At 38.7% G+C, this 121,896-nt stretch overlaps 1 long non-coding RNA gene and 1 pseudogene across 1 annotated transcript; both read left to right on the top strand.

Annotated features, from left to right (window-relative positions):
• The first annotated feature begins 8,433 nt into the window (after positions 1–8,433).
• Positions 8,434–76,524, top strand: LOC125280976 (uncharacterized). Its single transcript, XR_007187919.2, has 4 exons — positions 8,434–8,687; positions 32,902–32,956; positions 47,288–47,406; positions 76,383–76,524. It is a non-coding gene; the product is annotated as an uncharacterized LOC125280976 (long non-coding RNA).
• A 33,036-nt stretch (positions 76,525–109,560) lies between these two features.
• On the top strand, positions 109,561–110,127 carry LOC113262353 (60S ribosomal protein L17-like; annotated as a pseudogene).
• Positions 110,128–121,896: the final 11,769 nt, after the last annotated feature.

The following is a 121,896-nucleotide window of genomic DNA, read 5'->3' as shown; positions in this document are numbered from 1 at the left end:
GAGCACTCTGGGTCTTTCTTTGCTCTCTCTCTCCATGTTTGTCTTTCATTTTCTCCTACTGCAAAATAGGTAGATGGCCAGTTCTAGTTTTACACTCTTTCACATGCTGTGAAGCAAAAGACTATTTTTCTCAGTATCTCTATCAGAAAAGTCTTGGGGATTATTCTGATTTGCCTTACTCCCTGTGACCCCTCCCCCCCATTGCTATTGTGGAGGATGGCTTTCAGTAATAGTGGGATGGTTAGTTTTGTGTGTTAACTTGACTAAGAAATACCTACATGGCTGGTAAAATATTTCTGGTGTGTCTGTGAAAGTGTTTCTGGAAGCAATTAGCATTTGATTGGTGAAATGAACAAAAGAGATGGTCCTCTCTCCAACGTGGGTGGGCACCTTTGAGGGTCCACATAGAACAAAAAGGCTAAGGAAGGGCGAATTCTCTCTCTCTCTGCTTGAGCTGAGACATCCATCTTCTCCTCTTTTTGGACATTGGTGCTCCTGGTTCTCAGGATTTTGGACTCCGATTGTGACTTACACCATCAACTCCTTGATTCTCAAGACTTCAGGCTCGGAATGACACACCACTGCTTTCCTGGTTCTCCAGCTTGCAGATGGCTGATTGTGGGACTTCTCAGCTTCCATAACTGCAAAAGCCAATTCCTGTAATAAATCTTTTATCTATATCTACATATATCCTATTGGTTATGTTTCTCTGGAGAACCCTGATTAACACAAATAGCGTGCAAGAATGTACATGGGGAGAGAACAACACTTTTTTTAAGTTGTCTTATTCTGTTTAGGCTACTGTAACAAAAATACCTGTGGCTTAAACAACAAATTTTATTCCTCACAGTTCTAGAGATAAGAAAGTCCAAGATTAATGCACCAGCAGATTCAATATCTGGTGAGATCCCACTTCCTGGTTTTCAGTAGAGTTCTGCTTCCCGTGTCATTACATGGAAAGGGAATGGAAGAGGGGAAACAAGCTCCCTACTGTCTCTTTATATAAGGGCACTAATTCTATCACGAGGGCTCCGCTCATGACTTAATTACCACCCAAAGGCCTCACCTCCAAATACCAACACATTGAGAATTAAGATTTTAACATATGAATTTTGGAGGGATACAAACATTCATTCTACAACAAAAGTGGACATCATGAAAATTAAAAACTTTTGTGCTTCAATGAACATCATTAATAAAAAGAAAAGACTCATAGAATGGGGGAAAATATTTGTAAACTGTAAGTCTGGTAAGACTTGTATCTTTGATATATAAAGTCTTCTGCAATTGAATAATAGGGACAAATAATTTAAAATTTAAAAATGGACAAATAATTTGAAGAGCTATTTCCCCAAAGATGTTACACAAATGGCCAATTAATCACGTGAAAAGATGCTCAACAGTATTAATCATTAAAGAAATTTGAATTGAAACCAATATACTTCACACCCATTAAGATGGCTAATATAGAAAAGACAGATAAAGACAAGTGTTGGAAAGGATGTGGAAAATTGGAACTCTGATGCACTACTGGTGGGAATGAAAAATAGGGAATCTGCTTGGAACACAGTCTGATAGGTCTTTAAATAGTTGGACCTATGTTACCATATGACCCAGCAATGCTACTCCTAGTTATATACACCCAAGAAAAATTAAAATACATATTCATGCAAAAACTTAGATGTTCATAGCAGCATTATTCATAATAACCCCAAAGTGGAAAACCCCCAATTGTATCAACTGATGAGTGGATATGTGAAATCTGGGATATCCATCCAATAGTGTATAACTTGGCCATAAAAATGAAGTCCTGATGCATGCTACAATTTGGATAAACCTTGAAAACATTATGCTACGTGAAGGAAGCATTTCACAAAACACCACATAATTTTGTTTATATAAAAAGTCTAGAATAGGTAAATCTGTAGACAGAAAGTAGGTTACTGGTTGCCTGGGGGTGGGGGGTGGAAAGAGGAATTAGAGGGTGATGGCTAACGGGTGTGGATTTTCTTTAGGCAGTGATTCAAAATGTTCTAAAATTTACGGTGTTGATGATTTCTGATGCACAACCCTGTAAATATACTAAGAATTATTGAATTTTGTACTTTAGATGAACTGTATATATGTGAATAATATCTCAGTAAAACTATTTTTTAAAAAGTACCATGGCTGTCTGGTGGAAAGGCATTTATGTTTGAGTTGTGAGCTGAACCAGCCATTTTTTTCGTGGAACATCATTTTTACCTGAGTGACTGACAGACAAGCTTTACTTATTCCCATACCTAGCACTTTCTAATTTATATATATTTATTTATATTGTTTATGGTCTACCATTCCTTTCTAAAATGCTCAATGAGGACAAGAATATGCATTTCAAAAATTTCTTTTACTAAAAGAATATTGTTTGGCATAAAATAGGCTCTCAATACACATTTGTTGAATTTATTGAGTTGAACTGAGTACTTGTTGTTTACTGGAATTCCATTCCTAGAAGTCTCTCTGAATCTCCTCTTTTCTGGCGCACAGCTCCGTGTAGCTCCCCTGAGCTGTGTAATCTGTTCTCCTATTTTGACCTTTGGCTTTCAAACCTTTTGTAATCACCAATCCCTGTAGCTATTCAAGGAGTTTAGCTAGAAGTCTTATCTACCTTTTTCAAAACAGCTTCATTTTTATTCTCTGTTGGATCATCTGTTTTCTGGGAAAAGCCTTTATTTCCTTCATGTCACTGTCATTCTTCACAGCCCCCACTCCAGTCACACATCCAGGACATTGTTGGCAGCCTTGTCTTGTCTTGTCTGTCATGTAATCGGACTGTCAAACAAGTTTCACTCACTACCAACGTTAGCATATTGAATTCTTCCATTTACATTGCAAGTACGCTTAGCCCAGCTGGATTGAGGCCATTCAACACACATATTTTTAGAATTTTTTTTTTCCATGATGGGTTGGAGGTATTGGGAGTGGGGGTGGGGGTGAGGAAAGATGGGAATTAGGCATAGTAATTATATGGTGAATTCAGGACCCTCCAAAGTCAGCATTCCTTTTGTTTTGTTTTTAAAGAGCTGACAGGGATTTTTGAAATCCACAGGTTTAATTTATGAAAATGATTAAACACAAACTTGTAGATATCAAGTTCTTTCCAAGATCACCAATAAGTAAGTGATAGAGCTGAGAATGGAACCCCAGGCTTTCTATTTCTCAAACTAGTACTCTTGACATTCTATCAGGCTACCCCCTAAAAAAAGACTATTTCAGGGAAATCATTTGCCTTCTTCAGCATCATCAACTCTTCCTCTACTCTCTTCATTCATTTCTCCTTTTGATTGAATGGAGTTTATGAATTTGGATAAATACCTGGTCCTTAAATTTAACCTGAAGACACCACTGTAGGGAATCACAGATGGAACCAAAATGCAAATGTTTTATCTAATTTCTAGTTCACTACTTTCCCCACTGGAATGCATTATTTTTCTGTGTGGCATTGAAGTTAATTATCAATTCCCAGTTACAACCTGTGGAGTAAATATACAATAATATCAAGTTAAAATAGGGCTGGTATTTTGTAGAAAGTTTGTGAAAATGATTTGAATAAGGTTCCACGTAAATATTACTGGCTTCTTGGTAACATTGGGAGTCTGCTGTATTACATCACTGTCCTAAACTGAATGAGAACGAACTTGAAAGTATTCATATTTTTCTCTTTTAAAAATTATTTTGTTTTGTTTTCTTAGTTTCAAGTGTACATATAATGATTCAACAATTCTATACATTATTCACTATTCATTGAAATAAGTGTATTCTTGATCCCCTTTATCTATTTCACACATTCTCCCACCCACCTCCCCTCTTGTAACCACCAGTTTGTTCTATTTAAAAGTGTAGTTTTTTGTTTGTCTTTTTTTTCTTTGTTCATTTGTTTTGTTTTTAAGTTCCACATATGAGTGAAGTCATATAGTATTTGTCTTTGACTGACTTATTTCATTTAGCATAATACTCTCTAGTTCTATCCACATCCTTGGAAATGGCAAGGTTTTATTCTATTTTTATGGCTGAGTATATTCCACTGCATGTATATGTGTGTGTGTGTGTGTGTGTACATAAATATGTGTGTGTGTGTATATACACACACACACCCCTCATCTTCTTTATCCATTCATCTATGAGTGAGCCTTTGGGTTGCTTTCATAACTTGGCTATTGTAAACAATGCTGCAGTAAACTTAGGGGTGCATATATATTTTCAAATTAGTCTTTTCATTTTCTTTGGGTAAATACTCAGTAGTGGAATTACTGGATCATATGGTAATTCTATTTTTAATTTTTTGAGGAAACTCCATACTGTTTTACACAGTGGCTGTACCAGTTTGCATTCCCACCAACAGTGCATGAGGCTTCCTTTTTCTCCACATCCTCACCAACACGTGTTCTTGTCTTTTTGAATTTAGCCATTCTGACAGGTGTAAGGTGATATCTCATTGTGGTTTTAATTTGCATTTCCGCAATGATGAATGATGTTGAGCTTCTTTACATGTGTCTGTTAGCCATCTGGATGTCTTCTTTGGAAAATGTCTATTCAGATCCCCTATTCATTTTAATTGGATTGTTTTTTCATGTTGAGTTGTATAAATTCTTCATATTTTTTGGATATTAACCCCTTATTGGATATATAATTTGCAAATGTCTTCTCCTATTTAGTAGGTTGCCTTTTTGTTTTGTTGATGGTTTCCTTCACTGTGCAAAAGCATTTTATTTGGTATAGTCCTAATAGTTTAATTTTGCTTTTCCCCCCTTGCCTGAGGAGACATATCTAGAAAAATGTTGCTATGGGTGATGTCAAAGAAATTACTGCCTACGTTTTCTTCTAGGGGTTTTTGGTTTCAGGTCTCACAATTAGGTCTTTAATCCATTTTGAGTTTATTTTTTGTGTATGGCATAAGAAAATGGTCCAGTTCCACTCTTATGCATGTTGCTGTCCAGTTTTCCCATCACCATTTGTTGAAGAGAATGTCTTTCCCCATTGTGTATTTTTGCCTCCTTTGTCATAGATTAATTGACCATGTAAGGGTGGGTTTATGTCTGAGCTCTCTGTTCCATTGATCTATGGGTCTATCTTTGTGCCAGTATCATACTGTTTTGGTGTACTACAGCTTTGTAGTATATCTTGAAATCTGGCATTGTGATACTTCCAGCTTTGTTCTTCTCAAGATTGCTTTGACTATTTGGACTCCTTTGTAGTTTCGTATAGATTTTAGGATTATTTGTTTCAGTTTTGTGAAAAACATTGGTGGTATTTTGTTGGGATTGCATCAAATCTGTAGATTGCTTTGGATAGTACGGACATTTTAACAATATTGTTTCTTCCATGTGCACGGGATGTAAAGCTTTCCACTTGTTTTTGTCATCTTCAATTTCTGTCATCAGTGTTTCATAATTTTGAAGTACAGATCTTTAACGTCATTGGCTAAATTTATTCTTAGGTATTTTATTATTTATGGTGAAGTTGTAAATGGACTTGTTATCTTAATTTCTCTTTTTGCTACTTCATTATTAGTGTATAGAAATATAACAGAATTCTGTATATTAATTTTGTATCCTGTGACTTCACTAAATTCATTTATCAATTCCAGTTTTTTGGTGGAGTCTTTAGGGTTTTCTGTCTATATATAGTATCATGTCATCTTCAAATAGTGAAAGTTTTACCTTTTCCTTACCAATTTGAATGTTTTTTTTTTTCCTTCTTATTTGATTGCTGTGGGTAGGACTTCCAGTACTATGTTGAATAAAATTGGTGAGAGTGGGCATCCTTGTCTTGTTCCTAATCTTGGTGGAAAAGCTCTTAGTTTTTCACCATTGAATATGATGTTAGCTATGGATTTTTCATATATGAACTTTATTGTGTTGAGGTACATTCCCTCTAAAACCTACTTTGTTGAGGTTTTTTTTTTTTTTATCATGAATGGATGTTGAACTTTTTGTCAAGTGTGTTTTCTGCATTTATTGAGGTGATCATATGGACTTTATCTTTTCTCTTTTTTCATGTGATGTATCATATTGATCGATTTGTGAATCTGAACCCCATCTTTGCATCCCAGGAATAAATCCCACTTGGGCATGGTCATTTTTTTTCAATGTATTGTTGGATTTGGTTTGCTAATATTTTATTGAGGATTTTTGCATGTGTGTTCATTAGAGACATTGGCCTGTAGTTCTCTGTCTTTTATAGTATCTTTGTCTGGTTTTGGTGTCGGGGTAATGCTGGCCTCAGAATGAATTTGGAAGCTTTCCGTCCTCTTCCATTTTTTGAAAGAGTTGGAGGAGAATAGGTATTGATGAACTCTTCTTTAAGTGTCTGGTAGAATTCACCAGTGAAACCATCTGGTTCTGGACATTTGCTTGTTGGGAGTTTTTTGATTACTGGTTCAATTTCTTTGCTGGTTATCATCTGTTCAAATTTTCTATTTCTTCCTGATTCTGTTTGGGAGGTTTTATGTTTCTAGAAATTTGTCTACTTCTTCTAGGTTGTCCAATTTGTTGGAATATAATTTTTCATAGTATTCTCTTACAATCCCTTGTATTTATGTTGTTTTGGCGTTATTTCGCCTCCTTTTTTTGATTTTGTTTATTTGGGTCCTCTCTCTCTCTTTTTTTTTTTTTCTTAGAGTCTGGCTAAAGTTTTATCAATTCTGTTTATCTTTTCAAAGAACCAACTCTTGGTTTCATTGATCTGTTCTATTATTTTGTTTAGTTTCTATTTCATTTATTTCTGCTCTAATCTTTATTATTTCCTTTCTTCTACTGGCTTTGGGCTTTGTTCTTCGTTTTCAACTCCTTTAGGTGTAAGTTTAGGTTGTTTATTTGAGTTTTTTCTTATTTTTTTGAGGTAGCCTGTATTGCTATAATTTTCTTTCTTTTGCTGCATCCCAAAGATTTTGAATTGTTGTATTTTCATTTGTCTCCATGTATTTTTTAATTTCCTCTTTGATTTCTTGATTGACCCATTCATTGCTTATTAGTATGTTATTTAGCTTGCATGTATTTGTGTTCTTTCCGTTTTTGTTTTTTTTTAATTTCTAGTTTTATACTGTTGTGGTCAGAAAATATGCATGTTATGATTTTAATCTTTTTGAAATTTGTTGAGACTTGTTTTGTGTCCTAACATGTGATATGTTCTGGAGAATGTTCCATATGAGCTTGAAAAGAATGTATATTACACTGTTTTTGGATGGAATGTTCTGAATATATATTTTAGGTTCACCTAGTCCAATGTGTCATTCAAAACCACTATTTCCCTACTGATTTTCTCTCTGTATTATCTATTCATTGATATAAATGTGGTACTAAAGTCCTCTACTATTATCGTATTATTGTTAATTTCTTCCTTTTTGTCTGTTAATAGTTGCTTGTAAGTATTCAAATAAAGATGATCCAATTACATATGTTGGGTATAAAAATGGTAGATTGCACCAAAAAAAAAAAAAAGGCCACAACCATCCCCCACTCTTTACTCTTCCCTGGATATACGCCCTTTACGATGTGACTGTGCTGGCCTTGTGACTCACTTTAGCTAATAGAATGCAGCAGATGTGACAGTGTATCAAATCTGAGCCTAGGCCTCAAGAGACCTTGAATACTTCTCAGGCAAGTTTCAAGTTTTGGCCTTAATAGTCCTTGAAAACCTGCTCTGATACCACAAGAATAAGCTAGAATGAGCCTGCTGAGGGGTGAGACACTGTGGACACCAGACACAAGTAATCTCAACTGAGACCATCTTAGACCAACCACCTTCTGACCAACCCAGCAAATGACCACAAATGCATGTGAGAGCCCAATGAAGACCAGAAGAGCCACCGGCTGAGCCCAGTACAAATGTCTGAACTGCAGAATTATTGTTTTAAGTCAGTAAGTTTTGCATGGTTTGTTATACAGCTAACTGATACAGATTACTCAGCGAACCATTTTTTGTAAGTTAGAAAGTTAGAAAGTCCTTTCTAGGGGCGCCTGGGTGGCTCAGTCGTTAAGCATCTGCCTTTGGCTCAGGGTGTGATTCCGGCGTTCTGGGATCAAGCCCCACATCAGGCTCCACTGCTGAGAGCCTGCTTCTTCCTCTCCCACTCCCCCTGCTTGTGTTCCCTCTCTCGCTGGCTGTCTCTCTCTCTCTGTCAAATAAATAAATAAAATCTTTAAAAAAAAAAAAAAAGAAAGAAAGTCCTTTCTAGTGAATTCATTTATAATGCCACCTCTGAGACAAAGTTATTTCAGGATGGATGTGCCTGTGGTCTAATATTCAGTTGGCACTTCAGTTGGAAAATTATAGTTTTGCTTATTTAAGTTGTGGGTTCTATTTTAGCTTCAAAGGTCATCTCTGATAGTCCTCTTTTGGAGCCATGGAAACAGGAGAATTTTTGTTTTTTATGTGCTATTTACATAAGAGTATGTTTCAAGTGTGTGGTGTAAATACAAGTGGACCAGAAATTATAGAACCTAAAGATTTTCTTGACCTTGGCACTGATACCCTGGCGTTGTGTCTTGCAGCCAATGCTTGTGACTGAAGATGAGGGTGACGTTAGGGCTCTCTTCTTGTCATCATTAGAATGAAGTGAAGGAGGTGAAGGAAATGGCCATCTGGATGTGAGAATGGAAAGTTAACAAAACAACAGCAGCATCACACGACAACATGCTGTCTTCAAGGTAAGAAGTCTAAGCTGTGTTGATTACATCTTTCAAGGATATCAACAGTTGTACAGGTAAAAAGTAGGAATGATATATTTGCAGAGACTGTAGCTTCTAAGAAACCCACAGAACTATGCAAATTCCAGTCTTCCTTCCTAAACTCAGCTTTTCGTCATGTCTTGTGCCATTTATTGCCACTGTGTATGAAACATTTTCTCCTTTAAAAGGATATCAAGAATGAACTTATAAGTATCTGGCATTTTGAAAAAAAGGACCAAATGCAATCATCTGGTAGTTTTAGGTGGCAGCTTTAAATACCACGCTGAGGGGCGCCTGGGTAGCGCAGTCGTTAAAAGCGTCTGCCTTCGGCTCAGGGCGTGATCCTGGCGTTCCGGGATCGAGTCCCACATCAGGCTCCTCCGCTGTGAGCCTGCTTCTTCCTCTCCCACTCCCTCTGCTGTGTTCCCTCTCTCGCTGGCTGTCTCTCTGTCACATAAATAAATAAAATCTTTAAAAAAAAAAATAAATACCATGCTGAGATATACTAAAATTACATAGATGAACAATGTATCTATCCCCCTTTTATGAAGATATGTAACACAGTGCCGTGTGGAAATGAAGCCACAAGGTGGCAAAGGTATGACTCTAATCTCTAAGGCTTTTTCCCCCTCTAAACTAAATGATGTATCCTGTATGAGCTAATTAACCCTGTCATTAATTCAATGGAAGGGTTAATTAGTTAAAGCGAGGCATAATAGTTACAATTTCCAAAAATATTCTAACCTTTTAATAATCTCCATTTCGTTTGTATCCAGGGAACACCAAGGAATGAGAATTTGGCTTGTAAGAATAAATCCACATTTCTTTTTGGCTTAAGAACTAGAATCTAACATTTAAAGTTGATTACAATGAGTAGACACAGAGCTCCAATATACTAAGATCCCCCTGAAATTAAAATGAATTTAATTGTCTTACATTTCAGCCTCAAATTCTTATGTAGGGAGAGAAGATCAAAGAAAAGGGAGCATAAAGGGAGCATTCTTTTCTAGAAGGAATTTGGAAAAAGAAGATTTGCAAGTTAGGTTTAACTTCCCACTTCAAATGATTATTGAGGCAGGTCAGGTTAACACGTGGAGACGGAGGAGCAGGAAAGTGATGATGGAATTCAGGTTGAGCTAATAGGACTTTAAGTGACAATCTTTCTGATGCATTGCTCTAGCTTTCCATATGTTATCTCTTTAAATCCTCTTCAAGAACCTATGAGATGAGGAACATTATTACCATCCCCATTTTATAGTAGAAGAAATTGAGTCTCAGTGGTTAACTAACCAAAGAATACCTAGCTAGTAGGTAGAACCCAGCTTAGTCTAAGTCCGGAGTTCATGCTTTTAGCCGTTCTACTCTACCATCCCTGAACACATGCAAAAATTAGCAACATGGCCTCAGGTTTTTATACTTTTATAAGAAAATATGTTTCATACATAGCATAACATATAATAAACAATACACTGACACATTCTAATAAATAACATATACCACATTACATGGTAAACTTGACTACAGTTTTATTAAAGTATGTTTTTAATGTAGTTGACTTCTTTTTACAAGACATAGACACAGAACTCAAATAAAAGGGAGAAAGAACAAATTAAAAGCCAGGGAATCTGAGTTGCTACTGGTCCAATTAGCAAAATTTTCCCAGGAGTATGTCCTTATTTTTTGAAATTGAAACAATGCCACATCTTAATAGTTGATCAGCTGTTTTGTGCACCTCCAGGAACAAACTGGGAAGCTTTCCCACGTTTAAGGCTTTCAAATTGGCCTCTGCATGTATGTGTGAATATGTGAATATGTGTGTCTGAATGAAATTGATCATACTGAGAAGGAGACTCAGCCTCCCTCTATCAAATAATTATTTCTATGATATATGAACCAAGGTCCTATTGCTAGGGGGTTCTTGTGAATCTTAGTAGGTTTTTTGGTCTTAATCAATCTTGGCTGAAGAAATATATTCAGTTCCTCTGATTGAAGATGGCAAATTTTGACTGAACTACAAATTAAAATTAGAAATTTATATTTAAAAAGCCATAAAACTACATAAGAGTGAATAAAATGTGAATAGTTAAACTCTCAAATGATTTTTTTTGCAAGTTGGTAGCATTTATAATTTTGGAGTTATTAAAGCTTAAAGCTAGCTTCAGGCTTTTGGGACACTAGAGAGAGAGAGAGAGAGAGAGAGAGAGAGAGATGGAGCAAGAGATTGATGAGGAAACTGCCATCCTCAAACAGAAATCATACCTGCTGTGGCACCAGTGCTCCCTGCCTACACCATCCTATATTCGTTCTTGTGTGTTAGTCTCTCCCTCATATTTCTTAAGGACCTGGACACCTGCTGATAGCTTTTCTCCTTGCTGCCATTGACCATTCAATGCCCACTGGACAACTCAGCCAATGCCTAGCCTAGTGGTACCTCTACCCCTGAGACATACATCTTTACCCACACTTGTGACATGGTCATCATCTGGCATGCTCTGGGATGAATCTCTGTCCTATCCTCTGGACAGCTCACTTCCTTATTTGCAGTTTACTTTTTCTCTCATCTCATTGTTATCTCTAGTCTCTTGCCTTTCATGCTTTCCTAAATCTAGATTTTAGGGTTTTTTTCCTACTAAAAATCTTTTTTTTTTTTTTTTTTAAAAGAAGCAGCTATATTTTTAATCTCAAGATTAGGCATACAAGAAGCATTTTGCATAAATTCCTAAGGGATGTACATCCCTCATACAATGACTTTTAGTTTCATACCAGTACCTTCTTCTCTTATTTTTCCACCAAACTGCAAGTCTCATTTTGCAGGACTTGGGATCAATGTAAGTAAATTCCTCATTCTGCATTCATTCCTCAACTCTCAGCACTTTTTTTTTTTTAACCCTTCCTCAAATTCTATGGTATTGTTTCATCCAGAACAGCTTTTTTTTTTTTTTTTAAACACAAATGTTACAGATTAGAAGCCTGAGGCTCAGTGACATTAAAAACTTGTTCATGGTTCCCTGGCTAGATGTTGGTAGAGCCAAGTCAGGTTTTCTCAGTTCAGTGACTTTTTTTCTTAGAAGTTTGTAAGTAATCTCAGAAAAATAATATACACATTTTACGTATGTTAACAACTTTTTTTTCTGAATTAAATTTTATTACCGTGATTTTTGGTAATAGAAAAATGACCAGAATATTAGCTATTATCAGGCAAAGTTGCGCGAGTGTACATATTTCACCAGCAGGTGGCGCTCTGCACCTGTAATCTATTTAAACAACTCAAAATCAATTTCTGACTAATGCTAAGAGTTTAACTTTATCAAAGAAAAAGACAACACACCATCTAATTTATAATACCTCTGGCAATTATAGCTCCGTTGTCACATGTAGCACCTGTGAAAGAGGATCAGAATAACTTAAGGATTAGAACCAAGGCTCTGGAGGGAAAATTTGGGTGTTTGGTCTCCTTTTGGAAGTACCTTAATATGTAAGTTTTTCACAAACTACCAAATCATTTTGTGCAGGGAATTTCAATCCTTGGTTTTATGGCACATTAGGAGGTCTCCAATTATCTCAAAATGTGCCACAAAAATCTTATGTAATTATTATAATTCTCTTTAACTTAAGTAAAAATATAGATTTTAATGCTTTTAGGAAGGAGAGGAAGCAGCAACTTAGAGATAAATAATAGCTTTAAGAAGAACTGAAATAATGCCCTTGCCTATCTAAAATATCTCCCTTATTGATTTGCAGTAGTGCTCTAAATTAACATTTTCCCCCCTCTTCCTTACAGGTAAGGCTTTGAAGGACCCAGTAAACTGCAAATGTGTTATCTGGATAGGCTAGACCATTACATCATTCATACTTGTCAATACCACTACAACAGGAATTAGATTAACTTTAGTCATTTAATTACCTGGTAGTGATTTGCGTGCAAAGGACAAAGGCCAGAAAATCAGATGGAGGAGAGGATTAGGGAAGAGAGATAGCTGGCAGTGAGGATGTCTAGTGCCCTGAAATTGTTGCCTTTGATAATTGTGTTCAGTTATATACATTTTCTTTTGTCTCTTTCTTTTATTTTCTCTCTTCTCTCCCCTTCTTCCCCCTTCACAGTGCCATAACAATGTGAAGGAATCCTTGTTGACAAGTATATACTTCGAGGTAACTTGGCTTGAGCCATCTTGCTAATACTTTCTTCTTACTTGCCTGAGAGGGCTGGTTGCCAGGTGAGGGGACTCCAAGAGAAAGAGCCCAAGGGGTGGGCCACCAGAAGTGGGAGCTAAGGGGGCATTAGGGGAAGTTGAGCTGGAGCAGACTTCCCACATCAAGGAACTCCACAGAACAGAGGCCTTGGCAGAAACTTTCCCCACCCCCAGCCCTCTAAAAAAGTATGTACACATGCAGTCCACAAGAAAGCTGGCATTTGGATACTGGCCATGTCCGAGACACAGCAGCATCCATAAATAAAAAGACACCACATTTCTCTAATTTCTTTCCCTTGTTCAAAAAATCCAAGAGCTAAAAACAGAAGTGAAGGAATGGAGGACTTAACAGACAGAAAAGTATGACCATTTAATGTTAATATGCCATTGAGAGCATATGAAAAAATATGACAATAAAACCATTTTAAATGTATATAACAGTGCCACCAGGGAGAGGCTAGCTGAGCTGCGGCTGAGTGACAACAACTCCGCGATTGAATGTTGAGCACACTGACCTCATCCATTCATTTATTCACTCAACAGATATCTGCTGATCTCCTAATAAGTGCCAGCTACTGGAGACATGATGGAAATAAAAACCAGATGTGATCCTTGTTATCAAAAACTTACTATTTAGCAGAAGCTGCAGGTAGTAATCAAATAACAATGACCATAAACTCGAAAGTGTTTGGAGGGGAGACACATGATTCTTCAAGACCACATAAAAAAGTAATCTCACCTACAAACTCCACTTAGTATATTCTGGCGGAAAATGATGTAATTATTTTATGTACTGAGTCTAAAATATAGAAATGAGAAGGGATGCTGTCTTGAGATCAAAGGTGAATATGCTATCTCAGAGTCCATCCCTCCCTTCCTTCCTTCCAATCCGTGCCTTACCTTCACCAGGTATTCTCCCCACGCTTGGCCTTGAACAAGGTAACTGGCTCCTGAGCGAACAGAGGGGCTGGTTTGCAATCAGTGTTCCATGTGAGTTAACCTTGATCAATAAACGAACAAACAAATAAAAATGGGATCCTGGCACATAAACTTCCCCTGCTTTCTCTCTTCCAGGGACGACTCTGAGGAGTCGTTCATTCTTATAGTCTTTCCAGAGAAGTTCCTATAGTCTTTCCAGAGAAGTTCCCACAGAAAATAAACACCGCTGTGTCGAATTAATAAAACAAGGAGCCCATTAGACTGAGATGGTTTTAATACCTTAGCAACCAACTGAAGCAAACCAAAACCTGAGCCTGGAATGCTTCCAGGTTAAGAAATTGAAACCTGAAGATCACCAACAGCTAATGAGGCTTTCCCAAATAAAGCAACTGCTTCAACTATAGCCAATCAAATAATTTCCTTGCTTTGCTTTCACTTCTATTCTATAAAAGACTTTCACCTGCTCCTGTCAGTGGAGTACTCCTAACCACTGCCAGTTTGGTGCTGCCTGATTCAAATCAATTTTTGCTCAGATGGATTCTCAAAAAATTTTAATATGCTTCTGTTTATTTTTAAACACGTGCCCAACAACTTGCTGGCTGGTACGAAGTGAAGGTCACATCGTGGGGCATTCATGTGTTGCATCGCATCCTTCCTTGCTTCCTTTCCTTTCTTCCTTACCCTCTGCCTTGGCCTTCCAGCCTCTAATGGAAGTATTACCATCTTGTTTCTTGCCAAGGCTCTACTTTCTAGAGGCCCCAGGCTAAGATCGGGTATTGGTGGTAATGATGTGAATGGTTTCTCTGGGGATTTGCAGACCGTGGAATGGAGAGTTTGGACATTTTCCTAGTTAGTTTCTTTTCCACCTAGGATTGTGAGCACCTGAGCACAAGCGTTTGTATTTTTGTCTTTGAATTCTCTGTCTCTAGCAGGGTCCTGGCACTCAGCAGGGATTCAGCAGATGCTATAGCCAATTGAAACTAAAGGACTGAACTATCTAAGAGTAATTTATGTACATTCTGCTTGAAGAAAACCTTATACTTAAAACACGAATTGATAAGTAAAGTTAGAGAGAGATTACTTGCATCACAAAATAACATCTTCAGGGAATTATATAAAATAAGGAAAACCTCTCATGAAATTTAGTTTGTCAGAAAATTGGCTTTATGCAAACATATCTAGGATTGTGTTTGTTTCTAAAAGAAGCAAACCAGCAGGTATACCAGCTAGCGTCATTCATAATCAAAGATTGTTTGCGACGATATTGAAATGTTCTATAAAATGGACTTTTCTTGACATATGACAGAATAGCTAAACAGATTATGAAAATATTCACATACACATGCATGGTTAAAACAGCTGTTCAGAAACTTAAACCTTTTAAAAACGACATGCCCTCTATAACATATGGCTTAATAATAAATATTCATGTTTCTGTCCACTAATATGACGTGCTTCTGATTTACCTCTTTTCTGTCCTTTCAAAGAGTAACCATTTAAGTTATGATCCAGAGGCTTCTCCCCAGAGGCAGAGGGAGGCTCAGCTTGAGTTCCTATGAGCTGGAGGGCTGTCTGTCCCAAAGGTGGGACAAGCTTAGCACTAATACCAGGCTCATCTGCTTTCAAAGATTGGCTTTCAAGTTTTAAACTGTAACATAACCACAATTCAGTCCCCTCCTTTATAAACTGATGATCCTGACACCCTCCTGATAGGCTCGTTGCATGGATGAAAAGGGGTAAAGGATGCAAAAGTGCTTTGCAAAGTGTAAAGCACTAGTTAAATGTGGATATTATTATTATTACTCAGGAAGAACACTTAGCTCATTGCTTAGTAATGGTGAGGCAAACAGTGTCACTAAATAAGACAATATAATGGTCTTAAGAGGCTCTAATTCAGTTTCTCCTTTTTATTCAAGCACACAATTGCATTCTAACACTTCACAGACAGCCTGAAATGGGCCCTGTGGAGGCCGATAAGGAAAATTAGAACAAGGAGCTATTTGCTCCCTCATTTTAATAACTGAGTCAAGGAGCAGGCACTTCAATACAAAAAAGAAGGAACACTTTCTCTTACTCAGTCCTCAGAAAGATAATGACTCCATTACAAAGCAGGCCTTCCCCAATAAAGGATGAGGTAGTGCTCCAGCAGAGTTTTCCCTGCATTGGAAGAAGGAGAAAGACACATCACCATCCAAACAAAGTGCCTTACATGTGTAAAATCAGACTTCAACTTCACAGAGGACGGTCGTTTTCACAGAATTTTTTTTTTTTTTTTTAATCACTGGGGTTAAATGGGCCCTCAATTATAGGTATCTGCTGGGTATCAATGCCTTTCCATTGCATTCACCTCTATTTGTATATTGAAAAGGAAGAAAAGTTTTCTTTGATCCTCTTAGAGTATCTGGCTGGGTCTGAAAATTAAACTGACAAAGATTAATAGGATAAAAACATACTAATTGATGGAAGTTCTATGTGACATGGGAGACTTCCTTAAAGAAATGAAGGCCTGAAGACACACACCTGGATATTTTATGCTGGGTTTGATGCAGAGTGGGCAGTCGTGGAGAAATACAATAGGTCAGAGTATGAGGTCAGGTAGTAAGTGGCAGGAACGGAGCAAGTCTTGTTGCTTGGACTCTTCTTGGTGGCCCTTTGTCTTTGCAGATAAGCATGTTTCTTTCTTTCTGGTATAGGGGATGACGCCTCCCGTCATGAGGATTTTTTGACCTGTTGTTCTAGGGGAGAAAGTGGTGGGGGAGATCAAAGTGACCTCCTTCCTTCTGCTGTTTTCTCAAACTCCTTTGGCTTAAAATATTCAATATGCCAAGTTGCCATATTTTGGAGTAGCGTGTCCCGAATCTCATCAATATACACTTCCTTGCTTTCATAATTCCTAGAGATAGATTTAAACTTTAATTGAGTGTTAGCTGGGGAGAATATGCAATCTGTTCCTTGTTTAGGCAACGTAAGAGAAAGCCGCGACCTATGTTGATGTGTACACAGGAGTGCGCGTGTACTTGGAGGCATGTATGTTCCTCTGCTAATGTTGAATCTCCGTGACTGACGGTCTGAGAAGTTTGAAATAAAAAATAAAGCACTTGTAAGTGAACTTATGAGACCAATGTAAATGTCTACCACACAGTGCCTGAAATATGACAGATACCCTGGAATTCTTTGTGGAAAAAATGAACGGCATCTATATTCTATAATGACAAGTAAAAAAGGTTTGCAGTAATACCTAGCTCCCAAACTTACAATGTTCTGTTTTAGATGTTTTGCTTGGGGAGGTGATTGCTGTTCTTATGTTTCAGTGTTTTTAGTGATAGCATTTCCTCCTTTTCCATTTAGCCTCAAATTGTAAGCTAATATAGAATTCTTAAGTCCAAGGGGTCTGTGCTGGAAAACCTTGGGCACAATTAGTTATAACGTACACCAGAGATTCTTTTCATTTCCATGTACAGTGAGTGTGTGCACAAATGATTTGAGTTCCTGTGGCTGAAGCTCAGGGCAGCTGTGGTGCCTCATTATATGCCAGACTTTCATTTGGATCCTGGTTTGATCCTTTCTTGGCTATGTAATTTGAGGCAAGTTATGTAAGCTCCTGGGCCCACTGAAAAATTTGCTAAAAGTAGCACCTTTCTTATCAGGTTGTTGTGAAAATGTAGACAGGAAATGTATATAGAGCAACTCTTTTTTTTTTTTCTTTTAATACTAAGCGGTCAGTCTTATCCAGTGTTTCAAGGTGAAGTATAGCTGCTTTTGTGCCAACAAGTGACTATTTTTAAAGGCCTGTCCATTCCCTGCCTATTCACTGAGAGTGATTCTAGCATAGTGTCCTTAGCTGACAAGGATGGAATCGTTTTTAGAAGGATAGCAGGATAATAGCAGGCACTATAACTTTTAAACATCACACTGGTAAACAGTCAAATCGGGACTTCTCCTCTAAATTCTTAAGGGCATTTTGAACTTAAAATTAATTTCTTGGGGCATATTGAAGAATCTGATTTTTATCAATCAACTTTCCAGAATTCTTATGCTGCTCTTTCATTGTATTAAAATGTATTTTCTTTTTTTAAAAAATTAAATAAAGTTACTATAGCTAATTTTAGAAGTAGAGATGTGAATAGGAAAAAATTAAAAGGGCCTATAATGTCCTAGTCCAGAGATACTGGACTATATTTTTCCATAATTTCTCTTTGTATCTCTAAATATATTGACAAAATGTGATTGAAATATGCATACTATTTCATGACATTTTTCATCAACTACATCGTGATTACATTTCCGTCAATAAATGCTCTGGTGAGCCGTCACCAATCTATGTCAACAATGATCTTTCAACGGTTCAACACTAGTCTACAAGCTTTATGTGTAGTAAGTCATGTCCTTCTCCTATAAATAAACATTATTTATAATAATGTTACCATTATACCCATTTATGGATGAAGTAACTAAGGGACGAGGGGCTAACCTACTTCCTTTAGGTCGTTCAGCTAGTATGTGGCAGAGCCAGGTCTTGAACATAACTGTTTCCCTACTAAAGTCTCTTCTTTCTAATCCTTCAAAAAGATCTCAACTTTATTCTTTTGTTCTTCAAACCACCACCACTCTCAGAATTCCTCAGTGCTTTTCCACATGTTTGGTGACAGGTGACCCGTGTTTCCCTTCAAGGGAAGGAGACTATGCCACCCAACATACGCCACATTGGCATGTGGATTATGCCCTTAGGCAATCAAGGCCAAGTAGTCTCAGGAAAAGTTTTACCTCTCTCATAACTGACTAAAAGAATTTAGACATGGGGCCTCGCCCAGAAAGATAGCTATTACCAGAGATAACTTTTTATCTGAAAAAAGTTTTATTGGGATGGTAGGGCCAACACCTCATCACCAAACATTTGCTCTTCTTATCTTGCTGTGAATTGCCCTACACTTTGAAGCCCAGGCCTCTTGTCCCCATTTCTTAGCTCAGGGTGGCATACAAGCCTCAATTGCTCAAATGCCTTTGGGTTGCATATTTTTATGGCCTCCTGTACGTACAAGATTAAATTTGTTTTTCTCCTGTTAATCCGCCCTACGTCAATGTAACTGACAAAGAACCAAGAAGGGAGGAAGGGGAAATTTTTCTGTCTGCACCCTTCAGCTGCTTGTGCACAGAATGCCACTACCAAGATGCCTCGGCCATCAGCTGCTCCTCTGGGTACAGCTTTCTTCTGCTACTCTCTGCTATTGCTCCCTCACCCCAGGCCTCTAAGAAGGAAGCCACATTCTCCATTTTGTTTCTCACTCCCGGGCCTCTTCCTTCATTTCTCACAGTACAAACCAGGATGCATCCTGGAGCAAGATTTCATTGAGTATCATGGGTTAATGTACCGGAAATCCAATACAAGGGCTAATTTAAACTGGCTCCTAGTGTGGCTACACTCTAAGCTGCTGTACCCTCAGGGTCCTCTAGGGGGCTCCCTCCCTGACTGCCCTACTTAGGGTCTCCAGGGACAGGTATCAACTTCAAGAATTTCCTTGTCTTTGAGTTCGGATACTTGTTTCAGTTTAAGCTAAGTTACTAGTTCTCATTTTCTGTCCTAAGTGGCCTTTCTCCAGCATGACTGAAGAGGAAATAATCTACTTCATTTAGAGAAGACTCTTCCCGCCCACGGAGGTGTGAAAATTACAGTAGGAAAATTATATTAGAACATATTATCAAACATCAGCAAATCTGGGGTTATTCAATCCTAATTAACACTGCATAAAGGACATCAAAAGTCCAGCTTAGTTTTATTTTCTGTTTTTTCTTGCATTAAAGCTTATTTCTACATGTGTTTTCTGCAGTCCTGTGGTTCTTACCCTATTATCATTTAGAAGCAACTGTTCAACGCACATCCTTTCAAGATCAGGTAGCAACTTACAGCACATGAGTTATACATACAGAGATAAGACATAAGCTATTCATAGGCAAATGTTTTCCTTCATTTTCTTTCCTCCTTTTGTAAACACAATCAAGAGATAGAAACAACTGCGGTTTAACCATTAACAACAACAGCAACAAAATTTACTTTGTAGTAAAAAAAATATCTGAATTCAGGTGTTGTCATAGTGTCACAGCTTTCTTTGAGGCTATTCAATGGATCCTTTCCTTAAATTTGTGTAACTAAAGATCATATTCAACGTTTCTTAAAACAAATATAACCCAAAGCTTAAGTGAATTCTTAATCCTAGGTAGGTAGAACATTGTTGTATCTTTGAAAGTTCATTTTCCCATGGGCATCTGGGTGGCTTAGTTGGTTGACTGTCTGACTCTTGGTTTTGGTTCAGGTCATGGTCTCAAGGTCCTGGGATTGAGCCTCGCATTAGGCTCTAGCCCCACATCTGGCTCTCTACTCAGTGTGGAGTCTGCTTGGAATTCTCCCTCTCCCTCTGCCCGTCTCCCCACTCATGCTCTCTATCTCCCTCTAAATAAATAAACTCTTAAAAAAAGCCCACTTTCCTGGATTATATTATCAAGGCATTTAAAAAAAAAAAACAAAAATAAGCCAACAATAGCAAGACAAAAACATATCCCCCAAAAGAACAATAAAATAGCCTACACTCCCAATTCACTAAGTAAACTTGGATAGAATTAAAAATACTTTTAACAACATTTTTAATGATTGTATAATATTGTGTTGTATAGATGACCCACATTTATCAAACCATTTACCATGTTGTACATTTAGATTACTTGTAATTCTCCATTATTTTAAGACAATATATAGTATATAATCCCAAAATATTACATAGGCAAGCACATAGTGATTATCTTTGGATGGCAGATTTGGGTGACTTTTATTTTTATTTGTGTTGTTTGAAGGGTGAATTCTATAAAACATCTAAGGAAGAAATAATAATAATTCAACACAAACTCATGCAGAAAATTGACAAGGAGATAGTACTTTCCAATTCATTCTATGAAGTTGTCATAAGTAGATACCACAAGACAAGAACATTGCAAGAAAACTATAGACTAATATCCCTCATTAACATAGATAGAAAAACTCTAAACAAAAGCAGATTAAGTCCAAAAATATAACATAAGCATATATATTATGAGGAAGTATGTTTCTCCCAGGAATGCAAGGTTGATTAAATATTCTAAATCCATCAATTAAATTACCATATTAACAAACTTTTCAAGTTTCTTTTCAAGAAAATCAATATAATCATCTCAATAGATGCAAGAAAATTATTTGATAAAATATAACATCTACTGCTAATAAAAATACACAGCGAAACAGGAATAAATAGGAATTCCTTAACCTGGTAAAGGGCATCTACGAAAACCCTGCACCTAACATCAAATGTAATGGTGAATGCTTTTTCTCTAAGATTAGAAACAAGACAAGGATTTCCACTGTCATCATTTCTATTCAACCTTATAGTAGAGGTTCTAGCCAGTGCAAAAAAATAAGGAGGAAACATCCCGAATGGCCAAGAAGTAAAACTCTATTATAAGATGACATTTTTGGGGAGAACTAAGATGGCAGCGTAGTAAGAGGACCCTAGGCTCGCCTCATCCCTTGAACACAGCTAGATAACAATCAAATCATTCTGAATACCAAGAAACTGACCCAAAGACCGATAGAACAAATTGCACAACTAGAGGGAGAGAAGAGGTCACATAGAGGAAGTGCAAAGGCATGCTTCTGAGGAGAAAAAGATTTCCGGTGCTATAGAGGGGAGGGAGCCCAGGTGGTAGAGAAAGGCAAGAGAGAGTGGAGCACAAGGAGAACATTCCCCCAAAGCCATTGCCTGGGAAAACAAGAGAGCCTGATTTTTTGAGTTTTTACAAAGTTAGCTATAACTTTCCGGGTTCACTTTTGTCTCCAGATTTTAGGATGGCAGTTTTCCCACAATCTCAGTTCTCTGATGGGTCCAAGAAAAGTCATTGAGTTTTAGTGTGTTTAGCTTTCTTCTTGTTCTGAGGATTAGAATGGCAAATTCTAAGCTTTTTATGCGTTGGAGCTGAAATAGGAAAATCCCTTTTTCCAGTTTTGGACAATTTTCCTAAACTTTTCTGTGTATCAAGCTAGATCACAGGAGATGAGAATAATTTCTGGCTCCTCTCCCACTTTTACAAAATGGAAACAATTTTCCTGCTTTCACAGAGCTTGTCTGATGTACAGAAGAGACCACGTAAGCGCTGGAAGAAAGGCAGTTGATAGAGACCTAGTGGGTCATGGAGCACAGAGAAGGGCTCTAGTCCTCTGTGGAGGGATGGGGCAAGGATTCAGGAAAGAGGGGATGCCTAAGTTGGATCTTTGGGAGTTAACATGATAAAGGAGAGATGAGAGAGGAAGGGCGGTCAGGGTTTAGGGAAAAGCAAATGCAACAGCATAAAGATGAAAGGGAAAATGTCTCCAACCAACATTGCTTAGTATTTTTGAGTGCTTTGTTTGTTTTAGGCAATTTACTCCTATTGTTTTTGTGCTACTTAACTCAGGATGCTCTGTACCGTGAAGGGAGTGTTTGCGGATGGCTTCTGTACCCTCCGGCCGCCTCTTTCATGTTACCCAGCCCGATACAATTGATACAGTCGGTAGCTTTATTTTCTATTGAGTTGTAAGTGAAAATGTGATACTTTCAATTATAATTTGTTTCTAATGTCTTAATTTATGAGATTATAAAACAAGAGGGAAATCCTTAATTTTCATGTGTTTTGAGAATTTGTTTTGTGATAAATGCTTTAAACTAATTAATGAGACTAATAACAGAACTGTGCAAGTTGCAAGGTGTTCAATTAACCACAGGTGCCCTCTGGGAAGGTTCCCTGGACTTCAGCGATCCATCTGAGGTTTTTGAGAATTTAAGGCAGAGCTTCAAGCCCAGCACAGGAGAGGACTGCCTAATTAGAACAACAGACTGGGAGCTGGTTGCCTTGAGCTGTATTTTTGCTTTAGTAAGTTTTTCTGTCTGACCTTGGGCAAATTGCATAATCTTTTGGGGGTTTTCTTATTTTTCAAATGCTGATAATACTTGCTTGATTTTAGGCCTTTTAAGGTCTTGGATGAAAGCTGTTTTATAAGCTTGTTGTATTATCAGGAAATGCCAGATTTAGAAGTTATTATTAACTATGGTAGGTGTGTGAACGCGCATTTGCCCCCCTTCCAAGATTAAAAAAAAAACAACAACAAAAACCCACCATCGGAGTTCAACTGCTGGGTTGCCATGGGCACAGTGCTCTTTTCATGGCATTGTAGAGCAGTTAACAGTCAGTAGTGACTAGTGGGTAGAAGTTGTGCTTTCACTGTTCTTTTCAGGTCAACATTATTTATTTATTGACTGCAGGCCTATTATATTCCACTGGGTGGCTTTACAAGTGTCACCACAATGAACATCTGACATTGGTTCTGGTAACATAAAGGAAATGGCCTGACTAAAATGTGGAATCCCACAAGATAAATAATGAACATGCTTTCAAAAAACAACACTAAAATTATAGAAGAGAGAAAATAATCAGTTTCCAGTGGATAGCTTACAGCAAATATACAGTGCTCCCTTGAACATAAGCAGGCACCCATTTATCATGATTTCTATAATGTTTAACCAGATTGGTAAATATTTATGCTAGTAGAAACAACATTCCCTTTATTTCATCTCATTTACATTTTGTGAAAGTATGGTGCTTTTTTTTTCTCCATAATCTTATTTGTTGATGTTTTAAAAAAATAAAACAAAGACAAAATTATTACAAATTATGCTACCAAATCCTTTGAGGCAAATGTTTCCAAAACATAGTAAGTTATTTGTTCCTGAACTCTTGCCGCTCCTTTTCCTTCTTATGCTGTTTGCTTATTTATGTGGAGCTACAAAATATGTTAAGTACAAGGCAAGATGACTTGCTGACAAGCCATCAGAAGCCCTACTCTGAACCACTTCTCTCCCTGGGCACGAGCGGACGTATGGGCTCACTGAGGAGTGTCTTCCTTTCGCCATCAAGGACTCGGATATGACCAAATTTCTTCAATCACACAAATGTAAACAGCCCTGGCAAAGTTACATTTTATACTAATTTATTCATTTAAATAGTAAACAGTGTCAAGTATCTAATTTATGTCAGGATGCACCATAGGCACTGAGAAATTAAAGATTGACAAAACTCAGCTCATAATTTCCAGAAATTTACATTATAGCAGAGGAAATAAACACCCAAACTATGGAATTTGATTTCTAGGTCTTAACAATCTATTGGTAAAATTTGATTAACTCAAATTCCTCTTGTTTATAGCTCTATCTGATACCACAGAACCTGGTCTTTTTTTTTTTTTTTTTTTAAGAATTTATTTATTTATTTGACAGAGAGAGAGCGAGCGAGAGAGGGAACACAAGCAGGGGGAGTGGGAGAGGGAGAAGCAGACTTCCTGCTGAGCAGGTAGCCTGATGCAGGGCTTGATCCCAGGACCCTGAGATCATGACCTGAGCCAAAGGCAGACGCTTAACGACTGAGCCACCCAGGCGCCACAGAACCTGGTCTTTTAAATACCCACACCCCCTCCACTAGTTATGGGGATTCTTTGAAGTGATTCATACCTCTTCAAGAATGGTCCTCATGTGTTCTCTAGTCACTCATTTTTGCCCTGGCACCTGCTGCTGGTGTCTCATGGGAAAGATAACCACACTATCCTGGGTATCTACAGATAGGAAGCTGTCTAAGATTAACTCCAGAACCATGGTTCTGGAAACTGGGTAACTGGTGGTAGCACTAATCAGAACGGGGGAAGTAGGAGGAAGGACAGAATTTTGGGGAAAGTTGAAAAGTGCATATTGTCTGTTTTGAATGAAAGGTGTCTGTCAGACACCAAATGGAGATGACAATGAGCAGAATTACCATTCTGTTACTCAGCAGAGAATTGTGTCAATTTGGGATTTGTCAGCATATACGGGCTGTTGATGACATATTTGTTGAGACTGCACTGGGAAAGTGTTTAGAGAGTGGAGAGAAGGATTATATATCACAGAGAAAAACAGCTCCATCTTGTTGTTAAAACCATGTTTTGGTAGGGGAGAGACTGGAGAGAATGTGAAGAGAAAAGGTATCTTAAAGTAAGGGGTTGAGGACACCAATATCAGGGGATAATGGTTTAGCCAAAGACAGGCTCCAACAGTTTCCCGGTTTTGCCAATGACTGCCCCTTCCATATAGAGGAGAAAAGTTTGAAAACTGAAAGTTGGAGCAATTAGTTCCTTTGATAAGATTCTGTGCCTTCCTGAGTCATGCTCCAGATAGCTTCATCCTCCTAAAACCAAACCAAGCCAAGCCAAGCCAAGCCAAACCAAACCAATATGACCTTTGTGTTTGTATGTGTGGGAACAGTATTTTCAGTCCATTGCAACTACCAATAACTATATTTACCTATGTGTTCTTCCCTCTCGCATCTCCTGTGTCACCTCCCGGAGTAACCAACATATTGATTTTTGTGATGATCTTTTTCTTGCTTAACAAAACCCCACGTATATCTACAGACCTAAATAATATCTTTTCCTTTGCCTATTTTTAAATTTTACAAAAGCACATGCATCAAACTATACGATATCTACCCCAGCTTGCTTTTTTCACTTGACATTATGTTGGTAAAATTCATATATCATGTTGCCTGTAGCAATATATTTTATCGTTGTGCAAATATCCCATGATTTTTTTTAATCTATCATATTTGTCATTGGGAATTTGGGTTGCACAGACATTTTTACTATTATGAGCTGTTACTGCTATGATCATCTTGTACATGTGCAAAAGTTTCTCTTGAGGAGTGTCAGACAGGATAAGCAGATTATGCTGTGATAACAACCCCTAGACATAGATGGCTTAACACAATAAAGGTTGATTTCTTGGCTGGGGAGTCTCAGGGACCCAGGCTGACAGAGGCAACATTAACATGCATCATTAGATGCACCATCAAGAATATGAGACCTCCTTGGCCAATTTGGAGAAGAGGGACACAGCAGAACTGCACTGGGCCTTTCAATGCTTTACCTCACAAGTGACAGATGACTTCTAGCCACACTTCTTCACCATATGGCCAACCTAATACAAGAGAGGGAGGGTAAGAACCGCAGGGGACCAGATGGAATGTGATCACTCTGTCTCTGCCACTTAGGAGTGAAGTTCCTGGGTTGTAGGCTTTATGAATATTCAGTTTTTCAAGACAATGCCAAATTGTTTCCCAAAGTGTTGATGAAAATTTATACTTTCAATAGTAGTGTAGAAGAGATGTAATTTATTCTTTTAAAAGCGTCTAACAAATATTTTCTTCCCAAAATCTTTTCTTGAGGCATTTTTTGTGCTTTATCTTTGTACTTCCAAGTAATGTGAATAGAGATATTTTCATGCCTATTTTCCAGATAGAATAAGTGATGGGTTTAACAAGTGATGTAGCAAATTTCTGTTGTTTTTCTTTGTCTATTCTATCCTTCCTTTGTTTCTGGTAATAGCACCTGATCTTTCATTTCTTGGACCACATTTCCCCACTGCATGTGGCTTTGATTCTATCACTGTGTTTTGATCCCCTCCCCTTCTTCCTTCTTACCATAGGAAAGGGTATAAGACAGAGCCTAGTTCAGATGATTTGATCCCTCTGCTACAGGGATTGGTTCAGGGTGGGCCTGTGACCCAAATGAGATAATCAGAGACTAATGTCAAATTTTGCTTGTGGATGTTCAGAAAGAGACACTCTCTTTTAACGAGACTGAGAGTTATAAGGCCCGTGTATACCTGGAGCTGCCATTGGCTGTCGGCTGTAGCCACCTTGAACACACTAATCTGCAGAATAAGGGCCAATGCCCCATGAGAGACTGTGGACTCTGGGACACAAACTGAGGGCTTCAGAGGGGAGGAGGGTGGGGGGACTGGGACAGGCTGGTGATGGGTATTAAGGAGGGCACATATTGCATGGTGCACTGGGTGTTATACACAAATAATGAATCATGGAACATTGCATCAAAAACTGGGGATGTACTGTATGGTGATTAATATAACAAAATAAAAATTATATATATGAAAAAAAAGGCCAATGCAGAAAGTAAAGAGAGGCCAAGTACTGCAGACAGAGAGAGACACAGAGCCTTAGTAACATAGTTCAATCTTGATTTAGCTGTGTCTAAAGACCAACTCCTGGACTTTTCTGTTAGATGAGCTAAAACTTTCCTTATTTTACTTCTGTTCATTTCAGATGGATGTCTGGGGGTGCTAATCAGCTAGTTAATGTCAGGGATAGGATCGGATTCTAGGTCTTCAATCTCTGGGTTGGACTCTCTTCCCACAAATCTTACTGTGACTCTTGGCTCTGCTTTGCTGGGCTAAATATTACCAGCGTCAGTTTTCACATTGATTTCTGGAGGTAGAGACCTAAGAAAATTTCAGTGAAAGAGGAGGCTCTAAGATTTTGAGGAACCATTTGGAAGGTACATCATGAGTAATTTGTTACAGCACAAATTAATATATTAGACAATTTTGTCATTGTTCCCAAGTCTAGAAATTGATTCTTGAGTTCCTTGGTCCATGGCACTATAAAAAGTTACACATCCATCACCTTACACAGGATGGTGAGATTTTATCTTTGTACTTACCTCAAAGTGACAAATAGTTAATTAGACACATAAAGCATTCTCTAACATAGTTTTGAACTTGAAGTTTTGCTGCTGACAGAGAGAGGAATTCCAGGGAGTACAGGGGTCTGAACACAAAATAAATCCAAAACTCTCTCCAATGTCTCAATAACTGCCAAGTCAGCTCTGAGGCTAATTAATCAAAACAAATTTACAATTAAGCCCACAAAGAAGCACTAATTACTATGCTTGGCAGGGGGAAAATGTGCTGAAAAGGGAAACCTGAAAGTGAGAATGGAGAATGGTCTTGTCATTGTCCTGTCAAGGGCACTGCTTCAGGGCAACTGTGTAGGGGCATTGGACCTTCTTGTACAGGCGAGGATGTCTCATCCGCGTGAAGGCTGGAGATGCAGGCCCCTGCCTCCTGGGTAAACGCAGGGGATCTTGTACCTGCCCTCTAGGTTAAGGCCTGGTATCAACTGAATGTTTGTGTGTCCCCCTCACCGTCCCCCCCATTCATTTATGGAAGCGTAATCCCCAGTATGATGGTATTTGGATGTGGGGCCTTTGGGAGGTAATGAGGTCATGAGGGTGGAGCCCCATACTAGGATCAGTGTCATTTTAAGAAGAGACAGGAGAGAGTTTGCTTCTCTCTACTGTCTACCATGTGAGACCACAGCAAGAAGATGGCCATCTGTAATCAGGAATAGGATTCTCACTAGAACCCAACCATGTTGGCACCCTGATCTCAGTCTTCCAGGCTCCAGAACTGTGAGAAATAAGTGCCTGTTGTTTAAGTCACACAGTCTATGGTATCTCTTCATAGCAGTCTGAACTAAGATAAGACCTGTTCCTTCCAGAAAGATATGATCTTTTTTAGAATCTACCCCTTGGTCTACATATGTATAAAAGGGAATAAGGAATGCAGAGGCTTAAGGTTCTGGAGGATCCATATCTTTCCCAATCATATCTAGTGAATAGGGCTTATAGACCCCTCTTTCATTGGTTGTTTGCATTACTGACAGACCCCTGCCTCTGAATTCCTAATTCTGCATACTGAGGCACACTGGTCTCCCATGAAACCCAACCTGCTTCAGTTTCCAGAATATGATGGACTTGAAGCAGATATGATGTAGTTATCTTTGCTGCCATTAGTTTGGTATTGATATTTGATGACACTGAGCCATGATATTGGCCACTGTCTTTGGAGTTGTAGAACTTCTATCTTGACTTTCAGTCCTGGCCTCTAATTTTGGATTTTGGTTTCTTCAACTCTGTTTATTTCCTTTCCTCCCAAGCCTGCCTGGCTCCTAGAATCTTGTTCCCAAAACTTGGCTGTTATTGCTGATGACAGCTGTCTGTCTAATTCCTAATGCTGGTCTCTTACTGCCTCAGCACATATAGACTGACCTCTTAGGTGAAAGAGTCTGGCTAGAGTCCCCCTCCTCCTTATGGGGACATAGTTGTATTACATTATGCAGCTTCTCGTACAGGTAGGTGGGCCCATTTGTGAGTTCTGGCTAATGGAATATGAGGGGAAGTGATGGACGTCACTTCCTGACCTGGCCTCCCAAATCTCCCTGGAAATCCTACTTATCAGTTCTCTCTTTCAGTGGAAGCTTCAGAGGCTCTGGAGGAAGTGGAAACACAAGATGGAAAGATCCCAGTATCTGAATGATTGTGCAGACCCACGTTGCCCTAAGACACTGGGCTATTGAGGTTGTTTGATGCAGCAGTTAGCTTGTCTTGGTGAATACATCTTACCTTCATCCATTCAGGGAATAGATATCTACTCAGTACCTACAGAATGCTAGCTGGATTCTGTGTTAGATGCTAGGGTTTAATAGTGAAAAAAATATATATATACCTTGGCTTCACAGCTCCTATAATCTAATGCTAATGACAGTGGGGATGGGGGCCTTACGGAAGGAGATGAAATCCAAGGCAGCATGATCAACAATTCCAAGGAACTGATATCTATTGAATGTGATATGATGAAATTGATTAAGAAAAACCTCCCAAAGTTTTGGACCTTGTTATTAAAATAGAGTAGTATGTGAGTTAGTAAGTAGTTTATGTGAGTAAAGAGGCTCTTTTGGATAAAGATAAAATTAACTAAAAAATGTACTATATTACAGGGAAAGAATCAAAAGCTTACTGATACTTACTAGATCCTAGCCAATATGCCTGTGCTCCTGTTTAATTCTCCTTACACTATCAAGTAGATTCTATCTCTACTTTTTGTTGCAGACTGAGGCTCAAGGACAGTAAGTTAGTTAATTGAAGTCACACAGCTAAGAATGGTAGAACTCGTGTTCTAATGTAAGCCTACTGGGCTCTCACTGCGCTATGCTATTTGGTTGGGTTGAAGTTATTGCTGTCATAGCTTCAGGGATGAGACCAACACCCTGTCTATTAGCCCACGTGGCAGGCTTCAGTCTTGGGAATGAAAGTCCTTCCCTCCCCGGAGAGATATACACTCCATTAGTTTTTCATTTGCCAGAAGCATCGGTTTTTTAATATTTTCTCTTTCCTTTTATCTCAGGGGAATATCAATCTGTACAGATTTATTATTAATTCCCTAGTAACATGCTTAGCTGCTCAAAATTTTTTACTGTTGCTTGTAAAAGAAGACTTGCCTGTTCTTGAGATTTCAGGGACTTCGATCACTCTGGGATGAAATATCACCTTGAGGGATGTAAGGAGAAGAGGGAAGTACGGGAAAAAGTAACTCCCTCCACCTCCCACACCATCTGCCTTTTCTCTGGAACAAACATCAGCCACTTTTTGGAGGCTTTCTTTCTATCAGATTAACCCTATGCTGTTTCTCCATGGTCCTCTCCTTCCAACAAGTATCAAACTTATACTTAAAATAGCATTTCTGGAGGAAATGAATCCTCAGGCAGAAGATTCCTGCTTTCTCTCTCTTTTTGTTTTTTCAAGTTACTTTTTGTGCCTCAAAGTCTAATTTTTAATTGATTCATCTGATAATTAGGATATGTGGTTGCAACAAGCATACTTTTAATTGTTAATCTTAGCTATTGAAAAATTTTCATTGAAAATTCAGGAGAGTTAACTTCTACACATATTCATATTTATTTAACAAATATCAGTGAGAGAGACACTATGTGTCAGAGCTGAGCTGCTACTGGGGAAGTGACCTCTGCCCCTATGGAGCTTACAGTCTCGTGGGAACAAGAACATGAAACAAAGAAACACACTGATAGTTTTATAAAACTATAAAACCATAAACCATATATGAAGTATATGTTAAACTATATTATCCCATCAGTTAATTAAACTGCCTGAATTTGGTGGGATACAAGCATGAAACTGTTTTGCTTTTCTCTAGTTAGTGCCTTTGGTTATATTTAATGATTTTCCCTTTTCCCTTTTGTTAATGACTTTTAGGGAGGGATTTCATAACTTTCTAGCCACTTCAGGGTGTTAAATACTCAACCCAGGCTAATCTAGAAGTCTGCTCTCTTGCTCGACTCCCTTTTGTTTCCCTCTCCCAGCCCTGGCCTGACCTCTGGGGGGACTTGCTATTGCTTTTTCCTGACTCGGTCTGTCAGTTTGGGCCCCATTAGGGGGGTGAGGGGTTGGGAGAGTGCCGGGGTGGAAAAGAAATACAGAAAAGGGGCAAAAGAGTTTTTAATCAGCTAATGCTATGTGTGGTCCCATCTTGACTTCAGATTGTCACTGTGGCAGCTCGTCTTCGGCTCCCACCCTCACCTCCAGTGATGTACCTGATAACTGCCTGACGCTAGGGCCCCTCACCTGTAAGGCTGCTCACTCTGGCCTACCTTTTGTAGAGTCTACCCAGGGAACGCACACATGTGCCTGTCACTTTCCTTCTTCTCCTCTTGCACATGGGTTTCGGATGAGGGGAAGAACACTAAAAACCATCTTGAGGTCTTTGAAGAAGAAGAATAGACTTTCATGGGTCTCAGAAATCATTTAATGTAATGTCATCAGTTGTTCAGTAAACGAACACCTTAGAGTGCAAACATAAAGGGCGCCGGAGTTTGAGTGACATGAGCCCAGGTCCTAGTCCTGCTCCTGTAACTTTGCAGATTTTGTGACTTCGTGAACGTTACCTATCTTTTCTAATAATAACACCAAAATCTCCTGAGTATGTATTATGTGCCAGATGTTCTACTAATTATTTCACCATTTTATCTTTTTATCTAATTTTGTCTTTAATGACAATGCTAAGAGGCAGTTACAAATATCTCATTTCACCAATGAGACACTTGGAGGCCAGAGAAGATAAATAACTTGCTTAGGATGACACAGTTAGTAAGTGGTGGTAAATGCAATAATTTAAACTGAGACAGTCTGAATCAAGCACTAAACATAATCATTTCACAATACCAGCCTGTGTTCTTATGAGGAAGAATAAAGAAAATACTGGCATTTATATCATAAACCTGTGAGAATTGACTGAAAGGCAACATACCTAAAACGTGTGCCACATGGAAAGCCCTGGGAAATTTTAGCTAAAGTTATTTAAAATTATTTTTCGTGTTAGCTGCTTTTAAATATGAAGCTACACGCAGCTCATCACTGCAGCTAAATAATTGCTTAAATGCCTTGGCTTGTCCTACAAGGATTTTATCATCATTTAGTGTTCTAAGTGCAATTTGCTACTTATAAAAACATTTGTGGCTTTTTATAATTATTAACACACCATTTATAGTAGCTATAATGTTTTTTTTTTCCTTTTGAAAGTTAGTTGTTTAGCTTTATATAAATCCAGTATTAATCACTTGAGAGCTTCAAAACCAAGTGCAACAAAAAATTCTTTACGTGTATATCCAGAGTGGTGAAAAATTCGTAAGCTCTTGTTCTATGTACATACATGTGGCCAAAGTGTCATATGTAGATACACACACAATATGTGTAATGTGCTATATTAGTATTTGACAGTATAGGGCAGAGTGTAGTGAGTTATTTATCTCTCTCATTCCTGTGCCGGAACTTGGAAAACAATCTTTCTTATTTCATGTTAATCTATAAAATTGACACATATAGAATAAATTATAGCAGAGATAGGCAAAGTCAACTTAAGTCAAAATGACTCCCAGGCCTCCTAGAGTTGACTGGAGGGTGATGGAATAAGCACATGTAATTAATGAGGGGAAGTAGGTCAGCCATGGAAGCATAGACAAGGGAGATATCCATCAGCAAGTGCTGGTAATTCTCATCTAAGATTGACCAGGGGAAAAGGAGGCTCAGATCACACAGAATAACCTCTAACTCTTGTGGAAACAAATACAACTGGCAATCCAGTCTGATGTCACTAATCCATTGAACCAGCTAATATCATATTCATAATTTGTTCTTCCAGGTTGGTTTTCCAATAGAGGGAGAGTATAATAGTATTCTGGTGAGAATAACAGTTGTATTTTATAATATAAATTAATGAATGGGCATTCTGACTTTTGGATCCTGTTGCTGAGAGATGGTTCTCTCTCTTTTCTTTTAGGACTAACCAAGTTTGAACCTGCCATCTTCATAAAGTCACTGAGCCCTGGACCTTGGTAAATTTACTAAGTTTTGCTATACTGTAAGGCATCTAAGAGAAACTGCCTGTACTTCCAAGTGCATCAAACAATTTTTTATTTTCTAAAAATTTTTATTTGTTTTTATCTTTGTAAAGATTTAATTACTTATTTGAGAGACAGTGAGAGTGAGAGAGCGTGCAAGTGGGGGGAGAGGCAGAGGAAGAGAGAATCTCAAGCAGAATCCCTGCTGAGCACAGAGCCCAACGCCAGGGCTCAATCCCACAACCAGACCTGAGCCAAAACCAAGAGTCGGACGCTTCACCGACTGAGCCACCCAAGCACCCCTCAAACAATTTTTAAAATCAGGTTTCTATTTCAATATGTCTATCACTTATAACATGTGGTTATGACATTTAATTTTACTCTATGTGAGAGTATAATCCTGTCCTCTAAGAAAGGCTGGAGTTCTGACATCTGACAGTGATTCAGATGAACTCTTAGTAGGTGACATTCATTCATTTATTTAACAAACATTTATTGAAAACCAGTTATAGACCATATTTTCTTTTTTTTTTTTTTAAGATTTTATTTATTTATTCATTCAACAGAGATAGAGACAGCCAGCGAGAGAGGGAACACAAGCGGGGGAGTGGGAGAGGAAGAAGCAGGCTCATAGCAGAAGAGCCTGATGTGGGGCTCGATCCCATAACGCTAGGATCACGCCCTGAGCCGAAGGCAGATGCTTAACGGCTGTGCCACCCAGGCGCCCCTAGACCATATTTTCTAAAAGGCTCTGGGTATATAGTAGGAGTCTGCAAATTTTCCCATGGAGGGCCAGAGAGCAAATAACTTAGGCTGGTGGGCTGTAAGATTGCTGGTCACAATTCAACTCTGCCATTGCAGCATGAGAGCTGCCACAGATGATACCTAAACAAATAAGTGTAGCTTTCAAATTTTATCTATGAACGCTGACATGTGAATTTCATTTAATTTTCACTTGCTATGAAATACTATTCTTTTGGGATGCCTGGGTGGCACAGTCATTAAACGTCTGCCTTCGGCTCAGGGCATGATCCCAGCATTCTGGGATCGAACCCTGCATCGGGCTCCTCTGCTGGGAGCCTACTTCTTCCTCTCCTACTCCCCCTGCTTGTGTTCCCTCTCTCGCTGGCTGTCTCTCTGTCAAATAAATAAATAAAATCTTTAAAAAGAAAAAAAAAAGTAATACTATTCTTTTGAATTTATTCAACCATTTAAAATGTAAAAACCTTTCTTAGCTTACAGGCCAGAGAAAAACAGAGCAGGCTGGATTTGGCTTGTGAGCTTTATTTTGCCTTTGGTATATAGCAGTGAATAAAACAGATATGATACTTGCCTTTTGGGGCTTATACTCTAGTGATATATCCCCTTTGATTAGGTTGCAGAAACTTACAATATGCATGTGACAGTGGTAGGGCCATCCCCTTTCTACTCACAGGGCATGACCCTGAACAAGCACATATGAAAGTGCGTAAACCATAAGTCTTATATTTGAAAGTTATAAATCAAGTTGGCAAAGTGGTAAATAAAAGATATTCTATCATACTATCTTTTTAAAAGCTTTATTGATATATAACATTGTGTAAATTTAAGATATATAATGTGATAATTTGATGCATCTGTATATTGCAAAATGTTTACTATAATAAGGTTTGCCAACATATCCTTTGCCTCACCTAATTACCATTTTGTTGTTGTTGTTATGGTGAGAACATAGCAACTTTCTTAGCAACTTTCAAGTATACAAGTATATCACACTGTACATTATATCCCCAGAACTTATTTCTCTTAAAACCAAAAGTTTGCACCCTTTGACCAACATCTCTTTTCCCCCACTCCCCAGCCCCTGGCAAGCTAGAAGACACCAGATTCTAATTTAGAATTCTCATACTCTTTGGAGTGCCACACCGGCCTGGGAGGATATAGCCTCAAGTGCTGGCCTGCATCTGGCCCCAACTTCTCTCCCCACTCCCAACTCCATCCTGCATCGTGAGGGGCTTCATGGACATTCTTATTGACATCTCAGCCCCTAAGTCCAAGCTTTGACCATATCCATGCAACCATCTTCCTTGTGGCCACCAGTAGGGTCCTTGGACTACAGTCTAGAAAAGGGAAGGGGTTCAGGCTGCATATGCCATATCCTATTCTGGCATCACAGCTGAAGGATGGCCAGGGAGGGGTCCTCTTAAGTGCAGGGTCCGGAGAGGGGCCTCATGGGACAATGAGGGGATGGTCCATGCTGGAGCACAGTCCATCTTAAGAGGCCCTTCTTCTTCGCTTTTGTCTCACCTGTGATAAATGTTCTTCGTCTTTTTCCTACTTTGGACTTCTCATCCCTCTTTGTTTCCTGTTTGAAACACCATCCTTCTTTCTCCCTTTTCCTCCTGCCCAGAATTAGCTAGTCTTTTGGAGGCACTCTGGATAAGACGCAGAATCTTTCTCTGGCACTTGTTCTAAATGCTCATTTGAATCTCTTTTTCTGCTCTATTGTGTTTGATGAGAAAAAGTAGCACTTGCTATAAGTAAGAGAAAGGGGGAGGGAAATACCTAGAACACAATTAGATTAATACTTCGAGATATGACCATGCTATATGTATTATGTTTCCAAAGGATTACTTATTCATTATTTTACAGAATAGATATGAATTAATAGTTGCTGATTTATAAATGCTGATAAACTACTAAAGAAGATACCAATGGAAGCAAAATGTGAAGGAATAAAGCATCTATATATTTAACAATACAAAACACTGAGTGCTTTGAATGTGTCAGGCACTAGTGTAAGCACTAATATGTATTACAGATGAAGAAACTGAGGCACAGAGAAGCTGGGTAATTTTTCTAAGGTCACATAGCTAGAAGGAGGCATAGCCAGGATTCAAAATCAGGTAGTTTGGTTGCATGTTTACTTTGGTGTTAAAAGCTATTAGTATGTATTCAGATGGAGAATGCTCAGATGTTTAACTGTTCATCTTTAGAGATCAGCTTTTAGCCACATCTGCAGAAGAAGAATTCAGTCCATTTCCTTAGTGGTCCCTCTGAGTTTTTTTAGAAACTCCTTGTAATAAGGCAGTGATAACTTCCCTTGTTTTTCCCATGGCTGGAGTTTGTTCAGTTAGACTATGGTCACCCTATTTCTAGAACTTTCCATTTCAATTGCTTTCCTTTCTCTGGGGGACTTACCCACTTTTCCTTACCACTTGCTCATAAAACTTGCAGTTGTGAAGAGCTTTATATTCAAAGTCAAGAAAGCTTAGAGCTGCCATGGCTTGGTTGTTCTTGTTCAGTTTGTTTGTTTGTTTGTTTTCTTTTCTTTTTTTTTTTTTTTTGAGACAATTCTTCCAAACTTTTTAACATGATTTAAACACATATCATAAATAGAAACTATTTTTGGTAAACAATAATAGGGTTGTTAATCTGTAGGCATATATGGAATGGAACAACTGTTTGGAAGTTGTTTTTTGTTGTTGTTTGTTTTTAAGGAAGCTCCATGGGGCTTGGACATGGGGCTTGAACTCATGACCTTGAGATTAAGAGTTGCATGCTCTACAAACTAAACCAGCCAGGCATCCCTGGAAGTTGTTATTTTTGAAAATATGTGAATGATTATTTGACATATCACCCTTCTTTAAGGTTTTCCAAAGTAGGCATAGGTCCTTGACTTTTGTCAAAGTCCAGATGATTATCTATGTGCTTTGTTTTTTAAGTAAATAATTTGCCCAGGGTCCTTACTAGTTATCAAATAAAGCAGATATAAAACAGCGATGGCTTATAAAAAATTTCAAAATATACTAAAGGAGAAAGGATCTGACCCTATTACTTGCTATTGACTTAGAGATTATGGACATAAGATTTCATTTAAACATGAGCTCCTTGTGTGCCAAATAAGCATTTTTTCACAAATGGGTTATAAAATAATGCATTTATTGAAATTTATGTATAACTACAGGATAATATCTCACAGAAAGTCTGCTTCTTGAAGTGTAAATTATCTGGTTCAAACATCAGACAGCACACAGAGAGTTGTGATATTGATGACACAATTATAACTCAAGAACAGTAGGAACTTTATATTTGTCAGTGACATATCACAAGACTTTTTTGGGTTTCACAGTATTTCAACAGCATTAATAGCATGTCCCATAGTACTCTCTTTTTGAATATTTTTTTAATATTCAGTTTTAAGATGCTATTGATTATAAGATGCACCATCAATTTATTTATTTATTTATTTATTTATTTATTTATTTATTTTAATAACAATTTTTTATTATGTTAGTCACCATACAGTACATCCTTAGTTTTTGATGTAGTGTTCCATGATTGATTATTTGCATATAACACCCAGTGCTCCATGCAATATGTGCCCTCCTTAATACCCATCACCGGCCTATCCCAATCCCCACCCCCTCCCCTCTGAAGCCCTCAGTTTGTTTCCCAGAGTCCATAGTCTCTTGTGGTTCATTCCCCCTTCTGTTTACCCCACTTCATTCTTCCCTTCCTCCTTCTACTGATCTCCCTGCTATTTCTTATGTTTCATAAATGAGTGAAACCATATGATAATTGTCTTTCTGTGCTTGACTTATTTCACTTAGCATAATCTCCTCCAGTCCCGTCCATGTTCCTGCAAATGTTGGGTAATCATTCTTTCTGATGGCTGAGTAATATTCCATTGTACATATGGACCACATCTTCTTAATCCAGTCATCTGTTGAAGGGCATCTCGGCTCCTTCCACGATTTAGCTATTGTGGACAATGCTGCTATGAACATTGGGGTGTATATGGCCCTTCTCTTCACTACGTCTGTATCTTTGGGGTAAATACCCAGTAGTGCAATGGCTGGGTCATAGGGTACTCAATTTTTAACTTTTTAAGGGACCTCCACACTGTTTTCCAAAGTGGCTGTACCAACTTGCATTCCCACCAACAGTGTAAGAGGGATCCCCTTTCTCCACATCCTCTCCAACATTTGTTATTTCCTGCCTTGTCCATTTTTGCCATTCTAACTGGTGTAAGGTGGTATCTCAATGTGGTTTTTTGATTTGAATTTCCCTGATGGCTAATGATTTTGAACATTTTTTCATGTGTCTGTTAGTATGTCTTCATTGAAAAAGTGTCTTTTCATATCTTCTTCCCATTTTTTTATTTGATTATTTGTTTCTCATGTATTGAGTTTGAGAAGTTCTTTGTAAAAATCTTGGATACCAGTCTTTTATCTGTAATGTCATTTGCAAATATCTTCTCCCATTCCGTGGGCTGCCTGTTAGTTTTTTTGACTGTTTCCTTGGCTGTGCAGAAGCTTTTTATCTTGATGAAATCCCACAAGTTCATTTTTTCTTTTGTTTCTCTTGCCTTTGGAGATGTGTCATGAAAAAAGTTGCTGTGGCCGATGTCAAAGAGTTGCAGTCTATGTTAACCTCTAGGATTTTGATGGATTCCTGTCTCACATAGAGGTCTTTCAACCATTTGGAGTTTATCTTTGTGTATGGTGTGAGAGAGTGGTCAAGTTTCATTCTTTTGCATGTAGCTGTCCAATTTTCCCAGCACCATTTATTGAAGAGACTGTCTTTTTTCCACTGGATGTTTTTTCCTGCTTTGTCAAAGATTAGTTGCCCATAGAGCCGACAGTTCATTTCTGGGGTCTCTATTCTGTTCCATTGGCCTATGTGTCTGTTTTTGTGCCAGTACCATGCTGTGTTTGTCATCACAGCTTTCTGGTATAGCTTCAAATCTGGCAACATGATGCCCCCCAGCTTTGTTTTTCCTTTTCAACAATTCCTTGGCGATTTGGGGCCTTTTCTGGTTCCACACAAATTTAAGGGCTGTTTGTTCCAGTTCTTTGAAAAATGTCCTTGGTATTTTGATTGGGATGGCATTGAAAGTGTAGATTGCTCTGGGTAGCATAGACATTTTAACTATGTTTATTCTTCTGATCCATGAGTATGGAATGTTTTTCCATCTTTTTGTGTCTTCTTCAATGTCTTTCATCAGTGTTCTGTAGTTTCTAGAGTGTAGGTCCTTTACCTCTCTGGTTAAGTTTATACCGAGATATCGTATGATTTTTGGTGCTATTGTAAAAGGAATGGATTCCCTCATTTCTCTTTCTTCAGTCTCATTGTTCGTGTATAAAATGTAACTGATTTCTGAGCATTGATTTTGTATCCCACCACATTACTGAATTGCTCTATAACTTCTAGTAGTTTGGGGGTGGAGTCTTTTGGGTTTTCCATATAGAGTATCATGTCATCTGCGAAGAGAGACAGTTTGACTTCTTCTTTGCTGATTTGGATACCTTTTATCCCTTTTTGTTGTCTGATTGCTTGCAAGGACTTCTAGTACATGTTGAATAATAATGGCGAGAGTGGGCATCCTTGTCGTGTTCCTGATCTTAAGGGAAAGGCTTCCAGCTTTTCCCCATTAAGAATGATATTTGCTGTAGGCTTTTCATAGATGGTTTTTATGAGATTGAGGAATGTACCCTCTATCCCTACACTCTGAAGGGTTTTAATCAGGAAAGGATGCTGTATTTTGTCAAATGCTTTTTCTGCATCAATTGAGAGGATCATATGGTTCTTGACTCTTTTCTTGTTGATATGATTTATCACACTGATTGATTTGTGAATGTTGAACCACCCTTGCATCCCAGGGATGAATCCCACTTGGTCATGATGGGTAATCCTTTTAATGTACTGATGGATCCTATTAGCTAGGATCTTGTTGAGAATTTTGGCATCCATATTCATTAGGGAAATCGGTCTGTAATTCTCCTTTTTTATGGGGTCTTTGCCTGGTTTGGATATCCAGATAATACTGGCCTCATAGAATGAGTTTGGTAGTTTTTCTTTTGCTTCTATTTTTTGAAACAGCTTCAGGAGAATAGGTATTATTTCTTCTTTGAATGTTTGGTAGAATTCCCCGGGGAATCTGTCAGGCCCTGCACTCTTGTTTTTGGGAAGGTTTTTGATCACTGCTTCAATCTCTTCATAATTAATCAGTCTGTTTAAACAATCAATTTCTTTCTGTTTCAGTCTTGGTAGTTAGATTTCCAGAAAGGCATCCATTTCTTCCAGGTTGTTAAATTTATTGGCATATAGTTGTTGATAATAGTTTCTAATGATTGTTTCTGTTTCCTTGGTGTTGGTTGTGATCTCTCCCCTTTCATTCATAATTTTATTAATTTGGGTCCTTTCTCTATTCTTTTGAATAAGTCTGGCCAGTGGCTTATTGATCTTATTTTTCTTTCAAAGAACCAGCTTCTAGTTCTGTTGATCTGCTCTACTGTGCTCCTGGTTTCTAATTCATTGATCTCTGCTCTAATCTTGATCACCTGCCTTCTCGTGTGTGGGTTAGGCCTGTTCTTCTGTTCCAGCTCCAGTTCTTGAGGTGAGAATATAAAGACTGCATTTTAGATTTTTCTATTCCTTTGAGTGAGGCTTGGATGGCTATGTATTTTCCCCTAAAACCACCTTTGCAGTGTCCCATAGGTTTTGGACTGATGTGTTTTCAATCTCATTGATTTCCATAAATTGCTTAAGTTCTTCTTTAATTCCCTGGTTTATCCATTCATTCTTAAGCAGGATGGTTCTTAGTTTCCACGTGTTTGAGTTTCTTCCAAATTTTTCCTTGTGATTGAGTTCCAGTTTTGAAGCGCTGTGGTCTGAGAATATGCAGGGAATAATTTCAGTCTTGGTATCAGTTGAGACCTGTTTTGTGACCCAGTTATATGGTCTATTCTGGAGAAAGTTCCATGTGCATTTGAAAGAAATGAGTATTCTATTGTTCTGGGGTGTAGTGTTCTATATATATCTATGAGGTCCATCTGGTCCAGTATGTCATTCAAAGCTCTTGTTTCTTTGTTGATTTTCTGCTTAGATGATCTGTCTATTGCTGATAGTGGAGTGTTGAGGTCCCCTACAATTAACGTATGATTATCTATATGTGTCTTTATTCTTGTTAAGAGTTGGCTTGTGTATCTAGCTGTTCCCCTGTTGGGGGCATAGATATTTATAAGTGTTATATCCTCTTGTTGGATACACCCTTTAAGAATAATGTAGTCTCCTTCTGTATCTCTAACTACAGTCTTTAGTTTAAAATCTAATCTGTCTGATATTAGAATTGGTACCCCAGCTTTCTTTTGAGGTCCATTGGCATGAAAAATGGTTTTCCATCCCTTCACTTACAGTCTGGATGTATCTTTAGGTTCAAAATGAGTCTCTTGTAGACAGCAAATGGATGGGTCATGTCTTTTTATCCAATCTGCAACCCTGTGTCATTTTATGGGAGCATTGGGCCATTCACATTGAGAGTGATTATTGAGAGATATGATTTTAATGATGTCATGTTTCCTGTGAAGTCTTTGTTTCTATAGATTGTAAATTTCTGTTCTGTATCACTCTTGGGGCCTTTTTACTTTTATAGAACCTCCCTTAATATCTCCTGTAGGGCTAGTTTGGTGGTTACCAATTCCTTCAGTTTCTGCCAATTCTGGAAGGTCCTTATCTCTCCATCAATTCTGAATGACACCCTTGCTGGATAAAGGATCCTTGGCTGCATGTTCTTCTCAGATAGAGCTTTGAAAATACCCTGCCAACCCTTCCTAGCCTGCCAGGTCTCTGTAGACAGGTCTGATGTTATTCTGATAGTTTTCCCTCTGTACGTAAGGATTTTCTTTGCCCTGGCTGCTTTCAATACTGTATCCTTGGATCTAATATTTGCAAATTGCACTATGACGTGACATGGTATAGGTCTGTTGTCATTGACCTTGGGAGGAGGTCCTCTCTGCTTCTTGGACAGAATGCTTGTTTCCTTTGCCAGATTAGGTATGGTCTCAGCTACAATTTGTTCAAATATCTCTTCTAGACCTCTTTCTTTCTCCACCCCCTCGGGGATGCCGATGATTCTGACATTGGAATGTTTCATTGAGTCAGTAATCTCCTTTAATCTACATTCTTGAGATTGGATTTTTTTGAGGCAAGTTTCTGTTTTAACTTTCTCTTCTACCAACCCATCCTCCAAGTCACTACTTCGTTCTTCAGCCCCATTTACCCTGACTTTCAGATCATCTAGTTTAGACTGCATTTGATTCATAGCAGTTTTAATTTCTGTCTGACTCGCTCTCATTTCTGCCCTTAGAGATTCTACATTCTCGTTAATATTTTCATTAGTAGTTTTTTCATGCCTACACATCATCTTGACCATTGTCACTCTGAACTCCATTTCTGACAATTTGGTTATATCCATATCCATCAGTTCTGTGGCAGAGGCCACAGACTCATTATCTTTTCTTTGCTGGGGGGTATTTCTCCTCCTCGTCATTCTGATGAGGAGAGGTTGCAGGGATGCCCAGAGCACAAATTATTGACCAGGACCCAGTCAGTGTGCACTTGTTTTATAGGGACCTTAGGGATGTGGGCTTCTTGATTTTTCAGCCTGCCTTCTGGGGGAGGGGCCTGTGTGCTTATATTCAGGCAACCCTTTTTGGGTAGAGTTGCCCCGTCCCCTGCGAGGGGGGATGGGAATGGGCACAATGTGAGCCGGTATTTCCAGGCTTTTGTTCTCTGGCAGTTTTCCTTGGCGGTTTTCTGTGGCTCTTCTGAGAGTCAGAGCAGCAGTGGCCGAATCCTAGCCTCTGTTTTAGAACAGAGAGATTGCAGTCCGCTCTCCACTGAGGTCCTTTGGCCACTTTAACTCTCTTTCTGTCAGTGCTGCTAAAAACCCTGCACTGTCTCGGGATGTGCGCCCCACAGCCTGTGTCCCACCCCTCACTTCCAGGGCCTGTGCATCTCTGTCCTTTGTGCTTCAAACACTGCCAGCCACCCCTGGTTCGTGGCACGCACTCTCGAGCTCCCTGTTTAAGTGTGGTTCGCGTGCGTTCCAGAGCACCGGTTTTCAGTCTGGTCGCGCGTGCACTCCCACACTCTCGGTTTCAGTCTAATTCGAGTGTGCGCTCCAGAGCTCGGTTCAGTTTGGACATGTGCTCACTCCCGAGCTCCTGGTTTTAGTCTGGTTCCAATGAGTGCTCCGGAGCTCCAGTTTTCAGTCTGGTCGCATGCGTGTTCCCAGGCTCAGTCTCAGTCTGCTCTCTCTCGGGTGCCAGTCCTCGAGTCCAGCCTGCTCCCCAGTGCAGGTGGCTACTGGTTCCCGGCTCCCGAGTGCGTCGGCTCCCTCCCCCTTCCATTTATCTTCCGATATCTGTGTGCGGATTTATGGCTCCCCATTTCATACCTCAATATTCAGCGCTGGAGATGTTTATTTGTAGAGATCCAGATGTATCTTCCTGTGTCTCAAACAATCCCCTCAAACCCCATTTCTCCATTTTAATAATAATGTTAATGGTACAGATAGCATCAATTGAGAGCTTTCTATTTGCCAGATGTTGCCAACTCCGACCACAGATGATCATATTTAATCCTTACATTAATTCTTTCAGGTGGGTACCATTATTACCCCTGTTTTAAAGACACAGACACTACTTTCAGGTTTAGAGAAGAACTTTAGGACAGGTGTTTACCTTTAAAATATGTACGTAATGGCCAAAGTTCACATCCACCATTACCCTACTGGTAAGATAGAGAAAGCAAAAAGATGGGACTTTTTGATAACTGTTTGTCGGTGCCTAATTTTGGTGGAGGAGGCAATAAAATCAAATTTTATGGCAAAATGTGATGGAGCTGGGAACGAATCAAGGTGGTCTGGCCCCAGAGTCTGTGTGTGAAACCCTCCATGGTATTCTTTCACTCAGATAAATCAAGCCTCGTTCTGGCTCAAGCTTTCACTGAAATAGCTTCAGACTTCATCTTTTTAAATTTGAAATGAGGGGCACCTGGGTGGCTCAGTCGTTTAGCGTCTGCCTTCGGCTCAGGGCGTGATCCCGGGGTTCTGGGATCGAGCCCCACATCAGGCTCCTCTGCTGGGAGCCTGCTTCTTCCTTTCCCACTCCCCCTGCCTGTGTTCCCTCTCTATCCCTGGCTGTCTCTGTCTCTGTCAAATAAATAAATAAAATCTTTAAAAAAAATAAATAAATTTGAAATGAAGGCAAGGGTTGGTGCATTCATGTCATAATCTTGAACCACATTTCAGGTTTTACTCAGATGAAGCTGAATCCATCGTAATTGCAATTTGATGGCAAATGTTACATCTCTCTCAGCGCTCTGTTCTTACCTTTACCATCTGGCTTTCTTTTCAGGGTCAGATTTTACATAAGCCACACTCCCCTTTCCTAGCTCCCAACAAGTTGTCCTTGTCTTCTTTAAAAAATTATGTCGTGAGATGGAGCACCTGGGTGGCTCAGTTGGTTGATCGCCTTAATTTTGGCTCAGGTCATGATGTCGGCATTGTGAGATCGAGCCCCCCGTTGGGCCCTACTCAGGGGGGAATCTGCTTGAAGATTCTCTCCCTCCCTCTGCCCCTCCCCCCAAGCTCTCTTTCTCCTGTTCTCTCTCTCTTTCTCAGTAAATAAATAAATAAGTAAAACCTTAAAAAAATTATTTTGTGAGAGTTACTACAGATGAGAGAATAGGACAGGAACATCAGTGCTGAACAAATGAACAGATGCTGAGTGGCCAGGTAAATTCACCAGTTCTGTGATTTACTTCATCCTTTCAAACTCATGGCGGGGGTGGGGGGGTGGGATAAGGGGGGGGTCGTGGGGTGGGGAAGGGCTATGATTCAAATTCAGCTCAGCAAAATTAAAAATTACTATAAATCGTGGAGTTTTTGGTATATGAAGTGTATATGAAATCTCAAACATTGAATGTTCCATTGCCAAAGGTTTACTGCAATGTTTCTGTCTGTGTTGGTTCAATGCTAGCCACCACTTGGGATGATGGTAGAATTTGCTGATTTTTGACATTAGGTATTTTAGCCATTCCATTTTATGATGTATAGTTCTATGTTTGACTTTATCTGTGAGGTAAGAAATAGAAATGAAATGTCTACAGTAATTTTGACCTGTCTTACATGATATGAATTATTCCTTTGATTTTAGCTTTAAAGAATAAACTTGTGAGTCTGTTTTATCTTTATTGGCTTGATGATTTGTTTCTGGAATTAGAATCTGACTTTGCTTAATATCTTACTAACATAGGGCAACATCTTTTATTTATCTCATAAAAGGTGACAAACAGAAATGTGTTTTGATTAGCAGCTGCCCTCCAAGTCACCCCCACACAGAAACATTTCTAGTTAGAGCACACCACTCCTCCTCGTTTAATCAAACTGGATACCATGTCCCTATTTGAGGTTGAAAGAGTTTAATGCTGAAATTTCAGCCTGGGTTTTATTTATGAACCAACTGCCTGTGAAATATGCATAGGCATTTGAAATTAGTAATAATGAGTTGAATACGTACATATTTAGGACAATGTGTGGAGCATTTCCTGACTTTTCTTGTGGTTAAGGCAGACTAGGATGGCAGCAGCTTCCTACAGCTGCCATTACCATTCCACATTTCTCTTTTATTGCCCATCAAACATGTATAGATTTAATGACCTGGAGAGGGATCAGTGAAATTCTTCACAGCACTGCATGTTTATTAATGGGCCTCCTGTTCATTGTGATGTGTTAGTGTCAGGATTATGCCAGTGGTATTGCAGGAGGCAATTAAAGGTTTCTTTATTCCTGATAGAAAGGAAATTAGTCACTGATCAGCAACACAGAGCAACTCAACATCTTGGCAAGTGCATGGGGGAAGGAGGAAAGCAAGGGCTACAAAGAGGTTAGAAGACAGGGAGATGTTTGACGAGTTTTCTCTGTTAGAGGACATGACAAGGAGGAACAGCAATAGGGGCTGTGAAAGAGGAAAGAATGGAAAATAATGAAAACAAAAAAGAATTGGAAAATGCATTGGAACGGGGGTCTTTATCACGGTTGTTGGGTTCCTTTGGCAAGGAGAACATTAGATTGATTGAATTAAATTTATTTCAAATTCATTCAAGAGAAACTTCATGATCAGCTATTTCTATGAGCCTATCGAGGTTCTTTGGGGTTGTAGAATAAGTAAGGCTTAATCCCTGCCCTCAAATAACAGCAACACAATAAAAACAAACAAACTTAGAGAAGAGTTGATTGAGGGTTGGGACTGGAAGTCCACCATCTGATTCAGGCATTTGACAAGTGTTTATTGAGGAATCATACCACGTGACTCCAGCACTATTTCCTTTCATTACACAATTACCTTTATTATGGACTGAAATTGTGTCTTCTCAAAATTTGTGTTGTTGTTATAACTCCCCAGTGTTTCAAAATTTGACTATGTTTGAAGATAGAGTCTTTAAAGAAGTAATTAAGGTTAAATGAGGTCATTAGGGTGGGCCTATTCCATTATGACTGGTGTCCTTATGTGAAGGCTAGATTAGGATATGGACACACAGAAGGAAGACCATGTAAGAACACAGGGAAAGGTGACTGTTCCAAGCCAAGGAGAGAGGCTTCAGAAGAAACTAACACTGTTCACACCTTGATCTTGGTTTCTAGCTTCCAGAACTGTGAAAAAATGTTTCTAACCTACAGTATCACATTCAGTTTTCAGGATCATACTTCTAGAAAAACACAAACACATAAGAACTTGTTTCCAAAGAGGGAGTCAAGGATGGCTGAAGGCCTCAGCAACATGCCACATCAAAAATGACCTGAAGGTTCCAGGTGTCTTTCTAAAGATAGCTATCTCCATTTGAAGAGAAAGGAGGGAATAGACTGTTTCGAATGAGTCTACAGGAAAGAAATAGGACCAAGCACTTAAAGGATAGATTTAGTTTCAAGCATGGGCAACTGAGACACAGGAAAAAAAAAAAAGTAAGGACTTTTTGGGGGTATTTTTGGGTAGAACTATATTTGCTTTGCTCACCTTTATAGTAAAACATGAGTGGATCTCTAGCCTTAAATTATTGATGCCAGGTCTTGGAAGGCAGTTCTGGATCTGCTACCCCAAATTCCATTTGTGTTCAACACCAACAAGGCAACTGTGAGGGTCTCACTTTGAATTTCACCTGGTTGGGCCATAGGCCAAGAGTCACTTCACACCTGGTTGTCTCCAGCTGGCTCTCTATTGGTTAATTAAGAGAAAAATCTGTTCCCCAGGGGCCAGGTTTCTTTCTTCTAAATAATTCTATAGCTTCTCTGTCACAAGATGGAAAAAATCTGTTCATAAAGAAGTGTGGATGCTCTGCCATTAGGTAGAGTGTATATCTTGTTTAGTATTACGTGCCAGAAACACGGGCCTCAAGAGGGAAACGGAAATGAAAACTTTGTGCATAGGTGGATATCCTCTCAGAAATGGTAAATGCAGAATGCCAAAATTAAGCCCTTGCTTCCATCCTTCTTCCTCTTAGGAGAACCCAGGAGATCAAGGGGCCTCTGTACTCCTTGATGGACAGACAGGCAGGCCCAGGTCCCCACCATCCCACCACTCCTGAGGAGGCGTTCCAGGTCCAATTCTGCCAGTGACCAGGTTGGTGAGTCTTTATTTTTGGTCCAAGCCACATCTTATAAGTTGCCTTCATTTGGTATTAAAGGTGATATTTTGATTCTTCTTCTGCCATTTCTTGGTTTTGCTTCACAAATTATTCAATTTGAGAAACTTGGGCGGGGAAGAGACATTCTAATTTTGGAGATTCCTCAGACATTCCAGTAGGTACCCCAAAATAAGGTCCAATGTGACGCTGTTCTGTTATTGTATAATAAATATCAACTGTTATCCTATTAAAATCTGTGATTTTAAGAATTTCTCCTTTAATTTTAATGGACCTTAAGAAAATGTTCATTATGTGCAGAGTTAGCAATTTGTCATTATCCTCAGCAAGGCAAGACTATGACTTTAGAAGCTCTGAGCAATGCAAGACTTTGATTCTCTCCCCCCTCCCCCCCTTATGTGCTAAAAATTTTTAAAAACAGTATTTGAACTATAGAGTAATGGGAATAGCAATAGCAAACTTGCACAGCATTTATTGCATATCAAATATTCATAATAAAAATTAATTTATTCACTTCTTAGAGCAAACCTATGACATAGGTAATATTCTTATGTCTAGTTTATAGTTCATGGTAGACCTGGGTGGGATGCAGTTCTAGGTGGACTGACTCCAGAGTCCATGCTCTTAATCATACTATACTGCTGCTGCTGCTAATAGTAATAATAATAATAATAATAATAATAACAATAATAATAGTGTAAAGGTATTCAACAAAGTTCCATTTTCTTCCTCCATCTATTGGTCCTCATTTTGAAATGTATAATTCACATATTGAATTCTTAAAAATCCAGCCCCCACCCCTCCCGCTTTGGTGCTCTTGTTTGGCGCTTGGACTTTAAGCATATTCTTAGTTTAGCTATTGGGTAATCCAACAGTGGCCCTGAGTGAGAACTTGAATTATCTGCACTGGGTATAAATATAACAAAATGTAATAGGAGGGTCTATTGGGTGGAAGAGAATACACTATATTGTTTGCTTCCAAAGCCAAAAGCGGAGCAAGTGACTTGTGAATCTCTTGACTTCTTTTGTAGCACTTTGAATTCACGTAATTAAAAAAAAAAAAAAAAAAACAGCCTGAGAGGTCTCTTACCTTCTGAGCCATTCACCAAACTGCCTTCCTTTCAACATAATGAGCCATAATTACTCAATGATCTTTCAAAGGGCAAGTATCTCTGGGACCTAAGATCTCCTTTACAAAGGCTTCCTCAGGTTTGATTTGCTAATCCCCTTAGTTAAAATGGAGTTATTTCTTTTGGAGATCAAAACTGCTGCAACTACAGTAGGTTTTTAAATAATGGGCTAAAAATGTTATAAAGGTTATCTGAAATCTATTTGGGAGCATTCCTCTATACTTTATATCTACACAATCTATGTTCTGTCCATGAAGGTAGAAGCAGAACTGTGCCTGACTTCAGGCAGACAAAGAAAAATTTGCTGTCAGCTTCTTGTTGAATGACAAAATCCCCGAGGCAAAACTCTCCAAAGTTTGTATTTAATTTGTGTTGTACCTACAGCACAGCCCTTCTTTGCTGTCAAGAATTTATTGAGTTGTAATTAGACTGTCTGAGGGGAAACTGCATTCTAAGTTGGGACCACTTGTGGATTATCCAAGAGCTAGACTAAACTATGCTTAAACTACTAGCCAAATGGGGGATGAGAGAAGATGGAGATAGAGAGAGATGGAGAGGGAGATGGAGAGGGAGATGGAGAAAGAGAGGTGAGGGGGAGAGATTTATAGAATTTGATATGCGCTATTGCAAAATAAGAGCCTTCTTTCACATGGTGACATATATTAGGGGCTTGGTGTTACCTGGAACCCAGTGGTCCTACAAGAAGTGGTCTCAGTCTTACCACCGTATTTACCACCATAGATTTATTTTTCTATCCTTTGGTTACCCTGAGCCCCGTGATTCCTACATATGTTCGTTTTTTCTTTCCTCCAGTGTTATTAAATTATTATATTTAATTATCACTATTTTAAGACAGGTAATATTTTAAGACATAGGTAATAAAAATATCTATTTTCAGGTTCTCAATATTATACCAATTCGTGACACTAAGGTCCTTATCATCGTCTTGTCTCAGCTTCCAATCTGTTGAGTAGCAAGCAGCCCTTGCATTAACATTTAGAATACCCTCGCTGACATGATGACCCAGCCGTTTGCCATACAAATGTAATCAAATCTATTAATGCCTTTATAGATCAAGTTTATTTCTTCTTTATGAAAAGTAGTTGAGGAGAAATGGTATAGAGGAACAAAGGAGCTGGCATCTAGCGGGTATAGATGAGGGAGTTTTCCCCTTGCAATTACCACACAAATCACAGGGAGCTTTTTTTTTTGTTTGTTTAGCAATAAACTCTTGAGCTGAAACTTAGGCTGAATGTAATTTTCTTTCTGGTGAGATAAGGATGGGTAGGGAAATTAGTTGTTTGGGAAAAAAGACATATAAAAAGAAAGAATTTCTTACAAATTCTGGCTAGAATCTCTTGGGACTCCTTGCTCTAATAATTGCTATTAAGGTCCACTGTCTCGTCTAAGATAATTCTGAAATTATGGAAAAAAGGTTTCTTATTTGCACTGAAACGTATGGAAGGTATTTTGTACATCATGAGCTTGCATTGGATCCAAGTGCATGCTGAAAATGACATAAAAAGCGAGTGGGAAAAGTTTTAAGTATCTAGGCAGAAGAAGGGAAGATGGGTGATGGAACTCATTGAGTAGGATTCAGAGCATTATAATTCTGTTAAGTTTATCGGCTTTCCATGATATAGCAACATGTGTCCACTAGAGGTCAGTAAAAGGCAAGTGGATGAGAAACTTCCATCGGGCACTTCCCCCACACCCAGTTGGGTTTCTGTTTTAGCACTCACATTTTGACAGGCTTTCTTTTAAAGATGACTAAAATGTGGTATTCAAGGTTCCCTGGGAGAGGAAAGCAAAATAAAGAACTCCATCTCCAAAAGAAGTGAAACTGAAAAAAACGGTTTGAAGAAGTTACATAGCAGAAAACCTTTCTTTCGCCATTGTTATCTAAGAGTGAACAGAGATATTTACCTTCACTGGTCTTTTGGATATGGGTTTTAACAGGTGTAATAAAGCCTATCACACACCTTTACTGTCCTCCTACAGTGTTGGAAGGCAACTCTCTGCTGTGGTTCCTACAGCACGTTTTCTGAACCTTGATGGCATTTGTTGCATTGTTTACTATTTTTTCTAGTACATGACTTTCTCTTGTACTAGTTTGCAAGCTTCTTGATGACCGGAATCTGATCCTCGGGCATTTAAAAATCCTCAATACTTGAAAAAAATGCTCAGTACTTGGACAGTGCTTGACTAGAACATCGTAGGTCATCAAAAAAGTTTGTGGAACATATATGAATCATGCATAATGTTTTCATTATTATTATTTACAAAGTAGAGTAGTATTTGTGCATGTGTGTGTGCGTGTGTCGGTCTTTTTCATTCTCTAGAAGATTTAAAGTGGATAAACATCCATATACTATCTTTCTTCTCATAAAGCTAATCAAAATGATAATGTTTCAATTTTATGTTTGCTTTTACATTTCTGATCAAATTCAGAACTAAAAACTAATGTCTTCAGATGTAAAATGTAGGAGAAAAAGATCACTGTCACTTTAACCACAACCACTTTTCTTGCATAAAGTCAGGATGGATTTCAGAGCTTTTCAAATTGATGGGTGTTAGTCTGGCAAGCAGTGAATTCTGGCCCTCAATTCTCGAGTTGTCAGACTGTTTCACAGACCTGCTGCCTGATGGAAGGCTATTGAATATTACGCAGACATTGACCATTATGTTATTTTCTTCTGCCAAGCATTAAGCACTTTCCCTTTAAGATGGGCTTCTGTTTCCCCCAGCTTCGTGTGTTTGGAAGTCCTATAGAGGAAGCAGGTACCCAATCTGAAATCCAGAGCACTCTCAGCTTTGGCATCCACGTCTTTCATGGTAGGTGGCTCAATGTGGTGCCTTTGAACACACGGCCCCAGTGGGAGTCCTATTATCTGCTAAATATTTCTGGAAATGTTTATTCAGAACATGGAGCACAGCAGGCTGCCCCCCTACTCCTACACTGACAGCTAAGCCTTTGAAATGGCAAATGCATAGACCTCCTGAGCGCCTCAACTTGGCCCCTGCTGTTGACATTTTCAAAGTTAACATATAAAATGATTCCACTGAAATAATATTTTTGAAGATCTTACTGCCCAAACTTTATCAAGGTTCACAAATTAGCTCTAGGATGACATTTGACTTAGGTAGAGAGTGTGAGTTTTAAGATAAATATCTGATAGATTATATTCAAATGAATCCCGTTATGACATCCAGAACATACTGTTAAGCCTCCCATTATTCACTTGAAACTGTTTTTTAATTTTCTGGTGTTATTTCCGGACACATAGTCCTGATTCATTGGAGCTAGCTGACCCCTCAGAGACCTTCTAGTAAAACAATATCTTCATTTTAGAGGTAAAGAAATCAAGGCTCTTGGAAGATTTCTGAAATGACTCCAGAGATGGGACATTCAAACTTTTTTGGGCAACTTTCCCCTCATCAGTTTAATTAACTCAGTCTATATATGATAACTGAGAATGGTATAGGTAGTGTCTGATTATATCACAAAATTACACCATCTCAGTTCCACAGAGGATAACAGGGCCGGCATGATGGGTAGAGTCAAATAACATCACTTCTGATTAAACCATTCTCCTTTCTCTATCTTGTCTTTTCCTTTCTAGTCTTGAAAGGAGGTAAATGTGGGAAAAGAAATGTCATATGTATAAAAAGAAAAAATCTGATTCCAGGGTATAGGTAAGTGGGGAGTCGTGGCAGAAGAAGTAAAGATGGGCTCCTAGACATTGTCTCCTTCTTCAAAGTTTCTCCCAAGAAATATATACAAAAGTAGTAGTGGGCTGGTTAAGCAGAGCAAAAGTTCCTTGGTGATAGTGGAAAAGAGGCTATTTTATTTTTGGTGTAGAGATCTAACCCAGGAATCCAAGGCACTGTCTCCGTGCCATAGGTAATGCACTTCCTGTTCATTTCAACTCAAAAAATACTTGTTACATGTTTCAGGCAGGCATTGGATATACACCAGTAAACAAAATATATTCTCTATTCTCATGGAATTTACATTCTTATGGGAGGGATAGACACTGAACAAATACGAGATAAGAATGCTAACCAAGAAATGTTAAGCAGAACAAGGGAGCTAAAGAATGATGGGAGGGGTGGGGTGACATTTTATAATGGATGGTTGTCTTGGGTATTACGATGGGAACTTCAAAAGGTGCCCAAGCAGCTGCATCATTACTAAGGCTTTCCTTGGGAGAACAGTCTGTCCTGGCAGATAGGATATTGGATTCTCTGTCACCTGTACGGCCCACTTGATCAGCCTATACTAGCCAATATTCCATCCCTTAGTCTCTAGGACCAGCTTCCCCGCTCGTCCTGCTGCACCCTGAAATGAACTTGTGTGGTTTCTGCTAATGTTCATGTCCTCCGTGTGACATTAGTGGCCTTGGCCTAATTTTGCTCTTTGTGAGTCAAACTGATTTAACTGCTATTAAACCTATTTCTGGCAAATGAGGCTCAAAAGTTATTTGAATTGGGTTGAGAACCTGGTTGAGAACCTGGAACAACAAAGACTATAGAAACTAAATCCATGGCTATTCTGGTCATCTTACTCAAGAAGTATTCTTGAGATGGAGAGCCAGATACGTGAAAGCTTCCTTTTGTGTTTATGTTTTCTAAGAGCAGTCTCAGAGCTAGAGAATTTGTGAGGAAAATTAGATATACATTATTTTTCTCATTTTGGCACATCTTCTCAGGGTTTATGAAAAGAGATTTTGGTTGCAATTGGCTTTTGATGTAGATCGAACAAGCGACTCTTAAAGATCCTGAAAAGATCTGTTATTTCCCCCAAAGACTCTCCTAAAGAATATTGAGTTATTTTTCATTTAGTAGATTTCTTCATTCAATAAGCATTAGTCCACACAAAGCTTACTATAGCTGTTGTTTGGGGAGGGCTTTATCCCTTGTTAAAAAGTCAGACACCCTAGAAGGTGTGAAACATTAATGATTACCAGTTGTTTATACCTTATTCTGATTAAGCTCCATATTTTTGTCTGTGACAATGTTTGGTTGAGGGAGGGGGAATAGAGAGATGAAGAGAACTTGATTTTGCAGAGCAAGAGAAAGTACAGTGAGGAGGCCCACTGGGAATGGAGAACAGGAGACAATTTCCCAATTTTGGTGAAGGCCAGGATGTTCTTTTGATTCTGTTCTTCTGATATTCACCGTCTTAGTATTTTAACTCATGCCTCTATACAAGTATGATCTTAAAAATATTCAAGAACTGATAAGGCACTGAAACCACCCAATTAGGACAGACACCGTGAACACCACCCACTACTACTGAACCAGAGGGGATTTCTTGGTTATAAAATAAATTTAGAGGGGGAATCAAGGAGTGACTCACTAATAAACAAATAAGAGTGAAGCAAATATAATGACCTAAACAATGGGGTATATCCCTGGTCTGAGTCCTGAGGTAAGCTGTGCTGGCCACCTTTGTGCTTTTGTGGCAGTTGTCTTTCTCTTACATCATGCTCACTACTTTTAGACTTGTGATTGTTTTGTAAATAAATAACATAGTGATTGTTCAACAATATTTCTGTTGATGTGCTTAATATAGACTAGTGACTGTTCTTCGTAATAGAATTTTCAATCTCAAGGATCTTTAAAAACTTGCTGCATTCATGTAGTGTTGTGTTTAATTTGCACTGAAAAATTAAGATGTCTTTCCAGTATCAAAGCAGATACTCAGTTAATAGTTGTTGGATGAAAATTTATGAAAGCAAGAAAGCAGGCAAGCAAGCAAGGCTCAGATTGATCATGTCCTCCATAAAGTATTCCTGACTGCCTAAGTTGGATGTGATTTCTCCCTCCTTTGACTTTCCATTGCCCTCTTGTTTGTATTTATTACCTCATGCAATTTGTTTTCTCATAAATGCACAGTGCCATTTTATCAAATGAATTACAAGATTGTAGTGTGTTTTCTACTTTTTCATACCACCCACTCTCTTAGTAACGAAAAGTTGAATTGGGAAGAGGGAATGGGGGAGACAGGGAGACCTGGTGGTGTGAATTGATAATGGTCTCAACTAATGTGGTAACAGTAGGAATGAAAGAGAAGGGGAGATAAAAGAAGCATAATAATAGAATCACTCAGACATCGTAATTGGGTATGGGAAGATGGGGAGAAGGAAGAGTCATAACTAACTTGTGATTCTGAGCTTTTAAAGTGTTAGGATTCTTGGACCTAATCTCTTTCACAAGCAATGTTGTAAAGCCAGTGCTGTTTTACTCATGGAATATGAGCTGATATAGAGGGTTTAGCTATTGCTTTTCAACCTGGAATGGGTTTATAGTTCAGCCAAGGTTACACAGCTAGTAAATGGCTGAGCAAGGATTATGAACTCAGGGAGTGTGGCTCCAGGGCATGCTTTCTGGCCACTGTGCTGCATAGCCTCTTATATTAAATAAGATGAGGCATATGAAACTTGCAAACTTGAAAGCTGCATACAAATATTACTTCAAATAAACATTATGGGAAGTTTGTATCATTGGAACTGAAATTCAAAGCATTAGGAGTAGTCAGTGGCATATGAAGAGGGTTACCAGGGAAAATAGATAACAAAGGGCAGGTGGTTCCACAAAGGCACAGTGAGTAATGTAAAGTGTGGGGGAGAGAAGGAGAATGTGTGTGGCTGTTAAACAACCTGACCAAACCTTTTCCCAGTCAGCTCAGTGAAAATGGAAACCTGGGGAGGGCATTTAGTCCTAGAAATTTGATCCCAGAGTTTTCTAAACTTTGGATCTGAGAGAAGGGGGACAATGACTTGGGGTTTGTAGCTCAAATATTTCTTCCACCTGCCACATATACACACAATATTTTGGGGCTAATCAGTTAGGATAACGGTTATCCGAGAGCCTGCTGAAGCAAGGCCACTCTATCCTTGGAATTGTTTCTAAATGTAAAGTAGGAAGTGATCTTTTGCTTGAGCCACGGAATATGGGCCAAGAGTCCAAGATTCAGCATTCAAAATGCAAGTGATATCCTTAGAGAATATCACAGCATAAATAGAATTCCTAAATGCAGAGGGCAAGGATTCTGCATGGCCCCCATGCACAAAAGAACCAATAGGGTAGCAGTTGGGAATCAATCCTGTTAAATGCAAAATACAATAGGGAGCAAGCACTGCATTGTTTCAGAGGCATTCTTAATTAAACAATTCAAATATGCATTTAATTCCTGCTTAAATGAGGAGCAGAAAGAAGGCAAGTGGACAGCACTTAGTGTTAAATGTCATGCCTTGGAAAGTACAGGGTATTAGAGGAGCTTGAACAGGGCCAAACTGGTAAGAGCACAGAGCATGGGAGTAGGACAGAGTGGGGGCAGCTAGAGAGACGAGTAAGGTCAGATTGTGAAAAGCTTTTTAAACCATGGTAAGGAATTGGGATCTTATTCTTAAGGCAATAGGAAGGAAGACATCTGAAGATGAAGAAGAAGCTGCATCTTGAGTGTTGGAGAGAGAAAGAATTGCTCAGGATGATGAAATTAAGAGATTATTACAATATCTCTGCAGGAGACAATGATGGCTAACACTTGGGGTGCCTAGCTGGCTTAGTCAGTCAGTAGAGCATGTGACTCTTGATCTCAGGGTTGTAAATTCAAGCCTCACATCGGGTGTAGAGATTACTTAAAGATAAAATCTGTAAAAAAAAAAAAAAGATGGCTAACACTTAACTAGCACTTAATATGTGATAGTCACTCTATCAACTACTTTATTTATGTATTTTTCTAACTACTTTATGTATAAATGTGAGGATAATGAGGATAGTCTAGGGTGTCACAGAAGATGAGGTAAATGAATTTTAAGAGGCAAGAATGGCCATGTAAATGAGATGACAGATTTAGCCTTAGTGAAGTCAGAGCCATATATTCACTAGTTTAAACAATATCTATTTATCTATCTATCTATCTATCTATCTATCAATCATCTATCTATCTATCATCTATTTTTTAGAGAGGGGGAGGGGGCAAGGGGCCGAGAGAGGGAGAGAATCTTAAGCAGGCTCCATGCCCAGCGCAGAGCCTGGTGTGGGGCTTGATCTCATGACCCTGAGATCATGTCCTGAACCCAAATTAAGAGTCGGACACTTAACTGACTGAGCCACTCAGGCACTCCTAAACAATATGTTGAAGAGGTTTGGCAAGGACAGAAAGAAGAAGGAGACTTGAGAGATGATTGTTTTTTACTATAAGTATTCTTATGTATAAATGCTACGGAGAAGGAGTCAGAGTGAAGTTGTAGTCAGGAGAGGGAGGAATAAACAATGTAGCTGCTTCTAGATGTATTAGTGAGAATAAAGCTAAATTGCTCCAACAAAGAGACCTTAAAATACTACAGCTCAAACAAAATCACCCTTTATTTTATTCCCATATAACCTTGTAGGGCAGCTCGTTTGTTAGGCATCTCTATTCCACAAGGACATTGAAGGACCTAAGTTTCTTCGATCCTGTGTTTTTTTGCTTCCTTAGGGCATTGTTTTGTGCCTAGTGGGTCTCCACTGTGTCATTTGCTTTCTGAGGGAAAGGGAAACAGTATGGAGAAGGTAGTCCTGTTATCTTAAGACACTGGCCAGGAAATGCATACCACTTCTGCCAAATCTGTCAGGTGGTCACACATACCTGCAAGGGAGGTAGGAAATGTCTATCTAGCAAGCTACATGATTTTGCTATAATTTTATTTCTGTGTAAGAATGAGAGAAGGATTTTCCTCTTTTGTGAAGGGTTCAAGTATAAGTTGAGAAATGTGTATTCTCCAGAATCAAATATCTCTTTAATTCAAATGCTTTTCAGAAGTTAGGAGGAAAGCAACCTGATTGTGCTAATTCAAAATGAATGTTCCTGGCTGGAAGCCCATCACCTTTTGGGAAGTTTTTGCTTTATTAAGGACAGTGCTAAAGAGAATATTGAGACTTTTAATTTAGAAAGCAAAAGTATCCCAAGAACATTTGCCTAATAATAAGAAGTAAAACTTTTAAGCCAGGAAGAGCTTTAAAAGAGAAGCAGCTCTTCGATAAGACACATATTTTGGGAATAAAAATCTTTCTCTGAACACCTCAAACAACACATAACCAGGTATGTGTTGGTGTTACCACCTCTTCCACTTCTGAATTGAAAACTGACTGTTGTCCTTAGACCTCCTGAAGTTGACTATTCCTATAGGTCCGTTGTCACTCATGAATGTTACAATGGGAATACAGCAAAGGCAGATGAAGGTAAGAATTTTTTTTTTTAAGAACACAAAATATATCTTGATCACTGTACAAATGAATTCGCTTTTCCACTGTCAACTTCCCGTTTGATTTCATTATGGTAAATTCCAACATTATTATTTCTAACTGGCAATCATTTATCTGACATCCTCAGTTACCCAAACAAAGCAGAGAAGTTATGTAGGAAAATATCCGAACATTAAAATAAATGTCACAAAATTCATGCATTAAGACTCATGTGCTTTTCTTACAGGAGAATTGCTCAGACTTCCCATTCACTCCTGTTTCACACATGGCTTGCACAGGCTGGAGTCTGGGGTAGGGCTGCAAATGAGATAGGAAGCAAGCTAGAGGCAGGTGAATTGAGAGTACGAGTGATTGATGAGAATAAGTCAGTGAGGAAAAGCAATGTAAAAATAAATGTATTGCGACATGAATGAGACTCTTGAGTGTTTAGTGTTTGAGATTCAACTCCATATCCTTTAATAATTTCTGAGGTCATCACCAATACAAGTATCAGAATAAGAATTCATGATCATAATGGTTCTGGAGTAGTGTAACTTGTTTAAAATGGAAGCAAATAAAAGTTTAAAACACTTTAAAAGGGTATAAAATCAATAGCAAGTCTCTCTCTCATTCAGAATGAATTTTTATCAAAAGACCCAGAGATGAGTAAATTATATTATTTCTGTTATGCTTTGTGTCCCGGAAAAAATATTTTTCTTTCTTTTCTGGATGAGACAAATTTCTCAAGTAGATAAAAATTGTCCATCACACTTTTATTTCCTTTCCTTGACTCAATTTAATATTTTTATTTTTTCTAGAGAGAGGGGGTGAGAGAGAAGAGAGCAAGAGAGCACCAGTGAATGCAAGGGAAGAGGAATGAGGAGGGGGAGGGGCAAAGGGTGAGGGAGAGAGAGAATCTCAAGCAGGCTCCACACCCAGCGTGGAGCCAGATGCTGGGCTCGATCTCATGACCTGAGCCAAAATCAGGAGTTGGATGCTTAATCAACTGAGCCATCCAGGCACCCCGCCTCAATTTAATATTTTTGACCTTGAAGGAATTCTCATTACATACTCTATGTGCCCTCATTGTGCTCTAAGTCCTTGACTGTGGCACACTAACACCTCCCCTCACGCCACTCCCTACCCCCCCTTGGCCTTGTCCACTTGGCCACTAAGCCACTAAGTGCTCCACTGACTAGAACAGGGCCTGGCACCTCGAGGCGCCTGGGTGGCTCAGTCGTTAAGCGTCTGCCTTCGGCTCAGGGCGTGATCCCAGAGTCCTGGGATCGAGCCCCACATCAGGCTCCTCCGCTGGGAGCCTGCTTCTTCCTCTCCCACTCCCCTTGCCTGTGTTCCTTCTCTTGCTGGCTGTCTCTCTCTCTCTGTCAAATAAATAAATAAAATCTTCAAAAAAAAAAAAAAAAAAAAGAACAGGGCCTGACACCTAGAAGCGTTCAATGTGTCTAAATGAATGAGTGAAAGAATAGATGAATAAATGAAAAAAAAAGTTCTCAATACCTCTAATTGTCTTCATATTTTCTCCAGAATTAAAACTCTTTAATTCAAACGCTTTCCAGGAGTTAGGAGGAAGGCAATCTGATTGAATTAGTGCAGGATGAGTATGTTCATGACTGAAAGCCCATTACTCTTTTGTGAATCATTTACTCTGCTAAGGAGAGTGCTTGATAATCCAAATGAATACCTAATTCATAGAATTTTAGGCGAAGGAACAAGGTGAGACTACAAACAAACAGGCAGGCTTCGTAATGACATCGGACAGAGGAGAACTGATTCGGGCAGATTAACGTTACCTGGGAATCTGTTCCCAGGGTGAGTGTCGCTAAAGCTACCTCTACCGTTTTATAACTTCCTTTTACCTCCTCTTCCAAACTAGTAGGTTCTCTATGAGCACGTAAATGTTTTTTGGACTGCTTTTATGTTCCAGTAAAATAGAGCATAGGACTAGAGTGATGACAGCCCTTTGTATGAATGGACCATTGCTAAGTCAGGGACTGCTGGAGAGATAGATTTAGGTCTTTGTTACGGAGGATGTTAGTTTTGGCAGAGCAGTTCAAGTTCAAATGTCGAAACTTGAATGGCTTACAGAGGGATGCTTCACACATCTAAGATCAATTTCTGGATGACCCCCATGAATTTAAGACTAGACTTTGTCTGGATTTGAGTGTGTGTGTGTGTGTGTGTGTGTGTGTGAAGGGGGAGGCTGGAAAAGGTGAAGTTTGAAATGAGCAAGAAGGGACAAACAAGATTGGCTATGGATCATCCTCTATCTTTGGAGAAAAAGTCAGCCCTCCTTTCCTGCCTTCCTCCTTCCTTCCTTCCTTCCCTCCTTTTCCCCACCCTGCTCCCTCTCTGCCTCCTTCTTTCCTACCCTTCATGTAACAATATTTATGGATCACCTTGTGTATGCCTGTATTCCTATGTTTTTGTTGCATTTGGATATTAATTATGTTCTGAGACCATACCAGATTTTAAGTCACTAAGACCTCAATTTTGCTTGATTTTCTCTAATTAACCAATCCCCAGTGGTTGGTGGTTATTTTTGTAATCCTAGATGTTTAAGGGTTAATTCCTTAATAATAATGAAGCAGGCATTCTCAGTTCTTTTATGCCTATCAAGTCCTTCTACTCAGGGCATCAAAGCAATAAAATCTTTGATGAAAATTCTTCTCAGTAGATTTCTCAATGAGAAGAGTAAATTGAGAAGAGGTCGCTCTGCAGTGCCAAAATAGGACTTGAACAAAAATTTGACTAATTATTCACCAATTAATATGCATTTCTTTAATTTTCTTCCATATCCTAAGATTGAGTTTAGGGCTCAGATGGATGTTTGTGTTTTGTTGTTTTTGGTTTATTTGTTTCTTTTGATCAATTTCTTTCTGATTCTGGAATACCTTTTAGATTATAACAGTGACTAACATTTACTGAGCTCTTGGTAGTTACCAGGCATTGCACGGAGTACTTCACAACAACCCTGAAGTGAAGTGAGATAGGTACTGTTATTATCAACACTTTAGGGAAGCAAAAACAAAGTTGAGAATAGTCAAGTTATTTGCCCATGCTCAGACAGGTAGCAGGTAATGAAACCTGTTTTAAAAGTCGAGAACCCCACCCTCTGGCATGTACTACATCTTTTCTATGATTCTAAGAATATAGACCATTGGGCATAAGACATTTAAAATAAGAGTAATATCTCTGCCTATGTATATCTCATTGACTATAACATGTGTACATTTTTCAAGATTTTATTCATTATTTTGGGACATGAATAAAATTAGTAAAAGAGCTAAAATCCGTTCTGCCTTAAACTGAGATTTTCTCCTGTATCAGGAAGAAGAGTGGTAAGAACTATCCTGATATTTTCTCCTCTTTTTCTATTGCTATTCTGAGAAAAAGCAAGATGGGTTTCTGACCTCTTTTTCTTGCTCTCTACTTAAATAGTATCCTCTGACAGCCAGATAGAGATTAGTCAGTGTAAGAAAAATCAAAGCTATTTTCTATTTGAAAAGGTTACTGAGGTAAATTATTTTTTCTCTTCTGGAGATCTTTTAAACAAACCACACACACACACACACACACACACACACACACACACACGTTCATTCAAGAAAAATTAGATACCTCTGGAGAAGTTTAAGGCTAGAATAGTTTCTCTCACCTGCCTAAATGTAGAAAGTAAAGCAGATAATCTTTGTTCTCTTATTTATCAGATATTTTTCTTCTGTAGAGGTTACTGTCCAGTTCTGCGGACAATGCATAGAATCACAATAAAAGACTTAAGTTTCTGTCCTAAGACCTTTGATAATATGGCAGAGAAATGATCTTAGTCATGCCTTTCACTTTTGAAAAACAAAAGTTAAGGTTTGCTGGGTTAAGGCTGCACATTTTAAGGACCATTATAAAACCATGTTCCCTTTATGGTTCCTGTTATTTCTTTGGGAATAAGCAAGGACTTTGTAGAAAATGGTTAACTATTTGAAGTGACTGGGAAAATAGGAAGCATTGTTTTTACTAAAGACGTAATGATACAAATGGTCTGATTCCTTTTTCAAATAGGGTAGATGATCCAGTAAGTTTCTCTCACCAGTTTTTCTTTGCTATTGTGAAGGGTAGAATAATGGTCCAGAGAAGTTCATGCCTCCATCTCCACAACTGTGACTATGTTGGTTTATGTGGGAAGAGGGATTTTGCTGATGTGATTAAGTTAAGGATCCTGGGTGATTATCCTGGATTATCTAAGTGGGCCCATATGATCTTAATGGTCCTTGTATGTGAAAGAGGGAGGCAGGAGAGAGTGAGGGTTAGAGCTGGACATTGGAAGATACTCCACCACTGGATTTGAAGGTAGAGAAAAGGCCCATGACCTGGGGGAATGGAGGCAGCCTCTGGAAGCTGGAAAAGGCAAGGAAATGGATTTTCCCCCAGAGCTTTCAAAAGGAAGGTAGTCAAGCTGATATCTTGATTTGAGCCCCCTGCTATGGTCTGAATGTTTGTGGCTCCCCAAATTCATATATGAAAATCCTTATACCCAGTGGAATGGTACTAGGAGGTGGGGACTTTGGGAGATCATTAGGTGTTGAGAGTGAGGCCCTCATGAGTGGGAGTAGTGCTCCTATACAAGAGACCCCACAAAGCTCCCTAGCCCCTTCACCATGTGAAGAAACAGTGAGACGTCTGCAGCCTGGAAGAGGGCCCTTGGCTGACCATACTTGCTTATGGATCTTTGACTTCCAGCTTCCAGAATGCGAGAAATAAATTTCTGTTGTTTCTAAGCTAACTAGTGCGTGGTATTTTGTTATAGCAAATCAAATGGACTAAGAAATCCATTAAGACCCATTTTAGACTTCTGACCTTAGAATAGTAAGATAACAGTTGTTTCAAGCTATTAAATTTGTGGCGATTTGTTATAAAAGCATTAGGAAATTAGTACTTGTCATGGTTGTAACAATGGTTGTGGAACAGATCTTAAGGTTGTAACTGGAATCAGCATGGGAGGAAGGTTCCAGGAAGTAATCCACTGTGTGTGAATGATCTTGTTGGTGCTGAATTTAGAGATAGTGTCAATTTGGAGAATACTGCACTTGTTACTCTTGTGTTTCTATATCTATCTCTGCATAAAATGTCTGGGGTTGGTAAACCACCTGGAGGACTGGTTTGTGTAACTGTGTCATAATCAAATACTGAAAGAACTTCAGGTGGGGAGGGGATGGGTAGGGGAAGAAACCATGTTGTAAGTTTTTATCTAGGAGGATAAAAGTTAAAATCAGTCAAGTACAAGATCGAAGTTTCTAAATATTAGTTTCCCGAGACCTCTAATTACATAACAATACCTAAATGTGAAAATTTAAAAATAGTGGGTTCTTTTTTGCCTAAGATAGCTTTAATCAGAGATTTTTTTGTGTGTTTCTGCATACACCTTGTGAGATAATATAATACATATTGGCCTCTAGCCCAGTTCCTGGCACAGACTTCTAAAAAGTCTTGTAATTTTCTAAGTAATAAGAGCACCAGGAGTCTCTTTTGTTCTAGTATTTGGTCTTTGACCCCGGTTCTTAAATCCTTTGTAATTTCCTCGGTGATAGCAGTGTATTTGTATTTGTTCTAATGAGGTGTTTCTGGGTGGGCTCGGGGATGCGGCCTGGTCACGAGAAAGAAAGAACAAGCCATAATTAGAAGCTTAGAAGTTTCGGCCCCATGTCGTATTCCCTAGAGAGGGGAGATGGGCTGGAAATAGAGTTAATAATGGAGCATGCCTATGCGATAAAGCCTCCATAAACATCCCAAAAAGTATGGGGGTTGAAGAGCTTCTGGGTTAATGAACCCATGGAGGTGCTAAAAAAGAGGTGCTTCTAGAGACGGTAGGGAAATGCAACACTCCTTTGTACTTGTATGTACCTTGCCTTACACATCTCTAGCATCTGGATGGTCATTTGTCTCCTTTATTATATCCTTTTTAAATAAACTAGTAAGTAAACTGTTTCTGAGTTCTGTGAACTGCTCCAGGAAATTAATCAAACCCAAGGAGGGGTTGTGGGAACCTCTCAAGTGTAGCCAATGGGTTAGAAGCGTAGGTGATAACCTGGACTTGTGATTGGCTCTGAAGTTGTGAGGGGCACCTTGTGGGAACCCCTGAACTGTGAGATCTGATGTTGTCTCCAGGTAGATAGTGTCAACACTGAATTGAATTGTAGGACACCCAGCCAGCGTCACAGAGAATTTCTTGTTGCAGCGACAATGCCTCCCACATTCAGTGTTAGAAGTGTTGTGAGTATGGTAGTTGTGTGAGTGTAGAGGAAGCACCTGGGAGGAAGACAGAGGTTTTCCCTGTACACACCTATACTTGTGCTGATCCTCATAAGGATGCTTCTGAGGAACTGTGATATGGCAACATGCTTTGTTATCATCAGTATGAGGTGAAATTATTGGTTGGGACATTTTACGGATCATGTTGAATATTGACAATCCACAAGAGCCACATATGTTAAGTGTTGTTGTGATAGTCTGAGGAAACAGAGATCTTGCAGGCATAAAGCCTGAGTTCTAACATTTTTTCTCAATACCTGTGTAGTTCTCATAGGCTTATAGGACTTTGAGAGTGAGAAATTTAGTTATACCTCTTTCATCTTAGGATGAGAATAGCCCCTTTGCATGTGCTTTTCTATCTGTAAAATGGGATCATGTAATATCATCTTTCTCAAAACTTCAGGATGTTTAAGATCATTCAGGGACTTAAAATTACATATTGCATTTAGAATACTTTGTCACCTTAGTCTACTACAGATATGCAAGGTTTTATTAACAGCTACTTAATTAGCTGGAAGACAGTATTCTTGATTGTGCTGAATCATAGAGAAGTGGTCATGTTAGTATCATTACCATATTTTGAAAATGCACTCATGTTGGCTTTTGGGAGGCAACAATGATAGTGAGTCTCTTTTCTCCTATTTGGCCTACATTTAGCCCTGCTTTGCCTTTCATTGACAGGCTTGCTAATTTCTTTTTTCTATCTAGAGAGTATAAGCCTATATACTATGGCTAATGATATCTTTTCCTCTTTCCTGTTTCATTTCCTTGTTCCCATCAGTGGAGGGGATACTTGGCTCTGGAGTACAGTTCTGTTTTATATGTCTTGGGGCTAATTTTTTCCATAGGAAGCACAAATGAATGTGAAAAATATGGTTTCAATATCAGAATTTTGCTTTAAAGACAACTTTTAATAATGAACCCTGTTTATTTTATTGAGAGATATCAGTATAACTTTGTTTCTGCTCTGTGCTAAGCATTCCAATGTGACATCTATTGTTTGTTACTTTTAATGTTCTCATTAACCCAACGCTTTTGAATGAGCCATAGAGTTAAATTATTTCAGTATCTGAAAGTGAAGATATTATCTAGTAAGTTGCTGCTCCAGCATATTCTGATGGCTTCAAGGAGCTAATGAGGCTTCCAAAGGTGCCTGTTTGGAAGAAGCTAAATGACCACAGACATCAGGCATAAGTAAGTGTGTAATACAGAGCTCTAGCTGGGAATGTGAATAATCAATTATAAAACCCAGAAGCTTCAGTATAAATCTTAAGGATGCAATATGGATTCTACTGTAGATGGCTTAATGAATCACTATTTGGAAAACTATCAAAAGGTACTTCCTTCCCTGGGTTCTTCCTCTCCCCTTATTATTTTCCCTTCTCAGTTTTTTCTTTGCTTTCCCCTTAAGTCATTCCCTTAAATCCTTAAATCTTTTGGTCTGCCTTGACCTACTATATTTTTACTCTTCACATTTTTCCTTAATTGTATCTGTTTCCATCACATGAGAGATTACTCTTTGTTGAATCATTATCTATTCAACCCTCTTCTTTAGTTAGCAGAACCCTGATTTCATGTAGGGAGTTAATGGGCTCAGCTAAAACATTCTGCTCCCTAACTTCTATCATACCTATGTGGGGCTGTATGTCTAAGATCAGACTAAGGAGTTGTGAACAGAAGTGGTGTGTGAGATTTCAGGGGTGGCTCCTGAAGGGTGCTGGAAATGTCCTCTCCCGCCCTTCTTGCCTTCTTTCAGCAGCCTGTAATGCAGCCATGATGGGCAGAGCTTAAAGAGCCACACTAGACCAGAAGGTGACCTTGAGGATGGAAACCATGTACTGAGGATGTTGATGCAGAAAGGTGGAAGACTTGCTACCTGATGATGAGTTGTAGTCACCATATCAGCCCTGGACTCTGCACCTCTGGATCCAGAGAAATTGCTTTTAATTCTGTTAAAACCACGTTATATCCAGGCAACATAACCTTAATTGGTAAACATAAAGTTTTACGTGGATACCTATACCACATCTTTATCTCTAACCTTGTCCCCCTGAGTCTTAGATTCATGTGTTGAAATAATTACAGAACATTTCCTTATTGATATTCCTTAAGTTACTTTAACATTACCTTCTCCGGGCTGAGCTCCTAACGTCCCTCCAGTAATCTCCCTAACCTGCCCCCACTGTGTTTGGAATTTTACCATAGTTGCAGCATTCAAGGAGAGCCCACAGGGAAGTCCTGGATCTCTCTGCTTCTTCTCCCATCACTCCAATCAGTCATCAGACCCTTCTAGTGCTCTTCTCCTCATAAATATTTACTAAGTTTTTCTCCTCACTCTCCATCCCTCTCACACAGCCCCAGTTCAGCTTCTCATCATCTCCAGGCTGTCCTGGGTGCTTGAAAGGTGATTTTGCCTTTAATTCTGTGCCCTGCACAACTAGTTTTTACACATGTCACATAGGATTTATTTAAAAAGTAAACTGGATTACATCATCTCCTGCTTAAAACATCTCAAGAGCTCTGCAGCAACAGGCCCCTGATCTTGGCATACAGGGCCATGATCTGCTCCTACTTATTTTGTAGTTTTCATCACTGCTCCTCTCTGTCCTATATTTCATACTCCAGTAATACTGCAATTATAGTTTCTATAACATGCATGGATTTTCAAGCTCCTGAGCTGTTGCTCATACCATTCCCTTTGCCTGGAACAGTCCTCTCTTCCCCTTTCATCTTTCTTTTGTATAATGCATATTCTTCCTGACCTAATTTGGTTCCATCTTCTCTGTGAAGATTTCCTAGACTGCCATTCCCACCTGGCTGGATCGGGTGACCCCTGACCTCAGACCAGTTTTCAGTGTGGAGGATCTGGGGGTGGGGAATGAGGGGAGAGGAAGAAAGGGGTTCTGAAGTAGGATTGCCAGATTTAGCATATAAAAGTACAGGATGCTCAGTTAAATTTGAATTTCAGATTAAAAAATGAATAATTTTTAAGTATAAATATGTCCCATGCAATATTTGGAACATACCTATACTAAAAAGATATGTTGTTTGTTTAAAATTTAAACTTGTCTGGGCATCCCCTATTTTAGCCAGCAACCATATATTGAAAACAAGTTAGCATACTTCTTATTTTTGCCTAGTTCTCTTTCTGGCCTCACTTATGAAAATATTGATGGTAAAGAACAGATCAGTTTTAAATATCATTGCCCTGATCCCCGCCTGCAGAGCCATTCTTTGAAGGAGGGAGACAGGGACAGTATGAGAGCCTACAGAGGGAGCAAAGCTTGCGAGAGCCTTCACTTCCATGAGCACAGCCCTCCCCCTTAGAATAGGGACAAATTTGAAACAAATCATATCCTTGCCTACTGGATATTAATTGAGCTTGTTGAAGTGTCATTCTGAATCACTACAACCTGGTTTATCATTTTATTCTAAAGAGGAAGAAAATGCTTTAGTAGCTCCCCAGAGCCTCAGGAAGGCTCTCAGAAGACAGCAGGGGGCAGAAATGTAGCACCGGGTGTGGCTTCCAAGAATGGAATTGCTGAGAAACTTTGTCAGGAGAGTACAGATGAACTCGCCTCGTCTGGCTGTTCCTTTGAAGGGGCGGAGAGGGAACTTACATTTCTTGGGCATCTACTGAATGACATATTATGACCAGCAGTTCCTTAAAGTTCTGCAAAACCACATTCAGAACTTTGGTGTCCCATGGGGGTCTGGTAGCTCTGTTGAGAATTAGGACATATGCACTTTGAAGTAAGGTCTGCTTTTATAATACAGGGCATTATAGAATAACTATATTTGTAAAAATAAATTTATCAGTAAATTATACTGGACATTTTGAAGTATAAAGATGAACTTTTAAAATAATGAACTATGAACTTGTAAAATCTGTGCGATTAACATTAAGGCTACATTTGGCCAGGTTATTTGGGCTGTGTCCACTGCTAGTTACAAATTTCCTTTTTCTCTGTGAAAGAGCTGTTGCTAACCCACAGTGTCTCTGCATTAGGGTCTGCTCAGTCTCTTGCCCTTCTCCCTTCTCACAGCTGGAATTGCAACAGATGGGGTTATCGAATGTGGAGAAAGAGATGAAATTAACACAGGTAATGAGCAGTAGTTTTACTGATGGAGGAGTTTCAGTTCATTTGGGAAAATTCCAGACGCTCAAGATCTGCAGTAAGATAAATCAAAACCTAGTTTTGGGAAATAAAAGGGGTATGGCTGCAATTTAACATTTATATAGAGCCAACATCACACTGAACATGGCAAGAGGTAGAGGAGCAGCTTGGGCATTGTCCTCTCTTCCTAGTTTGTTGTCTAAGAAAAAAGCTTCTGGAAGTTGGAACCACTTCATATTTTAATTGGTTCACATGGGCATTTAAAAAGTGCATTTAGTTAAGAGGATGCCACTTGTTCCTCAGAGGCTGATGGTTTCTATTTATCTAGATCTACTCAGGAAGCAATGGAGTAGGTTTATGCCACCCGTGACTTAAATGTCATAAACGAGTTAGAGGCTGTTCTCACACTGAGAGGAGCTAGGGCTTTAATGATCCTTGCAATCCTTCGTTTGTTTGTTCCTTCCTCCCCTCATTCCCTTCTGCTTCCTTCCTCCTCTTTTCTGCCTCCTTCTACAGTATTTCCTGATTGTCCACTTTTATTCTTGGTGTAAGAGAGAGAGTAGTAAACAAAACAGACAAAAATCCCTGCCCTCAGTATAGTCTAATTGGGGAGATAGATCTTAAAGAGGACAAATTCGAAAATATATAATATGGTAGATAGTGACAAGCACTAAGGAGGAAAGGAAGCAGGAGGAGGAGGATTATGTGCATGGTTGTTAATTTCAGACAGAGTGGTCAGGAAGGCCTTACTCAGAAGACTTCAGGAAAGAGCTGAAGACGTAAGAATGCAAATCGTGTGGGTTTTTGTGGGAAGAGAGTTTTAGGAAGAGTGACCAGCAAGGGCAAATAGCCTGAGATGGGAATGTGCCTGTGTCTTTGAGGAATAGTGGCAGGCAGACCAGTGTAAAGACAGAGAAGTTTAGTGAGACATGGCCAGAGAAGGGATGGGGGACTGGACTGTGTGGGGCCTTGAGGTCTCTGTAAGGACTTTGGGCTTTACTCTGGGCAAGATAGGAAGTTGTTTGGGAATTTGGAGCAGAGCAGGGATGTGAACTACATATGTATGTGTATATATATATTTTTAAGATTATTTATTTATTTTAAAGATTTATTTATTTATTTGTTGGAGAGAGACAGAGCACAAGCAGGGGGAGTGGCAGGCAGAGGGAGAAGCAGATTCCCTGCGGAGCAAGAAGCCCAATGCAGGACTCAATCCCAGGCCCCTGGGATCATGACCTGAGTGGAAGGAAGACACTTAACTGACTGAGCCACCCAGACACCCCTATTTGTTTATTTTTGCGAGAGAGAGAGAGAGAGAGAGAGAGAGCAAGAGCGCGAGCGTGCATGAGCACACAAGGTAGGGGGGTGGGAGGGGCAGAGGGAGAAGCAGACTCCCCGCTGAGCAGGAGGCCCAATGCAGAACTCAATCCCAGGCCCCTGGGATCATGAGCCTAAGGCAGAAGCTTAACCCACTGAGCCACCCAGGTGCCCAGAACTGACTTTTGTTTTGAAGGGATCCCTTCGGATACTGTTTTGATGATAGACTAAAAATGGGCAAGGGTGAAAGCAGGATTTCCCGTTAGGAGGCTATCACAACAGCTTAAGCAAGATGTCAGGGCAGCGAGGACCAGGCTGATGTTGGAGGAAGTTGTAATATCTAGTTGGATTCTGCATGTATTTTGAAAGTAGACCTAACAAGATTTGCTATTAGATTATACGTATAGTGTGAGAGGAAGAAAGAAATCAAGGAGAATGCCAAGGGTTTGGCTTGGTACAGAGACAGAAAGGATTTTGGGGCAAGCAGATTTTGGTTAGAATGGCAAAAATTCAGTTTTGGGCATGTTAACTTTGAGATGTCTGCTAGACATCCAAGTGGAGATGTCAATAGGAAGTTGGATATACTAGACTGGTCTTTAAGGAAGCGTCTTGGATGGAGAGAGGAATTTGGTACTTATAGGCATGTGGGTGGTATTTACAGTCATGAGGCTGGACAAAATTACAAGATAGGAAAGCAAAAATGTCCCAAAACTAAGTTGCTGGATACTTCAAATTCAAAAGCTGGAGAAATGATGAGAAAGTAGCAAGAAAAATGGAGGGAAAGCATCCTGGGAGGGAAGAAGGAAACCAGGGAAGTTGGATGGGTCAGAGGCTTTGAGTGAAAAAAGTGTTTTAAAGCAGACAGAGTGACCAATAGTATCAAGTGCTGCTTATGAGTCAGCTAAATGCTGCCAACAGGTCTGAGAATTGTTCATGTGGAGGGTCTTGGCAGATCAGTATTATAACTGAACTTGCCACTTGAGGTACATTAAATTGAACACAACCCAGGGGAGTGCTGAAAGCGAAGAACTTTTTATTTCTTGTTACAAGTAAGGAGACAGGGAGATAGGTCTCAAAGCACTGTCTCCCTGTGGGGCTAGTACAGGAAGCTTTTATTTACTGTATCAGGGGCTGGGGACAGGGAGCTTGCATATACATTAAGGAACTGAAACATATTCTATTACTTAGGCACTTTGGTTCAATTGCACATGCCTAGCATGTCAACGTGCTAGAGCATACATTGTATGTTCAAAAAATGTTGAACCCCCCACCCCAATAGAAGGAGCTCTTAGTATTATAATAAGCTAGAGGTAACCTTAGGACAACTCAGGAGGGCTTCTGCTCAGGTTCTCAGCTCCAAGCTGGCTTAATGGGGTATCAGGTGCAACACCTAGCTGTCCTTGGCAGGAATTGCTGGTTCTGCAAAACAAAAACACATTCCTTCCCTGCTTTTATCCCTTCCTCCTCCTTCCTTCTACTGATAGCTTTGCCTTCTGATCCAAGTAACTCCCCACTGCATCCTAGCTAACAGGGGCAGAGGTCTCCTGAGAAGGTGGACACTGTTGATTGGAGGCCCAGAACGTCATGCTAGCAGGTGCCCGGTGCCACTTATTCTGGTCCCCAGAGATCTTATCCATCTCAAGAGACTTGAAATCTAGAAAATATCTTTATTCTTTATGTTGGAGATTTCATTTGGTATATATGGTGATTATATCTCTAGGGTAGTGCTGATGAACTATCTGTCCTACAAGTTCCTTTGAATGATAAGCAAGCAGTCTCAACCCTTGAGCCTAAGTCTATGTGTTCCTTGATTGGTCTACTGTGCCTGGGGATGACATGACCTCTAATGTTCTGAACTGACAGGATGGACCTGGATGCTGGCATTAGTATCAGTGGTGTGTTGGAGGGCATGCTTGGTTAGAGAGAAGTTGAGAGGAAAGAAGGAAAAGATTGAAAATACTGAGTATAGAGAATACTTTCAAGGAGTTTTATTATAAAGGAAAGGACTCCCATCCCCTCCCCTTCCTTTCTTGGCCTCCCCTTCCCTCCCCACCCCTCCTAAACCCTTCCCTCTTTTCTTTTTTATTTTCTTTCCTTCTAATTTTCTGATAAGATATTAATGGAAAAATAAGTTAAGTCCTCTAGAATCCTTACAGCTTCTAAATGTTAAAAGAAAGAAGACTTTGAAACAACAGGAAGGAAAAAAGAAGGAAAGAAGGAAGAAGAGAGAAAGAGGGAGGGAAGGGAGGAAGGGAGTCTAGGACAACATGGTAGAATTTAGTCACATTGGATTCTGTTCCAGCTCTACTCCTTCACTGCTCTCTTACCTTGGCCATGCTATTTAACATCTCTATATCCTAGGAACCTCACCTATGAAGTGGGAAGAATTTCTTCCCCTTAAGATTATTATGGCAAATTTCTGCATAAGGGATAAAATACCATGAGAAATGATAAAGTAGCCTTGGTGAGAACCGAAAAAATATTTAGAAAGTGAAGACTAAGTTGCAACAGATATTGACCTTATTTTCAAACTGAAAAAAAGATTACCGTATTCTATTTTAGATTTAATCAACATATGTTATATTTTCTTTGATTAAAAAAGAATAAGTACTATTTTTATGCAGCTAGTATGTGTATAATTCTAAGCTATGAGTCTTTATTTCTATGCTCTAGGACCTTAAGATTGGGAAAACAAAACAAAAATACACAAAAGTTTAAAATGGAAAGGAAATATAAAAATTTGTTAGGTAGGATACAATAAGATAAATTTTTTTCTAATACTAGTTTACAGAATGCAATTTAGGCAAAAATGTTATACCAATTTCTTTCAGAGTTATACATTACTAGTGTAATACATTAAAAAAATCATTAAATAGTCATTAGCATTGTCTCATTTACCATGCACTTAGGTGGAGAAAGTCAATTTTTATCCTAATTCTGGAATTCAGGCCTGTGATATACAGTCCTGCCTCTGTCAGAAGAGTTGGAATGAATTGGGACCACATAGGAATTATAATTCTAAGAACTTGTGTCCTGGAAACAGAAATATTACCAAGTGACAATAATATCGTGATTCCTGGAATAATTTCTGCTTCTTCCAAGAAACTCACACAGTTACCTAAACCCTCACTCATGAAGTATCCATAAAGGCAGAGGGCAGAGCACCTCAGCCACACCTTGAAAGTCACCTGTAGCTTTAGGAAGAGTATGGCCCTGTGAACCAATGTACACAAGACCCACTTGACACCCGAGAATGCCAAGCTCTACTTTAGCCCCAGGAGCTCTGAAATTTTTAAGAAAGCAAGCTATTCTTCTATATGATTTTCATCACCTTACAAAGCAAGGGTGTGTAGTCACATTTAAGATGAATTGTTAGTCTTAGGATCACCAGTTAGCAAACTGTGGAAATGGATCCTTTTGTACTGAAGACCCCCACTTTCCTATCAAGTACCTCCCTGTTACCTTCTTGTTTCGGCCCTCCTGGTGTGGCAAACACACTTCTTTTTTGCATCTCCTGCCTTCACTCTTTTCATTCCCATAGCAGACTTACTCAAAAACAAAGGCTTTAGTGATGAAGAATAGTTTCTCAGTTTGAAGGGTTGCTTTCAGCTCATTTTTAGCTATTTTCTTAGTGCCTGGAACTTACACTCTACAGGCACTTAATAAGTGCAGCTAAGGAAAGTTCGTGTGACTATTTTCATCAGTGCTGCCCACTTACAGTAGAGTTATTGTGATAAGTACACTTTTTCAAATGTTCAGATGTAGAGTTATGTTCTTCAATATAGGAGAAGTGCTATGGACAAAAAGCTTTGCCCACCCCTCAAATCAATCCTGTCTGACAGCCGCCAGTGTGATATTCCTCCAGCCCCAATTCCCTGGGCTCAAAATCTGCAGTGGTTGCTGCGATGGTTCCAGCTGAGGGTGTAGTAGAACTAGCTGGGCACCATTTTGTTTTACTGTCTTCCACCTTTTCCATTGATCTGAATTTTCTTTCAGTGAACACAATACAAAGGAGAAAGCTACACACACACACACACACACACACACACTCACTCCTTGGCTCAGCCTAAACCTCTAAATAACTCTCATAACAGTTAAGTTCTAATGAAATTGTCAGATGTGCTCGTTTGTGACCGAATAGGATTCAAACAGAACTCCCTGCTGCATCTCATAAAGTCTTGTTTGGAAGACTCTATCTAATTATTAACCCATAAGAAGGCTTGATAGTATCACTTAGAATTTTCAGAGATTTTGCCAGCTCTACCCATGAGTTGGAGAGTTCATGACAAATCAATGTTGTATTACAGATGGCCTGTATATTCTGCACTGTTTGGGTCCTCATAGAATGACCACATGGTTTGTTGACCTCTGAAGGAGTGTGAAACTTAGCCTGCAGATTTATAACTTTGAACTGGAGGAAGAACAAATGTCATCGTGCTGCTTTTGCTTCTCTGTATTTGCCCCAGAGGAGTGCTAGGCTCTCCTGAGGACCTTATGGTTTTATCTTTCAAAACTTCTCCTTCACATTAATTTTCATTTCAATAGATCCATGAGAAATTGTGGCAGCTCTAATAACATGAACGTTAAAAAAAAAATCCCATAACATCAAGGTTGCATATTTCCTACTGATTAGTGGTTTTCTCTTGATTAAATTATGCATTTTTAATACAAGTCCTTTATTTCTCAACAGTAACACATGGCAGAGTCATCCCTTGGTGTAGACCAAATGCATTTATGGGTCCCTGTCTAGGCATATATGGAACTGCTTTGAACTTCAGACTCCGTGTATGAAAGACATCCAAAATGCTTAATAAACGCTTCTGTTACAACTTTTTACATGATCTGTCTGAGGGGAAAAGTAATCTTCTCATTGTTAAGCTAGTGAAGGGAAATGGAGACATTGAAGGTGGGTGGCTTGTCCAAGGTCACTAAGAGTCTTACCATCGCACCAGCTGAGTAGCCTAGGGATTGAAATCCCAGACTAGAGTTATCTCCAAGTACGTTCGGTTTCCAACTGGCTTAGTAACTATGTGGGGTGTCACTGTGGTGCACTTTATTTGTTAGCACCAAACATCCAAACATATTGATCGTTTTATATTGGCTTCTAAAGTACCTTAATCTCCGTAACTTCTCTATGTTTTATGTGATGCTCAGGGAAATCTCGGCCAGATTTTTGAACAATTTATGGATAGGCAGACAGTGAATGGTACCCGAGGGCTTTCTTCCCTCTGATTCTTCTGTTCTGAATTTCAGAATGCTACATGTTAGGAGTAAGTGCTGCACAAAAGAAGTTTTCAGAGTAATTTAGGGCAAGTCGTTATATGTACTTTCTCTACTAGCACAGATTTTCTTATCCTAACTAGAGATCCAGGCTCTTTTGCTGGTTGTAGGCTTTTTGCATGAGTATAGGAGTTTGGCAGGAAATCTCTACATGTAGTGATTCTGGAAGAGGTCTGGGCCCAAGGAAGCCTCATGTGTCAGTGTAGCCCAGGATGACCCAAGGCTTGGTATTGTAAGGTTTAATTGGAAGGAGGTAAGTTTGGTTAACATGGGAGACAACACCAATTAACTCTGAATTATTAGTATAGCCTTTAATTTGTTTCCCTGGCACTGCTAGTCTACATTCTACCTCATAGCCAATCTGAGCTTTCTAAAATACAAGTCTTGGGGCACCTGGGTGGTGCAGGCCTTAAGCGTCTGCCTTCAGCTCAGGGCGTGATCCCGGCGTTCTGGGATTGAGCCCCACATCAGGCTCCTCCGCTAGGAGCCTGCTTCTTCCTCTCCCACTCCCCCTGCTTGTGTTCCCTCTCTTGCTGGCTGTCTCTGTCAAATAAATAAATAAAATCTTTAAAAAAAAATAAAAAATAAAAAAAATAAAATACAAGTCTTGGGCACCCGGGGGCTCAGATGGTTGAGTGTCTGCCTTAGACTCAGGTCATGATCCCAGGGTCCTGGGATCGGGTCCCGCATAGGGGCTCCCTGCTCAGCAGGGAGTTCGCTTCTCCCTCTCCCTCTGCCCCTCCCCTCTGCTCGTGCTCTCTCTCTCTCTCTCTAGAAAAAAAAATACGAGTCTTGTTTTTCTTTTAAAGATTTATTTACTTATCTTAGTGAGTGAGAGAGCGAGGGCAAAAGAGTGTGAGCGAAGGGGGGAGGAGCAGAAGGAGAGACTTTTCGGGGCGCCTGGGTAGCGCAGTCGTTAAGCGTCTGCCTTCGGCTCAGGGCGTGATCCTGGTGTACCGGGATCGAGTCCCACATCGGGCTCCTCGGCTGGGAGCCTGCTTCTTCCTCTCCCTCTCCCCCTGCTTGTGTTCCCTCTCTCGCTGGCTGTCTCTCTGTCACATAAATAAATAAAATCTTAAAAAAAAAAAAAAAAAGAAGGAGAGACTTTTCAAGCAGATTCCCTGCTGAGTGTGTGGGGGGGCTTGATCCCATGACCCATGAGATCATGACCTGAGCTGAGACCAGGAGTCAGATGCTTAACTGATTGAGCCACCCAGGTGCCCCTAAAATACAAGTCTTGTTAAACAATCGTCTTGATTAAATGTTCTTGCAGTTGTACCTTGTATTCATTAGGTTAAAGCTAGGTTATGCTGTGGTAGCAAATTAACAGAAAATCTCAGTGTTTTAAGTCTTATTCATTCTCCATGTCCCTTGTGGTACAGGAATATGGGGGGCAATGCTCTGCCTCACACAGTTGCTCAGGGATCCAGGCAGGTGGGCACTATACCGTCTGAATGTTGCTGGTGGTTGTAGCAAGGATAGAGAGAATGTGAAGATGCCACATGGTTTTTCTGTGCTTTGAACCAGAAGTGACATCTATCACTTCTGTCACAGCCTATTGGCCAGAACTGGCCCTGCGATTCCTTTAACTCCAACATTTGGAAAGTGCGGTCTTTCATGTGCCCAAAGGAGAGAACAGATATCGTGGAGCACTTGGTAAGTTGACTGCATTCTTCATTGCACTTGTCACAGACATTTCTCATCACTTGCTCCTTGCTGCAGCTATAACTACCGTGTGCCTTTCCCCCTTCCCCTGCCATCCTTGCTTCTCACTTAGATGCAGTCATAGTGAACTTGCGCTTCCCAGATTGTGCTGTGCTGTCTCTCACACTTTTGTATGCACACACACTGTTTCCTTTGCCTAAAACACCTCTGCCCACTCTTTGGCACTTTTTATAATTCAGTTCTAATATTGTTTTCTCTGGGTGTGAAGATTTTCCTGAATACCCCACCCCCAGTATGGGTTATTTGGCTGTTCTCTTGATCCCCTAACACCCTGTACTTAATATCTCGGTAACATTTATAATATGGCACTCGAATTGTGTGTTGACTCACATTTTCTTCCTACTAGACTGCCAAGAGGCATCTTGGGAGCAGAGACCATGCTTTAATTAACCTTGAAACCCCAGCATCCAACACCTGCTACATAGTAGATGTTCAGTAAATATTTGTTAAGTGATTATATGAATCACAAACTGCACCTTTGTTAGTAGGTCAAAATGGAGTTTGGATTTGGAAGCTAGGAAATTTAAAAAAGGTCTATATGAAATATATACTAATTGATATCTGATCTTTTTGGATGTCCATATTCGCACAATTAATCAGTCTCTTTTTAAGAATAATTTTTATATTTATCTTGGATTAAAATCAGTGCTCTATAAAGCGTTATATCATATAGATGAGGGATTTCTTTTTTTTCCTCAAGAATAATCTCTCTTTAAATCAGTTTACAAATTTGCCATCTTTTGCACCTGTGTTTTCTATTTGTAAAATTGCGTATAGGAACGTAAGTCACCCAAGCCTATGATCACACTGGAGGCCATGACATAGCTTCACTTGCCATTTTCCTTGAAATTCTAGGGGAAAGTTCATGCTGCTGATTATACTGACCCCTTGTGTGAGACTTATGTTTTGCCTCTGTTATGGGTTGAATTGTGCCTGTCTAAAAGAGATGTTTATGTACTAACTCCTGGCACCTGTGACTGTGACCTATTTTGTTAAAATAGGGTCATGCTGAATTAGGGTGCGCTCTTATAAGAAGAGAAGAATAGGCACTTGGGAAGAATGCCGTAGGATGACAGAGATAAAGAATGGAGTGATGACTCCATGAGCCCAGGAATGCCACCAGAAACTAGCAAGAGAATGATTCTACCCAGTGTATGAGGGGTTAGCATGAAACCTGGATTTTGGACTTCTAGCTTTCAGAGCTGTGCAGGAATAAATTTCTGTTGTTTTAAGATGTCCGTTTTGTTATTCTTTGTTGTGGAAGCCTTAAGAAACTAATACAGCCTCTTTGTAATGTTTTTCCTATAATACACAAAATATGTGCTAGTATTCAAGTCCGGGCTCGCAAACTAGCTTGCAAAAACAAAGCAACGTTGTGAGCCAGTGAAGGGTTGACTGTAGTCGTTGTTTTTTCTTTCAAAGGAGACTATTGTAAATCGGCTGGGAAAGAGATGTTTGAAAACAGGAGAAACAATCAAAAACCAGTGACCCCTTAATGCAAATCTGAGACTGCTGTTCTTGTGAGGATAGCTCCAGATAAGCCAAGGCTGAGAAGAAGGCAGGGATCCTTCTGGATTGAAGAGAGTGTCTGGATGGCCTGGAGAACTAAGTGGCTGAACTTTTGCTGGATTTAGTCAGTTGACACTCAAGTCTCGTGTGCTCACTCTTTTCTGTGCCTTCCTATACGTCACTGGTTGGAAAGTTAAAAATATATTTCCAGGAATCCATTGCAGCAGGAATTCTGGAAGGAAATTATGTTCTGGCAGTAGCAGGTATTCAAGAGAGATTTGGAAGGTGGAAGCCAGGCCGAGGTCATAATCCTGCTGCTGCTTTAGCAGACAAGCGAGGTCCTGGAGATGTGTCAGAAGCTGCTAGAGGACCTGGCTGAGTGTTTGAGTCTGCTCAGTAGCTCTGTGGGTGTCAGGAGAGAGTTATGGTGTTGGTGGTGGCAATTTCTTGATTCCTGGGTGGAACTTCTACACTGTGTTCCTGTCTCCAAATTCCTACTGGTATTACCCTGAATTCGGATACACCAGCTTATGTTAGAACTTTATAAACATGTGATTCCCAATATTAAATTCCAGGCTGTTAAAAATACTAAGTCTGTTTCTTGGACTAAATTCTGACTGATGGGATTTTGGATTGGTTATATGACTCGGTTGGATTTGAAGGCAGTGATGTTTTTGTTACTACCAGAAAACTGGATCCTTGTAGTCAGTGGCATACTGTGCAAGAGTTCCTTAAATTATCACATGGGGTCCCCAGGGATAAAATGTCTATGGGATGCAGGCTTTAGAAGACTGAGGGACTTTTTTTTTTTTTTTTAAAGATTTTATTTATTTATTTAACAGAGAGAGGGAGAGCCAGCGAGAGAGGGAACACAAGCAGGGGGAGTGGGAGAGGAGAAGCAGGCTCACAGCAGAGGAGCCCGATGTGGGGCTCGATCCCATAACGCCAGGATCACGCCCCGAGCCGAAGGCAGACGCTCAACGACTGAGCCACCCAGGCGCCCCTGAGGGACTTTTATGAGAGACTCCTCTAATAGAAATGAAGACTGCAAAGACTATGGGCTGGTACGGCTGTGATGAGGAACTTTCTAAAAATGTTTTTTCTCTCTTAAAGTTACAGGCTGATATAACTGCAATCTGATCATATGAGTTGCTAAATTATAACATAAGTTGAATTCACAGCTTTACCAGGTGTTTTTTTGGGGGGGCGGGTGTCAATGTTTAGACTTTGGGAAAGACTGGGACACTAAGAATTGGAATGGGAATATTTGAGTGGACTAAAATGAATCTGGGTAGCCTGAGCAACCAAACTCCTGAACCTTTCTTACCATCAGAGGTAGCCCCTCCCTCCTGCTTATACAGTTGGTCCTGTGTTCATTGGACAACTTGGGATGACCTCTTTTGAGGCCTTTACTTTGAAAGGACATGTCAGCTCTCCTCATGCTGCAACCCTACCATTCTTTAATACCTTGACATAAGTCAATCTCAACATATCCCAGGAGCATGTACAAAGTCTGATCCAGTAGAAAAAGCTTAAACATAAAAAGACTTGCTAAATATCAGCAGACATCTGGAAAACATGGGAAAGAATGGGTTCTAAGTGTGCTAAACCAGAGAGGAGGGGATATATCTTTATGTTGGGCTACTTTTAAGGATATGAGTAGACTTGCAAGAGATTCTGAATTTAGGGTGCCAGCTCAAGGATGGGAATTGTTCTAACAACCTGAAATGGTCATCATTTACTACTTCAGCATTCAGGTGTAGAGGATCATTAGCTCCTCCCTTGGTGTGATGTTGGGGTTGGGATCCAAGGCTCAGAATGGCAGTACTGTGATGGGGAAGGCCAATGGTCTTAGGTGGCAACTTAGTGTTTTACCTGAAGTGCTAGCTTTCTATGCTCCACCATAGACAATTCCTATGGAACTTTATAGGAGGCCATCCTGCTGCAGAAAATTAGCCTTGGACATGTTACCCTTATCTTTTACTTGGTTGACCGAAATCTGAACCCAGTCAACACCAAATAAAGTTGACTTGGCAAATGTTGTGTGGAAGAAAGAATAGAAAGATTTAGGATGATGAGAATATTAAAATATATTTTATCATATGTTACTCATCTCTTCCTCCCGTGTCTCTGAAAAGGCTCAGAGGAAGTTGCCTTCATAAAGACATTAAGAAATACATTGATAAAGGGAGAGATAGCATTCTTAAAAAGTGCATTAGTGGATATATTAGTCTGCTAGAGTTGTCATAACAAAATACCTCAAACTGAGACCTCTGATTTATAGCAGGTCACTCAGAAGCACAGGTGACATCCTGGACTTGCAATTGATATCTAAGTGTGTGTGGTGGGGTGCAGTCTTGTAGGACTGAGCTCTGAACCTGTGGAATCTGTTGCTATCTCTTGGTACGTAGTGTCAGAATAGAGTTGAACTGTGGGACACCTAGTTATGTTAGAGAATTGCTGAATAGTGTGGGGGAAAAGCCCAAACATTGGATTGGGTGCAGAATTGTTAATGTGCATCCCTAGCGTCTCTGTGTGTCCAAATTCCCTCTTCTTATAAGGGCATTCGTCAGATTTGAGTAGGGCCCACCTGAATGGCTACATTTTAACTAAATCACTTCTTACAGGCCCTATCCCCAAATACAGTCACATTCTGAGGTTCTGGGGGCTAGAGATTCAACATTGGAATTTGGGTGGGGGGGGGACACAATTCAGCCAATTCAGTAGGGAATGGTGTAAGGATAATTATTAGAATAATTTGACTGCTGGGATTTTGTGGGGGAAAAACTGATGATGGTTTCTACATTGAATCAAATGGGGAGGTTAGTACGTTTTTTTTTGTTTGTTTGTTTGTTACCTTTATAACTAAAGAAATAAAACAAACCCTTAAGATCCGGTGGATGGAAACTGACTTGAGTTGATGCATCAAGGCCCCTTATCCAAATCTCAGTTTGAGAGCATTCTCACACACACAGCTGCTTGACATATGGTTAGAATACCTGCAACACTTTTGTGTTCACTAGCTCTTTTTCCTAGCCTTCCCCAAATGATTTGCCATTTGACACTTGAACAGGAAAAAGAAAAAAAACGTTCTTTTAAGGATTATTGATCAGTGACTTTCAAATAATGATAATCCCTGGAGATCTAGAAAACACTGTGGGCCTCAGATCAGAGTGGGTCTTATTGAGGATCAGGCAATGAATGGATTAAGGGCTATTTTGGTATTAAAAGCCAGGTAAAAACTGTTCAAACTGCTCCTCCTCAAAGTAAATCAAAATCAGTGCTGTGTCTCTGGGGGAGAGAATCAGAGAGATTAGTGCTACCACCAAAGATGGGATGAATATGCGGTGGCCGCAGAGAAGGAAAGCAGATAGTTTTAATCAAGTAGTAATTCCAATTGGTTTCCTTGTTAAAATCAACACAGTCCCTGATATGAGGCTATAATTGTGGTGAGTCCTTGTTCTCTTTATCCCAAAACAGGGAGCACCAGAAGCAGTTTGCTCTTAACCTGACCAGAACAGGGGTACACATCTTACTTTGAGGCTGGGTCATCTCTCTGACTCTCTGTTACAGTCTCCTCTGCAGGACATAGGATGATTGTATCACTCCATAGGCTGTCATATTGGTCTACCATACAGATGACATCAAGCTGATAGAACCTGATGAGTAGAAAATAACAGGTATTCAGTGTTTCTTAAACAATCAAAGATGATGGACCATTTTTTTTGTTTTGTTTTTGTGGAGGGTTTTTTTTTTTTTTTTTTTTTGATGTTGGACCATTTAAAAAAAATTTCTAATCTATTCAGACCAATACTTTTGAAAAATACAATAAAAATAAATTACCACTGAATGAATTACTACTAACAAATTAAAAAGGCAGGGCAATAAAAGCCCCATTTTTAAAATTAGATTCTGGCATATTACTGTGAAACTTTCTCTTTTTTTTTAAATAAACATTTCTAAGTACTTTCAATTTCTATGCTTATCGAGGGTCAGTAACACTTTATAATCCAGACCACACTTTGATTAGTATTGACCTACATGCCTTGCCTTTCTAAGACTTATGTTTACCACAGTATGGGATGTAAACTCCACGTAACCTGAGGGATCTGACACTTCGGTGAAGTTTTTTGGGAATCCAGTGGTATGGGGCATGTCCAGATATCCCCATTCAAAGCAAAACACAAGTCAATGTACCTTATAAATCCTACACATACACATACACATGCACATGCCTGCACCTACAACCACAAATCTTGAGAGGCTTTATAGATTTTTGGAGGCAGCACATACATATTTTGCTCCTCTGCTATGACCCAGTAATCCAATTAGGTTGCCAGTTTTGAGTATGGTCCAAAGCAAGAAACAGTTCTTCAGCAACTCTAGACTATGATGCAATCAGCTCTCTTAGAATGTCTTTTACTTGACCTTGTAATTTGCCTGTCTGAGGATCCTGAATGGCAGAAGGGGATTCTGTGTAGAGACTTTCTTGCAGTCCCCTAGCATTTTGAAGAAAATCATGGCCTCTGTCTCAGTCAGGGTTCTCAAGGGAAATGGAGCCAGTAGGAAGGATAGGTAGGCGTAGAGGTAGATTGGCTTAAGCGATGATTGAGGCTGGCAAGTCTGAAGTTTGTAAGGCAGCCGGCAGCCTGCAGACTCCCAGCCAGAAGCGAAAACTGCTGCCCTAAAGCACATATCACCACTTTCCTTTCCTGTCCTCCTCCTGTTTTCCTCTGGGTAGGGATTCAACTGTTAGCTCTCCAGCTAACTCAGAATTAGCATTAACTCAAGCCAGGTTTTTGGTGGAGAGCTGTTTATAGCCTTTCCTAAGAGAAACTTGTGCCCCTGTGGCATTTTACCCCATTCTGCCCACACCTCATTATTCTGCTGTTCATGTGGCCTCTGATCCTCCTTTGTTCTCACATTTTATTTTATGGTTTGCTGTATCTCCTTAGAGATTAAAGTATTTTAAAATCTTATCTATTTTTAATTTTAATATTTGAAATATTTTTGTTTTTCAATAAACTTATCCCTATAACTCTGTAAATGCAAACATGGTTAAGGTGATTTTTAAAAATCCTTTTGATCTCCTGCATATGGAGTGCCTCTAAATTGTTTTGAACCTTTGACAAAAGGAGTATGTTAGGTCGTTCTGTTACAGTGTAAATGTTTACCGTTCTGGCATATGCTCCTCTTCTGTGAAGTGGAGTTTGTGTTTCTGGAATGGCTAATGGATCAAATTCATGGCTTTTGAGCTTATACTGGGGAATGGCACAGTTCATAGTTTGTGGAAACACAGAAGTTGCTGAAGCTTCAATTGTCTATACGACACTCTGTGTGATGCCAGAATTCAGCTATGAACGGTTTCTGGCAGTTCTGTTTCATAGTCATACTACTGGTTTGGCAACTGAAACCCAGATTATGAGATCTTCATGGTTAAAAACAACAACAAAAAGCCCAAAACAACACGACCCCCTCTTCCCCACAGAAAAACCCACCAAAATTCCACAAGCAAACCTGGGTGCCCTCTCAATCTGTTTTTGGCACATATATCCCTAATTTATATTTATGGTTTTAATGGAGCTGCAGTTCTCACTGATTCTTTAATTTACTCCCTTAAAGCAAACTGGTTGAAGTAAAATTTTGTCAGAATGAATTCCTTTCAGATTCTTTCTTGACATGACATTGGACAAAATAAAACCACAAGAATGAAAGGGTCTGTTTTACACAGCCCAGTTACTTATCTTTGAAATTGGGGGCACTTATTATCACTCTTCTGAGTGTTATCCTTTGAATTTATGGACAAGGTTATTTGAGAAATTGAAATGTAGAAAAGAGACCACAGTAAGGCACTCTTCAAGTTTTTTTTCGGTAACATGGGGTCTACTCTTATTTGAACTATGATCCAGTGGAGGGGTAGATCTTGAAGTCAGAATGGACACAGCCATTTTCATATTCTGTGTGTGGGGAAAGCATTTATATTCTTCAATAGAAAAGTTATTTGTATCAGTTAGAAGCCTAGGGAGACCTGCTTAATGAATGTAAATGATATCCTTCAGCTTCGCGGTGATAGAAAACAAGTTCGAGTTTTATTGGATGGGCAGGCAAAATGGCAGCCAGGAGTTGGCATAGAGGATAAAATTAATTTACTGTTCAAATGAAATAGCTTGGGGCAAATAGTTGGATGTAGAAGGGGCAGAGCATTGAATTAAATGTGGGTACACTGGAGTAGGTCAACAGGAGGATAGGACAGGTCAACACCAATTGATGAGTAAATATAGAGGTAGAGCAGTTGAATGATACTATTAAAATAAATTTTCTATCTGTAAAATAAGAGTAGTTAATTTCCGGAGCATCTCATACCTGGGTTATTGCAGTGGTTTTTGCCCTAACATTTTTTCAGAGGTGTGTCTAATGTTAAACCATTGTGTCTTCTTGAAATTCAGAGGGTAAGTATCAAGTTCTCTAAGAGCTGTTCAAATACTTGCCTCCATTTCTGCATGGGGGTGAGGGCTGATGGAGAGAAAATGATAGACGTTGTCTTTCTTCCTGCTTTAACTTGCATACTTTTTATACATTTTAGGATATTTTGTATATTTTAGGAGATTGTGTACATTTTATACATTTTAGCATTTCAGTGCTAAGGGTTGAAAAATTGTTTTTCAGCTATCTCTTGTAATTTTCACGTAGTTTATCTCATACCTAACTTAGAATGTGGAAGTACGTTGGGGAAGATTGTCGAAGAGCCATAACCACTGATTGACCTGTGAGCTGGACCTGGGTAATCAAAGGCTTCCCTCTCCTCTGTTCTTGGAACGTTGGTTCTGCATGCTTTTCCCACTGCCAGAAGCTGCTCCAAGGCCATCTGCTTGAGATAGTGATGCTGTATTGAGAACCCCTTCGTGGTATATGTGGCTGAATCCTATTAAGTGAGGCCTCCTTAAGAACTTTTAAAATTTGACAGGCGTGAGGGTGGGGTCAGGTGCAGGGATCGACTCATCTTGCTGCTGCACAAATCAAGCCTCTAACGTAAGTTCCCTTGGCTTGTTAAAACTGCCACCTACCAACCTGAAGTGGCCTGCCTCTTTCTTCTTTCCAAGCCCTCTGAATACAGAGGCCAGTTTCAGATTACACCCAGGAAGCTCCTGAGAAGGTTACAAACCAACGATTGGCCAGCCAGCCAGGAAACCCTAGAAATGAGCCTTGGAGATGAGGCATCCAAAGGAGAGATTTCAAGAAGACCATATGGGGATGGGGGGCCCTTGTGTTAGATCCTTGTGCTCACCTGGTGAGTTTGGGAATGCCCTGAAAACAGCAGCCAGTCTTAATGTGCTTATTGGAGGAAATGCACATAGCATAGTGTGACAAAGAAAGGAAACAAATGTGTGTTGCAGTGGGCTGGTTCTCTACTTTGGGTGGTTTTGCTGGCTACCAGTGCCAAGCTGGGGGCTGGAGCTTGGGTCAGGAAGTCAGAAGGAGAGCTGAGGTTAAAGAAGGATGTGGGTGTGTCCACTACTTGGCTAGCTTTGGGACTGGCAGAAGAGGTGGGAGAGCAGAAAAATAAATCAGAGGCTTTACCATGCTGTTTTGCAAAATTTAGGAGGGCACATAAGGCCCCAGATTAAGATCTGGGCACTTGTGACAAAGCCTGATTAGGAAGCTAAGAGGCCTGGATTCTTTCACAAAGTGATGAAAAGGAAGAGGAAGATGTGGTAATTGATGAAGGAAATAGACAAAATGCCCCAGGCTTCTGACCTCTAACACAAAGGAAAATTTTGAAGAGCAATTAGGCTAAAACTCCAGGGAGAAATCTTGTAGTTATCTCTCTGTCCCTTGAAGTTGTAAATTTAGGTCTTTGAAATGTAAACATCCCAGGAGATAACCAAAACACTGCCCACAGAAACTGAAGGGAAAAAATAAAGGGAAAAGGCTTTTTAAATACAGACTGCTATAGAAGTTCCCTTATCCATTGCATTATATTGAGTCTCTTCAGATCTTTAACCATGGCCATTTTTAAGTCCATTATCATTTGTAGGCAGTTACTGTTTTATTCTGATGCTTCGATGGAAAGGTGTTCCTGCAAAAGTGCTTTATCTTCAAGATTTCATGGAAAAGACTGACAGATTTCTGATGACTAAGATCAATTTGCCTTCAAGTAGGAGGGACAATAACAAACCTTTTAAGTGCTTCCCCAAGGCTGTCTGCATAGCCCCACCATGTCTGGGGTGATAGCTGGGAACCTGTCTCTGTTCTTCTCCCCATATCAGTAAAATGGGCCCATTACATTGATCATATAATATTAACACATAAAGATTTGCCTCTGCTGCAGGATACCCTGCAAGCTTTGCTGGAACATCTGCGAGGGAAAGGATGAGCAATGAAACCACAGGAAACTGAAGGCCCAGGCATGACACTAAGGTTTTGGGTGTTGCCTGGTCTAGTAAGACTGATGTTGTTTCAAAATCCGTAAGTGATAAGGTGCAAGCCTCTCCAACCCCTATGTATGTGAAAGGGGTCTTTGTAGAATTTTGGGGGTTTTGAAAGACTTTTATTCCCCACCTGGCACAGTGCCCGCATCCTTTATTGCCACCTGGTAAACGAAGGACACATGTGGGACTGGGAATCAAAGCAGCAAGTCATCTTTGAGAAAGCAAACTACAAGTGAAGCAGATGAAAGCTCTGGGCATCTCCCGAGCACGGCTACCATTTGAGTGAGATGTGAATGTGACTCTGGAAGGTATGCATCAGCCACTGTGACAGAGACAACAAAAGGGGAGAATATCCCTGGGATGTTGGTCCCGGGTGTGGAAGGTGGAAAAAAGCCTATATACCCCCAAAAAGCAACTGCTCCTAGCAGTGTGCTCCTCCAGGTAGAGGTTCTCACACAGCAGCTAGAGCGCTGAGTTCAGAGTAGTCTGGCAGGTGATCACTCAGGAGCCCTGGCTGTAACCCTTTGAACTGCCAGCCGGGCTGTATTAAAGGAATTAACCCAATGGCTCAGACAATGGAAAGCTGAGGGTTATATGATCATAAATAAGCCCTTGTGGGGTTAAGATGCATATGGAAAAACATCTGGGTTCATCCACAAGAGACTGAGGTTTCTCATTGTTTTTCATGTTCTAGCTCATAAGGAACTGCCAGCCCTCTGTCAATCAGAAAACTGGTGCCCTAGCCCAGGTATAAGCCATATCTACCAACCCTTCACTAGATACAGTAGATTGAGTGCATAAAAAGAGTGGCCATCGCAGTGCCTGAGGAGGATGGCATATTGCCAAGTATGCTGGATTGCCCTAAAGTGCGGTAACTTGGTAACAACGTGTCCTGTGAATCCTAAATAACATCCATGGTGACTGCTTAGAGTCCACGGCCATCCATCGGAGTTCCCAACTGCTGAGGGGTTGGCAAATTTTATATTGGACCCCTCCCACTTGACGTGTATCAACACTGCATCTGGCCTAACCCCAGCTTTCCCTTGCCTTTGTGCAAACCAGGTTGCCACCATTAGGGTATTAGCAAAGCTGAGTACCATGTATGGCTACCCTTGTACAATTAAAAGTGACCAGGGGTCACATTTCAAACAAATGTGATACACATTTCATGGTATGCAAGACTGGGCAAGAAAACGTGGCGTGAAATGGAAGTCCTATCTCCCCTATAACCCACACGTGGCAAGGTTGGTAGAAAGGAAAACGGATTATTAAAGCAGCAAATTAAACTGTTAACAGGTAAAACCACCTTGGCTGGGTGGACTAAAATACCGTCCTGGGCTTTAACACATTTAAATGTTCAAACAGCTGGGCCTGTTGCCCCACATGCAGCACTGGGGGCCCCTGCCGAGGCCCCCAGCACCAGGGAGGTATGGAAGTCAGCGGAGAGCCACTGCCCTGACTCTCACTATGGATCAGTGTGCTGTGCTGCTGAGAGTAAGTCCCATCACACCTGGAAAGGGAATGATTGGCTGGAATTTACCTGTGGATTGATAGAAAAGGAATCAGTGCATATTTCTACAGTTGCAGTGCCAATGAAGATCCACTTGGCAACAGAAAGAAAAATGCAAAAAGAGGATAGGATAAGGATAAAAACACATTACATAGAAACATAATTTGGGTATCTTTTGGTTTTTGTATTTTTAGATATTATGTCTTTATGCTTTTTCTTTTTTTGGGAAATTTCAAATCGTTTGACTAATCTGGATTTGTTCTATGAGAAAATATTAGCCCTTTTAAGTGGACTTTGCTTTGTTTTAGATCTTCTTGGGTTAATTCTTGATTATTTGCATCAGACTGTTTTTTCTATTTGTAATTAACTTCTGTTTCTGATAGTTTGTTGTTGTCACTTTTACACACAAAATGAGCTTGGAGTAAGAGACCAGTTGAATGGGTTTCAGATGAAAGCCTCATTAACACTGGTTTTGTCAGTATTTTGTAGGCTCTATCTATTTTTAGTTTTCATGATTTGTTTTGGGAAGCCTTCCTGTCTATATTTGAACAAATTCTCAATATGCTGTTTTAATAATATTTTTTATTATAAAATAATCCATGCTTGATGTAGAGAATACTGCAGAAAATGCAAAGGAGAAAATAAGATCAGCTGTCATTTGATCACACAGAGATAACTATTATTATCATTTTGGTGTATTTTTTCCAGTCATTTTTATATGCATGTTTAACAAGAGTATTCATAGTGTGTGACCTGATGCGTTTCTTTTTATTTCATTTTGTGAGCCACAAATCTAGAATATCGTTAAATGTGATGATTATAGGCATCCTTGTTTGGCTTCCTAGTTTAACGGAATGCCTTTCCCAAAGTGCTTAGTAGAATATTAATAGGTGATATTTGTGACAAGTGTTTTGTGGTTAAGTGAGTAAGTATAGCTATGTAGGTTATATTTTACATTTTCATTTAGATTAATTAAATTATTAATTTCTTGCTCTGTGACACTTTGACCAGACTGTGGTTTGAATGGTATTTGCTGTAGGAATTTGAGATTTCTCTATTATGGAGGGATATATTATCATTAAAACAAACAAACAAACAACAGTCTTTGTTCCAAGTACATTTAGAAAGATAACTTCTTTTGTAGGTTACAGTTTCTTTTATAGTTACAGATTTAAAATTATTAGTTCAATTATTCTAATGCTCAATAAGAAACAGTACTTAAGAGTTTACTGGGTTTTGCCTAAAAATTGATTTTTCTCTGAAATTATTACCATTTTGACTTTTTTTTGCACTTGTCTGTCATTTTTCTTTTTTGATTACTTGATCTGTCAAAAGTTAAGTTCTCCCACTGCAGTTTTGTTTGTCAGTTTTTTAACAGTTTGAATTTTATTTATATTTGACAGTATGTTATTTAGCACTTAAAGGTTTATGATGTTGTATCTTTGGTGTGGATCACATCTTTTCATCAACACAAAATAACATTCAGTTTCTTTCTTTCTTTCTTTTTTTTTTAATAAGATTTTATTTATTAGAGAGAAAGAGCATGAGCAGGGGTGGGGAGGGGCAGAGGGAGAGAGAGAAGCAGACTTCCTGCTGAGCAGAGAGCCTGAGGGGGTGCAGGGCTGAGTCCCAGGACATTGAGATCATGAGGCAGATGCCTAACTGACTGAGCCACCCTGCTGCCCCCATCCAGCTTCATTTTTATTTATCATTTAGTTCATCCGATAATCAGTGCTAACTTTTTTGAAATTACTTTGTTGACTGCCAACTGAGGAAAAAAAAACACTCAAATGACACATCCTTCAAGTGAAGACGAGTTTCTTAATCATTATGGTAAAAAAGGAAACCACCTATGGGTGGATATTTAAGGAGTTTCGTGGTTTGGTTTAAGGTGGGTCTTCAATGCAGGGATCAGAGTGGAATTGTGAAGTTATTGATCTTATAATTTAGGATGGGTGGGCACAGCAAGATGAAAGTTTTGAAGGAAATCTTGATGAGCAAACAGTTGTTTGATAACAAAGAAGTATTCTTATCTAAGAAATCTCTTTCTGAGAGGGGGCCTGTTCACCCTAATGCCCAAGGAGGAGGCGAGTTGATCAGTCTATTGTTTGGATAAGTGGATTTTAAAGAGTTCCATGAAACAAACAGTAATGTTATTTGAAACTTTATTTTCCTCGACAAGAGTTTGCTGGCATAGTAAAATCATGTTGATGTAGGAAAGCCAGCTCTTGATCCTATTAAATTTGTAGTTACAGACAGTGTGTTCTCTGTTTGATAAATCTTTGCCTATCTTTTAAAAACAAATGTGCCATTTTATTTTATGTACGTCTCTTGGGAGCAGCTTATATTTGGATTATGTCTCAACTCAATTTGAGAATCTTTGTATAGTAATAGAGAAATATACGCATTTCGTACTACACTCAAATATTTTATCTTAAGTCCTTCGTTTTTTTGTTAGTCTTATAAATTGTGGCTGTTTCCTTTAGTTTTATCTTCTGTAGTAACAAAACTGTGGTCCTCATCTATGTTAATATGATCTGAATCTCAGCCACTAACTGGATACAGGCTACGTTTTATGTCTCCTTTCAATGACTATTTTGAGGTTTGCCGTCTACCTTTTACTGCAACAGTTACTGAAATTTAACTTTATTAAACTATTCTCAGAGTGCCCTATTTGTCTTTACATCCTAACTTTCCTATTCTGAACTCTTAATTTCAGTATCTTTAGGAAATTTTCAAGAAGGGCACAGTGAGGTTATATTTTTGAGCTCCTGTACATCTAGGAATCTTTCTGTTGTTTTCATGAATGAATCACATTTGGCTGAGTCTAATTATGAGGTCATAGTTCTTTTCTCTGAAAATCTTAGGTATATTGCTTTATTATTTTTCTGTTATGTAATTTAAGAGATGTCAGTCCACCTGGCTTTTATTTGTTAGTGGTTAATCTGTTTCATTTTCTCTGCCATTACATAGAGTTTTTTCCTTGATTGTATTCCTTTTAAAAAGTTTGCCAGACTCATTTTAAAAAAATGGTCTCTTTTTATTTTTCTTGTTTTACCTTATTTTTTCAATATCTGGGTTGTTACTTTGATTATGAATAATCTTGTTTCTTGAAAAGACCCGTAATTGTCAGGTTGATTCTAATTCTCTGTCTCTCCTTGTAATGTTTTCTCATATCATTTTCATTTTGTTTCTTCATGCTCAGTTATGCTCTTTCAAACTTATCATTCAGATTTTTGGTTTGGCTACTGTAATTTTGGTTTTCTTGAAACATCCTTTGGTTTTATTTATGTTCCTTTAAATTTTACTTCTTTGTCTTTGTGTTTTCTCATTTAACTATCCTTCCATTTTATTGTTTTATTTTCCTTAGACTCCCTGGCCTTGCCTTTTATTGCATTCTATTGAAGGTTCCTTAAAGTTTTCTGAAAGTTTTCTTTTGGTTCTTCACCTAAATCAGATTCAGGCCTTTGCTCATTCTCTGAGTCTTCAAAGATAATTTTCCCTTTCCCTCAGATTTGGTTAATTTTTTAAAACCACCTTCACCTCCTCCCCCATGAACATTCCATTTCTTACAAAGAAAGAAATATCAAGACCTCAGCCTGCCAACTTGTCCGTGGCTTCTGTTGGCTTCACTACCTATTTGGGTGGCTGTTGAAAATGCTTCTCAAAGCTACTGATCTTGTCCCCTTTCCTACTTCTCATTCTTTGTTCCCTGAAACATTAAATTAATGGCATTTCTCAGTGGTTCTGAACAGCAATGATCATCATGGAGCTTTAAGAAGTACCTATTTCTGGACTTTACACCTGGAAATTCTGTGCATGTATGTGTGTGTTTAGAAGAATAATGGAGCAGGGTTTGGAAACCTGTATTGCAAAAACCAGATTTGATTTGACCAGTCCTAGATCAGTTACTGTCTGTGGCTAAGTTTTCCACTACAGATATAAGAACAGAGCCCTCGTGCTTTGTGTCTGTCTGATTGTGGCAGCCAAGACTGAATGGGTGGGGGTGTGCAGGGGAAAAACACGGTAAAAAGAGAGAAACATGGAGAGAGAATTTTTACAACTCAGAAATAATCTTGTAAACAGTGAAGAACCTGTTTTATTCCAAAAAGAGTCTAAAATTCAAATGAAAAAAAACACAACAGATTTGAGTACTGGCAAGTACTGCAATTGGTACTATATTTTTCTCAGTTCACACCAATTTGCTTTACTTTGGAGAAGATGCCTTCTGGCAGCACCAGCTTCACAGACAAGCAACCTGTGCATTTGCATGGAGGCCTGTACTTGGAGGGCCCATGCTTGGTTTAATTTTCTGTTGTCTCAGTCTTGAAACTCCTAATTTTATCTTTGAACGTGTGTTGTGTAAGTGAAATCCAGTGGGACCACGGAGCTCATGTACGAATGAGCAGGTGTGTGTGCCTGCTGTCCCTCACAACCCCATTTGCGTGTTGCCTTTGTGATGCCCCATGAACACAGAATCCTGGATGGGGTTCTGAAAGACTCAAAGCCAGTACCTCTGTGACTTTGGCTATTAATTTCCTTTTGCTGCTGTGACGGACTACCATGAACTTAGTGGCTTTAGCAATATGAATTTATTTCCTTACAGCTCGGGAGTTCAGAAGTCTGAAATGTATGTTAGGTGGCTAAAATCAAAGACTGCCTTCTTTCCGGAAGCTGTAGGGGAGAATCTCTTCTCTTGCCTTCTCTGGCTTCTAGAGACTGCCTGCAGTCTTTGCCTCATGGCTGCGTCCGCTGCCAACTTGAAAACCAGAGGTAGAGCATTTTCCAGTTTCTTTCTCTGTTTCTGTTGTTATTTTGCCTCCTCTGATTCTGTGATCCTCCTGCCTTCCGCTTGTAAGCATTATGCTGGGCCGTCCCGGATAATCCAGGATAATGCCTGGTCATAACATCCTTAACCGAATCACATCTACAAAGTCCCTCCTGTCATGGAAGGTAACATACTCTCAGGTTTTGGGGATTAGGAGGTGGATATCTTTGGGGAGAATTATTTAACTACCACACAGAATGAGGATACCACACTTTCTATCTGAACCAGAACTTGCTTCAAACGCAGAAAAAAGCCAATGGAGTTTCTAGAAACACAGATGACCAAGCAGCCCCATCATTTCTTGCTCATGGCCCTTCCTTGCATTACCCAGCTACTTGCCCTCAAAATGATGCCACAGAAGAAAAGGCAAGAGGGTACCCACAGTTTCTTTTACCTGCAGTCCTTCCTTATTCACCAATAAATGAAGTGTGGGTGTATTGGTAGAGTGTGTGTGTATCAAGAATTGAAATAAAAATAATAGCAGTAGTTCTACCATTCCGGTGGAATGGCTTATGCCTGTATGAGCTATGAAATACATTGTGTAATTTGGTGACCTTGCATATAAGGTGAGTGCTCTTGTGTTCACATTTAAAACTGACACTGTGCAATAGAAAAATGCACAGTAAAAGTCATGTTAATAATTACAATTTTTAATTTTCTTAGAATGACATTAAATAGCAAACAATAAGTGCTGGAGGAGAGAGAGATCATTGAAGAATGAAAAAAACATTGTACTTTCATACCTTTATAGCACTTTCTTGCTTTCTGAATAGGGGCTCCACATGTTCAGTTTGCACGGGGCCCTGCAAAGGATGTGGCTGACCCTGACTCCGGGAACCAAAGAACTACTGTTCGTCTTCCGTATTTCATATATGCATGCACATAGCCATGCACGCATACATGCATACAAGTGTTTATGCATATCTATGTATTTGTGACAGACGACTGAGTTTTTTCACTAAATTGAGAGGAAATAGATGGGATATTGGTAAGAGAGGGCAGAACAAGAGGAAGCAATAATCTGTTGAGGGACCCTCTCACTCTGCTTCAGCAAGATGGTCTTTTTTTTTGTTTTAATTTCTTCATATCAGCAGGTTTCAAATTTTTTGATTTCTGGACTCCTTCCCTATAATATCTTAAACTGTATTGAGGATGGCAGTGTGCTTTTCTTTGTGTATATTTATTGATGTTTAGCATAATTTGAAATGAAAATTTAAAAAATTACAAAGTGCTTATTAATCCATTAAAAATAATGTTAATTGGTTATTCCATATTCACTTTTAAAATAGGAATTAACTGTATTTTTCCAAGTAAAAAATCGAGTAAGAAGAGTAGCTTTGCTTTACATTTCTGTCAATTTCTTTAATATCTGGCTTAATAAAAGACAGCTGGAATTGCATATCCGCACCTACATTTAATTTGTTGCAATATCACCTGTCATGTTGCTGCTGGAAAGTTTCACAGCACATCCGTGAGAAAATCATAGTGAAACATGGAAGTAACATATTATTATGAAAATACTTTTGACTATTTTCATAGGGGTTCCTGACCACACTGTGAGAACTGCTGCCTTATATCATGCATTCTCTTGCCACAGGGCCTTTGAATATATTCTTACTTCTGACTGGGACACTGATTTTTCCCATCAATTCTTCCTCTTTCCTTACTTGAAGATTATTTGCCTTAGGAAGCCTTCTCTCATTTCCTCCGAAAGGTCATATTCTGTTACTTTAGGCTTTTATAATGCTAGGTATTTCCTGTTTAAAATCCTTTGTCACAGTTCTACAGAGGTCTATATAATTATGTTTTCTTCTCTCCCAGAAGACTAGAAGTTTCAAGAGAACAAGACTGTGCCTCAAAGAAGGGGATCAAGTTAAAGCATGAGGGATTTGAGTGAAAAGAATTTCTTTTTTTTTTTTTATTTAAAGATTTTATTTATTTATTTGACAGAGACAGCCAGCGAGAGAGGGAACACAAGCAGGGGGAGTGGGAGAGGAAGAAGCAGGCTCCTAGCAAAGGAGGCTGATGTGGGGCTCGATCCCAGAACTCTGGGATCATGCCCTGAGCCGAAGGCAGACGCTTAACGACTACGCCACCCAGGCGCCCCTGAGTGAAAAGAATTTCTTGATATTTAGTTTCTCTTTTAAACTAAAATTTTGGGATGACAATTAAGAGTTGGCGAGTTGTTCAAATACTTTAGTGATTTGATGCCAGCATTTGGCTACCTCTAGATACTTAGAGAATACTAGATAATAGGTGGACTGTTACATTGACATACAGGTGATTGGTTGGTAGATTAAACATTTGCATTTCTTTTAGTGTTGAATAGAACCAAGGTAACAGACAGAAAAATCAGTAAAGGGATCTTGTTTTGGCGGTTTCTGCTGAAAATGTTAGGGAAATGATTTCAGTGATTTTTTTTTTTTTGAAATCTCACGGAAGTATGAAAATGTCTTTTTTTTTCATACCTAAGAAAAACTGAGAAAAATTCATATGCATGGTCAATAGGATGCACAGTTTCTTGAATTTAGGGTAAAATTTTGTATCCATTTTAGGGGGTGGGTGGTTTTCTGGTTTCTTGATCTCTGGATTATGTGGCTAACTTGATGTCGAGGTCCCGGTCTGTCTTCCTTCTACCCCTGGTTCACATTCAGTGCTTGGACAAAGGAGGGTGCTTAATATGAACGAATAAATTGATACTTTAAGCAAACTTCTTTCTCCACCTAACTCTCTAATAATGCAACTGAACTGAATTATTTGTTGTATGTAGTAAGAGTGGCTTGAGCAACCTTGGTTGTTGAACATTAGGTTTCCAATTTGTTTTATTTAATGTATCAGATTATATTGATAGTCTTGTTCTCTTACCATTTTCTATCAGATGGAGGGGATAAAGTAATCTCTGTGGCTAAGTAGAAGTTATTAAGTTATTGTCTATTGAAGATTTCAAGGTCATTTTCATTTTTATGTTCTCCAGTTATTATACCAATCCAGCAGGCAGTCACCTCCTTTGCCTCTTCAGGTATGAAATGGCAGCTGCTATAGAGACACAGCTTGGTCACTGCTCACACAGTGGAGCAGAAGTTAATCACCCTTTGAAAACAATTGGCTGACATTATACCAGAGAGTTAATTAAAGGGAAACTGTTGAGACAAGAATTATGCTTGTTTTTAAAAAGTTTGCCTGTATGACTAATAGTCGAAATCATTAAGAATAAGAGCAGAAAGTTAGATTCTTAAATTCTAATAAATTCTGTTTATCTAACTTTTAGATCGGCTTAATCTAAATTTACTTTGTTCTCCTCTGTTTTTAATGCACTCTGCTTGGAAAATGATATTACGCTGTTCAATGTCATATATCTTTTTACAGTTGTAAGTGCACTTTTTTTTTTTTTTTTTTTTTTTTTTTTTTTTTTTTTTTTTAAGTTTTAGCTTCTACTGCCTCTTTAGAATGAATTTTGTCTTTCGCTCAAGGCCCACTATCCAAAGTCACTGGATAAAAGACCCTATAAAATCTTCCCTGGGTTTTAAGTCTTTGTAATTTTAAATCCATTGACTAATTTAGTGTCATTGAGTTTTCAATCTTCAGAGGGACTTCTTTTCATTTAATGGTCTTGCTTTCATTGAGATAAAGATATCTATTTTTAAAACACCTTTAATGCCAAATGAAATTGAAATTATTAATTGAATTGTTCTGTATTTCCCCGTACAAAGGATTTTCTGATCCTATACCCTGTTATTTGTGTGCATAGAAAGGACCAAAAAGGAGGTTAGTGGAAATGATCTACATTTTGAATTAATATATTCTTTTTGAAAATAAAGGATCTATAATTTCAATGTCAGCCTAGGGAGAAATCATACTTTAACAACAGTACTTTTCCTGTGCACAAAACTTCATATTTTCTCTTTACTGTTATTTCATTTGATTTTGGAGAGAACAGACTGGTATAATATACTGTAACAGAACTTCATTTCTAGGACTTGGCTTCCTGAGTTCGAATCTCAACACCATACTGTACAGTCAAGTGGCTTTGTATGATTCACTTAGTTCCAAGATACGTCTTTCCTCATAGCTTATATGATGGTAATAGTAATAATATCTATCTCATTGGGTGTTGTAAGGTTACAGTGAATTGTTTTTAATAATTAAGTAAATTTCTTAGAATAAGTTGTGGTCCAGAGTTAGAAACATTAATTATCATCACCACCATCATTACCATCATCATCATCACCGCCACCATCATTCAAGAATCTAGATTGAAATATGACCACAGTCATACTCCTGAACCTCAAATCCCTATAGATTTGGGATACACACTGTTGGTTGCTTACTCCAACATCAATTTCCCTTTCTTTCTTGTTAAAAGAATGCTGCTAGTAAAGAACCCAGTCATGGGTATAAATCATGAGGCATAAGCCGGCTATGTTTCTTGCACTTCCAACCAATGAAATGTAGGACGAAATCTGGGGATTTTCTGGGAAATATTCTTCCCTTTTAAGTAAAATTTTCTATTTGTATGCTTCTCTTTTTTCCTGCTTTGGGTGTTGTGATGACGTGATGCCTAGTGGTTTGGCAGCCATCTTGTGACCTTGAGGATACAAACTTCAGGCAAAATCCTGGACTTTGAGTAGGAAAGAGAAAAGAGTAGGAGGAGAAAAGGAAGCTTGGTCTTTGATGGCATTTTTGAAAATGGATTCATCTCTAGGCTTGCTAACAATATTCTTTTTTGTTTTTTAAGATTTTATTTTTAAGTAACCTCTACACCCAGTGTGGGGGTCAAACTCACAATCCCGAGATCAAAAGTTGCATGTTCCACTGACTGAGCCAGCAGGTGCCCCTATTAACAACAAATCTCCATCTCCTTCTCCTTCTGCTTCTCCTTCTCCTTCTCCTTCTCCTTCTCCTTCTCCCCCTCCTCCTCCTCCTCCTCCTCCTCCTCCTTCTTCTTCTTCTTCTCCTCCTCCTCCCCCTCCCCTCCCTCCCCCTTTCCCCCCTCCTCCTTCTCCTCCTCCTCCTCCTCCTTCTTCTTCTTCTTCTTCTTCTTCTTCTTCTTCTTCTTCTTCTTCTTCTTCTAGAACAAGGGGAGGGATGAAGGGGCAGAGGGAAAGGGAGAGAGAATCTTAAGTAGGCTCCATGCTCAGTTCAGAGCTCGACATGAGGCTTGATCCTCTGACCCCCGAGGTCATGACGCTGAGATCATGACCTGAGCTGAAATCAAGAGTCAGAATGCTTAACTGACTGAGCCACCAGGTACCCCAAAAAATATTCTTAAAGTTTAAGATACAATTAGTAAATTTTCTTTACTTGCAGATGTAAGTAAAGCCACCAGGTACCCCAAAAAATATTCTTAAAGTTTAAGATACAATTAGTAAATTTTCTTTACTTGCAGATGTATCTTAACTAATATTTCAGCCATGAATTTTTTTGGGTACAAGTGACAGACTTAAGCTAGGGAACTTATTCAGGGACTGTTTAGTCAAATTGATTGCTATCAGAACCATGGTAGTTCTGGGGCTCCTGGGTGGCTCAGTTGTTTAAACAGCTGCCTTCAGTTCCAGGGTCCTGGGATCGAGCCCTGTGTCGGGCTCCTTGCTCAGCAGGGAGTCTGCTTCTCCCTCTCCTTCTGCCTGCCACTCTTCCTGCTTGTGCTCTCTCTCTCTGTCAAATAAATAAATAAAATCTTAAAAAAAAAAAAAAAAGAAAGAAAACCTCCCTTAAAAAAAAAAGAAAAGAAGAACCATGGTAGTTCTAAGGACCTCAGAGATGGAAACTAGGGCCTTGAACACACTTGTACCCTTCCTCTCCATTTTCCCTTCTTTGCTCCTTCCTGTATCAACCTCATTTGGTCCTACTGCAGATGAACTTTTTTTTTTTTTTTTTCTGGTGGCATGTGCACACCATCAGAAAAAATGAAACAATAAAAACGGAGTCCTCTCTCTTAGCTCCTGTTTGAAAAAAGCTAGGAAAGAATGTTAATTTGGTTCTTGCACCAATTGCTACAGCCAGGGAAGGAAGTTATTTCAGCCCACGGCTTTGATTAGGTTGTGAGGTCTCATTCTGGTAGACTAATTGGGATAATGCACATATGTTGGGCAGAGAATTACTGTGGGAAAGGCAGCCACCCCTATTTATTTCTGGTATAAAAATTTAGTAGTTGTGAAAAATACTTTCCCTGGGGTCATTTGGGTCATGGTTTGAATTAGTTTTGATGTTCTCTTTACTAGAGTCATTTCTAATTTCCCTGGACTCATTAGACCCTGTGTGTATGTGACCAAAAGAGAAACTCAGAACTTGGATTGTGAGGGAATGCTTCTGTGGAGTTTGCTAATGTGTCTTACATTCTCATTTCCTAGAGGCTATTGCTCGGTGGGCTGGACTACACTGGGATTTGAAAATGGGGTAACAGATTATGTATCAAAAACTTCTTGGGCTCTTGCCAGAGACTACGAATGTCAGTCCTGAGCCCCCTACAAGGACCTCTCCCTCTTTATCTCAAGTGTTTTTAGGAGGTCTCTCATAAATGCTTGTAGAAAACCACATGGCATTCCCCGAGCACTGCTCCACAGGAGACACAGCTGCTTGGCTTCACACAGCCTGGTAGGTGTCATTGTTGCTGCCGGACAGGGCTGTCACCCCTCAGACACTGCTGATCCCCGATCTGGGCTCTGCTGCCCTATTTGGCAAAGCACTGTGGTGTCTTCCTGCTCACGGCAGTCCCTTTTTGTATCTTGACAAGCTGCCACTGCCACAGGTATGAGGAAGGCTTTGAGGTGCCCAGGCTGCTGAGTGGCACATGGAAGGGGGGGAGGAATGCTTCTGCCCCATTACAAGCGAAACTGTTAAAGGTGTTGCCAAATGTCATCTTAGAGGGTTTTTTTTTTTTTAAGTAAGTCTAGTGTCCAGTCTTTTTTTTTTTTTTTTTTTTTTTTAAGATTTATTTATTTATTTGAGAGAGAGAGAGCATGATTCGGGGGCGGGGGTGAGGGGTGGGTAAAGAATCCCAGGCACGCTCCCCTTGCGTGTGGAGCCCTAAGTAGGGCTGGATCTCACAACCCGAAATCAAGAGTCGCATGCCCAACTGATTGAGCCAAGCAGGCACCCCTCTTACAGAGTTTTTAATAAGAACCTGGCTCCTCTTATTTCTTCAGTTATGACCTGCCCCTTTCCTTTTCCTTTATTCTCATAACCGCACTGCACAGCAGTAGACTTAAAGACCATGCCTGAAGCTGGGCTGGCCAGGCATGAGACATATACCAGAATCATCACATTCCCATTTCCTGGAAGAAGGATCTGCCGTGGAGCCTAGCTTGTCCTCTTCACATTTTTTCTATTGTGTGTTATCTCCCAGGAAGTTTTTCAGTTTTGAATGAAAATAGATTTCTGGCAGGCTTATTCCACCTACTGTTTCACTCTGAATGTGGAAACTTGTTTAATCTGAGAAGTGGGTATCACTAGAATTTGTGGTTTTCAGAGCCTTGGGTTTAAAAGATCAGCAGAATTTTAGAAAAAGGGGACTTATATAGGAGTCCCAACTCTATTTTGCTTAGTATGGCATTAAAAAGTAATCCAAAGTACCCTCACTACTACTATTTATCCATTATTTCATAAACGAAAGATATAAAATTTTAGAGTGATAAAAATGACATTGTTTTAGAAAACCGTATTTTGTTTCAAAAATACACAATTGAAAATATGCCTATAGACACAAATACTCAACAGTACCCAACCCTGACTGCACTTCATAATATACATGTTTACATAGTTTCTGGACTTAATCTCTTGAGATGTTGACTCAAGACTGGAGATCTATATATTTAGAGCTCCCCAGGTGATTCTAATGCAGCCAGCCAGATTAGTATGTACACTATTTTTCTCTTCTGTTTTTTTCCCCATGAAGTGTGAAAAATCAATTGCAGATCAGCAATGTCTATAGACTGGCTCTTGGGACCCAGCTGGCTCAAATAAAATCTGGAGCCTTGGTTATCTAAGATTTCCCTGAGATACCCAAGTGCTTTTTTTCCTCAGTGGTAAGAAAAGTCCTAAATGGTAAAATGTTACAGATAGGAAAATTATGTGACTTGATCCAGGTCAAGTGTGACAAGTGAGTGTTAAGTGATAACGAAGTGCCCGTCGATTGGTGCTGACTGCTAGAATGTCACACTGAAAAGGATGCAAAGGATCAGCTCGAGCTCAGAAGAAATGAATGTCATGATTGATTAGCGGTGTCTCAACTTGTGTAGAAGGGGAATATCATACCACATGTGACATGTATTTGCCATTTTTAGTCTGTGTCCTTGTAGATATATGCATAATATTTGAGAAAATATTAGTGGTTTTAAGTCTTCTAGCCTTTTATCCATTATAGTACAGTAATAGTCTATTTGAAACTGTACTAAAATAATGCCTGAATGCCTGTCATCTCCAAAGTCTTTGTGCATTAAGAAGTCATTCGATCTAGGGGCGCCTGGGTGGCACAGCGGTTAAGCGTCTGCCTTCGGCTCAGGGCGTGATCCCAGCGTTCGGGGATCGAGCCCCACATCAGGCTCTTTCGTTGTGAGCCTGCTTCTTCCTCTCCCACTCCCCCTGCTTGTGTTCCCTCTCTCGCTGGCTGTCTCTATCTCTGTCAAATAAATAAATAAAATCTTTAAAAAAAAAAAAAAAGAAGTCATTCGATCTAGAGTTGAATTCCAATTATTGCATTTATATTGAGGACATACTATTGTGTTACATCTTTCTGACCACTAAGGCACCTTATTGTTTATTGAATGTACATGTATTGGCTATTTGCTACATACCGGCTCTAGGCAGTGAGTTAGGGGGAAAGTATGGAGAGAGTCCTTATATGCAGAAAACTTTATCTATTGGGGAAAATAGATCTATAAACAAATGAAAATAATAGAAAATATGTACAAAACATTCCATAAACAGATAAAGGAAAGATTAGCTAAATTTTAAATGATGAAAGAGAAATAGTCTATTTCAGTTGAAATAGTGAAAGAAGTTAGTAGAATAAGTTGTTTCACAGAAGATGCTTTGGTAGGACCTGGAATATGTTGCTGAGTGTGGTCATTGAGTCCTTGGGCCACAGATTTTTACAGCATCAACTAGATGTGATATTTACTTCTTTGAGACAATATAAAATTTTTTCATTTATGGTGTTTCATGGTATTTACCTTACATTTTACTAGCATATTTATCTAGAACGTTCCCCCTCAATAGACTGTAAGCTGATCTATATAAACAGGACATCTATTAAAATAAGATGTAGAAGAATGGAGTGAATGTCCAGACATTAATCCCTTGTTAACTGTGTGACTTTAGGCAAGGAAAATTTAAAAAATGCTTTATAACTTCTCATCTGCAACACGAGAATAACAATAACGGTGACATTAGGTTGTTGTGAACATTAAACAAGAAAATGTATGTAAAAATTCTTAGCATGGTGCTTAGCACTTAGTAAATACTCAGTAAACGTTAATTATTACTAATATTATTATATGTCTTTGAGCTCTAAGTCTATGCCTGTATCACAGTTGGACACTTAGCAATTATTTGTTGTTTGTGTTGAAATTAAGGACCCTTCCTTTTATGAGTTTCTTCTCCATCCATCCATCCATCCATCCATCCATCCATCCATCCATGCATTCAGGTTATCTGCTACATACCTGACACTCAATCCTATTCCCTCCAAAGAGCTCACAGTCTTGTCTTCTGAGTCTACTTTGATAACTCCTTAACTTTTCTAACTCCCTTTTAGAGTTTTTCAGACAGAATTGAGTAAAAGCTTTACTAAAATAGCTTAATCGTGTTTCGATCGCTAGGAAGAATCAGCGATGGTAAATTTACTGGGGAGACAAACGGCACACACAATGTTAATATAATGTGAGATGAGTTACTTCTGAATATGACAATGTGCTCTATCACAATACTATACTTTTCTTCATGACCCTGAAGACAATCTCAAGTAACTGCTTTTTAGTTTGTCTCTTACTTAAATTTCTACTCTTCTAAGATAAAACACATTGTAACTGTTTTGTTCTTCATCGTATCTCTAGCATCTAGCAGATTGACTACCACCTAGTAAGTACTCAATACACATTTGCTAAAGGAAAGAATAAATGAAATAAACAAATTGAGGAATTGACATTATGACTTTGTATTTTGGGTGTGGATATGATTGTATCGAAGTAATATGAAACAATGTTCTATTTTGGACCTCGTCTTTTTGGTTTCTTTAAGGCAAGAGTGTGTAGGCATAATTCAGTATGTATGTGGGGAGGGTGTGGTAGGGTGGGGTAGAAGTGATCACTTCCCAATGAATGATTCTGATTTTCTGGAAGGGATACAATTTTACAATTGGTAATATGCTTCGGTCAAAGCTCATTTAAAAACTCTCAGTGTTTCTACAATATAATTCTGAGTTAAGTGAAAGTACTATATAAAGCATTAAGCTAAATCAAATTAATACCATCTGTTTTTGGAATCCTACATTTTACCCAAATACATATGCCAATGATTTTAGCTTTTGGGACACCTTATTGTTATATGCTTTTAGTGCTGTTTGACTTCATTTACATTAATGTGTTAGATAAAACTTAAATAAAGGAGAAATTAAGAATAAGGTATTATTCATATCAAACATTGTAGCACCACTATTTTTACCTAAATCTTTAGGGTAAAAATTCTTACAGGAAAGATATCTAAGCTTTTCAAATTATATCTATAAACAGAACTAGAGTCTCAAACAGCATTTATCTCTAAGTCTGAGTTATAGCTTGCTTCATTGCTCCCTAAACACCAAATTTTCCACTATAGGTGCAGGACATATGCTCTTTCAGCTCAGTATGCTGTAGAGCCCAAGTGTGGCACATTTACACTGGCAGCTCCTTGGGAAGAAAAAAATAGCATGGGGAACACGGAAATCTTACAGTAGAGGAGGTTCGAAATACAAATGTTGAAGTGCTAAGCTCTCAGAAAGTAATAATTTCACTGATTTTTATTAGAAAGAGGATATATGAGCATAGCGATGAATGGTAAATCAGCATTTCTGCCTCTTTACCAGCTTTTATGATAGGCATTAATGGTGGCAACTGTCACAGAGATTACGGCTGCTTTATTTCAAGGGAGTCTAAGAGGCAGAACGTAGTATGAGTATTTTATAAACATGTATTTTTAAAGTCAGCCATTTGAGTTTGCAGGGATGACAAATGATTCCTGGGAGGGCTTAAACAGGGAGAGGGATGGAGTAGAGGAGGGAAGAAAGTGGGGAAAATCGTATCATTTATTTGATCTAGAAATTTGGATGTTAGTTATAGTCCACATTTCTGTTAGCCATTTTATTCTAGCCTAAGTGGTGCCAAAATTATTTTATTGATCAGCTATCCTGGGATTGAAAAAGCCACATTCTGACCAAGACCATGTGACTTTTACTTCCCATTACAAAACAGTATGGGCCTCCAGAGTGTAGTTGGTTTAACTACATTTGTGATTATTTTGTTGAAGATAAAATCCCCTATCTGTCACTTCCCAGACCTTCAAGACCTTATGTGAGGTTTACAAAGTCATAGGGAGGAGATAATCCTTACCATCTTTCTTCTAGTGTGTTCTGTATGTCTGAAAAAAGGGAGCTAATGTATATGACTGTGGTACAAAATGTACCCAAAGCAAATTGTTTTTATTGGATAGCAGTAGTACCATTTGCTAGAATGGAAGCTTTCAGGCAGTTTCTGACTTAAAAACATTTTGTAGGTAGAATATATATATATGTGTGTGTGTGTGTATATATATATATATATATTAAACACATCAACATTCCTGCTAGCATTCCTGCTCTGTTCTCATTGCTCTGTTAGAGCTGCAGCTACTGAAGCCATTATGATAATGTCCGGAGGTTTTAGAAAATTCGTTGGTGCAGAGATGGAGGAAAGACCCACTTAAAGCACCTGACTCTCAGCTTATATAACTGTCTTCTATAGTAAACTCTTGACAATTCAAACTTCTTTTTTTCCCTTTACTCCCAAGTTGTTAGAATATTTCTTTTGCTCATTTATTCCTTCATCAGCAAACATTTATTTAATATTCAATATGTGTCAGGGATTCACTAGGTTTTGAGTGTACAGCGGTGAATGAGATCGGAGAAGTTTCTGTGTCCAGAAAACTCAAATGGAGAGATGACATATGAGACAAGGAAGCGAACTGCTAGAGAAGCATGGCAGGGCCACCTGATTTGGTCCATAGAGGTTAGGGACAGCTCCCCAGATGAAGCAGCTTCTAAACTAATAACTGAAGAATGAGTAGGAATTAAATCCCACATTGGATGGTTTCATAAGACAATATATATGAAATAACAAAAATTGTGAAGTACTGTGTAGAGATTATATTTTATTACTGGTCTTCTTGTAATCAGGTAATCTTAAAATATCAGGGACCTTAAAAATCTCAATATATTTTGATACATATTGTGGCAGCAGTATTGTCATTGGTGGTAGGAAGCGTCTTACTAATAGTTGTTGTTTTCCATATCCTGGTATAATATATCATTTTCTAGAACTGGTGCTCTATAACCAACCATCTAAAATATTTTGCCTGCTTAATTTAGAGACTCAGTTAGGTCCTTCCCATTGGGAGGGGCTGGGAGGATGAACAGTTTTATACTGGAGTATAGCCAAGATGTTATGACCACTGCTTGCCTGATTCATAGGTAGGTGGTTTTAGTGTGATGGGGATTGAGAAAAGCTGAGTTCTTGTTCTGATACAGCAATTAGATAGGCAAATGGCCCAAGACAAATTACTTAATTTCATTTGGTCTCATTTCCTCATCTGCAGAATGATTACCTCTAAGAGACAATCTGTGATAAACTTGCTAGTGCAGTTTCTCTAAGTCTAATGTTCCTTATTTATTTATTTATTTATTTATTTATTTATTTAATCTATCAATCATCTATCTATCATCTATCTATCTATCTATCTATCTATCTATCTATCTATCATCTATCTATCTATCTATCATCTATCTATCTATCTATCATCTATCTATCTATTTATTTCTACGTAGGCTCCATATCTAGCATGGGCTCGCTTGAATTCATGACCCGAGATCAAGAGTCACCTATGTCCCCTCCCCCCCAATCATTTATTAATGCCTGCTTTTTAAAAATTTCCTATTAAGAATCTCAATAGAGCTTAAGTCATTTGCCGATTTGTTTACTCCATGAAGCAAGTATGCCTAGCTACTAAACCAAATGGAACAGATGAAAGTTGCATGTACATCTAAGTATGTTCTTCACATGTATATGTGCATAGGTGCAGGCTGTCAAATTGCTAAGTTAAAAAATATCTTCAGAATGAAATGAAAAATGTCTTAAAATGTCAACATGTTTTGCTCTCTTTGCTTATTAAACTCATTTTTTTTTTTTTTTTTTGCCCCAGATTCAGGAAGGATCATTTTTAGAAGGGACTAATAGATAACATCTGTGGGAACATATATGAATTGAGGCTCATAATACAGTAGTATAACATTTAATGTGTAGTAATTTTGATGTATGTCAGAGATGAAAATAAGACCTTAAGTACTTTATATAGTGAAAAACAATGGTAGGTAAATGTCTGTGGGATGTTTTAGCTAATCACTGATGATGTTCCAATGTTCTATGTCTACAATTCAGAGCTTTCTCCTTAACTTAAGTTCCTTACTACGCTGACCTTTGTGGAGTGATAATCTCATACTCACCTCATATGCATACCATAACGATTGATTTTATTGATTGGTCATCTCCTGGATGAAATTGCAGTTTCTCTCAGGTAGAAGTTATTCTTGGACTAGTTTGTGTATCCTCAGTCACTGAAACTGTACAATGGAGGGATGCCTGGGTGGCTCAGTCGGCTGGGCGTCTGCCTTCAGCTCAGGTCATGATCCCGGGGTCCTGGGATTGAGTCCCACATTGGGCTCCCTGCTCAGTGGGGAGCCTGCTTCTCTCTCTGCCTGCCCTTCCCCCTGCTCATATGCCCTCTCTCTCTCTTTCTCCTCTCTCTTTCTGAGAAATAGGTAAAATAAAATCTAAAAAAACCCCAACTGTACAATGGAAGTAGTAGGAGTTCATTAACCAGCAGCAACAATAACAAGCTGAATATTCAGAGAGAGACTGAATTCTGACCTTGGATAAAGAACTAGTTAATTTGAATACTGAATGTTCTGTTGAACTAAAAGTACGTTTTTCTATCTTGGTTTTTCTGAGCCAGTTTGGCCACACCTTTGAAGGATTCTTCCCTAAACATAACCAGAATCACAGGCTTTATGCATGTGTGCAACTCCAGACTCTGGGACTCTTTCATTTTAAACCATTGATTCTGTTTTGTGTTCCTGGCCTTGCATTTTGTTCTTTCTTGCCTAAATTCTGCTACCTTGCCTAACTTCTTGAGATGGATGACCCAGTTTCATGAACTACACTGGCTTTGCTTTATTCCCTGGCCATTGTCTTTGGATCATCCTTGTCTCCATACTGTGCAGAATTTGGACCATTCTGTCCTTATTAATTGCTCCCAAGATTCCATTCTGAGTATAGTGTTTGTCTGCTATTGGTATTTTGATTGGGATTGTGTTGAATATGTATAAGGCTTTGGGCAGTATGGCCATCTTAACAATATTAATTCTTCTGATCCATGAACACAGGGTATCTTTCCACTTTTTGGGTCTTTGATTTTTTTCAGCTAAATTCTGTAGTTTTTATTGTAGAGATCTTTTACTTCCTTGTTTTCAATTTATTCCTAAGCACTTTGTTTATTTATTTTTTTGACGTTATTGTGAATGGGACATCTATTTTTGGTAATGACAAACATGTTTTTTTTTTAAAAAACCTTGTTTTTCTCAATATATTTGTAAAGGTTTTTAAGTTGTTTCATATCTGGTCAAGTTGAGATTTTTAAGAACCACATTTTTAATTTGTAATAAAAGCTTACAGCTTGATTTTTTCCAAAAAGTCAACAAAGGCAATATTTACTTATTTTCAGATTCTTTATCATTAGTGTAAAAGAATGCAATTGATTTCTATGTGTTGATTTTTTATCTTATCACTTTAGTGAAATTGTTGATGATATTTTAGTTGTTTCTAGTAATTAATTTTACAAATAAGTTCACAATAAATAATGTTTACAAATAATTTCATACTTCTCTGGTGTATATTTGAGATAAATTCTTAGAGGTGGAAACAGCAAAGGGTAAAATCATGTTTTTGGTAACTATTTTAACAGACTTTAATTTTTAGAATAGTCTTATGTTCACAACAATATTGAGCAGAAGATACAGGGGCACATGGGTGGCTCAGTCGGGTAAGCGTGGGATTCTTGGTTTCAGCTCAGGTCATGATCCCAGGGTTGTGAGATAGAGCCCCATGTAAGGTTCCATGCTCAGCAGGGAGTCTGCTTGAGATTCTCTGTCTCCCCCCTTCCCCCCCAACTCCCACACACTCTCTTCTCTAAAATAAATAAATAAGTAAATAAATAAATAAATAAAATCTTAAAAAAGAAAATAGAAGATACAGAGATTTCCCATATACTCCCTGCCCCCACACATCTACAACCTCCCTTATTATCAAAATCCCCCACCAGAGTGGTGCATTTGTTGCCAGTGATGAGCCTACATTGACACATTATTGTGATCCAAAGTCCATAGTTTATATTAGGGTACAGTTTAATTGGTATTGTGTATTCTATGGATTTGGCCAAATGTCTAATGGCATGTATCCATCATTATAGTGTACAGGAGTATTTCCCCTGCCCTAATAATCTTCTGTGCTCTGCCTATTCGTCCCATGCCCTCTCAAACCCCTGGCAAGCACTGATCTTTTTATTGTCTCCATAGTTTTGCCTTTTCCAGAATGTCATATGATTGGAATCATATAGTATGTAGCCTTTTTAGATTGGCTTCTTTTACCCAGTAATATACATTTAAGTTTCCTCCATGTTTTCTCATTTAGTTTAGATCATTTAGTGCTGAATAGTAATCCACTGTCTGGATGTAACACAGTTTATCATTCACCTACTGAAGAAGATCTTGATTGCAATTTTGGCAATTATTTGGCAATTATTAATAAAGTTGCTACAAACATTTTTGTATGTAGATTTTTGTGTAAATGTAAGTTTTCAACTCCTTTGAGTAAATACTAGAGTGAGATTGCTGAATAGTATGGTAAGAGTATTAACTTTTGTAAGAGACTGCCAAAGTGTCTTCCAAAGTGGTTGTACCATTTTGCATTCCCACCAGCAAAGAATGAGAGTTTCTGTTGCTCCTCATCCTTGTCAACATTTGGTGTTGTCAGTTTTGGATTTTGATCATTCTAATAGGTGTGTAGTGGTATCTCATTGTTTTAGTTTGCATTCCCTGATCATACTATGTGAAGCTCTTTTTCATATGCTCATCTGCCATCTGTATATCTTATTTGGTAAGGTGCCAGTTAAAGTCTTTGGCCCACTTTTTAATTGGGTTGTTTGTGTTCATATTGTTGATTTTTAATGTTCTTTGTAAATTTTGGGAAATAGTTGTTTATTATGTATTTTTTGCAAATATTTTTTCTCCATCTATAGCTTGTCTTTCATTCTTTCGATAGTATATTTTGCAGGCAGAAAGCTTTAATTTTAATGAAGTCCAGCTTATCATTTATTTCTTTCATGGATCATGCCTTTGCTGTTGTATTTAAAAAGTAATTTCCACCCCTAAGCGGCCTGAGGTGACCTCTGAAAATGGTTTGCTATTTGCTTTACCCAGAAAACCCTACAAAATCATGCAAATCAAAAGGTTCAAATCTCTGTGTTCACTTTAAGGACACATGTGAAACTGCCCAGGCCCTCAGGGTATGCATATCTGAAAAGCCACCAAGTATCTGAAAGATGTCACTTTGCAGAAGCAGTATGTGCCATTCTGTAGCTATAATGGTGGAGTTGGTAGGTGTGCCTAGGCCAAACGGTGGGGCTGGACACGGGGTTGGTGGCCCAAGAAGAGTGCTGGATTTTTTCTGCACATGCTTAAAAATGCAGAGAGTAATGCTGTAGTTAAGGGTTTAGATGTCCATTCTCTGGTCATTGAGCACATCCATGTGAACAAAGCCCCGAAGATGCAGCATAGAATTTAGGGCTCATTGTCGGGTTAACCCATACATGAGCTCTCCCTGCCACGTCGAGATGATTGTTCCTGAAAACAAGCAGATTGTTCCTAAACCAGAGGAGGAGGTTGCACAGAAGAAAAAGGTATCCCAGAAGAAACTGAAGAAATAAAAACTATGGCCTGGGAGTAAAGTCTGCATAGAATAAATGCAAATAAAAAAAAAAAAGAGAAAAAAAGTAATTTCCAAACCCAAGGTCATCTAGATTTTCTCCTATGTGATCTTTCAGGAGTTTTATAGGTTTGCAGTTTACATTTAGCTCTGTGATCCTTCTTGAGTTAATTTCTTACTATAAGGGTACAAAGTCGGTGTGTAGCTTCGTTTATTTTGTTTTGTTTTTGTCTGTTTGTTTGAATGTCCAGTTATTTCAGTACCATTTATTTAAAAGACAATCTTTTCTTCATTGTATTGCCTTTGCTCTTTTGTCAAAGATCAGTTATGTGTATTTATGTGGGTCTGTTTCTCAGCTCTCTATTCTGTTTCACTGATCTATTTGTCTGTTCTTTCACCAATACCACATAGTCTTAAAGTAATCATGAAGTTGCATATGTCAATCCTTAGACTTGATTCTTTGCCTTTAATATTGTGTTGGCTATTTTGATTCTTTTGCCTCTCCATTTAAACGTTAGAATCAGTTTGTTGATATCCACAAAATAGATGGATGGGATTTTGATTAGGATTGTACTGAATCTGTAGATCAAGTTCGGAAAAACTGACATTTTGACAATATTTGAGTCTTTGTATTCATGAACATGGAATATAGTCTCCATTTATTTAGTTTTTCTTTGATTTCACTCATCAGAGCTTTGCAGTTTTTCTAATATAGATCTTGTACATATTTTGTTAGATTTATACCTACGTATTTCATTTTTTGCAGGAGCTAATGTAAATGATAATGTGTTTGTAATTTCAAATTCAACTTGTTCATAGTTGATTGATTGACTTTTTAACTTTCTACCCTGAAACCTTGTTATAATCACTTATTAATTCCATATTTTTTCTATATATTGCCAAGCTGTTATCTTAATGGCTGTTGCAGTTTGCATTTCCACCAGAAATTGATAATCATTCCTATTCCTAACATTTTCCCTAACAGATTTATTGTCAAACTTCCAGATTTTGCCAATCTGATAGGTTAGCAATGTTTCCTCACTATAGTGGTATTTAGAATTTCTTTTATTAAGTGAAGTTGGCCATTTTTTTCTTTAAGGGTCATTTCTGTGTTCTTGGTCTGTGAACAGATTCTTTCAGCATTCTTCTATTGGATTGTTGATCTTTTTATCTGAGGTTTTGGGGAGCTCTTATTATATCATTTATGCTGGCTTTTCATCCTACTCCCTTATCAGTTATAAATAATTTCTCCAAGTTTTTATGTACATTTTAACTTTGTGTACAGTGTTTCTGGTCTGCAGAATACTTTTAAATGACTAGTTAATTATTCATTCTTTTTTCTTGAGTTGTTATTGGGTATTGAGATAATTAGGAAGGTTTCCCTGATCTCAGGTTGAAAAGACATTCATCTATATCTTCTTCCAATTCATATAAAATTTTAATTATTTTTAAAAAGATTTTATTTTTAAGTAATCTGTACACCCAACATGGGGCTCAAACTCATTGATCCTAAAATCAATCCCAGGTGCCCCATAAAATTTTAATTATTATTAATTTTTTTTTTACTTTAAATATATGATCTTTCTAAAGTTCATCTTAGTGGGTGGGGTAAGATATAGATCTAATTTTGCCTTAGCCAAAATGTTGTTCTGAAGCCAATTATTAAAAAGTTTGCCAGGTAGTTTCTAGTCACAGCAGAGTTTAAGAATATAAATTTTAAGAATTTCAGGGTTATTTTTAGAGGAAACACTTTGTTACACACACACACACACACACAATTTCCTGATGTGGAAAATAAATTTGTGTACAAAAACTTAAAAAACTCAGGAATGATGTTTTTGAAATAAATGTTAACACATACTTAACCTGGAACCGAAATTCATTATCTTTCAAGTCTTTTCAACTTTCTCCCATAGTTTTAATTCCAAGTTTGACAATTTAGAGTTTTCTGGAGAGTAATATTCTCTAAGTCTTATTAAAGAAAAATAAAACTAAAAATTGGTTTGTCAAAATATAAATATTAATGCTCTATGTAGTCCATTAAGGCCTTCAATAAATGAAAACCAAATATAAAGTAACAAGCTTTTAGTAAGTATCTGGACATGATCCAAGATAAAAATTCAGAAAAAAGCAAGTTTTTAAAAAAAATAACAGTTTAATCCAAATGTAACATTATTGCTGATTATAGAGTCTCACTATGTGGTTTAGAGCAAAGCTGTTTTCATCTACCCACTCTGAAAATCAGCATGACCACAGGCAGTCAGAATCAAATAAATAGTCTTAGAAATAATTTTGTCCAATTTCTGTATTTTCTGAGGATACAATTATTGCCCATATTGATGCTCTTCAGCTAAAGACCATGAGGAACACACCTGTAGTTAGGCAATTTGGGTTTATGCTTACCGTAACAAGCCATTGAGGGAGACCACACAACCGGTCATGGGAAATCGCAGGGTATCTCAGTAGGAGTGCTGGAAAGGACTTTTAAAATAGGATTTCAGTGTTGGTTGGGTGATTTGGGGGAAGATTTCAGGAATCTTAAATCTTTGTTCTGAGGCCTTGTTCTGGATTGGATGCTGTCAGGAAGCAGGGCTAATTCTGATTGGGTATTTAGTATATCTTACTTAGAAGGAGGGGAGACTGGAGGGAAGCTAAAACCAGCAGCGTTCACTCATATTACTCAAGACAGGGAGATGTTGGATTGTTTTTCTGGTTTGGACAAAGTTTGCATTTTTCTCTGTGTTCAGGCATGATTATAGAGTGGTCTTGTTTCTGTCTTTTTTTTAAAAAAATTTGAGTATAGTTGACACAATGTTGCATTAGTTTTAGGTGTACAACATAGTGATTCAACGGTCTCTATATGTTATGCTGTGCTCACCACGAGTGTAGCTCCCATCTGTCACCGTACAACACTATTCTAGTACCATTAACTATATTCTCCATGCTGTGCCTTTGATTCCCATGACTCGTTCAGTCTTGTTTCTCTCTTGATATCATAGTCAGAGAGTGCTTTGTCCGATGTTGGTGTTCTGTGAGAAAGTGTTCCGGGTAGTTTCCAGGTGTCAGGAGCTGCTTTTTTTTGGCACTCCAAAAAGGGCAGAATTTTTCCTTTTTAGTTCAATTTGTACACAATAAAATATACCTGTATTAGTCAGGGTAACTAGTTCCAGCTGCTGTAGTAGATAATCCCTAAATCTCAGTTGCCTAACATAATAATATGTTTTTTCTCATGCACACAAAATCCAATACAGACCTTCCTTGGTGGGCCAATCTTCAGGCCTCATCCATCTTGTGTACACATGTAGCCATCCTCCACACGTGGCTTCCAAATATGCCACAGGAGGAGAAGAGAAAGTGGAGAAAGCATACCAGGTAATTAAATACCTCACTGCAGAAGTGACACTTCACTTTTCTTATATTGCTTTGGCCAAGATTAGTCAATCACCCCACATAGATTTTAGGGGGCCTATTAGGGTTCTCCAGAGAAACAAAACAAAACTGAGGGTGTGTGTGTGTAGGGAGAGAGATTAAGAGAGAGATGATAATAGAGGCTGGCAGGTCCAAAATCTGCAGGGTAGGTCCAATAGGCAGGGCACCCAGGCAAGTGCTGATTAGTTGAAGTCTGCAGGCCATCTGCCGGCAGAATTCTTTCCTATTCTGGGGAGGTCAGTCTTTGTTCTATTCAGGACTTCAGTTGATTGGATGAAGCCCACCCACATGATGGAGGGCAATCTGATTTACTTGAAGTCCACTGATACAAATGTTGATCTCATCCAAAAAACACCTCTACAGAAACTTCTAGAAAAAAATGACCAAGTATTGAGGCACTAGGGCCCAGACAAACTGATACATAAAAATTAATCATCAGGGAGGTATGACTTCTGTTTGAATTTTCTGCCAAACCACTTGGAATTGGCAATTTGCAGCATGAGTCTCTGGTTGCCAGCCAGCTTTCTTGCCAAAACACTCCTTTTACTAATATATATGTTTTCAGTAAAAATGCATATTTTATAAACATATGTTTATTCACATTTTAACTCAGTGCAAAAATCTTACATTTATCTAGCATGATTTTCTATCCTGTGTGATAGGTAGGATGTGTATTGTTATTTCCATTTTACAGATAAAGAGATGAAACTAAGGTGACTTATGTAGGGTTACATGGTAAGCAAGTGAAAGGCCCAAGCCCAGAAGTCCAGTCTTCACTTCTTTTATCCACCACAGACACATACCTAACAAAATAAATCAAAGGGAATAAAACAAATCATTCTTGGAATTTTGGATTTATATCATCTGTTAATAGGGAAAAATGTTTGTAACCTTGCATATTTTAAAAAATGAAAATAAAAATAATTGACATAATTTCAGTTCTTATCCTGTGTAATAGCAGTACCAGGGAGTATTTAGGCTTTCTGTAGTTATGTGACGAATGATTAGTCCAAAAGGTGACGAGGTGGCATGATGCTGTGGATTAATTATATTTAGGGCTTTTAATAATAATTAAGCTCACTGGCATGAGACTTATAAGAGCTGCACAGTTGTGAGCAAACTGAGTGGACCTGCCAGGCTTTCTAAAATAAGTGCTAGCCAATTGCCACTTCTGAGTTTAAGAGCCAGTGGCAGAATCATGCTGATGGCTTCCGTGTTGCTTCTAAGAGACTGCCAAGACGTCATGCAGCCTGCTGAAACCAGTTTCAAGAAAACCACAGTCTTCATAGTGGTTTCAAATATACATATTACATATAAGTTGAATATAGCACAGTCTGAATTCATGGTGATAAATCTTTTTAATTCCTTTAAAGATGGCGTATCCCTGGCATATAGGAGGGTAATGCCAGTGAATCAGAAACATGCCAGCAGGAGAAGATTTGGTTCAAAAGGAGCCCCTAGGGCATTTTGGAGAAAATGATATTTAATCATGATGACAGAAATTTATAATAACCTCTTTTCGTTATACCAGTCTTTCTTCTTGTATCCACTTTTTGCTAGCAAGGCCAGGAAGTCAGCAACTGACAAAAGATTTCTGTGACTTTAATAGGAGACAGATGTTGAAGTATTAACCCTACTTTTTCTGGCAACTGACATTCAGTTTCTGGGAGGGAAGTGAGGTAAAGAAACCATGAGGCTGACTAGGAGAGGGAGCAGGGCTCAGCAGATCAGAGCTGAGGGGAATGCCATGCTTGCTGGATGATTGCGTGTGTGTGAACCATAATACATCAAAAAATTCCCTAAATTGTTCTCTCTCTCCCCAGTCTTTTCTATTGATTCGTGTTTGTTCTGTATTTATATCTGCTGTTAAGAATGACACAGAAGAAAAGGGGTCTGTGGTTAGAATCAGTACTTGGGATTTAAAAAAAAAAAAAGCTTTAGCATTATTTTCTTGGTAGTCACGTTTCACTGATTCAGAACAACTGGTGATTTCTCTCTCTATAGCTTTAATTATGTTTGCTGTCAGAGACATAAGCCATAGGAAAGGACAGGACAGCAACTTTATTTTAAGCTGGATTGAGTATCACTAAATCTCCCCAATTCCTATCAGCTCGAGAATTAGAGTTCTTCTCTCTAAGAAATATTCTATATTTAAGGTTTTTTAAGTTTAACTTTGAGTTGTCAAGTAACCATTTTATCTCTTAAAATGTTGGAGTGGGGATAGAACTATAATAATTAGGTAACATTTTATGAATATACACAAAGAGGCTAGCTATACTGTTATGGTAGTAAAGTCCACAGATTAAAAACTTCTGAGCATGTGTAAGAAGTAGAAGATGTGCTAAACGTGGTATTTAAAGTAACATGAAGTAGACTTTAAGCAACTTCTATTTAATACTCATAAGGGAATCTTTTCCCTATATATGGAAATCCAATTGTACTTCAAAGTACCCCAATAGATAGTGTGTGATAAAAACATTTAAAATGCCTAATTTGGGGGCCCCTGGGTGACATAGTTAGTTAAGTGTCTACCTTTGGCTCAGGTCATGATCCCAGGGTCCTGGGATTAAGTCCCGAGTTGATATCCCTGCTCAGCGGGGAGCCTGCCTCTCCCTCTCCCTCTGCTGCTCCCCTTGCTCCTGTGTGCGCACTCTCTGTCTCTTTCTCTCTCTCTCAAATAAATAAAATCTTAAGAAAATGCCTAATTTCTTCCTCTGATGTAGGATTAAGATGAATGTTCATATTTCCATATTTCTTTTTTTTAAGGATTTTCATAGTAGTATTAGTATTTTTCCTCTTTTTAAAAATTGAGGTATAATTGACATACAACATGATGTTAGTTTCAGGTATACAACATAACAATTTGAGAGTTTGATAAAATAGTTTCTCTTAAGGGCAGGCCTCATTAAGAAAAACAGAATGGCTTAGACCTATTTCCAAATAATTGCTTGTCCCCTCCCCTGCTTGAAGTGAAGTACATTTTCTCCAATTTTCAGTGTGAGACTCTAGTGGGGGATCCTGGAGAAATTTTTTGCGGCATTTCCCTGAAATGGAGGGTGGCTTCCCCACCCAACATTCTCTCACAGCATTTATAGGGAGTATGTCACTGGTTTTCTAAGTAAGGCCACAGTCACCTCCTTGACCCCACTAACAAACACACTAGCTGTCTCTGCAAAAGCCTGGACCCAAGGTCAACTGACTATGTTCCAGCATATGAACAAGCAAGGCCCTGCATTCCTCTTACTGGAGATTAGAGCCCAAGACCCCATCTAGTTTATGCCCACAGCCCCTTCTTGTCTTAAGATAATCTGAATTTTGCCTCATTTTGATGTTAAGTCTCCACCCCAAAGTGAGCATTGGATGTATGCTACATATATGTTTGCTCAGTGCGCGTGCTCCATCTTTCCTTGTGAACTTATGCATAGTCATATTTCCCTGCCCTTTTCACCAATTTGTATGTAATCTCAACCTCTATGGGTATAAAAAACTTGTTCTCTCCACCTTCAGGAAGGCAGATTTGGGAATGCTCCCCTCTGATTAAGCTTCCTTCTGATAATCCTCATTAGGTTTCCCTTATGATAATAAAATTTTCTGTGCTTCAAAAACAAACAAAAGCCATAATGATTCAATATTTGTATATAATGCAAATTGATTACCACAAATAAGTCTAGTTAATATTTGTCACCATACATAGTTATGGAATTTTTTTCTTGTGATGAGAACTTTTAGGATCTATTCTCTTAGCAACTTTCAAATATGCAGTACAATATTATTAACTGTACTCACCACACTGCATATTGCATCGCCATGACTTATTTATTTTGTAACTGAAAGTTTATATCTTTGACTTCTTTCACCCATTTCATCCCCTAGCCCACCCACCAGCTCTGCTAATCACCATTGTTTTCTCTGTTCTCTGCATCTATCAGCTTGTTTTTCTCATTTTTGTTTTAGATCCCACATATAAGTGAGATCATGTGGTATTTGCTTTCTCTGTTTGACTTATTTCCCTTAGTATAATGTCCTCAGTGTGCATCCATGTTGTCACAAATGGCAAGATTCCATTCTTTTCTATGGCTGAATAATACTCTATTGTGTGTATATCACATTTTCTTTTTTCATCTGTCAGTGGACACTTAGGTTATTTCCATGTCCCAGCTACTGTAAATAATGCTGCAATGGACATAAGCGTGCATGTATCTTTTCAAGTTAGTGTTTTCATTTTCTTCAGATAAACACTCAGAATTGGGATTGCTGGATCATATGGTAGTTCTGTTTTCAGTTTTTTTGAGAAAGCTGTTGACCATCTATATGTCTCTTTAGGAAAAATGTCTGTTCAGATCCTCTGCCCATTTTTTAAATGGGATTATTTGTTTTTTTGCTATTGAGTTGTAGGAGTTCTTTATATATTTTGGATATTCACCCCTTCTCAGATATGATTCGCAAATATTTTCTCCTATTCAGTAGGTTGACTTTTCATGATGTTGATTGTTTCCTTTGCTGTGGAGATGTTTTTTTAGTTTGCTGTGGTCCCACTTATTTATTTATTTTCGTTTTTGGAGTCAGTTCCAAAAACTCATTGCCAAGACTAATGTCAAGGAGCTTACTGCCTATGTTTTCTTCCAGGAGTTTTATCATTTCGCATCTTATGTTCAAGTCTTTAATCCATTTTGAGTTAATTTTTTTTAACTCAGTTTCACTGAATTAATTTCATTAAGCCCAATTTCATTCTTTGACATGTGGCTGTCCAGTTGTCCCAGTATTATTTATTGCAGAGACTGTTCTTTCCTCATTGTATATTCTTGCCTCCTTTGTCATAAATTAATTGACCATATATGTATGGTTTTATTTCTGGGCTCTCTATTTGTTCCATTGATCAATGTGTCTGTTTTTATGACAATACCATATTGTTTCAAGTTAGGATAGCTTTGTAATATAGTTTGAAATCAGGGAGTATGATGCTTCATTTTTATTCTTCTTTCTCAGGATTGCATTGGCTATTTGGGATCTTTTGTAGGTCCATGCAAGTTTTAGAATTGTTTGTTCTATTTATGTGAAAAATGCTATTGGAATTTTGATAGGGATTGCATTAGGTAGTAGGTTACTTTGGGTAGTATGGATATTTTAACAATATTCTTTTAATCCAAGAGCATTAAATATCTTTCCATTTTTTCATGTGTCTTTTAAAATTTCTTTTATCAATGTCTTATAGTTTTCAGAGTATAGAGGAATTTCACCTCTTGGTTAAATTTATTCCTAGGTATTTTAATTCTTTTTCATACAATTGTAAATGGGATTGATTGTTTTCTTAATTTCTCTTTCTAGATAGTTTGTTAGTGTATAGAAATGCAACTGATTTCTGTATATTGCTTTTTTATTTTACAACTTTACTGAATTCTTTCATTAGTTCCAACAATTTTTTGTGACATCTTTAAGGTTTTCCCTTTATAATACCATGTCATCTGTAAATATGGCAAATTTTATTGCTTATTAAGCAAAGGTTTAACAATATGATTGTCAGCATTGTGCACAATAGCTAAACTGTGGAAGGAGCCAAGATGCCCCTCAACAGATAACTGGATTAAGAAGATGTGGTCCATATATACAATGGAATATTACTCAGCCATCAGAAAGAATGATTACCCAGCATTTGCAGCAACATGGACGGGACTGGAGGAGATTATGCTAAGTGAAATAAGTCAAGCAGAGAAAGACAATTATCAAATGGTTTCACTCATTTATGGAACATAAGAAATAGCAGGAAGACCAGTAGGAGAAGGAAGGGAAGAATGAATGGGGAGGGGGGTAAACAGAAGGGGGAATGAAGCATGAGAGACTATGGACTCTGGGAAACCAACTGAGGGCTTCAGAGGGGAGGGAGTGAGGGATTGGGATAGGCCAGTGATGGGTATTGAGGAGGGCACGTATTGCATGGAGCACTGGGTGTTATATGCAAATAATGAATCATGGAACATTACATCAAAAAGTAAGGATGTACTGTATGGTGACTAACATAGCATAATAAAAAATTATTATTAAAAAAGAAAAAGAAACAAAAAAACCCCAATATGATTGTCAGATTTGTATGGCTTTTCTAAAAAAAAAAACCAAACCATTTTTGTTTAAATTGGATTATGGTAGCCAACTGACCAGATATAAGTTAATGATGATTCTGAAAAACAACTTCTATGATCTAATTGGATGCCAGCAGGTAGGAAGAATTGTGCATTCAATGTTATTTTATAATATTTTTCCTATTAGGTGATTTTGTTTATGTGTAGGAGATTCTCATTCATATTTCTATCATCTAATAAGAGGACTTATCACTCTTTTATGAATTTCTCATTCCTGAAGACGTGTTACTTGATGTTTTTCCGAGGAGATATCAATACAGAAGAATTCTATAATGCATAAGACCTCACACAAAATCACTGTAGTATTTAGCCTGTAAAATTTAGCCTGTAACAAATCCCATTTTGTTAATGCAAGAAGCTAGTGAGGCTTGAATAGAAGTGGTAGAGGTTGGAGTGTATAAGGCCTTTATGCCATAATTAGGAGTTTGAATTTTTTTCTGCATAAGTCAACAAGAGGAAAGACATTGGCAGGTTTTGACCAATGGTGTGAAATTATCTGATTTTTATTTTTAAATGTTTACATTGGCTACTGTGTAGAAAATTGCCTGAAGTGGAATAAAAGTGGAAGCAAGGAGAAGAAATTGGAGGCTCCTGGAATAGCCTGAGTTATGAAGGGGACTCTGTGGGGAAACATGCTGAATTTGGGATATCTTTTAAGCGTAGAACTCTCAGGACTTACTGATGGATTAGATGTGGGGTGCACAGGCATGAGGACAAACAAGATGACTCCTAGGGTTGAGCTTGAGCAAATTTATGGAGTGTGGTACTAATTACCAATTATAAACCTAAACTAAAAATTTAATTGACTTAAAATTATTAAAACATGCAAAAATCACATTCTTCATTCAATATCATTACTTTAAAAAACCAGAGAGGTATATAATGTATGGTCAACTAATTATCCTGCATTGATATTGAAAGTATATCATTAGAAATTTGAAGATAAAATAATTATTTAAGTAGTAAATGACCACCATGCTTTCTTATAACACTTCTGTTTGTGACATGGTTATGGTAGACTCCTGGGTAGGATTGACTCAAATGACATTATGGACTCCATTCTATCCTCCATTAGCTTTATATTCTTCTTTGTGGGATTCTTACATAATCAGGCCAGGTAGTTGCCAACAGGATACTGTTTAGGTTGAATCTTTCAGAAAGAGAATAATAAAATACTAAGTGAAGACAACTTCCTAACGCATTTCGATATTTCCAACCTGATCCTGAACTTGACCAGAGATGGAAACAAATTTAGAGGCTTAGTAGGTGTCCTTTTCCCCATATTCTTAGGCAGATTTTATATTCAAAGAACTAAAGTAGAAACATGTAGGTCTCTGATGTTTAATTGCAGAATGAAGTGCAATTCTGATTCCCTGAATTGGTGAATTTTTATTTCTGTCTTCCAATTTTACTTTTCAGTGGAAGAAAGGTGACACATAACATGATCAGCACTATGCGTTCTCTTCGGGGCTTTCCCCAGATAATGAAGAACAGCAAATAGTTTACCTGATCTTACTTTGTGATAAGGATGATACACACTGTCTTGTAGTCTAAACATTGATGTACAGAGCTGTAATCACATCTGACTGGTAGGCAGACCAGTTGTCTTTGTCTTCAATCTCTCCTGTTGTATTGCTGTGAAGTGCTGTCACAATGACTGATAGGGGGATTGAAGCTGTAAATTCAGGGGAATGATTCTGTTATACAAGCAGAAATGGTATCTTTCTTGTAGAGCAATCTTTATGTGTAAGTAGAGTAGAAACCACCCACGTTTGAGTGGTTTCAGCTATAAAGGAAGACAGCTTTAGTGCATTCCAAAATCTCTCTCTCTTACTCCCTTGAGGTTATACAAAATTACACAAGTGAAACTACAGTCTTTAATAAAAGCTTAAGTAAGGATGCAAATGACTTAAATGGGTGACATGTTAAGATCAAATGGCCATGATGCAAGTTTTGAGAACACAAACTCATCAAACACTTGGAACTGGAGAAAATGGAATTGTTATCAGAGCAGAGGAAAAAGGGCTTTGAAGAAGAAAAAATTGCCTACATCACAATTTTGTCTTAGATTGACCCTCTAATTTTTCTCCAAGTAGTAGGTCGCCCTATGAGTTTAGCTGTCTGTATGCATCTGTGATTTTCTGTCATTGCTTTCTTTAAATTGTGTAACACGTAACCAACAGAAAAACCATTAGAAAACTTGCCTACATTTCCAACTGAGTCGATTACCACTGATTTATCTG

This window comes from Ursus arctos, unplaced genomic scaffold, assembly GCF_023065955.2.
Source record: "Ursus arctos isolate Adak ecotype North America unplaced genomic scaffold, UrsArc2.0 scaffold_9, whole genome shotgun sequence".
Classification (NCBI taxonomy): domain Eukaryota; kingdom Metazoa; phylum Chordata; class Mammalia; order Carnivora; family Ursidae; genus Ursus; species Ursus arctos.
The sequence above is the reverse complement of the archived record's forward strand: the minus strand, read 5'-3'. Positions and strand labels throughout refer to the sequence as shown.